The sequence below is a fragment of the Pseudochaenichthys georgianus genome, unplaced genomic scaffold, assembly GCF_902827115.2.
Source record: "Pseudochaenichthys georgianus unplaced genomic scaffold, fPseGeo1.2 scaffold_532_arrow_ctg1, whole genome shotgun sequence".
Classification (NCBI taxonomy): domain Eukaryota; kingdom Metazoa; phylum Chordata; class Actinopteri; order Perciformes; family Channichthyidae; genus Pseudochaenichthys; species Pseudochaenichthys georgianus.
Window position 1 is genome coordinate 4,363 of NW_027263093.1, and position 144,179 is coordinate 148,541.

Here is a 144,179-nt window from a genome sequence, read left to right on the forward strand (position 1 = left end):
CCTGGGAACCCGGTCATACGCCTTCTCCAAGTCTACAAATCACATGTAGACCGGATAAGCGTACTCCCCGCAGCCGAAGTAAAAACAATAAGTGTGGCTTGATATTGAGAAAGAAAAGGGTTTATAACGCTGTGAGAACGGGTCTGCGGAGAGCATTTCTCCACCATCCCAACTCGTCTATTACCAACCAGGGAGCTCTATGCAAGTCAATGGGACTCCCTGCTAGTTGAACATGTACGCTCAAGGTCTCCCCACTGCATGACGTCACTTGGTTCCCGGAAGAAACAAATGGAGAAAGAGAAATGTGCAACGAGGCGTTCTGGGGCAGCAGACAGGTCTTCTCTGAGTTAGAGCTTTACTCGCTACAGAGTGCACTTTGAGGGTTTGTGACTCTGCAGACCGTCTACATGCAGAACAACCTTCAGAACACACAAGGGGACGGGTGATAACCGGAAACGCATGACATGGGACCTTTAAATTATAATATTATTACAATATTGATTAGATTAGCCTAAAGCCTAGCAATTGGATGTTACTTACCAAAATCCGTCCTGAGAATTAGGGATGTAAGTCACTAGATTCATAATTATATAATAATGTATTGATTATTTGGACAATGATTAGTTATTTGCTGATATCACAAACCCTGCCACCATTTCTTTACTTTAAAGGGGACCTATCAATGCAAAATGCACTTTTGATGTCTTTTATTCAATCACATGTTCCCCGCGTGTGGTCGGGGAACTCACGTCCGTGCAGAAAATAAAACCCTCTATCTCTTTCCTCCGTACCCAAATCTCTAAAAAACGGGGAACAACGGAGCTGAGCCAGATTTGCGTCCAGATATGACGTCATATCTGAAATGGTGGACCCACGGCCCAATCAGAAATGTGCTATCAGAAACAATGCCCGACTGGTTTTGGACGTAATACGGTCGGTGTTTACATTAGCATCGCTAACACTCAGAGCTAACCTGTGCTGGAGAGCATGTGTGTGAAGAAGCAGGAAGTAGAAAGGAACTCACCTTGTTGGTATAACCGGCAAGAGAGAAAGCCTTTGAGCTCCAGACTGTTTATCAGATCCTGATAATCCATGAATATGGCGTTCATCACGGCAGCATTTAGTTTAGACAGTAGCTGCCGGGATCCCGCATGAGCTCAGACCCCTCCTTTTTTATATCAATTCTTATTATTTTTTAAAGCTTTATCCCCAAATCAGCACTTTTGAAACAGGAAGTGAAATAGAGGGATGTGAGGCATGGCTAGAACGGGTGATCTGTTTGGTATTTTGCGCAAAACACTTCATAGACATGTTTTATATATATTTGTATATATCTGAGACCTACGCTATTGCCTGAAAATAACATGATAGGTGAGCTTTAAATCAGGGGCCTGTGCCAGTTCACTTAACTTAAGTATGATTAAACTATTTAAACTCATCTTATATTGCCTGTATATAAGTATGAATGGGATGCCCTTGTGTCTTGAAGCATGCAGGCTAGCGTTACTTATCACCACCGTCACTTCTTCCCCTTGCATTAACAAGCGTCTCTCAGTTGCTCAGCTCGGGGAGGGAGTTGGCAGCGGCTCCGTTCTGTTTCCTGGCAGATCCTTTGAGCTCAGCGTATTCCTCCAGAGATGGACAGGAATATCAATTGTCATCTATTGGTTTATTCCCGGCCGTAGGAAGGACACTCGATGCAGGGTGTCAGAGGTCGTGTAAACACTTTAACCCCGTGGAAGAAATTCATTCGAGTGTGGCAGACAGCTTTTTCTTGTGAATGCTAACTATGAATGTCTGATTGCTGTCAATGTCAATTTTGTCGGGAACTTTTTCCTAATTTATTTCTGGGGTTTCTTTCTTTCTTTCTTCCTTCTTTTCAAGGTCTAAGGACAGAGAGCGTTCTTATGTTGTACACACTCAGGGGGTTTTAATAAAGTATTAAAAGTTGATAATTAAATTTAGCGAAAAGTATTAAACTGGCCTCTTTTTCCAAGGTATTACATTTTGTAGCTTGTTTTTTCAATAAGTGTTATAAATGGTCCAGAGAGGTTGTGTTCCACAGTCTGCCTGAATGTAGTCATGGCGTAGGTGTGTGTGTGTGATTCTGTAGTTTATTGATGGCATCCCGTTGGGTGTGAGGTCATCTGAGCAGGACATCGCACGCTCACTGCTTGATAGCGCGCGAAGCTCCGTTTACGCCGGTTGCAAGCAACATCGTTAGGGGAAATGCAAAGTCTGCGTCCAAATGGTTGGAAGAGAAGAGAGTAGGGACAATCAATACTGTATATAGTCAATGTGAGGGATAAAGGTGTCGCCAAGGTAACTGGTTAACATCTCCAAGTGGCGATGAGGGTCTAAAAATGTATGGAAAGGGTCTTAAAGAGGTCTGGCATGTGACTTCAGGATTCCTGCATACACCCTGATAATAGATTTTGTGAACATTAACACAATGATGCCTTCTCCCCTACCAATTCCCTACTGCACATGCTTGGATGGGCTCCAAGCTCAACACTTAAAAAGGAAATAAATAAATCAAGACCAAGTCGTTTATATCCTCCCTCCTCTTCCACAGATACGTACCCCGTATGTGTCGTCGCTGGTCTGCGCCTTCTTCATGTGCCTGACTCCTCTGTGGATGGGTCCATCTCCTCCAAACACCGGCCAGCCGCACCCTGCTGTACTCCGGATGGGAGCCAGTCATCACTGCCATGGTCATTAGCAGGTGTGTGTGTGTGTGTGTCAGGGTTTCCGTTAGCCGGTAATAACCGGTTTTTAGCTGGTAAAATTTATTAAAAACCGGTAAATTCAAAACCTGACGGTCAAAATGTCTGGTAATAATTAGGGAGGCTCCGATCGATCGGCCGCCGGTCATTATCGGCCGATATTCACTCTTAATAGTTTGATCGGTGCTCTCTATAAAGGCCGATCAGGAGAGCTGGGTCTGAGCGATATGGACATAAACGCGAGTGAAGTGTAACCGGAGCGAGAGAGAGATCAGATCAGCTGCTGAGTCTGACCGAGACAAGCAGCTCTGCAGGATCACCTGAAGCCCCGCCCTCTGTTTAGCGAGCTGCATGAGAAACTGACGGGCTGTCAGGAGAGAGAGAGGGAGGGAGAGAGGATCCGTTTCTCCCGTGTTATTATTCAAAGTTGATGTAAACTTCTGAATAATGTACGTTATCTACTGCAAGTAGTTTGTTTGAATGTAATAATTATGATGTTTGTTGTTTGTGGAATCATTTATTGAAAAATGAATCTGAATTTTTTCGATCTGTTACGATTATAAACTGAAGCAATATAAAAATGAGCCCGTGAACTGAGTTTAAAATGAAGCATATCTGCTCAGAGGTCCGTACATTACATGCTACCGGAAACTCTGCTACACAACTCTTATTATTATTGAAATATGACCGGTAAGTTTCAAATTAGTCCGGTATAAATAAATTACTGCCCGGACATTTGACCGCGAGAAAAAATCCTAGCAGGAAAACGCGTGTGTGTGTGTGTGTGATGTGTGTGTGTTGTGTGTGTGTGTGTGTGTTGTGTTGTGTGTGTGTGTGTGTGTGTGTGTGTCGTGTGTGTGTGTGTGTGTGTGGTGTGTGTGTGTGTGTGTGTTGTGTGTGTGTGTGTGTGTGCTGTGTGGTGTGTGGTGTGTGTGTGTGTGTGTGTGTGTGTGTGTGTGGTGTGTGTTGTGCTGTGTGTGTGTGTGTGTGTGTGTGCTGTGTGCTGTGTGTGTGTGGTGCGTGCGTGCGTGCGTGCGTGCTGTCTCTCAAGGGGAAAGACAGCTATTCTGCAAGCTCCAAGTGTCTGGTTTGCTTGATGACTCATCCCCAAAACAGAATTTTGCCAGCAATCCCTGGGAAAGCTTCAGCCTGCCAGCAGTGCGAAGGAATTGTTTGCCTCTGAACACTCAAGTGTGGATGATGCCCACCTTTCTCCATCTTTTATATCGAAAGTGACCATTAGAACCTCTCTGAAGTGTGTGCATAGCTTACAAGAGGCAACCGTTGTGTTATTCTCTGTCAGAGCGTCCTGAGTTTTTTGGTTATAACTGTCATTATTATTATTATTAAAGGTGGGGTAGGTAAGTTTGAGGAAAGCAGCTGGAGATCGCAGGGAATTTGAAAATACACGGCCGGGAGAAAATCTGCCACTTCCTCACAGAGCCCGCCTCCAACACACAGCGAACGCGCACATGACCAATGAGGGCCACGAGAAAGTTTGTGCCCCAGGATGGAAGGCTGACAGGCTGACAGGCCATCCAGTTACTTTAGCCGGGCCGGCTCAGATGATTGGTCGAGCTTTTTACAGCGACACGGCTTCCACAGATGACACTTCAGATATTCATTGCTATCGGGATGTTAAGAGCATTCCATGGAATATAACAACAAGTGTATCTCGAGCCGGTTTCTCAAACTTACCTACCCCACCTTTAAGTACAACAATAGAGATATATTTGTAGACGACATAAGCTTACATCAAGTGAAACTCAAGAGCTTCAGCTTAATTATTTGTAGATTTGGTTTTGACCAGGAATCCATTGTGACAAACGTTTTCAACACACGAATCTTTAATAAAGAAAAAGTCCCCCATGCTCCATCACGTAAAAAAAAAGTAGATTAATAAATAAATAATACTTGATATTTATACATTTACTGTTTATCTTAAGGTGGGGGGGTAGGTAATTCACTTCAGAAACACTTGTTATATTCCATGGAATGCTTAACATCGCGATAGCAATAAATATATTAAATGCTTTGACAATAAATACATTAAAAAATATCTTCTGTGGAAGCCGTGGCACTTTAAAAAGCACGACCAATCATCTGAGCCGGCCCGGCTAAAATAAACTGGATGGCCTACCTGCCTGTCGGCCTTCCATCTGGGCACAGACTTATCTCGTGCCCTCATTGGTCATGTGCGCGTTCGTGTGTTGGAGGCGGGGCTCTGTGAGGAAGGGGCAGATTTTTTCCGGCTGCGTACTTTCAAATTCTAGCGCACTCGAGCTGGTTTCTCCATCCTTACCTACCCACCTTTAATTTTATGATATTTGTAATTCATGTGTGTTCACTTTTGCTGCTGTGACGAAGCAATTTTCCAATTTGGGATGAATAAAGCAAATAATCTTATGTATTCTAAAAACATTGTAAATAATTGAAAATTAACCAATAGACACATTGCAGTTCTTCCCTCAGCATCTATGCCACACTGCTGCAGCTTGTACGTCTGAGCAATGGCTGTTGTTTTCAAACCGCTTTAATGATTGTCACCAGCTAATGATTTAACTCTGTTGTGTTCTGCAGCATCGGAGGGCTGATCCTGGACACAAAACGGTGTCCGACCCAAATCTGGCTGGCATCGTGGTTTACACCCCGGTTATCAACGGTGAGTCTCAAAACCGTTGTGCTTTTCCTCTGCTGTGATTGGCTTAAAGGTCCCCTATTATGCAAAATCCACATCGTCATGTCTCTTCTACATCAACATGTGTCCCCTTCTTCATGTCTCTCCTACATCAACATGTGTCCCCTCTTCATGTCTCTTCTACATCAACACGTGTCCCCTCTTCTTCATGTCTCCTACATCAACACGTGTCCCCTCTTCTTCATGTCTCTTCTACATCAACATGTGTCCCCTCTTCTTCATGTCTCTTCTACATCAACATGTGTCCCCTCTTCTTCATGTCTCTTCTACATCAACATGTGTCCCCTCTTCTTCATGTCTCTTCTACATCAACATGTGTCCCCTCTTCTTCATGTCTCTCTACATCAACATGTGTCCCCTCTTCTTCATGTCTCTTCTACATCAACATGTGTCCCCTCTTCTCCATGTCTCTTCTACATCAACATGTGTCCCCTTTTTCATGTCTCTTCTACATCAACATGTGTCCCTCTTCCATGTCTCTTCTACATCAACATGTGTCCCCTCTTCTTCATGTCTCTTCTACATCAACATGTGTCCCCTCTTCTCCATGTCTCTTCTACATCAACATGTGTCCCCTCTTCTTCATGTCTCTTCTACATCAACATGTGTCCCCTCTTCTTCATGTCTCTTCTACATCAACATGTGTCCCCTCTTCTCCATGTCTCTTCTACATCAACATGTGTCCCCTCTTCTTCATGTCTCTTCTACATCAACATGTGTCCCCTCTTCTCCATGTCTCTTCTACATCAACATGTGTCCCCTCTTCTTCATGTCTCTTCTACATCAACATGTGTCCCCTCTTCTTCATGTCTCTTCTACATCAACATGTGTCCCCTCTTCTTCATGTCTCTTCTACATCAACATGTGTCCCCTCTTCTTCATGTCTCATGTCTCTTCTACATCAACATGTGTCCCCTCTTCTTCATGTCTCTTCTGCATCAACATGTGTCCCCTTCTTCATGTCTCTTCTACATCAACAATGTGTCCCCTCTTCTTCATGTCTCTTCTACATCAACATGTGTCCCCTCTTCTTCATGTCTCTTCTACATCAACATGTGTCCCCTCTTCTTCATGTCTTCTACATCAACATGTGTCCCCTCTTCTTCATGTCTCTTCTACATCAACATGTGTCCCCTCTTCTTCATGTCTCTTCTACATCAACATGTGTCCCCTCTGTGGAAAGAGACTCTGAAAGTTTCAGGAACAAAGATTCTCTCTCTTTTTGATCCATTTCTATAAAAACCTGAAAATGAGCTGATCAGATTTTGCCCACTTTATGATGTCATAACGATGTGTTGTCTTGTGTAGCCATTAGCCAATCAGCAACCAAGGTAACCCCCCCCCCCCCCCCTTATCACCTGAATCTCCTCTAGAGCTCCATTGAGTTCTTTCTAACCAAATGTCTCTCAGAGGGGCGTGGGGAGGGGCTCCTTACCTTCATCTAAAGTAACAGACAGAGAATCAGCACTTTGGAAACAGGGCAGAAACAGAGGGGATTATGGGTAATGCTGCAATGATTTGTTTGGTGTTTCAGCCAATCAGAGACAGGCTCTGTATATATCTGAGACCTGATGAAAAACAGTATAAATAGGGGACTTTTTAAGGTGTCTCTTGCTCACCCCCGGGGCGCCAACAGACAAAGAGAATCCGGACCATAGGGTTGATTTAAAATGGCTTCCTAAATCCACGGGGGAAGTGGAATAAGAGATATACATATGTAATGAAACCTCTAAGCTTATGTGGCTCTAATCCAACACCCTGTACTTCCCCTCTGTGTGAGAGCAGGACACAGATTGTGTTCAGTGATCCACGCACCCACCATTTACCCTTCAGGATTGGGGTTGAAGTGTGTGTGGTGTGTGTGTGTGTGTTGTGTGTGTGGGTGTGTGTGTGTGTGTTGTGTGTGTGTGGGTGTGTGTGTGTGTGTGTGTGTGTGTGTGTGTGTTGTGTGTGTGTGTGTGTGTGTGTGTGTTGTGTGTGTGTGTGTGTGTGTGTGTGTGTGTGTGTGGTGTGTGTGTGTGTGTGTGTGTGTTGTGTGTGTGTGTGTGTGTGTGTGTGTGTGTGTGTTGTGTGTGTGTGTGTGTGTGTGTGTGTGTGTGTGTGTGTGTGTGTGTAACTTAAGTTGTCCTTGCCCTCCATACCATACCGGAGTACATGCATGTTCCACGACCCAAAGCAACTTGCTCTCACAATGACGGATTACAACAAAGCGTCAGAACAGGGTACAAAACACCTGGAATTACCCTGGTTGATTTTCTTTGAGAATTTCAACTTTGTTTTAAATGATTTGGACATTTTTTATCATTGAAAGTCAATCTTGTTGCCATGATGGCGACACTAAGGGTTTATCCAGTGGTGGAAAGTTCATTTATTCAAGTACAATGTTGTGGTTTGTGTATTTTACATTTCATGCTACATTAACCGCTACATTTTGGAGGCTAATATTGTACTTTGTACTCGACTACATTTATTTGTGTAGCTTTAGTTAGTAGTTACTTTGCAGGTTCATATAATGTGTATCTATATATCAATAGATACCTGGCAGTGTAAACTCATGAAGGTGAGTTCCATCTTTACTAGCTGCAAAATTAAAATGATTTAAATTAATATATCACAATTATAATCCCGTGGTATCACATATTTTTCAGAAAGGAGTCATTTCAGTGTTGGTAATTGAAGTATATTTGGGTGCTAACACGTTCTTACTTTTGGTTAAGTAGGACCTGAGTACTTCTTCCACCTCTGGGTGTGGCTGGAGGGATGGGGATTGTTCTCTTGGTCCAACACTGTCAATTCAATCAGATTATTTTTCTAGCCAATTATTGGAAAGATTGCCATGACTTTACTTACAGACGTCCATGATTGCTAGTCCTAAAGATTTAAATAGTTTCTTGACCATAAATGGACTTAATCAATTATTGGATGTATTACCATGCCATAGGTCAGACATCCATAACATGGACTTAACAGACAATTGTAAAAACTCTGATCCCCTGACCTTTCCTTGAGCACCATCCTCATGTCTGAGTTTTAAATTGTCCATACTTGTTTATGTCTACATACAGTACCTTATACACGTGAACATGTTTACCACAAGCAGCCACAAGGGGGCGTAGTGCAACCTGAGTAAACCCTCACATGTCTGCAGACTCTGAACGTGGTTAAATGAAGGGTTTAGGAATGTGTCTGGAATGAGCTCCACCGGTTTAGAATAATTTGAGCGAAGCTATTTGCAATTCTATTTCTTGCCTTCTTCCACCCCGAGTAAACCTCCAGACCATCTGTCGAAGTGTGTGAGGAGGGAAATGAGCGGCACTGAATAGTAGCACTCTCTCCTCCCTCAGCCTGAACACTGTGGATGCACATAAGACAAAATGCCTGACACGTGTCTACAGATGCTCGATTAAAGCAGGTGGTGACATCCTGCATGATCCAAAATAACTTAAAACTAGGGATGTAACGATACCAAAAACTCACGGTACGTTTAAAAAATAAAAATAAATCTGATTTGTACAGCCTTTTAGTCGGATAGTAGTATTTTAAAGTGTCAACAATATAATAATCAGACCCTGCAATAGAATAAATCAAGTTTCACTTTAGTTTTTCAAGTAACTCAACTCTATCTCTCTCACTCGCGTCATCAAGGTTATCTTTTAGGAATACGAGCATGTCCACATGTCCAGGTAGAAGCTGGGATGTTTGGGTGTTTGCAAAATCCCCTGCTGTGGAAAGAACTCTCTTGCTTGGTACTGATGTTGCTGGGACAGAGATATGCTTTGGCCATGAGTGACAGCAGTGGGTCAAACTGTGCATTGTCTCTCCACCACTTCAAAAACAATACAGTTGTTGCCAAGAAGGTGAGGCTTATTGACAGAGATATAAATATACTGTTGGTACTTGTCCATGTCTCTAGGTACATGTAGCCCTGTAAATACGAGGTCCTTTTGTGTTATCTGTTGTTTTATGTTCATGTTGTAACCTACTTGCTGCCATGTTGGACAGGTCTCCATTGAAAAAGAGATTGATGATCTCAATGGGACCATCTGGTTGAATAAAGGTTTTAAAATATATATATATAAATAAAATAAATACCGTACTTTTCGGACTATAAAGCGCACCTGCATATAAGCCGCAGCAGCTAAATTGTCCGTCTGTCTTGCTCTCGTTCTGTCTCTCGGTTCCACTTTTACTTTGGCGCGCTACCTGTCTCGCTCTTTTCCGGCCTCCAGCTTTTCCTGCTGGAGCCCGCCGCTTAAAGGTGGCGGGCGCGGACCGGTCCTAGAGCCCATAGAGTTAAAGGTGGTTAATTTTACCTGTAAAATCCATAGATTTAGGAGGTTCCCTAGTGGCCGTTAGCGGTACAAAAAAAATGGGGAAAAAAGTCCCGGCTTATAGTCCGAAAAGTACGGTAAATAAAACATTATTTTTTGAAATCGCGGTAAATTTTGTCAGTCTAACGACGGTATTGAGACATCTATTTACCGCGATATTCGATATATCGTTACATCCCTACTTAAAACACATCATTATGAACACCAGTGGTTCGTGTCTGCTCTGAAAAAGCAGTTTTTTCCAGCATTTCCATGGCTGCTGGGACTCACGGGAAGTTACGATTTAATTTCCCAGGAAGAGATATAGAACTTTAAGCTGTGTTGTTAAATAAGAGACTCATTCATTAAAGTTAACATTCAACGCAAACTTAGATCAGAAATGTTATTCAATCTGTTTCTAGAAGTGGAAATATATAGAACGGTTGACTATCAAAACCATTAGGTGGTATTATGTTATAGTAATCATTCAGCTGTGGTTTTAGCGCAGTGCTGTAATGAATCCTTTGCGATGCCTCCCACAAACCCCCCGGCTAAAAGCACCCTCGTTGTTCCTGCAGTCAAACAGTGTCTCAATCTCAGATGTATGGAGGGAAGTGAATTCAGAATTGGAGACAGAGCCCCCATTCATTCATTTTGAAGTCGCTCACTGGCCATGAAGCCAAAATGACTCGACTTACCATGATCATCGGGTTATCTTCACGTCTATGGCGCCCCAGAATACGTCTACAGAAACATCGTTTTGGCGGACCCAGAAGTTCTGGTTACATTGTTGGCTATTATGGAAATAAAGGATTTGAATTGAAGAAGACAAGAAATGAAGGGTTTAGTGTCTCTCTACTTTAAAGAGTCCTCTCCTGCTGATGTTCAGGTGTATATCAGTATGTAGTGTCTCTACTTTAAAGAGTCCTCTCCTGCTGATGTTCAGGTGTATATCAGTATGTAGTGTCTCTACTTTTAAAGAGTCCTCTCCTGTTGATGTTCAGGTGTATATCAGTATGTAGTGTCTGTACTTTAAAGAGTCCTCTCCTGCTGATGCTCAGGTGTATATCAGTATGTAGTGTCTCTACTTTAAAGAGTCCTCTCCTGCTGATGTTCAGGTGTATATCAGTATGTAGTGTCTCTACTTTAAAGAGTCCTCTCCTGCTGATGTTCAGGTGTGTGTCAGTATGTAGTGTCTCTACTTTAAAGAGTCCTCTCCTGCTGATGTCCAGGTGTATATCAGTGTGTAGTGTCTCTACTTTAAAGAGTCCTCTCCTGCTGATGTTCAGGTGTATATCAGTATGTAGTGTCTCTACTTTAAAGAGTCCTCTCCTGCTGATGTTCAGGTGTATATCAGTATGTAGTGTCTCTACTTTAAAGAGTCCTCTCCTCCTGATGTTCAGGTGTATATCAGTATGTAGTGTCTCTACTTTAAAGAGTCCTCTCCAGCTGATGTTCAGGTGTATATCAGTATGTAGTGTCTCTACTTTAAAGAGTCCTCTCCTGCTGATGTTCAGGTGTATATCAGTATGTAGTGTCTCTACTTTAAAGAGTCCTCTCCTGCTGATGTTCAGGTGTATATCAGTATGTAGCGTCTCTACTTTAAAGAGTCCTCTCCTGCTGATGTTCAGGTGTATATCAGTATGTAGTGTCTCTACTTTAAAGAGTCCTCTCCTGCTGATGTTCAGGTGTATATCAGTATGTAGTGTCTCGACTTTAAAGAGTCCTCTCCTGCTGATGTTCAGGTGTATATCAGTATGTAGTGTCTGTACTTTAAAGAGTCCTCTCCTGCTGATGCTCAGGTGTATATCAGTATGTAGTGTCTCTACTTTAAAGAGTCATCTCCTGCTGATGTTCAGGTGTATATCAGTATGTAGTGTCTCTACTTTAAAGAGTCCTCTCCTGCTGATGTTCAGGTGTGTGTCAGTATGTAGTGTCTCTACTTTAAAGAGTCCTCTCCTGCTGATGTCCAGGTGTATATCAGTGTGTAGTGTCTCTACTTTAAAGAGTCCTCTCCTGCTGATGTTCAGGTGTATATCAGTATGTAGTGTCTCTACTTTAAAGAGTCCTCTCCAGCTGATGTTCAGGTGTATATCAGTATGTAGTGTCTCTACTTTAAAGAGTCCTCTCCTGCTGATGTTCAGGTGTATATCAGTATGTAGTGTCTCTACTTTAAAGAGTCCTCTCCTGCTGATGTTCAGCTGTATATCAGTATGTAGTGTCTCTACTTTAAAGAGTCCTCTCCTGCTGATGTTCAGGTGTATATCAGTATGTAGTGTCTCTACTTTAAAGAGTCCTCTCCTGCTGATGTTCAGGTGTATATCAGTATGTAGTGTCTCTACTTTAAAGAGTCCTCTCCTGCTGATGTTCAGGTGTATATCAGTATGTAGTGTCTCTACTTTAAAGAGTTCTCTCCTGCTGATGTTCAGGTGTATATCAGTATGTAGTGTCTCTCCTTTAAAGAGTCCTCTCCTGCTGATGTTCAGGTGTATATCAGTATGTAGTGTCTCTACTTTAAAGATTCCTCTCCTGCTGATGTTCAGGTGTATATCAGCATGTAGTGTCTCTACTTTAAAGAGTCCTCTCCTGCTGATGTTCAGGTGTATATCAGTATGTAGTGTCTCTACTTTAAAGAGTTCTCTCCTGCTGATGTTCAGGTGTATATCAGTATGTAGTGTCTCTCGTTTAAAGAGTCCTCTCCTGCTGATGTTCAGGTGTATATCAGTATGTAGTGTCTCTACTTTAAAGATTCCTCTCCTGCTGATGTTCAGGTGTATATCAGTATGTAGTGTCTCTACTTTAAAGAGTCCTCTCCTGCTGATGTTCAGGTGTATATCAGTATGTAGTGTCTCCATGCTTTAATGTTCAAAAAGCTCTTTATTTTTCTCATACTGCCTGTTCTGCAGCACCTCTTTTCACCCTCTGTCTGAAATCAGAGCCCAGTCTGCTCTGATTGGTTAGCTGGCCGGCTTTGTTAAGATTGGTCAACTGCTTAGAGATGTCCCGCCCCTTAGCCTAACACTTACATTGTGTTGGAGCGCTAGCCAATAGAATGTTACATAGAGATGTCACGATGGTCAGGAAGTGACAAAGGAGTCCAACTTTCTTTCTGGAATGTTCCAAAGACTACTGAAATGCAATCTTGGTGAATGCCTTAGTGTAAAATACCTAAAAGCTTTCTTAATGACAATCCGTCTTAGCGATAGTTTTATTTGGACGCACAAACTGTTAAACTGTGAAGATACAGATAACTCTGCCTGTTGTTCATCTTGTTTATCCCTCTCAGTTTTGCAATTAATGCAGTCTCGGAGTCTTCCCGCTGAGCTCTAAGTGTGTATACACAAGATGGATGGCATGCCATAGAGCTTATTAGTGTTGTGCCGTGCAGCTCCCAGGTGTGACTGAGCAGACGCTTCTTTCTCCTCTCGCAGTCAACAGTCCCTCGATAACTGAAGCTCACTAAGTAGCGGCTCCAAAGCTCATTAGCATAAATACGTTACTTAATGAGACTGATTTAGGCAGTCAGCCACAGTCCGTCTGTTCCTACTTCATAAAACTGGTCCTCTTCCATTTCCCTTTATTTCTTCCGCTTCTATCGTACGCCGCTAACTGGCTCAGACACGGTTGCCAAGGCGCTGGCACCGACACGACAAGAGATAAGCTTTCAATTAAAAGGCATTAATGAGAGACACTTAACGAGATGCAGGACGATTCTCGAATTGTTTTTTCCGCGGAGAGAAAAACGGAGAACCTGTGTCGGGGTGAGGGTGTTCTATTTTATGTGTCAAAGAAACCCCAGGTCTGAGCAAACTGTCCCCGATTGATATCTTACATTGAAACCGAGAGGAGGTCTGCTTGTGACATTTAGCTGATTAAAATGCACTGTTGTAATATAATACAGATGAATGAAAGAAAAGGCAGATGGAACAGAAAGTGTGAAGGCCTGGTGTGAGCATGTTTGATGATATATATATATATATATATATATATATATAACACGTGAAATGGGGCAGCTGTTCTCCGTATTTCCTACTTTGATCTGACTTCCTGTACCTGCATTTATGATAATATGTTATGCATCTTGTTCTGCAGTTTTCTCCCCGGCAGCATGACTGAGTCTTTAATCTCTGCTTGTCTTCTCGCCATATGTTCCTCTCCTTCTGTTGTGTGTTAGCGATAAGGTGTCTGGCTGCTTTACATGTCGCTCCCTCCAGTATCAGTCTGTCTTTTCCACCTCTGTCCTTGTGTCTCCCTTTATTGTGTTTTCACATCACATCCTGGTGTTGGAGCGGTTTAAAGGTCCCCTATCATACTGTTTTTCTCTCAGATATATACAGAGCCTGTCTCTGATTGGCTGAAACACCAAACAGATCATTGCAGCATTACCCAGAATCCCCTCTGTTTCAGCCCTGTCTCCAAAGTGCTGATTCTCTGTCTGTTACTTTACATGAAAAGAAGGAGCCCCTCTGTTGCCCCTTTCACACCAACGCGGTTCCCGTTCTAGCTCCGTGCTAGAGCTTTTCTGGTTCGGAACCGGTTCTTCATTTCAGCCCCCGTTTTGTTCACACCGCCCAGAGCCCGACTGGTGCTGCCGCTGCTGCGTCATGACCTCACCGCTCACTGATTTTCTCCCCAACAACGTTGCTACAACAATGGGGGACTGCGTCGGGTCGATGATCGTGTTGCTTTTAATCACACGAAGCCAGATTAAATTGAATAACGACTTCTCCAACCTTATACTTTGCTCCAGAGTGCCGTGGTTCATTGTTTATTAATGTGTTTCAGCAGCATTTACCGACCGCTGCAGTGCTGCTCTTCCACAGAGTTTATTCTCCCGTTAGCTCCCGGTTAGCTCACACTGCAGCGGCCGCTCTAAAGTATTCACTGTCCGACTCACACAAGCAGCTGATGCATATCCCCAGTTCCCCTTAGCCTAAGTGAATGTGTGTCAGTCTGAATTGACGCTGTCTGGCATCACAACGCTGTTATGAAAGTTTCTCTGGTATAAAATGGGGGATGTTAGCATAGCAACCGAAGCTAATCTGACTATAACTTGACTACTTGTTGCTATCCTATTGTGGCATAAACCGTTTTCTACAGGCACATTTTACCGGTGTATTTTTCATTATGATTCTACTTGTGATAGTCGGACATGGCAACCTGTGCAGCCCATCCGATAGCTGCTATAATACAAAACAAAACGTCTGCCTGCTCTCCACAAAGATCAATGACAGTGAACGGATGGTCAAAGTAAGGTACAAATAAACAGATTCGCACTAAGCCTGGTTAGTGTTGCCCGACTTTATAAAGTGTGTGGTTGCGTTCTAGTCACTTTGCTCAGCGCTACTGCTTGTTACAACTTGTATTTGCCATACTCGCCTCTAACTGTTAGCTTAATCTCGCCCCCCTCCGACGTAAGCGTGACGTATGCGGTTCTTGCTTCTAGACCTACCATTTTTTGGTGCTTGAAAGAGGCGGCTCCGCTGCGGTGTGAACAGGAAAAACTGGTGCTTTTCAGGCTCTAGCTCCGAACCGGACGTGGAACCGCGTTGGTGTGAAAGCCCCATGAGAGATATTTGGTTAGAAAGAACTCAATGGTGCTCTAGGAGGAGATTCAGGTGATAAGGTGGGGGGGGGGGGTTACCTTGTTACTGATTGGCTAATGGTTACACAAGACAATCGTTATGACATCATAAAGTAGCCAAAATCTGATCAGCTCATTTTCAGACAGGTTTTTATAGAAATGGATCAAAAAGAGAGAGAATCTTTGTTCCTGAGACTTTCAGAGTCTCTTTCCACAGAGGGGACACATGTTGATGTAGAAGAGACATGGAGAAGAGGGGACACATGTTGATGTAGAAGAGACATGGAGAAGAGGGGACACATGTTGATGTAGAAGAGACATGAAGAAGAGGGGACACATGTTGATGTAGAAGAGACATGAAGAAGAGGGGACACATGTTGATGTAGAAGAGACATGAAGAAGAGGGGACACATGTTGATGTAGAAGAGACATGAAGAAGAGGGGACACATGTTGATGTAGAAGAGACATGTAGAAGAGGGGACACATGTTGATGTAGAAGAGACATGAAGAAGAGGGGACACATGTTGATGTAGAAGAGACATGAAGAAGAGGGGGCACATGTTGATGTAGAAGAGACATGAAGAAGAGGGGACACATGTTGATGTAGAAGAGACATGAAGAAGAGGGGACACATGTTGATGTAGAAGAGACATGAAGAAGAGGGGACACGTGTTGATGTAGAAGAGACATGAAGAAGAGGGGACACATGTTGATGTCGAAGAGACATGAAGAAGAGGGGACACGTGTTGATGTAGAAGAGACATGAAGAAGTGTATATTGCATTATAGGTGACCTTTAAATGAACTAAATGAAATTAAACGTGGCGACAGGAGACGAGTTGTGATAAGAAAGCAGACAGTTCCAGTGTCTCCCCCCTCGAGGCATAGCGCCCCCCCCCCCCCCCCCCCCCCCAGAGAAGCACCACTGACCCCCCCTGCACTCCAGACCTCCTCATCCTCATTCCTCTTGTCAGATCCAGTGACCTGAATAATCCAGATTGCTCCCAGACATCCTCCGGTTTACCTCGGCCCCCTGCTGAGGATGTAACAACACCCTCCACCCCTTTACACCCCCAAACCTCCCACAAGCCATCAAGGACAAATAGCCAGACAAGTCAAAATAACCAAGTACCAAATAATTCTAATTAAAGCCATGTTAATGAAACTATACGTCACATTCAAACCCCAGATTTCCAATGTGTTGGGTCTGGATTTTCTTTAGCCTTGCATTGAAAGGTGTTGTGTGTATATATATATATATAAAGTACCTTGCCTTTCATGCAATAAAGAGATTTCAGACAGCTGAGCTAAAGCTAACTGCTAGTTCCTAACTAAAGCATTGCCGTGTTTCGGATAAACAGCCTCCACTGTGAGGACGTGATGAGGCTGCTTTTTAATTACTCGTTGATGCCACTTTGAATTGAGTTCAATTAAGAAACTATTAAACAGATAACTAGAAGTGCTATTACAAGAACAGCTAGTCCGTTAGCATGCTAATTCCTTATCTCTGTTGCATAAGACATCTTCAACACAGCATCGTCTTCAGGTTGTGTTTATGATGTTATCTCCTTTTTTAATTTTAATACATTTGAGCAAATATTACACATTGGGCCTTGAAAGAATGTTAATTTAATTCTACAAAAATACTAATCTCCCAGATGAATCACTTAAAACTCTAGACTTCTAGACTTTTTTTAGGGTGACAGAAATTCAAAACTTCATTAATACACTCTAAAGGGTCTCTAAAATAATAGCATGACACACGTTATAGCCCACAAATAAGTACAAATAAAGATATTGGATATAGAGAGATATGTAAAAAACCTTTTGGATCTATTTCTTGTGTTTTTTCACCATAAACGGAGCACGGCTAGTTGTTTCCCAGTGCCTTTAACTTCCTTAATCCGTATTTAACTCAGACATCTCAATCTGTGTTGAACTTTCCCTTTTTAAAGAGCCACATTGGATCAGTGGCATATTCAGATTCAGGAGTGTGAAGCAGGCGGACAGACGGGGCGCAGTGAGCGTCAATTTAATGTGAAGTTAAATCTGTTTGCAGGCCCTGTGGCAGTGCTGGTTACGCACCAATAAAATGTCACCAGGCGGACAGAGAGCCACAATGGATTGAAATAAGTGGCCGTCACCCTGAGGTGGTGGCTGAGTCTAATTTAATATACTCGCACTACAGCAGCCGGCCTGGTTTAGGGGGACAAAGTCTGTGTGGTTTATAATGCACGGCCACTTCAGTGACTGGAAGAAACCGTGAACACAAGATCTGTTTCTAGGGGTGGGGGAAATAATCGATACAGCATAGTATCGCGACTTTGCGTGGCGATATTGTATCGATACACGGACGCCAAGTATTGATATTTTATTATATAAACTATTCATATTGAAAATTAGCTTATTGGCAAAGATACCATCAAATTCATCAAAGTCAAAGTCAACTTTATTGTCGATCTCAAAATATGTTTGTCCACACAGAAAGACCGAAATACTGTTTCCCACAGTCCGGAGGTATACAAAAAAAAACACACATTAAAATACAAGAACACTCAATAATTACAAAAACACCCTCAAAATAACCGTTTCCTTCAAGTAAGCAGGATATATATAAAAATGTTTCGGTTCAAGTCTAGTTAAAACCGGAACCGGTACTTGGACTCGCAAAAAAACTAGCACTTATGTATATTCTCCTTTTTGTTCTAAACCATCTAAAACCTTGCATAGATCGAGAAATGTGCGCTGAGAGAAGACGAAAAACATCGTGTCGGCTTCTGATATGGCGGCCAATACTGAACTCACAAAGTCTCGCAAAATATCGCAACTGCTCGCGAGATCTGTGTGACGTCAAGGGAAGCTAGCGATGTGATTGGCTTAGACATAGTGGACTGCGTGGGCTGCTGGTCGCCATATTGGATATTAGGTAGTGTAGCTAACTCCTTTGTTTGGTCTTCGGCGTCACGGCCCGGGTCGTGTGAACACAATGCCGCGGGGCTAGGATTTAGGCTCAGTCAGCTCAGGGACTGTTTGGTTACTTCAGTTTGGTAAATGAAATAAACGTTTGAACTTTGTCGTAGTTCACTGGAGTTGCTGTCATAAGTCATTTGTAGACTAAGTGGCAAAACGTTTTTTTTTTTACATTTGTACGTTGTAGAGAAATGTAGACACAAGTTGGAAGGGAGCACAATAAACCTGACGAGTTTGAATTTGAGTTGATTATAAGTTGATAATTAGCTCACAATAAGTTCACTTTAGTTACTCACACAGCTTGACACAAGACTTATAAGTCCGGACCTGAACCTGAACCTCTGGACTTGAGTCCGGACCTGAACCTGAACGTGAGTCCAGGTACGCAGCACTATGTGCATATGAGAGTGCAAAAATGTCCATAGCAGCGTAAAAGTGACTGGTGCTGGATGTTGTCACATGTTAAAGACACTGGAACCCAATATATCATGCAATCATATATATCAATATATATGTGCAATATATCGCAATGCTATCGTATCGTGGCTTAAGTATCGCGATAGTATCGTATCGTGGGGAGCCTGGTGATTCCCACCCTTTACCCACTACACGGGAACCATTTGTATTATACATTATTTGTGTGGTTTTTGAATGAAAGAAACGTCTCTTTATCACAAGACATTCTCTGCTTTCTTCCGCTCCGCTGTGTGGCCGCCTGTCAGAGCGTTTGTAGTTGATATGTGTCCTTCCTGCCGTGCTCACACTGTGGCTCACGGGATGAAACACACAGGCGGAAGTCATTCGATGTGTTGCTTGTTAAAGTGAAGGTGTGATAGCCGCTGGATGTGAATATAAAACGGCCCCATTTTCTTCTTTCTTGTCACCACAGATGGCTTACCACGTTTTTATGATTATGTATATGCTTGACCAGGAGAATACATGTGATCCATTTCACTTTAAGAAAAAACTTCAGCACAGCAATGGTTCCTATAGGTTCTGACTGGTTGAAGCCAGTTTTTAAAACAATTTGAGAGGTCAAGATTCATCGATGATAGGAAGGTGTTGCATTTTTCAAGTCATCTAACATGGTATTCATTATTCAAACCCTTAAAGGTGGGGTAGGTAAGTTTCAGAAACCGGCTCGAGATACACTTTTTGTTATATTCCATGGAATGCTCTTAACATCCCGATAGCAATGAATATCTGAAGTGCTTTGACAAAAAATCCATAAAAAAATGTCATCTGTGGAAGCCGTGATACTGTAAAAAGTACAACCAATCGGATGGCCTACCTGCCTGTCAGCCTTCCATCGGGGCACAAACTTATCTCGTGCCCTCATTGGTCATGTGCGCGTTCGTGTGTGTTGGAGGAGGGGCTCTGTAAGGAAGTGGCAGATTTTCTCCGGTTGTGTATTTTCAAATTCTAGCGATCTCGAGCCGGTTTCTCAAACTTACCTACCCCACCTTTAAACTAAATTATTGGTTGCATTTCAGAGCCCACGCACAGAGTTGTCGTAGTTCTGTTATAGCTGGTGCAAAACCTCTTGGGTTTCTTGCATTTTCTTCGATTTATCGATAACATTAAGCAAGTTGAAAAACCGTTTGAACATCTTCATCAAACTGACACTTTTAGCCAGGTTTCAACCCAAATATCACGAAATTGTTCATCAAGTCTTCAAAGAAAAAGCAAGTAAATGTGTGCTACCATTCCCTTCCGTCGCCTAATGTTATGTGAATACTGGGAATGTGTTAAACTTCTGCATTTTTGTTCGTGTCTAAATGGTTTCTCTCAACTGTCAAAACTCTTGCAAGTCCTCGGGGAGCCAATTTTGCAAGAGTTTCCCTCAAAGAGTTTTCAAACACAGAGTTAAAATCGAGACACGATCCTGCTTCTACATCTCAAAATGTCCACTGTGAAAAGACCCAATTAAAATGTGCATACTCAATTTCATGCAGTGTCCTCAATGGAATATTAATGTGTGACTAAAGCAACACACCGACATCCTCTGTGTGTGTGTGTGTGTTACGGAGAGAAAATGACAGATATAATCAGCCTCAGAGGGTTGGTTGTCGGCCTTTCTCTATCCCCCCTGGAGAAGGGGTACTAACCACCGTAACTCACCTCTCTCCTCATTGACTTCACATTAAACGCTCTGCTGCGCTCTCACCCTGACATCTCATCGCCTCTCCTCTCCTGCAGGAATCGGGGGGAACCTGGTAGCGATCCAGGCCAGCAGGTTCTCCACTCACCTGCACTTCCACTGTGCTCCGGGAGAGGTTCCTGAAGAGGCCAAGGGCTGCTACTACCCCTGCCGCACCTTCTGGGGAAAAGGTCAGTACCGTGCACACCATATACTGAGCTTTCATTAAAGCACACGTTGGTTAGGCGTAACAGTATACCTCCACTATGATAGATGTGAGGTCTTTACAGTACCGTACTTTTCGGACTATAAAGCGCACCTGCATATGAGCCGCAGCAGCTAAATTGTCCGTCTGTCTTGCTCTCGTTCTGTCTCTCGGTTCCACTTTTACTTTGGCGCGCTACCTGTCTCACTCTTTTCCGGCCTCCAGCTTTTCCTGCTGGAGCCCGCCGCTTAAAGGTGGCGGGCGCGGACCGGTCATAGAGCCCGTAGAGTTAAAGGTGGTTAATTTTACCTGTAAAATCCATAGATTTAGGAGGTTCCCTAGTGGCCGTTAGCTGTACAAAAAAAAATGGGGGAAAAAGTCGCGGCTTATAGTCCGAAAAGTACGGTATATACATTTGTAATACTGATCGCTAATGATTAACCTTCACACATAGGGTCATAAGTGCATTCGAATTCTGTAAGTGTTACAAGAACATTTTGGAAACCTCTCCATAACTCTAGTGCTGTTTCTGCCATCATGTTTGCTTCCTGGATGGTTACCTGATAGTTACCCACATTTATTTAATATTTATTTATCACATGTTTTCCCATTCATCGTCCTTATTCTTTTACAGATGTATTTTTTTTTTTTATGGCACTCCTATGAGGTCTGGATTTCAATTTCTGAATTGAAAACGCCGTCAGGAATTTAATAAGTCTTTACATTTTTAAAGAATTAAGATCTTGAAATCTTAAATTGTGAAGTCAGTTCACAGTCTGAAAGATCCTTCTTCTTACTTTCTGTTATTTTCATACTTGAAAACAAACAGAAACGAGTCCGACTATAATAAATTGAATGCAGTAATCAGTAAAGAACGTTGTTAAAAACGAGTGTTGTAATTGAGGTAAAACGATAATTATGAGGTAATTGATTAACCTTTTTATTTTCCCAGGAGCCAATCACCGCTCTGCTCAGGTGCTGCTCCTATTGGTGGTCCCGGGTCACCTGATCTTCCTCTACACCATCCACCTGATGAAGAGCGGACACACCACGCTGACGCCCATCTTCATGTCCGTCTACCTGGCTGCTGCTCTGCTGCAGGTGAGCACGTCACCAGTATACCTGAGCTTTAGTATGTGAGCGGCAGCTGGTTAGATATTCTAAAATAGTCTGCTTTACATTTCCTGGTCATTATTCCACATTGAAGTATTGAGGCTCTCTGTCACAGTCTATCTTCTGTCCATGTAACATTGTTGGTATTTGACATTTATGCTGCTTTTAAAGAGGGTTTTCAACTTCATGATGATTGTCACTCCAAAGAAAAATACAAAAAAGCAGACCCCTCCACTTTTGTTAAAGCTGCACACATCAATATTTTAATGTAGTAAGTCAGTGATTCTCAAACTTTGATCAATAATGTTCCCCCTTTGAAAAAAATATTCAGCCAAGTACCCCCTGATCAGCGCAAAAACAATTCGTTAGGGACAACAAGCCTATATAAAGAGGTTCTGCACAGTGCTGCACCATCGGTGTCTGATTTTATTAAAACAACAACAGTAACTGAGAAACACTTAAATGCTACATTTCAAATGTTTACAATCCATCACTAAATTCATGGCAAACCAATTTTAACATCATGCAATAACACTAAGACGACATTAGTTGTATTGAACTGATCTTTTTAATAAGTTGTACAATGTAGTGAAACATGGGCTCGTGCTTCACTGAGGGTCTTTGTTATTCTGACAGGAAGGCCACTGCAGTTATTTCACTTTGAAATATGTGTAACTCTGTTCATATAAAACCCACATTGCTCAAACTTCCTTACTTTTTTTTCCCATTAACATAAAATAAATCTCACGTACCCCCTGCAGTACTCCAACGTACCCCTAGGGGTCCGCGTACCCCCATTTGAGAACCACTGTAATAATGAACCCACAGAGAATTATTCCACGACTCAACAAGAGATATTTGAGTGTATTTTAACTTATTGTTTTATTTTTCTGGTTTTCAAACGTTGTGTTATTCCAGTATTATTATTATTTTGTTTCAGTTGCTTGTAAGCGCTTTGAGCACCAGGAAAAGCGCTTTATAAATGTAATGTATTATTACGGCTCTCGTGATGGAGGGGCAACAAAAACATTTCAAATGATCGTCGTTCTGAAATGTTGTGATTTCCGCTCTGTTGAACCCAAATGGCCAAAAACATGTGAATGCCGCTTTAAGTAGTTCATGTCTTAATTATTGTCAGTAGATATCCACGTTATTTGAGTTACTGTCTGAAGACTTTCAGCTAGTACATCTTTTGAATGTTTGTTATTATGTGTACTAGACTTTCCTCATCAACTCATATATCTAATATTAATAATGCTGCTTTTTCAGCCAAGACACACACATCAGGATTTCCTGCATTTATTATTACATGTTACATTTTAATTGGCTGGTGAGGCTATGCTCATGAGTTGTTTCTGAATAAATCGGAGCTAGTGTGACACAGACTGTCCCTGATATCACAGCAGAGGGGGATAAGATGTGACGAAAGTGTTTGGAATATATTACTTACAATGACTTCCAAGTCAGTCTGAGCATAGTCCAGGTCTGTCAGGACTACTGCGGAGATCCTGCTCTCGTCCACTGATGGCCTTCCTGAGCGCGTAATCCAGGACCGTGATGAAGAGGAAGGGGGCCAGGGTGTCCCCTTGCATAACCCCAGCCAGGATGTCAAACTCCTCGCTGTTGCCATCTGGGGTCTCCACCCTGGCCCTTGTTCCTGCGTACATGGTCTCTATTGCCCTTTAATATTATAATGAAGAAACAACATGCGGATAATGAATGACTCTGATCTGTGATGGATTCCAAGAATGTAGTACTTTTGTGTGAATATATTGGATGCACGCTTTGCTCGAAAGCTTTTTAAGGCTCCTCTAAATCCTAAATGCAGACGGGGAACATCAGGCTGTAATCCCGGCCACGAAGGCGTTTGGAAACTCTCCAGATCAATTAACTCCATCGACAGTGGAGCTGCTTTCAAGGCTGATCGAGTGCCAGATAGCACATCACATGGCGGAGACTGGCACCTGGAGAAGCGAGGGTGAAAAGTGTTTTAACATCTTCATACTCACCAGCTGAAGAGAGGAAACGGATCTCATTATCGATCGGATTCTAGAACCTCAAACATCCCTTTGCTTTTTAAATACTCCACTAGCTTCACGAGCTGCGTGTCGGAATAATTCATGAACTGCTCTGTCGACCTGTCTGTGGGGGATTGTGTGAATATGAATGATGGTTTCTGCACGGAGCAGCAAGGTTATTATTGGAAGGATTATTTACTGAAAATATGTTTTAGTGCTGTTCCTGTCCACAGCGGTACACACTCCGAGCCATAACTCCTCCGAACTGGGGGAGGGTCATCTCCTCTCGGTTTCTCTTTTGTTATCCTGCTTGAAAAGTGTTTTTAAGCACCAGGAAAAGCCACACTACAGACACGTATCTAGTTATCTCGGTTTATGTATACAAATGAAGTTAGCCCGAGTGAGTAAATCACCTTTCCACTCACTTTCGTACACTACCTATTAGGGGTGGGGGGAATAATCGATACAGCGTAGTATCGCGATAAGTTAAGACGTGTATACAGTTGCAATGAAAGTGACTAAAACAATGCCATCTCCATTTCAGGTTCAAAGAACACAAATTGGGTTATTTACATAATCTATTCATATTGCAAATACATTTTGTTAACCAGGAAGGGAAGACGGACATGTGATTTGCAATATATCGTATCGCAATACTTAGCATGTCGTAGAATCGCAATACTATCGTATCGTGGCTTAAGTGTCGTGATAGTATCGTATCGTGGGGAGCCTGGTGATTCCCACCCCTGCTATCTATTGATCAGATGCTTGCCCTTTTCAGGAGAAATGGTAGCAATTCTGACCTTTTACTACTTTCACTGCATTACCTTTTTCAACACAGAACTGGAGCCATATATTTCCTTTTATTGTCTCGCAAAAGCTAAGTGTGTGTGTGTGTGTGTGTGTGTGTGTGTGTGTGTGTGTGTGTGTGTGTGTGTGTGTGTGTGTGTGTGTGTGTGTGTGTGTGTGTGTGTGTGTGTGTGTGTGTGTGTGTGTGTGTGTGTGTGTGTGTGTGTGTGTGTGTGTGTGTGTGTGTGTGTGTGTGTGTGTGTGAAAATAAACAAACATTGTGCCGCTCTCATCTTCTCTCGAATGAACACACAAGCTCGACATTTTGAAGTGTGAAAAACGACGGGACGGTCTGCTTCAAATAGTGATTTATAATCTCTGACCTCACGGAGAAGATTTGTTTTTAATGATTTTCCATTTCTGGGATAGATTGTTTGCCGTAAGAGAGAAACCAAAGATGCTCGGATGAATGAAGAAGACGGCACTAGTACTTATGGCTGTCAAAAACCTCCGTCAGCGCCCTCCAAAGACCTCGACGTGGTGTATTACTGCATGGAAAACTGAAAGGCAGATGTTTGCCTGTGGGTCAAAGCATGGACCCTCATTGAGATCCACTATAAACCTTTTAATATAGTTCTATATCTTATCTATGTGCCCAACATGGGGTCAGAAACTATTTGGTGAATATGTCGGTATGGAATTAGATAAAGCCACACTACGTTAACCGTCTGTTTCTTTAATATCAGCGATAAGCGGAGATTGCACACGCTGCGGTTTAATAATACTCCATTTAAAGTAAAAGCCGAGGAGAATTAGGGGAGACATTTAAACACTTGCTCGACTCATTGTCATATCTCCGCGAGCCTCGGTACAGTCGGAGAGGGAAGGAGGAGAAAAGCAGTTCAATTGACCCGAGTTCTGCATATGTTGGCACACGTTGGGTGATGGTTTGGCAGAGGACAAACCAGAGGGAAAACGTGAGTGAAAGAAATGCACAAGGAATCTTGGTTTTACAATGTTTTGTTTGCAGACAGTGTATCCAGACAAAGAGGGAGGCAATGCCAAATGTAGAAAATTAAAAACCAGGAAGAGAGGAGAGGAGTTTTACAGAAACTTTACAAAGGTCATGCTAAGTTCACCACTGATGAATATGCTTTATGGTGATTAACATTTGATAGTACTAAGGCATGAGTTCAGTAGAGGGTGAAATACAAACCATTCATAGCTGCACTCTTTAAAGGGGACCTATCATGCAAAATGCACTTTTTGACGTCTTTTATACATGTGTCCCCGGTGCGTCGGGGAACTCACAAAGCGTCAGAAAATAACCCTCTCTCTTTTCCTCCGTACCCAAATCTCTAAAAACGGGGGAACAACGGAGCTGATCCAGATGTGCGTCCGATATGACGTCATTTTTTTTTTTTTTTACTGTACTTATATAGCGCTTTATCCAGTCTTTTTAAGACCCCTCAAAGCGCTTTACAGACTATGTCATTCACCCATTCATACAGAGCAGTGTATCTTACTTGCTCTAGGACCTAACATTTACACACCGTTGGCCATGCCATCGGGAGCAACTCAGGGTTAAGTATCTTGCCCAAGGACACATCAACATGTTGACTGCATGGGCTGGGATCAAACCCACAATCTTCTGCTTGAAAGACGACCACACTCCCTCGCAGCCACAGTTGCCCTCATATCTGAAATGTGGACCCACGGCCCAATCAGAAACGTCGCTATCAGAAACAATGCCCGACTGTTTTGGACGTAATATGGTCGGTGTTTACATTAGCATCGCTAACACTCAGAGCTAACCTGTACTGGAGAGCATGTGTGTGAAGAAGCAGGAAGTAGAAAGGAACTCACCTTGTGGTTTAACCGGCGAGAGAGAAAGCCTTTGAGCTCCAGACTGTTTCAGAGAGAATCCTTGATGTGGTTTGGAACATGATAAGGCATTTAATCACATTTAGCTGGGTGTCTCGTAGAATTCTGAGCAGGCATTAGCTCCCCCTCCTCTTTTATTTTGTTTACAAGCTGAAACAGAGGGATGTCTAAAATATATATTTTTATAATCTGAGACCCAATATATGCCTAAACATAACATGATGGGAGACTTTTAACAAAACCATCTCTTCCTCTGAAAGCCAACGCTGGTATTCCAGTGAAGGATGGGTGCTGTCAGGTGCCGTCAGCGTTATCTCGACACATCAGGAAACATCTAAGCTGTGAGAAAGCTCTCGTCTGAAATCTAACATCTTACCGCTCTGGGAGTAACGCACAATATAACACGCCTCTCTGAGATTAGACACTTACAGTATCCATTATAAACATCTGAACGTGTGATGTGACAGGACTCCACTAGCAGCAGTGAAACTAGAGCAGGATCCTGATCAAATAAGCCTTCGAAGGATATTCATCCAGATTTTAATGTTAATCTCTAAAGACTTGGATAGGAATATGTTGATAGGAAAGACCATAGAGCTGTACTAATAGCCGATCATTCATAAAAGTGATATTTACATTTTAAAGCCACGTTGCTTTTTTACAATATTATATGATATGTAGATTTAGAACAACTTTTATTAAAAAAAAAGATAGGTTTAATCTCTTTTTAAAATGAGCACAAATGTTTTAATGTAAGGTAAGGCAAGTTCATTTATATAGCACCTTTCAACACAAGGTAATTCAAAGTGTTTTTCCAAATCAAAGACATCAAGAAAATGGCATTTCAAAACAGTCGTTAAAAGCAAAGATAATTACTGAATAAAAGTTACAGTGCAGTTTAAGATATGAATAGTTCAATTAAAAGCAGCGACAAGAAATGTAACCAATATTCTAGTCTTGAAAAATGGTCATGCAGAAGCAGGCTTTAATAAGTGCTGTGTGTGTGTGTGTGTGTGTGTGTGTGTGTGTGTGTGTGTGTGTGTGTGTGTGTGTGTGTGTGTGTGTGTGTGTGTGTGTGTGTGTGTGTGTGTGTGTGTGTGTGTGTGTGTGTGTGTGGTGTGTGTGTGTGTGTGTGTGTGTGTGTGTGTGTGTGTGTGTGTGTGTGTGTGTGTGTGTGTGTGTGTGTGTGTGTGTGTGTGTGTGTGTGTGTGTGTGTGTGTGTGTGTGTGTGTGTGTGTGTGTGTGTGTGTGTGTGTGTGTGTGTGTGTGTGTGTGTGTCCTTCCTGAGCATCATTGCATTCAAGTCACGCATTAGATTAGGTTTTTAACAATATTTGATCAACAATATGAACCGGTCTGCAAAACAAGCATTTCTTTTTTAAGACTGCACAGAAATCCAATTATATTTCCCCGGATGAAAAGTACCGGCAGTGTTCTGAAGTATCCAACAGAGTGACATTATGTGAGTGTGTAGTTTCAGGCAGGATTTACAGCTTTCTTTAAGCTCATGGCTGAAGGTTGTGTATAAGTGCATCCACAGAGAGAGCTGCTTGACATGGGGATTACATTTGAGTCAATGTATCATTTTAACAGCACTTAAAGGGGCCCTATAGAGAGCCGCAGTGACGCGTCCTAAAACCCGGGAGTAAACTCCTTCCGGTTCCTTCGTCTCCATAGGGTTTAGGAAACTAGCTGGAAATCAGGTCTGTGGTTCAGACACATTGAAGAGACGGATCACGTTTTGTTCAGCCGGATAGTCTCCACATGTCTATCCGACTTTTATAATTTTATAATCATAAATCTAGTCGCCAGAAGCAAAATGCTAACGTTATGCTATAATAAATAATAATAATAATTCATTTATTTTATATAGGCGCCTTTCAAGGCTCTCAAGGTCGCCGTACAAACACATAAAAACAAGATACACAATACCTAACACCAGCATAAGAAACATAAACAAGACAATGCAGTATATAACAAACCAGGGGTTCTCAAAGTGCGGCCCGCGGGCCAATGGCGGCCCTCGGAAATGTTTCTGGCGGCCCGCGATAGTTAATGCGACACGCTGAAATGCATGCGTTATATTTTAATCCTCCATGGTTGTGTCTAGTAAGAATTAGAATGGAATTTAAGAATGGTAAAACTGCGCCCCCTGGGTTCCATCCATCCATCCATCTTCTCCCGCTTATCCGTGGTCGGGTCGCGGGGGTAGCAGTTCCAGCAGAGAGCCCCAAACTTTCTTTTCCCTGGCGACATCAACCAGCTCTGACTGGGGGATCCCAAGGCGCTCCCAGGCCAGCGAAGAGATATAATCCCTCCACCTGGTCCTAGGTCTACCCCTTGGTCTCTTCCCAGCTGGACGTGCCTGGAACACCTCCCTAGGGAGGCGCCCAGGTGGCATCCTAACTAGGTGCCCGAACCACCTCAACTGGCTTCTTTCGACGCGAAGGAGGAGCGGCTCAACTCCGAGTCCCTCCCTGATGACCGAACTTCTCACCTTATCTCTAAGGGAGACACCAGCCACCCGGCGGAGGAAACCCATCTCGGCCGCTTGTATCCGCGATCTCGTTCTTTCGGTCATGACCCATCCTTCATGACCATAGGTGAGGGTAGGAACGAAAATGGCCCGGTAGACAGAGAGCTTTGCCTTCCGGCTCAGCTCCCTTTTCGTCACAACGGTGCGGTAAAGCGACTGCAATACCGCTCCCGCTGCTCCGATTCTCCGGCCCATCTCACGCTCCATTGATCCCTCACTCGAGAACAAGACCCCGAGATACTTGAACTCCTTCACTTGGGGTAAGGACTCATTCCCTACTTGGAGTGGACAGTCCATCGGTTTCCTGCTGAGAACCATGGCCTCAGATTTGGAGGTGCTGATCCTCATCCCAGCCGCTTCACACTCGGTTGCGAACCGATCCAGTGAGTGCTGAAGGTCGCAGACCGATGAAGCCATCAGAACCACATCATCTGCAAAAAGCAGTGGTGCAATCCTTAGTCCACCGAACTGCAGACCCCCCCCCCCCACGACTACCCCTCGAAATCCGATCCATGTATATTACAAACAGGATTGGTGACAAAGCGCAGCCCTGGCGGAGGCCAACCCTCACCGGAAATGGGTCCGACTTACTGCCGAGGACCCGGACACAGCTCTCGCTTTGGGAGTACAGAGATTGGATGGCCCTGAGTAGAGACCCCCTCACCCCATACTCCCGCAGCACCTCCCACAGTAACTCCCTGGGAACCCGGTCATACGCCTTCTCCAAGTCTACAAAACACATGTAGACCGGATAAGCGTACTCCCAGGCCCCCTCCAGGATCCTTGCGAGAGTAAAAAGCTGATCCGTCGTTCCACGACCAGGACGGAATCCGCATTGTTCCTCCTCAATCTGAGGTTCGACAATCGGCCTGACCCTCCTTTCGAGTACCTTGGAGTAAACTTTCCCGGGGAGGCTGAGTAGTGTGATGCCTCTGTAATTGGCACACACCCTCTGATCCCCCTTTTTGAAAAGGGGGACCACCACCCCGGTCTGCCACTCCTTCGGTACCGTTTCCGACTTCCACGCAACGTTGATGAGACGTGTCAACCATGACAGTCCCTCAACACCCAGAGCCTTCAGCATTTCCGGGCGGATCTCATCCACCCCCGGGGCTTTGCCACTGTGGAGTTGTTTGACGACCTCAGTGACCTCCCCCCGGGAGATTGGCGTTGATCCCCCGTCATACTCCAGCTCTGCCTCTAACATAGAGGGCGGAGTTGTCGGGTTCAGGAGTTCCTCAAAGTGTTCCTTCCAACGTCCCAACACTCCATCAGTTGAGGTCAACAACGTCCCATCCTTACTGTACACAGCTTGGATGGTTCCCTGCTTCCCCCTCCTGAGGTGTCGGACAGTTTTCCAGAACAACTTTGGTGCCGCCCGAAAGTCCTTCTCCATGTCTTCTCCGAACTTCTCCCACACCCGCTGCTTTGCCTCGGCCACGGATGAGGCTGCTGCCCTTCGGGCCTGTCGGTACCTTGCAACTGCTTCGGGAGTCCCCCGGGATAACAAATCCCTGAAGGCCTCCTTCTTCAGTCGGACGGCTTCCCTGATCACCGGTGTCCACCAGGAGGTTCGAGGGTTACCGCCCCTTGAGGCACCTAAGACCTTGAGACCACAGCTCCCCACCGCGGCTTCGGCAATAGAGGCTTTGAACACCGACCACTCTGGTTCAATGTCCCCAACCTCCACAGGAATGCCCGAAAAGCTCCGCCGGAGGTGTGAGTTGAAGGCCTCCTGAACTTGGGCCTCCTCCAGACGTTCCCAGTTCACCCGAACTACACGTTTGGGCTTACCAGGTCTATCCAGAGGCTTCCCCCGCCACTCGACCCAACTCACCACCAGATGGTGATCAGTTGACAACTCCGCCCCTCTCTTTACCCGAGTGTCCAAAACATACGGCCTCAGGTCCGATGATACGATAACGAAATCGATCATGGACCTTCTGCCTAGGGTGCTCTGGTACCACGTACACTTATGAGCATCCTTATGTTCGAACATGGTGTTTGTTATGGCCAATCCATGACTAGCACAGAAGTCCAGTAACAAACCACCACTCCGGTTCAGATCAGGGGGGCCGTTCCTCCCAATCACGCCCCTCCAAGTGTCTCCATCATTGCCCACATGTGCGTTGAAGTCTCCCAGCAAGACTAAGGAGTCCCCTTCAGGAGCCCCATACAGGACTCTTTCCAGGGTCTCCAAGAAGGCCGAATACTCTGAACTGCTGTTGGGTGCATAAGCACACACAACAGTCAGAGTTTTCCCCCCCATAACCCGCAGGCGTAGGGAGGCGACCCTCTCGTCCACTGGGGTAAACTCCAACAACGAAGCACCTAACCGGGGACTTGTGAGTATCCCCACACCCGCCCGGCGCCTCACACCTTGAGCAACTCCGGAGAAGAATAGAGTCCAACCCCTATCCAGAAGTAAGATTCCAGAGCCGACGCTGTGCGTAGAGGTGAGCCCAACCAGATCCAACTGGTACCGCTCCACCTCCCGCACAAGCTCCGGCTCCTTCCCCCCCAGAGAGGTGACGTTCCACGTCCCCAAAGCCAGCTTCTGTCGCCTGGGTCTGGTCCGTCGAGACCCTCCGCTTTCACTGCCACCCGTCTGGCAGCGCACCCGACCCCATCGATGTTTCCCGTAGGTGGTGGGCCCGCGGGACAGAGAAGCGGAGGTGTTGCCCACGTTGCCTTTTCGGGCTGGGCCCGGCCGGGCTCCGTGGCAAGCCCGGCCACCAGACGCTCGCCGACGAGTCCTCCTTCTGGGCCTGGCTCCAGAAGGGGACCCCGGGCTTCCTCCGGGCCGGGTATCCTCACTTCTTGTTTTTCCTTTCATGAGGTCTTTTGAACCAATCTTAGTCTGGCCCCTTGCCTGAGACCAATTTGCCATGGGAGACCCTACCAGGAACACAAGGTTCCAGACAACACAGCCCCCAGGTTCATCAGGGCACACAAACCTCTCTACCACGGTAAGGTGCTGGTTCTTCAGAGAGGCGCCCCCTGGGTTGTCATTCCTAAATTATGAATGACAGCTTGTGGAAAGTTTGCTAGACTACTGGTTGCATGGCAACTAGGCATCTCGCGAGTTGCGGTAATTGGTTACACTAGTACAATAAAGAAAGGATTTGTTTTGGAATTATTTTGTGTTCCGTTTTTTCTTGGGCGGCTCTCAATCCATTATTGGGTACCTACATTGGCCCTCACTCATCAAAACTTTGAGAACCCCTGCTATAAAGGAACTACAGCAGGGTCGCTGCTTCAACGTCACGGCAACTTAAGATCCATATTCAAACACACAGATTCAAAATGGAACAAGTTGAAGCGTTTGTTTGAACAGTCTGCAGGAGGCAGGGACTTGCTTTCAAGCAGAACAGGGCAAACTAACTTAGCGGGAGTGTTTACGTGTTCGGCGTAATGACGTAAAACGGCCTGGACAACTTCTATAGTCCTATTCAGCCACTCGGTAACAACCATCAACTCTTCAGAAATCACCAGCGTCACTGCTGATGGATTTAATGTCGTAAAACAAAACGTGATCTGTCTCTTCAATGCGTCTCACACACAGACCTTATTTGGAGATATTTTCCTACGGAGAGATTGCTTTTTGTCGAAGGAACCGGACGTGGTAAAAATGCCAACTTACGTCCGGGTTTTAGGACGCGTCACTGCGGTTCTCTATTGTGCTCATTTTCAGGTGTCGGCACTTTTGTTCACCCTCTGATTGTAGTTCTGCACATTTAAGCCATTGCAGACCATTTACATGCACACAACTTTTCACAGTGAGCTGCATATTCTGCCGTTTACGAGTCGTTGAGACAGAAATGAATAAATAGTCGAGATAACTTTGAAGAGTTTGCGAAGTCCTGTCTCGTGGTGTTATTACCCGTTGAGTAGGGATGGGTATCGTTAAGGCTTTAACGGTACTACTACTTTTATCGACCCGGTCTTTTAACGGTACTCTTATCGGTTCTTTTGGAGAGAAAAAAAAGGTAAACTAACTAAACAAATTGTGAACAAAACTAACATTGCTTTTTATTTAAATTAAATACATAATATTTCACTTCAAAAGAAACAACAATGTTTTAACAAATGGTATTAAATAATGTGATGACAGAACTGGAAACAGAATAGCTGAAACTTTAACAAACTAAATAACTCGGTTTCCTCTAATCATAACCCATGTTTCTATCATTGATTTAACTCCGTGTGTTGCTGCTAGCACACAGAACACCTGACGTGGAAACGTTACTCGTGGACGGGGCTACAGAGCTGCTAGAAAGACAGTGGAACCCGGTGCATTCCTCCGTCTGGATGTGGAGCACTTTTGCTAAATGTTTAGACACATTGCTCGTGTTACCGCCCTGACATGTTGAACACTTATTGCACTTTAGGCAACGAGCATCGAGACGGGTAAAGTTTAACCACCTCGGAGCGAGTTCTCTCCGCCATCTCCTCCGTGTGTGTGTGTTTCTGCATGTAGCAGCTGCGTGTGTGTAAACTGCCCCGCCCCCTCGCACACAGACGGGATTGGAAAAGATCGAAAATACTAAAAATAATCATAGACGCATGTTGCAGTTTTTTTGCGTATTAGAAACGGAGTTGGCGACACTAAAACATAAAATATAATGTTTGTGTAGCAATAATACATACGACATATATTTTAGATGTCTCCAGTACCGATAAAAAGACTGATAACGTCGGAGCTTAACGGTACCACTGTCTTTAATAATTCAGCCCCGGGGCCCGTTTAATACCGGGGCTCGGTACCCCTCCCTACCGTTGAAGTAACTTCACAGGGAAACAAAAGCAAGTTTTAGGATAAGGTTAAGACGTGTTTTTGCACAGATACATAAATGATTCTAGCTCTTATATTAGAGATACAGATGGATTGCTTTAAACCCGTTGTTCCCACAGAATCAACAACAACTCCAGTCAGAAAGTGATTTTCAGCGGCACATGTCTGCCGCCTCCGAGCTTTGTAATTTCATAAATTGACACAAAGGCAATGCGAGCAAACACGGCCACCTTTAGAGATCAAGCAGCTTTATCTTGTAGACGCGCCGTCTCCTCTCCACTCAGATGTGATTAGGAAACCAAACACAGAGACGGAGAACAACACCGCCTGATAAATCGTCTTTCTGTTTTCATTTGTCGTGCCGAAAGGTGGAAATTGAGAAACTTTGCACACAAGTTTTTGCTCGATTTCCTCTCGTCTTTCTTTGTTTTCCTGAGGAGAAACTAGACCCTCCTGAGTGGCAGCTGTGTTCTGTCGATGAGGGATTGTTGTTGACAGTTTGAGGCAAGTGATGGAGGTAGTGATGCTACAAAAGCAACTTCGAGGATGTCCGCCCTGTCATCATGAATAAAAGACAAAGCGCTATAGCTGGTGGAAAGTCAGGTTTGCGAGGGTGTTCTGACACCTTTCATCGGGTCATGACTGAACATCATTGGAAAGGAAAACTAGAAGACATGTTTTTTGTAAGGAATTGCATCACAAGCTCCTCAGAGTCCAGGAAATGTTGAAGACCCCAAAGATGAATGATATAAATGTACAGTACGGGTCCAAAGCACATGGAAGCTACCAGATGCTAACTTGCATATGTTGGGCAATTTGCACAATCTGCTCAAATTGTATTAACTTGTGGTTTTGGCGGTTATTGAGGATGTTGAATCCATTTCTGACATTTTCACGATCAAATAATTGCAGTTGTAACCAGGAAGTGGCCATATTTGCACTCTGTGGGCTGATTTTGATATATTTTGGGTCCATTTTAAAGTTTTTGGGGACTCAAACTGCCATTTTGTATCCTTAAAATGGCAGAAATGCATCCAACATCCTCAATAACCTCAAAAACCACTGTGAAATTGTCCAAATCAGCCAAGCCATATTGGAAATATTGTCTGCATATGCTAATTAATGCAACTTCTAAAATGTTCAGGCTAAAAGATTGCAGTTTTAAGCAGAAAGTGGCCATATGTGTACCCCTGGTGGACTGATGTTGATACGTTTTGGGTCAAGGGACTCAAAACTGCCATTGTGGTATGTGAAGCTGACAATGGAGCGGCCCAGACCAAGCAAGGAGGCAGAGGCAGCACGTCCCAAATATAACCCGGTGTGGGCATTTATTACAGCATGAACACAATACACACAGCCTCGATCCTGCTGCTGCTGCTCACGTGGGCACAGCCTGCAGCCACCGGGATCTCACACACACTACCAGCCTCCAAACAGACAGGGCAACAGGCCCTAAATACACACACTAATCAGCAATTCGACACAGGTGGGGGGGAGGAGACAACACAGGGCACCAGGTGCACACAATCAACAGCCACAGACATGGGGGAAGGGGAACACTTTTAACATGAAACCAGGAAACAGAGACAGACAAACTTACATAAATTACATATATTCCCATGCAATGTTTTTAGTGCTATATAACCCGTAACGGAGGCCGAGATCTATGGGCCCAGAGATCACCTCCGTTACATGGTACAATAAGTGTCGTTTGACTCAACATCCTCAACGACCCACAAAACCACTTCCAAAATTGTCCAACTCGGCCAAGACCTTTTTTAACTATTTTCTGTAGGGATGCTCCGATCGGCAATTTTGGGGCCGATCACCGGAATCAGTATCGGCCGATACCGATCAAGTGGGCGGGGCCTATGGGGATCTTCCATCTTACCATGAGCATCCCTAATTGTCTGCATATGCTAATTAACACAACTTATGCAAATTGCATAAGTTGTGTTAATTAGCATATGCAGGCAATAGTTAAAAAGTTAGCATCCGGCAGTTTCTATGTGCTGGGGACCCCTACTGTACATTTCTTACATAAAACTTCTGGGGTATTCAACATTTCAGGGTTCACACATCAGGTCGACTTGTCGTGTGTATTTCAACTATCCCTGTTTCCCTTTGACACCATCAGCGCTGCTTGAATTCTTAACATGTCAATATCTCCCAATGACTGCCATGCTTTATTGTTTCTAAAATGTTTGCAGTGCCAACTCGAGACAGCTCATTTCCCTGTAAATTATAGAGCCGTTCTTATCTTTTAATAGACTTCTCTTTTACTCAGCACCGTCGCCTCCTTGTGTGGAAACTTGAATTATGAATAACTCTCTCAACTTGTCTCTCGGTTTCCTGCGCCTTCCATTACTCTTCCTCCTCTCCGTTCCAACTACAGTTTAAGTGTTTCTGCTTTTCTGCTCAGCATTTTGAAGCATTCGTTCCTCCAAGCTTAGCTCACAAGAGATTGTCTCCATCGTTCTTTGTCAAGGATTACGCTCAGACTGCATCTTCTTATCTTTTTGCTTTTTGGTAATGCAATGAAAAGACACAACTAAGCAAGTCAGGGAAATAGTGAAAGAATCAATAAGAAATAAGAATTCAAATAACATTCCTGATTTGCCATCTCTACAACTAAATTGTTATTAAGAATGTAAACCTTCGAACTCGCCGTACCGCAGGTTAGTTAATACAATTCATCTAAAGAAAAGTTGCATTTCTATGTATTGATAATGTGTCCTGCAGTTTTCTTTGTGCAATATTTAATTGGATTTCTAAAGGAATAGTTTTGGGAAATACTCGAATGTTCCACTATGCGACAAGCACATCTGAAGCTCCCTAGATACATTATTGAAAATATGTTGAATTTCTTTGTAAGTTAGTACTAAACTATACCTTTAAACATTAACATTTTCCATACTAGGGTTAATTTGGCCGACTATTTCTAGTTTGGGACCAATTGCCAGTGGAAACTAAGCTAAGCTAACATGCTACATACTTACTGTGCAGCCAATCAGAGTGGTGCCAGTTTTCTCATCAAACTAGGCAAGAAAGCGATTGAACGAATCCTTTTGATTTATTTTGATGTTAGTTAAATAATCAATAGTCTTTCATTTGTAAATCCTTTACGCTCTAATGTCATTCCGTGTTGTCTTCATTTTCAAGTCACCTGTACAGTGGCCGACACACGTGTTACAACCGCCCAAAACATGACTATTAGGACAGTGTTTCTCAAACTTTTTCATTCCAAGCACCACTCAACCAATAAAAAAACACTCGCGGACCACCTACCTCCACAAATATCTAAAAATCGCCTGAAAATGATACAAACGAGTGGCCACTTGTGTGATGAAGGTGTTTATCTGGGCTATATCATGCACTCGAAAGTGAAACTTGAGCTTGCTCCATTGCGGAGATATTCCCGCGAGAGTGCGGAAAACTTAAATGTATTTATTTATTTAAAATGTGACATTTTACCAATATACTCATGGACCACTAGGGGGCGCCTGAATTGCCTGAAAATGTGCTTTATAAATAACCGTCCCTCGCCTCTCTCTCCCAGGTGTTGCTGTTGCTGTGCATCGCGGACTGGATGGTGCACTCCATGTGGCGCAGCGGCAAAGACCCCGACAGCTTCTCCATCCCCTACCTGACGGCTCTGGGGGACTTGCTGGGCACCGCGCTGCTGGCCCTCAGCTTCCACTTCCTGTGGGTCATAGGAGACCAGGACAGCGACGTGGGCGACTGAGGAGACGACAAGGCATCGGAGGTGACGGGAAGACACTAACGGCCATTCCTGACGCCTCTCTTCATGAGTAAGGGGGCGCTCTCTGCTCCCCTTCAACCACATGCTGGTTTTAAAACTTTTGTTTGTTTTTTGTATTCCCTTAAATTTAGACTGCTCTCAGTACGGATTTCGATCTGCATAGTTTGCACAAAAGCACTTGCATATTATAATGCTGTGTTAAGAGGAGCAGGAAGCCACAGCGGGGAGGACACCTGGCTGTGCTTTACTCAGTTGGAGGTCTTCTACTTTAAAAAAACTTTTGTTGGTGATTATTTTGGGAATAAACCTCCCGCCGTGTCACAGACTTTGTTACCTGCTTTGTGTTTTACCGCTTAGCTGCGTCGAGTCAGCGGAGCGACACGGAGAGGCAAGAGAAGATTGTCAATACGCTTTGAACCGCCGTGTCAGCAGGTCCGCAGGCGGTTAGAAAAAAAGATTAATTTGTAATGATGGTCGGAGAATTCAACGTTTATTCCAGTGTACATGTTTGTTTTCTCTGCATGTTCTCTTTCCATACACGAACATGCTTTCTACCACGCTGCTTCCACGGACAGGAGGTAACGTTCTGTTCACGTCAAGCACTTCAATTCTAGAAGCTATCAGAGTTTATCATTAGCTCATTAAACTGGATTAGATGACCCTCCACACACACCTTCTCTCACGACAACACACCGTTTAGAGGTACGACAAAGTAAAGCAGACAAACAGGGATATTACATAACTCTCCGTTACCATACGAACAAGATATCTCTTCTCTGCAATACAGGAATAATGCTGTTTTTCTTTATTTATCACAGTTTTGGTGATCATTACTCGGCCTTACTTATTGGCAGGGACTTGATTACCTGCCTAAGAAGAAAAGCCAGCGACAAAAAAATCCGCTTGAGACGACGTTTCGTCACCAAATTGTGAATTAAACCCGAAGTAAATTAGCTTGCATTGTTTTCAAATACAATGCGAGATGGGTCTTAGTACAGAATGCGAAAAGGGGAGCAATCGACCGTATATTTTCACCCCCGGCCTTTTGATATTATGTTAACGTCCCTTCTCACGTAGAAAACCATGAAATTATCGATATAATGAACCTCCTCATTCATGCTCTCTGTCTGTCGTCCTCCGCAGCGGGGGTCCGGCTCCACAAACCGATCGAGAACACTGTGCCAGTCCAGCAGGAAAGAAATGTGACAGTTTCACGCTGGACGTTTGTTTGCCAATCACATCATGTTGACATGCGTGTAGACGATTATCGGCTGTTTTCATGATGGCATCGTCTTAATTTCTACTCTTTCCGACAGAATCATAATCATCGTAAACAAATGTATTCGCATATTCACGACATAAATTGATAATATTGATCTGGGTTCAGTTCTCTCAGAATCCGTTTTTTTGGCTTTAGGTGAGACGACATGCGGGAAACCTTAAACGAACTCCTTAATCAAGACTTTCAATGCTTTAATTGATCATTTAAAGTCGATTTTTATTTCACAACAGATAGCATAACATGTTAAATTGGTTCCTCGCTCTCACTTCGCAACTCCTTCTGCCACACTTTACAAACCAGTGAATGTGTTTTATCAATTTCCGCGTCCATGCGAGAACTCTTTTCCAATGAACTCCAAATGTTGCTTAAAATTAATAAAATGGGATTTAATTTGCCGAAAGCTCAGTGGTTGTGTCGTCGGCGGCAACAACAGAGAGACTCGGTTGAATACATCTGAGTAAATCACTAATTTTTGTCGCGAGTAGAGCGCGTTCTAACCAGTTTTCTTTACTAATTTGAAGAGATAGTGGGAGGGTTTGACACTTCAAATTGACCTCCGCAGCATAGTTTGTGTCCATGTGAACGTAGAGGCAGCAGCCCGTGTTGAAGTGCCAAAAACTGCAGTTATTAGAACGTCCATCGGTTAAAACGCCCAATTTTACAGCAAAAATAAACATATTTACAACGTGGTACAACATCTGTATTGATCTCTATAGCTAATGTCCCCGTGTCATGACTGTATGGGTGCACATCTTTGCATAACTCATCCGCTTTTAAAGATGATTTGATTGTTTTAAAGCTTACATTGAGGCGTTCTAAGGGTTTCAGTGGCAGGTTGGATTAGCAGGTCTCTTCAGAAACCTGAGGGGGAATTCACGGAGACGACGTCCATGTTTTCTACTGTCTATGATGTGATGGTGGCGGTGGCTCGTATCATCTCCAATATGTGCCTCTTTAAATGCGCTGGTTAACAAGGTATCTCTCTGTCGTGCCATCATCATCGTCGTAATACTGTGCAATTATTTTCCTTTTTGTACCTAATTTCAGAGTTTCATCCCAAAGTGATGTTTTAATCCCTGAAGCCAGAAGGGGTTTAACGTGGATATATCATTTTGGTGTGAAACATAACGTTGCTTTTGTGGCTCGAACGGGCCGAAAATGTCTAAATAAATGTCTTTCAATTAAAGAAATCATCTTATGTTTTGGTATTTTTTGTTTGAGGGTTTTAGCCGACCGTTTTTCCATAGCACCTTCACCTTCACATGAGCTCTGAAAGGCTTTGCAGATGAAAGCAGAAATATTGAGCCATGGATGAAAAGCAGGAGTAATGATTGATAAAAAAAAATCCCCCTCGTTTTGCCCGACGCCTGCTTTGATAATATCTACCATCGTATCCATGACAACACAACAGGCAATCGTCTTCTCTCCATGTTGGGAAAACATGCTTTTCTGTGCAGATGGCACACATTCGCCCACCTCCAACACATGTTAGCTCAGTTTAACATGAAGAGGCTGGTGTCCGATCGGAGGGAAGAACATATCTAGTCTGCGACTTGTCAGGACTTCAAAGGCTCTCTAAGGTTCAATATGTGTTTCCCTGGCGTTGTTGACATTTATTTTAAAGAGGACATATTATATACTTCTCAGGTTCATATCAGTATGTAATCCAATCCACTTTATTTCTATAGCACATTTAAAAACAACAGAGTTGAACAAAGTGCTGTACATCAACAACTGTATGAAAACATAGCATAAATACATAAAACACAGACAGGACATGAAACAAATGTAAAACACGAGACAATGAAACCATGGAAGCCACAGACTGAAACCAGCGCTGACTGAAACGCTCTCCGGCATGACGTAAAAACAAAAAACACGAGTAAAATAAAAACCCTGTAAATTCCACGGAAAATAAGTGGGTTTTTAAACAAGATTTAAAAACAGTCAGAGTTGGAGCAAGTCTAACCTGGAGGGGCAATTCGTTCATGCTTTTGGAGCTGCAACAGCAAAGGCTCCGTCTCCTCGCTGCTTTAACCTCGATAGGGACGAGCAGAAGAAGTCTGTCAGCAGACCTCAGTGACCGTGTGGGTGCATGGTTTTAAAAGATCTGCCAGGTACGGTGGGGCTAAACCGTTTAGGGCTTTGTATGCAAACAATAACATTTTAAATAGTATTCTAAAATGGACTGATAGCCAGTGTAACGAGGCGAGTACAGGCGTAATATGTTCACGCCTGCCTGTCCTTGTAAGGAGGCGTGCAGCAGCATTCTGGACCAGCGGTAGGCGAGACAGGGAAGCCTTGACAGTAGTGTCTCTACTGTGACATGTCTCCATGCTTTAATGTTCAAAAAGCACTTTATTTTTCTATATAACACCACATGAAAGGGAACAAAAAAAATGTAGTTTTTGTTAATGATATCATATATTAGACATAATACATAAGGTTCTTTTTCAACTACAAACAAAGTGACAATTTCTCCTTTTTTATTACTTGAAAGTAGGTGAGAAAGACTACAATTCAAATGTGGTAAATTAACTACATCACACTGCCTGTCTCCTACAACAACTCGAAATCTTGCCAATGTGTCTTCTATCTAGTCTGACTATGTCTCTACTCCTGATATAAGAAATAATAACTTCATAATAAGTAACACTGCAGTGAGATATCGGCTCTTGTTTTAGACAATGCATCATCCTGTTAAGTCAAAACATCTTACTTTGAGTTGTATCTCAGATGAAACACATATTTCTTTGCATATTTATTAGAAAATCACCAACTAACGTCAGAAAACTGAACACTTTTGAGCATCTGGGCTTATATTGTACCAAGATGTCCTGATTCTGGTCAGATATAGCTATTAAAATATCTGATTTATCTAAATATCCCTTCTTATTTCAAGAAATCTAACCAAGCTAATGTCCACTTGTCTATTGGCAGATTGTTGAACCTATTTCAAGTGAAAACGACTTGTTTTTGGAGCTGCATTTTTTCCAGTGTAGAACTCTATCGCGTGTCTTGTTCCAAATATGTTTTGTATAAAAGTACAAGACCTGAGCTGATTGCCCGCTGCTATGGCTGTTCAGGTCGGAAGGTGATTATGCCATTTGGAATCCCACAGGCATTGGTAACGAGTTAAATGTTCTGAATGTCCCAATCGTTTTCCTCTCGTACTCTCCGGTGCAGTTTCGGGCCCCTGGTCTCGCACTGAAAGACGTCTGAGGCCCTCGGTTTGACTGGCAGGCCTCCGGAGGAAATCTGTTTCCAGTTACGCCGTGTATGAAACCTCAATTGTTCTCCTTAACGCTCAGCGAGCTGCTGGGAGATTCACAGGCTGCGAGCTTCACTGCCAGACCCCCGTTCAGTCTGGAGGTGCCATATTAAGATCCCGCTAATAGCCCCTAGGGGTCTGGATGAGTGACGGGGGGGATTTGGGTTCACGGGCCCTCAGGTCTCGGCTGGGTCACGGCTGCAGAGCCCCGACACTTCACAGCTGGGATTATCTCGCTCTGCGTCCGGTGTTAAAACCGTCTGGACGCCAACAGAGGAGCGTTGTTCCACACGGCACCTCCTGACATGTATGAATCAGAGCTGGCCTCTTTAATAAGATCAGGAGAGGTGAGAGAAGCACTCAGATGTTGTACTCGAGTACAAGTAGAAGCACTCAGATGTTGTACTAGAGGAAAAGTACTCAGATGTTGTACTAGAGGAAAAGTACTCAGATGTTGTACTAGAGTAAAAGTAGAAGTACTCAGATGTTGTACTTGAGTAAAAGTAGAAGCACTCAGATGTTGTACTTGAGTAAAAGTAGAAGTACTCAGATGTTGTACTTCAGTCAAGTAGAAGTACTCCGATCTTGTACATGAGTAAAAGTAGAAGTACTCAGATGTTGTACTTGAGTAAAAGTAGAAGTACTCAGATGTTGTACTTCAGTAAAGTAGAAGTACTCAGATCTTGTACTTGAGTAAAAGTAGAAGTACTCAGATCTTGTACTTGAGTAAAAGTACTCGGATGTTATACTTGAGTAAAGTAGAAGTACTCAGATCTTGTACTTGAGTAAAAGTAGAAGTACTCAGATCTTGTACTTGAGTAAAAGTAGAAGTACTCAGATCTTGTACTTGAGTAAAAGTAGAAGTACCAGAGTGTAGGAATACTCTGTTACAGTAAAAGTCCTGCATTCAAAATGTTCCTCAAGTGAAAGTAGAAAAGTATTCTCATCTAAATATAGTGAAAGTATCGACAGTGAAAGTAGTCGTTGTTTGATTGGTCCATTTCAGAATAATATATATGATATGTTTTATAATGATTGATCATGAAAGTGTTCTCAAAGCTGGTGAAGGTGCAGCTAGTCTGAATGGCTTTGTAGACTGCAGGGTAGCTGGTGGATTTACTCCAGGTGGAACTAAAGTCTTGATTATATTTCACATCATTCATCCACATCTGCGAAGTAACTAAAGGTATTAAATACATGTAGTGGGGTAAAAAGACACTATTTACCTCTGAGAGTGGAGTAGAAGTATACAGTAGCAACAAATTGACCTCAAGTACCTCTAAATTGTACTTCACTCCAGTACTTGAGTCAATCTACTCAAGAGTTACTTTACACCACTGAGAACCTGATGCACGTGTCGTTAAATGCTCCAATAATACTTAGTTTTTCTCCATGTCTTGCTGTTGTTATCTGGCACGAAGCTCCTGATCCTTAAAGCCCTTCATCTGCAGCCCTGATTCTCCCAGACGATCCATAACCATAAATAATCTATATCTGCCTTTGACTTTGATCACATGAGAGGTAAGAACATCCATTTGACGAAGTTGAAAGGTTGTCCTGAGCACGAGGGATGAGACATCCAGTGGTTACACAGACCAGGGCTCTGAAGTCAGAGCACACACACGCCTTTATTTGTATCTTGTTTTCCCAATTTAGTTTCTTATTACTCCGCTGGCATGCTATAGCGCTGGGCTGATTCTTTACGAGAAGCAACACAATCGCACACATCAGTCTTTTTGATCAGCTTGGTCATGTTTCCTTATCTGAAATGAGAGGAACTGAAGCTGCAGCCAATCGATTCTGAGGACACTTCTGAGGAAAACCAAAAAAAACAACTTCTGAGGAAACAGAGGCCTTTTGACAGGATGCGAGGTAAAGCTACTCTGATGCACCCCCCATGTCCTTATTTTCAAATGTATTCTTTATATCGTACATACAGTATTTATTACAGAGGCCCTTTCATGTTTTTTGGGGGGGGGGGGGGTTTCCCTTTCCTGCTGATATACACCTGCACATCAGCAGGAGAGGACTCTTTAAAGTAGAGACACTACATACTGATATACACCTGAACATCAGCAGGAGAGGACTCTTTAAAGTAGAGACACTACATACTGATATACACCTGAACATCAGCAGGAGAGGACTCTTTAAAGTAGAGACACTACATACTGATATACACCTGAACATCAGCAGGAGAGTACTCTTTAAAGTAGAGACACTACATACTGATATACACCTGAACATCAGCAGGAGAGGACTCTTTAAAGTAGAGACACTACATACTGATATACACCTGAACATCAGCAGGAGAGGACTCTTTAAAGTAGAGACACTACATACTGATATACACCTGAACATCAGCAGGAGAGTACTCTTTAAAGTAGAGACACTACATACTGATATACACCTGAACATCAGCAGGAGAGGACTCTTTAAAGTAGAGACACTACATACTGATATACACCTGAACATCAGCAGGAGAGGACTCTTTAAAGTAGAGACACTACATACTGATATACACCTGAACATCAGCAGGAGAGGACTCTTTAAAGTAGAGACAATACATACTGATATACACCTGAACATCATCAGGAGAGGACTCTTTAAAATAGAGACACTACTGTACATACTGATATACACCTGAACATCAGCAGGAGAGGACTCTTTAAAGTAGAGAAACTACATACTGATATACACCTGAACATCAGCAGGAGAGGACTCTTTAAGTAGAGACACTACATACTGATATACACCTGAACATCAGCAGGAGAGGACTCTTTAAAGTAGAGACACTACATACTGATATACACCTGAACATCAGCAGGAGAGGACTCTTTAAAGTAGAGACACTACATACTGATATACACCTGAACATCAGCAGGAGAGGACTCTTTAAAGTAGAGACACTACATACTGATATACACCTGAACATCAGCAGGAGAGGACTCTTTAAAGTAGAGACACTACATACTGATATACACCTGAACGTCAGCAGGAGAGGACTCTTTAAAGTAGAGACACTACATACTGATATACACCTGAACGTCAGCAGGAGAGGACTCTTTAAAGTAGAGACACTACATACTGATATACACCTGAACATCAGCAGGAGAGTACTCTTTAAAGTAGAGACACTACATACTGATATACACCTGAACATCAGCAGGAGAGTACTCTTTAAAGTAGAGACACTACATACTGATATACACCTGAACATCAGCAGGAGAGGACTCTTTAAAGTAGAGACACTACATACTGATATACACCTGAACATCAGCAGGAGAGGACTCTTTAAAGTAGAGACACTACATACTGATATACACCTGAACATCAGCAGGAGAGGACTCTTTAAAGTAGAGACAATACATACTGATATACACCTGAACATCATCAGGAGAGGACTCTTTAAAGTAGAGACACTACTGTACATACTGATATACACCTGAACATCAGCAGGAGAGGACTCTTTAAAGTAGAGAAACTACATACTGATATACACCTGAACATCAGCAGGAGAGGACTCTTTAAAGTAGAGACACTACATACTGATATACACCTGAACATCAGCAGGAGAGGACTCTTTAAAGTAGAGACACTACATACTGATATACACCTGAACATCAGCAGGAGAGGACTCTTTAAAGTAGAGACACTACATACTGATATACACCTGAACATCAGCAGGAGAGGACTCTTTAAAGTAGAGACACTACATACTGATATATACCTGACATCAGCAGGAGAGGACTCTTTAAAGTAGAGACACTACATACTGATATACACCTGAACATCAGCAGGAGAGGACTCTTTAAAGTAGAGACACTACATACTGATATACACCTGAACATCAGCAGGAGAGGACTCTTTAAAGTAGAGACAATACATACTGATATACACCTGAACATCAGCAGGAGAGGACTCTTTAAAGTAGAGAACTTACATACTGATATACACCTGAACATCAGCAGGAGAGGACTCTTTAAAGTAGAGACACTACATACTGATATACACCTGAACATCAGCAGGAGAGGACTCTTTAAAGTAGAGACACTACATACTGATATACACCTGAACATCAGCAGGAGAGGACTCTTTAAAGTAGAGACACACTACATACTGATATACACCTGAACATCAGCAGGAGAGGACTCTTTAAAGTAGAGACACTACATACTGATATACACCTGAACATCAGCAGGAGAGGACTCTTTAAAGTAGGAGACCCTACATACTGATATACACCTGAACATCAGCAGGAGAGGACTCTTTAAAGTAGAGACCACTACATACTGATATACACCTGAACATCAGAATGGAGAGGACTCTTTAAAGTAGAGACACTACATACTGATATACACCTGAACATCAGCAGGAGAGGACTCTTTAAAGTAGAGACACTACATACTGATATACACCTGAACATCAGCATGGAGAGGACTCTTTAAAGTAGAGACCCTACATACTGATATACACCTGAACATCAGCTGGAGAGGACTCTTTAAAGTAGAGACACTACATACTGATATACACCTGAACATCAGCAGGAGAGGACTCTTTAAAGTAGAGACACTACATACTGATATACACCTGAACATCAGCTGGAGAGGACTCTTTAAAGTAGAGACCCTACATACTGATATACACCTGAACATCAGCAGGAGAGGACTCTTTAAAGTAGAGACACTACATACTGATATACACCTGAACATCAGCAGGAGAGGACTCTTTAAAGTAGAGACACTACATACTGATATACACCTGGAACATAAGCAATATGGCCCCTTTAAAGTTCCTCCTGCCTTGTAAATTGTGTACTGCAGCTCTGACGATGCCAGAGATACTCTTTTTTGTATACTGTATGCACCCCACTTCATAAAGGAGGATAAAGAATAAGAGGTGTGACAGCGTGCATATGTAACGATCCCTCAGTATTGATGTGTTTCACTCTGAGACCCAAACAAGGCTGGGTGGGTTGTGAAGGTCACCTTTCCTCTGGAGTCGAGGGATGACATGAGGAAACTGTCTGAAATGTGTCCTCACTTGTTGAAGGGCAATTAGCAGAGATGGCAAAAGTACACACAGTCTTAACTCAAGTAGAAGTACAGATACTCGTGTTTAAAAATACTCTGGTGAAAGTAGAAGTACTGACTGAACTTCTTTACTCAAGTGAAAGTAAAGAGGCTTTGAAATGTACTTCAGTAAAAAGTACCCATAACTAGCAGCTGTTTTAAAGAGTACCTGACCTCCCTTTATATTAATAGAACAACAATGTCATTGTTAGCTAATGAATGTTTCCATGCTGAACAACGGCAACATGACAACGTTTCCATTGGTCCCTCTTCTTTAGAGAAGACCAGGAAGTGATGGATACACGGATCGTGTATCAACCAATAGGCACGCACTGACTCTAAAGAATAATGACCACGCACCAAACACACATTCAGACTAAAGGAACCAGCTGTTTGGAAAATGAGAGAAGTAGAAAGTACAGGTATTTGAGTTCAACATGTAAGAAGTAGAAAGTACAGGTATTTGAGTTCAACATGAGAGAAGTAGAAAGTACACGTATTTGAGTTCAACATGTAAGAAGTAGAAAGTACAGGTATTTGGGTTCAACATGTAAGAAGTAGAAAGTACAGGTATTTGGGTTCAACATGTAAGAAGTAGAAAGTACAGGTATTTGAGTTCAACATGAGAGAAGTAGAAAGTACAGGTATTTGAGTTCAACATGTAAGAAGTAGAAAGTACAAGTATTTGGGTTCAACATGTAAGAAGTAGAAAGTACAGGTATTTGAGTTCAACATGTAAGAAGTAGAAAGTTCAGGTATTTGGGTTCAACATGTAAGAAGTAGAAAGTACAGGTATTTGTGTTCAACATGTAAGAAGTAGAAAGTAAAGGTATTTGGGTTCAACATGTAAGAAGTAGAAAGTACAGGTATTTGTGTTCAACATGTAAGAAGTAGAAAGTACAGGTATTTGTGTTCAACATGTGAGAAGTAGAAAGTACAGGTATTTGAGTTCAACATGTAAGAAGTAGAAAGTACAGGTATTTGTGTTCAACATGTGAGAAGTAGAAAGTACAGGTATTTGTGTTCAACATGTGAGAAGTACAAAGTACAGGTATTTGAGTTCAACATGTAAGAAGTAGAAAGTACAGGTATTTGAGTTCAACATGTAAGAAGTAGAAAGTACAGGTATTTGAGTTCAACATGAGAGAAGTAGAAAGTATAGGTATTTGAGTTCAACATGTAAGAAGTAGAAAGTACAGGTATTTGGGTTCAACATGTAAGAAGTAGAAAGTACCGGTATTTGAGTTCAACATGAGAGAAGTAGAAAGTACAGGTATTTGAGTTCAACATGTAAGAAGTAGAAAGTACAAGTATTTGGGTTCAACATGTAAGAAGTAGAAAGTACAGGTATTTGTGTTCAACATGTAAGAAGTAGAAAGTACAGGTATTTGAGTTCAACATGTAAGAAGTAGAAAGTACAGGTATTTGGGTTCAACATGTAAGAAGTAGAAAGTACAGGTATTTGAGTTCAACATGAGAGAAGTAGAAAGTACAGGTATTTGAGTTCAACATGAGAGAAGTAGAAAGTACAGGTATTTGAGTTCAACATGTAAGAAGTAGAAAGTACAAGTATTTGAGTTCAACATGTAAGAAGTAGAAAGTACAGGTATTTGTGTTCAACATGTAGAAGTAGAAAGTACAGGTATTTGTGTTCAACATGTGAGAAGTAGAAAGTACAGGTATTTGAGTTCAACATGTAAGAAGTAGAAAGTACAGGTATTTGTGTTCAACATGTGAGAAGTAGAAAGTACAGGTATTTGTGTTCAACATGTGAGAAGTAGAAAGTTCAGGTATTTGAGTTCAACATGTAAGAAGTAGAAAGTACAGGTATTTGAGTTCAACATGTAAGAAGTAGAAAGTACAGGTATTTGGGTTCAACATGTGAGAAGTAGAAAGTACAGGTATTTGGGTTCAACATGTAAGAAGTAGAAAGTACAGGTATTTGTGTTCAACATGTAAGAAGTAGAAAGTACAGGTATTTGGGTTCAACATGTAAGAAGTAGAAAGTACAGGTATTTGAGTTCAACATGTAAGAAGTAGAAAGTACAGGTATTTGAGTTCAACATGTAAGAAGTAGAAAGTACAGGTATTTGAGTTCAACATGTAAGAAGTAGAAAGTACAGGTATTTGAGTTCAACATGTAAGAAGTAGAAAGTACAGGTATTTGGGTTCAACATGTAAGAAGTAGAAAGTACAGGTATTTGAGTTCAACATGTGAGAAGTAGAAAGTACAGGTATTTGAGTTCAACATGTGAGAAGTAGAAAGTACAGGTATTTGAGTTCAACATGTGAGAGGTAGAAAGTACAGGTATTTGTGTTCAACATGTGAGAAGTAGAAAGTACAGGTATTTGTGTTCAACATGTGAGAAGTAGAAAGTACAGGTATTTGAGTTCAACATGTAAGAAGTAGAAAGTACAGGTATTTGAGTTCAACATGTGAGAAGTAGAAAGTACAGGTATTTGGGTTCAACATGTGAGAAGTAGAAAGTACAGGTATTTGGGTTCAACATGTGAGAAGTAGAAAGTACAGGTATTTGAGTTCAACATGTAAGAAGTAGAAAGTACAGGTATTTGTGTTCAACATGTAAGAAGTAGAAAAGTACAGGTATTTGAGTTCAACATGAAGAGAAGTAGAAAGTACAGGTATTTGGAGTTCAACATGTAAGAAGTAGAAAGTACAAGGTATTTGGGTTCAACATGTAAGAAGTAGAAAGTACAGGTATTTGGTTCAACATGTAAGAAGTAGAAAAGTACAGGTATTTGTGTTCAACATGTAAGAAGTAGAAAGTACAGGTATTTGAGTTCAACATGTAAAACAATGTAAGAAGTAGAAAGTTCCAGGTATTTGAGTTCAACATGTAAGAAGTAGAAAGTACAGGTATTTGAGTTCAACATGTAGAAGTTAGAAAGTACAGGTATTTGAGTTCAACATGTAAGAAGTAGAAAGTACAGGTATTTGTGTTCAACATGTAAGAAGTAGAAAGTACAGGTATTTGATGTTCAAATGTAAGAAGTAGAAAGTACAGGTACTTTGGTTCAACATGTAAGAAGTAGAAAGTACAGGTATTTGAGTTCAACATGTAAGGAAGTAGAAAGTACAGGTATTTGAGTTCAACATGTAAGAAGTAGAAAGTACAGGTATTTGAGTTCAACATGTAAGAAGTAGAAAGTACAGGTATTTGAGTTCAACATGTAAGAAGTAGAAAGTACAGGTATTTGTGTTCAACATGTAAGAAGTAGAAAGTACAGGTATTTGAGTTCAACATGTAGAAGTAGAAAGTACAGGTATTTGTGTTCAACATGTAAGAAGTAGAAAGTACAGGTATTTGAGTTCAACATGTAAGAAGTAGAAAGTACAGGTATTTGAGTTCAACATGTAAGAAGTAGAAAGTACAGGTATTTGAGTTCAACATGTAAGAAGTAGAAAGTACAGGTATTTGAGTTCAACATGTAGAGAAGTAGAAAGTACAGGTATTTGAGTTCAACATGTAAGAAGTAGAAAGTACAGGTATTTGGGTTCAACATGTAGAGAAGTAGAAAGTACAGGTATTTGAGTTCAACATGTAAGAAGTAGAAAGTACAGGTATTTGAGTTCAACATGTGAAGAAGTAGAAAGTACAGGTATTTGGGTTCAACATGTAAGAAGTAGAAAGTACAGGTATTTGAGTTCAACATGTAGAGAAGTAGAAAGTACAGGTATTTGGGTTCAACATGTAAGAAGTAGAAAGTACAGGTATTTGAGTTCAACATGTAGAGAAGTAGAAAGTACAGGTATTTGAGTTCAACATGTAGAGAAGTAGAAAGTACAGGTATTTGAGTTCAACATGTAAGAAGTAGAAAGTACAAGGTATTTGAGTTCAACATGTAAGAAGTAGAAAGTACAGGTATTTGAGTTCAACATGTAAGAAGTAGAAAGTACAGGTATTTGTGTTCAACATGTGAGAAGTAGAAAGTACAGGTATTTGAGTTCAACATGTAAGAAGTAGAAAGTACAGGTATTTGTGTTCAACATGTAAGAAGTAGAAAGTACAGGTATTTGTGTTCAACATGTGAGAAGTAGAAAGTACAGGTATTTGAGTTCAACATGTAAGAAGTAGAAAGTACAGGTATTTGAGTTCAACATGTAAGAAGTAGAAAGTACAGGTATTTGAGTTCAACATGTAAGAAGTAGAAAGTACAGGTATTTGGGTTCAACATGTAAGAAGTAGAAAGTACAGGTATTTGTGTTCAACATGTAAGAAGTAGAAAGTACAGGTATTTGGGTTCAACATGTAAGAAGTAGAAAGTACAGGTATTTGAGTTCAACATGTAAGAAGTAGAAAGTACAGGTATTTGAGTTCAACATGTAAGAAGTAGAAAGTACAGGTATTTGAGTTCAACATGTAAGAAGTAGAAAGTACAGGTATTTGAGTTCAACATGTAAGAAGTAGAAAGTACAGGTATTTGAGTTCAACATGTAAGAAGTAGAAAGTACAGGTATTTGAGTTCAACATGTAAGAAGTAGAAAGTACAGGTATTTGAGTTCAACATGTGAGAAGTAGAAAGTACAGGTATTTGAGTTCAACATGTGAGAAGTAGAAAGTACAGGTATTTGAGTTCAACATGTGAGAAGTAGAAAGTACAGGTATTTGTGTTCAACATGTGAGAAGTAGAAAGTACAGGTATTTGTGTTCAACATGTAAGAAGTAGAAAGTACAGGTATTTGAGTTCAACATGTAAGAAGTAGAAAGTACAGGTATTTGAGTTCAACATGTGAGAAGTAGAAAGTACAGGTATTTGGGTTCAACATGTGAGAAGTAGAAAGTACAGGTATTTGAGTTCAACATGTAGAGAAGTAGAAAGTACAGGTATTTGAGTTCAACATGTAAGAAGTAGAAAGTACAGGTATTTGTGTTCAACATGTAAGAAGTAGAAAGTACAGGTATTTGAGTTCAACATGTAGAGAAGTAGAAAGTACAGGTATTTGAGTTCAACATGTAAGAAGTAGAAAGTACAGGTATTTGTGTTCAACATGTAAGAAGTAGAAAGTACAGGTATTTGTGTTCAACATGTAAGAAGTAGAAAGTACAGGTATTTGTGTTCAACATGTAAGAAGTAGAAAGTACAGGTATTTGAGTTCAACATGTAAGAAGTAGAAAGTACAGGTATTTGAGTTCAACATGTAGAGAAGTAGAAAGTACAGGTATTTGAGTTCAACATGTAAGAAGTAGAAAGTACAGGTATTTGGGTTCAACATGTAAGAAGTAGAAAGTACAGGTATTTGTGTTCAACATGTAAGAAGTAGAAAGTTCAGGTATTTGTGTTCAACATGTAAGAAGTAGAAAGTACAGGTATTTGAGTTCAACATGTAAGAAGTAGAAAGTACAGGTATTTGAGTTCAACATGTGAGAAGTAGAAAGTACAGGTATTTGAGTTCAACATGTAAGAAGTAGAAAGTACAGGTATTTGTGTTCAACATGTAAGAAGTAGAAAGTTCAGGTATTTGTGTTCAACATGTAAGAAGTAGAAAGTACAGGTATTTGAGTTCAACATGTAAGAAGTAGAAAGTACAGGTATTTGTGTTCAACATGTAAGAAGTAGAAAGTTACAGGTATTTGATGTTCAACATGTAAGAAGTAGAAAGTACAGGTATTTGAGTTCAACATGTAAGAAGTAGAAAGTACAGGTATTTGTGTTCAACATGTAAGAAGTAGAAAGTACAAGGTATTTGAGTTCAACATGTGAGAAGTAGAAAGTACAGGTATTTGAGTTCAACATGTAAGAAGTAGAAAGTACAGTATTTGAGTTCAACATGTAAGAAGTAGAAAGTACAGGTATTTGAGTTCAACATGTAAGAAGTAGAAAGTACAGGTATTTGTGTTCAACATGTAGAGAAGTAGAAAGTACAGGTATTTGAGTTCAACATGTAAGAAGTAGAAAGTACAGGTATTTGTGTTCAACATGTGAGAAGTAGAAAGTACAGGTATTTGTGTTCAACATGTGAGAAGTAGAAAGTACAGGTATTTGAGTTCAACATGTAAGAAGTAGAAAGTACAGGTATTTGAGTTCAACATGTGAGAAGTAGAAAGTACAGGTATTTGAGTTCAACATGTAAGAAGTAGAAAGTACAGGTATTTGAGTTCAACATGTAAGAAGTAGAAAGTACAGGTATTTGTGTTCAACATGTGAGAAGTAGAAAGTACAGGTATTTGAGTTCAACATGTAAGAAGTAGAAAGTACAGGTATTTGTGTTCAACATGTAAGAAGTAGAAAGTACAGGTATTTGAGTTCAACATGTGAGAAGTAGAAAGTACAGGTATTTGTGTTCAACATGTAAGAAGTAGAAAGTACAGGTATTTGTGTTCAACATGTAAGAAGTAGAAAGTACAGGTATTTGTGTTCAACATGTAAGAAGTAGAAAGTACAGGTATTTGAGTTCAACATGTGAGAAGTAGAAAGTACAGGTATTTGTGTTCAACATGTAAGAAGTAGAAAGTACAGGTATTTGAGTTCAACATGTAAGAAGTAGAAAGTACAGGTATTTGAGTTCAACATGTAAGAAGTAGAAAGTACAGGTATTTGAGTTCTAACATGTAAGAAGTAGAAAGTACAGGTATTTGAGTTCAACATGTAAGAAGTAGAAAGTACAGGTATTTGAGTTCAACATGTAAGAAGTAGAAAGTACAGGTATTTGTGTTCAACATGTAAGAAGTAGAAAGTACAGGTATTTGAGTTCAACATGTAAGAAGTAGAAAGTACAGGTATTTGTGTTCAACATGTAAGAAGTAGAAAGTACAGGTATTTGAGTTCAACATGTAAGAAGTAGAAAGTACAGGTATTTGAGTTCTAACATGTAAGAAGTAGAAAGTACAGGTATTTGAGTTCAACATGTAAGAAGTAGAAAGTACAGGTATTTGAGTTCAACATGTGAGAAGTAGAAAGTACAGGTATTTGGTTCAACATGTGAGAAGTAGAAAGTACAGGTATTTGGTTCAACATGTGAGAAGTAGAAAGTACAGGTATTTGAGTTCAACATGTAAGAAGTAGAAAGTACAGGTATTTGAGTTCAACATGTGAGAAGTAGAAAGTACAGGTATTTGAGTTCAACATGTAAGAAGTAGAAAGTACAGGTATTTGAGTTCAACATGTAAGAAGTAGAAAGTACAGGTATTTGTGTTCAACATGTGAGAAGTACAAAGTACAGGTATTTGAGTTCAACATGTAAGAAGTAGAAAGTACAGGTATTTGTGTTCAACATGTAAGAAGTAGAAAGTACAGGTATTTGAGTTCAACATGTGAGAAGTAGAAAGTACAGGTATTTGTGTTCAACATGTAAGAAGTAGAAAGTACAGGTATTTGTGTTCAACATGTAAGAAGTAGAAAGTACAGGTATTTGTGTTCAACATGTAAGAAGTAGAAAGTACAGGTATTTGAGTTCAACATGTGAGAAGTAGAAAGTACAGGTATTTGTGTTCAACATGTAAGAAGTAGAAAGTACAGGTATTTGAGTTCAACATGTAAGAAGTAGAAAGTACAGGTATTTGAGTTCAACATTTAAGAAGTAGAAAGTACAGGTATTTGATTTCTACATGTAAGAAGTAGAAAGTACAGGTATTTGAGTTCAACATGTAAGAAGTAGAAAGTACAGGTATTTGAGTTCAACATGTAAGAAGTAGAAAGTACAGGTATTTGTGTTCAACATGTAAGAAGTAGAAAGTACAGGTATTTGAGTTCAACATGTAAGAAGTAGAAAGTACAGGTATTTGAGTTCTACATGTAAGAAGTAGAAAGTACAGGTATTTGAGTTCAACATGTAAGAAGTAGAAAGTACAGGTATTTGAGTTCAACATGTGAGAAGTAGAAAGTACAGGTATTTGGGTTCAACATGTGAGAAGTAGAAAGTACAGGTATTTGGGTTCAACATGTGAGAAGTAGAAAGTACAGGTATTTGAGTTCAACATGTAAGAAGTAGAAAGTACAGGTATTTGTGTTCAACATGTAAGAAGTAGAAAGTACAGGTATTTGAGTTCAACATGAGAGAAGTAGAAAGTACAGGTATTTGAGTTCAACATGTAAGAAGTAGAAAGTACAAGTATTTGGGTTCAACATGTAAGAAGTAGAAAGTACAGGTATTTGTGTTCAACATGTAAGAAGTAGAAAGTTCAGTTATTTGTGTTCAACATGTAAGAAGTAGAAAGTACAGGTATTTGAGTTCAACATGTAAGAAGTAGAAAGTACAGGTATTTGTGTTCAACATGTACTGTAAGAAGTAGAAAGTACAGGTATTTGAGTTCAACATGTAAGAAGTAGAAAGTACAGGTATTTGAGTTCAACATGAGAGAAGTAGAAAGTACAGGTATTTGAGTTCAACATGAGAGAAGTAGAAAGTACAGGTATTTGAGTTCAACATGTAAGAAGTAGAAAGTACAGGTATTTGAGTTCAACATGTGAGAAGTAGAAAGTACAGGTATTTGAGTTCAACATGTAAGAAGTAGAAAGTACAGGTATTTGAGTTCAACATGTAAGAAGTAGAAAGTACAGGTATTTGTGTTCAACATGTGAGAAGTACAAAGTACAGGTATTTGAGTTCAACATGTAAGAAGTAGAAAGTACAGGTATTTGTGTTCAACATGTAAGAAGTAGAAAGTACAGGTATTTGAGTTCAACATGTGAGAAGTAGAAAGTACAGGTATTTGAGTTCAACATGTAAGAAGTAGAAAGTACAGGTATTTGTGTTCAACATGTAAGAAGTAGAAAGTACAGGTATTTGAGTTCAACATGTGAGAAGTAGAAAGTACAGGTATTTGTGTTCAACATGTAAGAAGTAGAAAGTACAGGTATTTGTGTTCAACATGTAAGAAGTAGAAAGTACAGGTATTTGTGTTCAACATGTAAGAAGTAGAAAGTACAGGTATTTGAGTTCAACATGTGAGAAGTAGAAAGTACAGGTATTTGTGTTCAACATGTAAGAAGTAGAAAGTACAGGTATTTGAGTTCAACATGTAAGAAGTAGAAAGTTCAGTTATTTGTGTTCAACATGTAAGAAGTAGAAAGTACAGGTATTTGAGTTCAACATGTGAGAAGTAGAAAGTACAGGTATTTGGGTTCAAAATGAGAGAAGTAGAAAGTACAGGTATTTGAGTTCAACATGTAAGAAGTAGAAAGTACAGGTATTTGAGTTCAACATGTAAGAAGTAGAAAGTACAGGTATTTGTGTTCAACATGTAAGAAGTAGAAAGTACAGGTATTTGAGTTCAACATGTGAGAAGTAGAAAGTACAGGTATTTGGGTTCAAAATGAGAGAAGTAGAAAGTACAGGTATTTGAGTTCAACATGTAAGAAGTAGAAAGTACAGGTATTTGGGTTCAACATGTAAGAAGTATAAAGTACAGGTATTTGAGTTCAACATGTGAGAAGTAGAAAGTACAGGTATTTGTGTTCAACATGTAAGAAGTATAAAGTACAGGTATTTGGGTTCAACATGTAAGAAGTATAAAGTACAGGTATTTGGGTTCAACATGTAAGAAGTAGAAAGTACAGGTATTTGGGTTCAACATGTAAGAAGTAGAAAGTACAGGTATTTGGGTTCAACATGTAAGAAGTAGAAAGTACAGGTATTTGAGTTCAAAATATAAGAAGTAGAAAGTACAGGTATTTGAGTTCAACATATAAGAAGTAGAAAGTACAGGTATTTGAGTTCAACATATAAGAAGTAGAAAGTACAGGTATTTGAGTTCAACATATAAGAAGTAGAAAGTACAGGTATTTGAGTTCAAAATATAAGAAGTAGAAAGTACAGGTATTTGAGTTCAACATATAAGAAGTAGAAAGTACAGGTATTTGAGTTCAACATATAAGAAGTAGAAAGTACAGGTATTTGAGTTCAACATATAAGAAGTAGAAAGTACAGGTATTTGAGTTCAACATGAGAGAAGTAGAAAATACAGGTATTTGTGTTCAAAAGGTAAGAAGTAAAAAGTAGTGGAGTAAAGTACTGATAAAATGTATTTTAGTACTGTAACGAAGTGTTGTACTGCACTACTTCCCTCCTCTGTTAAAAGGATATTGCGATGGTCTAACCTCCATTAAAAGTGGAGGCAATATCTTGACAGCATTAAACAAATCAATGTAATTTCCAGTGGTGAAAGTCTCATCCTAGGTTCATGATGGTTGTATGTAATGGTTGTGTTGAGCTATACCTGCCTTTTATGGCTGCTTGCTGCCCATGAATTAAGTTTCTGTCCGTTCCCCCGAGCAGCAGATCTGAACGCCGGTTGCCGGCCTGGATACGAGGGAGGACAGCTACACTTTCAGCATGAATAATTACTCCAGAAGCTATACTGTGCCACTCTTCACCTTCAGGCTGCACTTTATGTGTCACTCATCGTGGTGAGCGGAGACAGGTTTCTGCTTCAGGCTGAGGCGAGGACACACAGACTGACTTCACTTGAAATGGATGAATGGACGGAGGCAGAAGACGCGTCCGATCAAAGTCTGGCTTCACCTTTCTTCTGTGAAGTTGATGCATGAGGTTGCTACGAAAGAAACACAGTATTATTTATACTGTTACATAAATCTGTTTACTCGTGATCGTAAAGGTCACCTATTACGCAAATCCTCTTCTTCATGTCTCCTCTACATCAACATGTGTCCTCTCTTCTTCACGTCTCTTCTACATCAACATGTGTCCTCTCTTCTTCATGTCTCTTCTACATCAACATGTGTCCCCTCTTCTTCATGTCTCTTCTACATCAACATGTGTCCCCTCTTCTTCATGTCTCTTCTACATCAACATGTATCCCCTCTTCTTCATGTCTCTTCTACATCAACATGTGTCCCCTCTTCTCCGTGTCTCTTCTACATCAACATGTGTCCCCCTCTTCTCCGTGTCTCTTCTACATCAACATGTGTCCCCTCTTCTCCGTGTCTCTTCTACATCAACATGTGTCCCCTCTTCTCCATGTCTCTTCTACATCAACATGTGTCCCCTCTTCTCCATGTCTCTTCTACATCAACATGTGTCCCCTCTTCTCCATGTCTCTTCTACATCAACATGTGTCCCCTCTTCTCCATGTCTCTTCTACATCAACATGTGTCCCCTCTGTGGAAAGAGACTCTGAAAGTTTCAGGAACAAAGATTCTCTCTCTTTTTGATCCATTTCTATAAAAACCTGTCTGAAAATGAGCTGATCAGATTTTGGCCACTTTGTGATGTCATGACGATGTGTTGTCTTGTGTAACCATTAGCCAATCAGCAACAAGGTAGGTCCAGTAGGTCTAATCGGATACTAGGGCCAAATGCAAAGGGTTTATAACGGGAAGGGATGCCAGCAGCATTGTTATAGGGTTTCTAGTTTGACTTCCCCCCAATGTTACTCTTGATGGAGGATAAGAGTGAATCTGACTTCGCTGTAAATCCGATTCTCGACTTCTCTACTCGTCTTAGTCGCAGCAGAAGCATGTCTTTGTTCTTATTGGGTAAACAGAGAGGTTCCTGACACCTTGAAGTGACATTCCTCCGCAGACAGACGGGACACACGGATGTTTCCAGCTCCGTGTTGTTACTCACCGAGGCAACACGCCAATGTCTTATTAAAGTTATTTCCCAGAAGACCCCAGGGACAGCTGGACGTGACTCCGTGACCTCTGTGTCCTTTATCGTTCACCCTGACAGTAACCGTACTTTTGGACAGGGGAAGATCGATCGTGCTCTTTGTCGAGGCGATGACTTAGCCTGCAGAGCTCAGAGAGTGAGACGCCGCTCGATCCGTCTTTATTTAGCCGGTTATCAATCTCGTTTGGCAACAAAACCCAATCGTTGGCTGCAGCAGGAGGAGGAGGAAGGCTGGCAGCCATTACTCTGCGGGGGGGGGGGTTCACAACTGTATGTGAAAACCGTAGACACACTAATTATCAGAGGGGGGAAGTAGTGAAGTACAAATACTTCGTTACAGTACTTATGTACATGTTTCTGGTTTCAGTACTTTACTCCACAACTTATTTTCTACTTCTCACATGTTGAACTCAAATACCTGTACTTTCTACTTCTTACATGTTGAACTCAAATACCTGTACTTTCTACTTCTTACATGTTGAACTCAAATACCTGTACTTTCTACTTCTTACATGTTGAACTCAAATACCTGTACTTTCTACTTCTCACATGTTGAACTCAAATACCTGTACTTTCTACTTCTTACATGTTGAACTCAAATACCTGTACTTTCTACTTCTTACATGTTGAACTCAAATACCTGTACTTTCTACTTCTTACATGTTGAAAACAAATACCTGTACTTTCTACTTCTCACATGTTGAACACAAATACCTGTACTTTCTACTTCTTACATGTTGAAAACAAATACCTGTACTTTCTACTTCTTACATGTTGAACTCAAATACCTGTACTTTCTACTTCTTACATGTTGAACTCAAATACCTGTACTTTCTACTTCTTACATGTTGAACTCAAATACCTGTACTTCCTACTTCTCTCATTTCCCAAACAGCTGCTTCCTTTAGTCTGAATGTGTGTTGGTGCGTGATCATTATTCTTTAGAGTCACTGCGTGCCTATTGGTTGGAACACGATCCGTGTATCCATCACTTCCTGGTCTTCTCTAAAGAAGAGGGACCAATGGAAACGTTGTCATGTTGCCGTTGTTCAGCATGGAAACATTCATTAGCTAACAATGACATTATTGTTCTATTGATATAAAGAGAGGTCAGGTACTCTTTAAAACAGCTGCTAGTTATGGGTACTTTTCACTGAAGTACAGTATTTTTAAACATGAATATCTGTACTTCTACTTGAGTAAAGGATGTGTGTACTTTTGCCACCTCTGCCTTTTACATATAGTTCGCTGTAAAAGATCCGCACAAAAACATTCCCGTCCCTGTTGTCACGGTCCTTTGGATTAATGTTGGATAAACCCTGATGCTTGTTCCGCCTCCAAAAGACAGAACAATATGTTTGTAATTCATGGAAACAGTGGTGCGTTGAACGTCCTGATGTTGTATGCGAGCGCTCTGCCTTTTTAATCACTGTTCTCGGTGTAAACGTGCCTCTGGAGTTTGATTGTACCGCACGCTGTCATGTTTGCACGTTACTGAAGCGTGTCCATGCAAGGTGTTTGAAATAAAGACCTCAGAGGATAGAACGCTTAACCATTGTTACTTCAGAAGTATCACTTTGCTCCTAAAAGCCCCCTGACATTTGGACCTCACATTGTTCTCTGCCAGAGAAGGTTTCTTATTGTGTACAACTTAAGAAACCTTTTTTTCATCATTACCTTGTTTCTTGTAATGCTTTGTTTTCTTCCTGTAGTTATCCAACAGAGTTTAAATGTTGAGCTGGACAATCTCAATCTGACGTTAAAAAAATGAAATATAAGAAAAGATACGGACACTTGCCTTTCTTTGCCGCCTTTTCCTCAATAGACTTCTGTGATGTCACATGGACTGATCCATTATTTGAATAGGGGGGTCAAATGTATGGCGTTTTAATTTTATCTTTAAAATATTACTTTTCCCTTTCAAAGCCCTCAACAACCTTGCCCCCCCCCTACCTCTGTGACCTCATCCAACGACACACCCCCACCCGTCGCCTCAGGTCTGCTGACGCTAACCTACTGCAGCCCGTCAGGACCGGTCAGGACAAAGCTCCGGACCTGGGGTGACAGGGCCTTCGCAGCAGCCCCTCCCCCACACTCTGGAACTCCCTCCCCAGCCACGTCAGATCCGCCAACACTCTCACATCATTCAAACAATCCCTCAAAACTCACCTTTTCACTCTTGCCTTCGACTCCTCATCCACTAACCCCTCACCCTTATTCCTCCTAGCTTAGCACTTTCTACTTTTGTTGTTATGTTGTTTTACTTGCTTGTAAGCGCTTTGAGCACCAGGAAAAGCGCTTTATAAATGTATTATTATTATTATAGATAATTCATGTATTTTTTCAGATTTTTTTTCCTCAGTTAAAGTACACACGCATTATGATTACATTAGCATCAAAATGTTGGTATAATTGGCAATTTGTATTTGTTTAATATTCAATGAATATGTGATGATGCTCAGTGAGGACATGCACAAATGAACCAGAGGGCTGAATTGCTTTGCGTCGAAAGGTGCTATATAAATAAACTTGCCCTGCGCTGCCTTACAGTTCAGACAAACCTTTTTTTAAACACTAATCTGATAAAATATTTGTTGCAGAATACAAAAAATTGTGAATCTCTAGTAGGTCGTAAAGTTCTGTTTTGATGCGTGACTTCTCCTTGCCGTTAGTTGTGCATAATAGGAAATGAAAATACATTTTTGTAAGTTGTCTACTACAAAGACAACTAATTATTATAAAACAAAAACAAAGTATATATATTTATTTTACATTGTAATGCAAAACACCCTTTAATTCAGTGCTTTAAAATATATGTTGTAGTTTCCTTTAATTTAAAATCTTTGAAGTAAGCACCCGATTCAGAGCATCACCCCTCCACGTTGTCCCGCCTGATGACAGATGGCGAACTTCCTGAAATATTGGCACAGATATTACTTAAATGACATTCTGTTCATTCAGCCTCAACTCTAAATGTCATCATTTGCATAAATCAGCAGCCGATGTGTCCCAGGACATTAGATAATCCGTCCAGTCGGATCCCCTGCCAACACTTTTCATCTTAATGGATGACGAATTGACTAACCACACGATGAAAGAGAGATTTATTTTAAAAACCCGCCTTAAAAATTGTGCATTGACAGTTTTCATATCGCTGACCAGTGGGCCGAGGAGAGGGCTTCTTACCGAAAGCATCCCTTTTCTGAGATGAAAGAAGTTGAAGCGTATCTGGATCTTTAATTGCAGTCACAAGCCATCTGAGACCTGTCATGGGAAACAGAAATCTCAGGAAATCTGATGTTATCTGTGTGATAACGAGGCGTAGAGATTCCCATCACGTTCACTGACTGCAAAGTGTCCGATCGGTTTCACGCTGATGTTAAAATTCCTCTGCACGCTCCAAATGAATTACTCTCATCCCTGCATCGTGTTAGACTTTGAAGACACATGGTAACTTTTGTCTAATCCTTATAGTTAGACCTCGTGTGAACTCTAACGTTTACCTTATAGTCGCCGGATGTTTAGCATGTGACTCCATAGCCAAGAGAGGAGAGAAAACACCTTCAAAGACTCTTAAGTATACACTAATGGGAATCTGATAAAAATATTTTTTGCAGAATACAAAAAATGGTGAATCTCTAGTAGGTCGTAAAGTTCTGTTTTGATGCATGATGTGACTTCTCCTTGCCGTTAGTTGTGCATAATAGGAAATGAAAATACATTTTTGTAAGAGCTTCTTATTACATATTTCCAACAAGATGCTTTAATAACAAAACAAGCCTTCAACGGACATGATTGTGATGACTGTCAATCTGGGGAAATGCCATTGTCCTCACAAGATGTTCGACGTAATATACGATTTTAAAATATATTTTCCACATATTATACAATGCTGTCGAAAAATATGAGAAAAAATATGTCTTGAAACGCACAGTTAACACAAAACACCATTAAAACACGCACAAGCTATGTGAATAAGCCTTTATCAGTTATTGTAAAGCAGATCGTGCTGCATAGTTACGTTACGCTGCTGGCTCTCCTCTCCCATACTCTGTGACTCGAAAGAAGGTCAGTGAGTGGATTGTATATTTGACTAACAACGCTCCAATCTGCGGTGTTCACAGATGAGAGCAAGCTGACTCTGCCTTTCTGTTATTTGGGGTATTTTTAATGTGATCTTTTCTGGATCCGTGGCCTTTTTACTTTAAAGGAAGGCAGCAGAACACATTTTGTCATAATGAGAGGGTTTATGCAGGAAGGCTTAGAGACGGTCAGCGATGGAAGATGAGACACAAACAGCTGCTGAAGCTTTAATTAGACTGTGGTTTAGAAATAGCAGGTGCATAATGGACTACTGGAAGACACAACTCAAACCAAAATATATCTAAATAACCCAAGATATCTATATGATCTGATCGAGCAACAACATCTGCGTCTCAGGGTTGAAGCTGCACTTTTTGTAATGACCAGCAGGGGGCTATCCTTTGGTGTCTGATTGTATAGAAGTCGATGAGAAAATGACCCTACTTCTTAATGGATTTATAGCCTTATTAAACATTTTTTGACAAGTTTAAGGTGCAAATGGCGAGATTTAAGTCTTGTTCAGCACTTTGAGTTTTGTTTACGCAAATGAAAAGTGCGCTTATAAATAAAATATATTATTATTATTATTATTATTATTATGTTCAATACAGAATGATGTTCATTTTGATAATTATGGTTAAAGTGGACCTATCATGCTATGTTTGAAACATATATCTATATAAAACATGATCATGCATTTTAGCCATGCCTCATTTCGCTCTATTTGCTCTTTTCCAGCCCTGTTTTTGCAAGGGCTGATTCTGCTTTTGCGGAAGACTACAGCGCCACCTACAGGCCTGGCATATGTACTACAGCGTCTCCAGCGCTTTCGAGCGGTCTCTCATTCCTCTGATAGCTGTAGAGTTGCCCATACAGGCGGAGCACCCCTTTTCTGACGTCAGAAAAATTCAAATAATAATCAGATCCGTCGCAGCCCCGTTTCTAGAGATTTGGGTACGGAGGAAAAGAGAGAGGGTTGTGTTTTCTGACACTCCGGGGACACATATCCATGTATACAAGACGTACAAAAGTGCATTTTGCATGATAGGTCCCCTTTAAGTAAATAGTAAGTGTACTTATGACAGTATGTACACTTTCTACTGTGCAGGGAACAAAGATTATACGAGAGTTGATGGTCAGGTAGGTGGTGGATGTGTGTGTGTTTTTACCTGAGGAGTGACTGGCCTTGCTGCGTTTCTGCATCACCTCCATCAGGGCCCCCCCGATGCCTGCCGACAGGGCGGGGGTGGAAGGAGCCGAATCGCTTAAGGGTTAAATAGGTGATAAACGACCCACATAGTATGTCAAAAACATCAGAACAAAACAGAATAGTATAGTATGACAAAATGTCTGAGAAAAAAATACATAGTTATAGTAAGTCCGAAATATTTATGTCGTATGTCGAAATTGTAGTTAATTGACTTGTTTAGTTTTCGGTTGTATACTTAATAACCCTTTAGTAACTTTTTTCGGCTTTATGGTGAAGACATCAATGATGACAAAAAATTAATAAAATGCTTATGTATACAAAGGGGGCTCAGTACCATGATACAATGTGTTAAACCTCTTGATCACCATTATCTTCAATAAGATATGGATGCATGGAAAGTGAGATGAATTCATTATGTGCTTAAGTGCTCCGGGCCCGAGGTATATTCCTTCACACATTTTAAATTTCACAAATGAAATAAACACCAGGAGTCTCTGGGAGTTTCAGTGTCATTTTATTGTGAAAACATCGGACAAGATGAACCACTCTCCCACACTCGGTGTACAGTCAATTATTCATGATTTCGTTTTGAGTGCGCCTGAAAATAAACGGAGTAAAAACAGTGAGAAGCCGTCGAGGACAAAAAGAGGAGATTCTTTAGGTGTGTTGCCATGGTTATCAGAAGAAAGAAATATGGGTAGTCTGAGAATAAATAAATAAATAAGTGGCGTCCGTTTGAATTAGAGTCTTGCCTACTTCAGAGAGACGATCACTCTAAAGGCAGAGTGGGTACAGCACACACACACACACACACACACACACACACACACACACACACACACACACACACACACACACACACACACACACACACACACACACACACACACACACACACACACACACACACACACACACACACACACACACACACACACACACACACACACACACACACACACACACACACACACACACACACACACACACACACACACACACACACACACACAACCCTTACCCTAAACCTAACCAAGTCTTCACCCTAAAATTAATGATCCCCCTTATGGGGACCTCCAATTTGTCCCCATAAGGGAAGCCAGTCCCCACACGTGACTATGTAAACAGATGTAGGTCCCCACAAGTATAGTAATGCTAGACCACACACAGTGTGATCGGTCACTGAAGGAGGACGTAGACACATGAAACATGGATAGATTGTACAAATGTGTGATAAAGCCTTCCTCCCACAGTAATTAAAGAAGATTATTTAAATGTATTCCACTAGGTACGCTCTTCACACTTTCCCTGCACACAGCGGAGACAATAATGACAGAACGCCTCTTCAGTAACGCTGATAGCTCACTTTGTGGCGAGATGACGCCCCCATTCATCATCCTGTTTATCCAACATGGCAAAAATAGCCGTCAATGGGAACAACATGGAATTAAAATGTTGAGTATATCACAGAGAAGAGGGGTAATTCTAAGTTTTGGAAACATCTTGTTGCGCACCCTCCAGACATGGGACGATCAAAAATATGCTTTAAAATATTTAAATAGAACTTACAAATTTGGAAATGTCTTAACTTGTGTTCAGGTACAAAGTTTTAAAAGGCATCACATAGGACATATTTAATGTATCTGCATTTTAACACTTTGTGGTGAAAAACAAACAAATCAAAACTCTTAAGTTAAACATAAATCATTAGAATTTTTCTGCATGAACAAAGAAAACATTAATACCTATATGTTGGAAGTCACTTAAGTAAGGCTATTATCACCATTTATAATCACCATTACTTTATGGTAAGGGTATTTTCTCGGGATTCGTCCCATGTCTGGCACACACAGTTTTATTTTTCTGTTCAACTTGGGATTATTAGTTTAAAAGTAAGAGGAGGGTTGATTGATACCTTCTGACATTTGAAACCCCAAATCTTAAATAAACGTTATAATGCAGTGTAAATAAATGCTTGTATATGGAGGTCATGTGTTCACCCATTCATCCCCTCTTTTTCTCCTTATTATATTATTCTATATTACAGCAGAGTGTGTAAAACAGCATAGCGATAGGCAGGACATTGAGCGTTTAAAATGAACATAAAGGAATGAATAGTGTGTGTGTGTAGACTGGTATTACTATCCTTGTGGGGACCTACATCTGTTTACACAGTCACGTGTGGGGACTCGCCTCCCTTATGGGGACATAATAATAATTTTAGGGTGAAGACTTGGTTAGGGTAAGGGTAAGGGTAAGGGTAAGGGTTAGGCATGTGTTGGTTATGGTTAAGGTTAGGATAAGTCTCTAGGAAATGCATGTAAGTCAATGTAATGTCCCCTGAAGTGATGTATACATGGTATGTGTGTGTGTGTGTGTGTGTGTGTGTGTGTGTGTGTGTGTGTGTGTGTGTGTGTAAAGAGGTGAACATGACAGCTTAAAAACAACAGCAGAATGATTTACATGTTTACACTCTACACAAAAATGCATTTGAGCTGTAAATAAATAAATGAAACAGGAAGAGAAGGAGAGACAAAAAAAACCCGGCTTCGTCCCTCTATGCTGATGAACGGTTATATTCGTTAAATAGATGCTGAAATATTTGTTGGTGCCAAAATAAAAACCTTTACAAACCTTTAGTTTTTACTCCAATGCCTCTTCGGCCTTTTAAGGGAGAGGGTGGGAAATATACTTATTTGAATACCACACAGCTAGAAACCACGTAGCTTAGCTTAAAAACAGAAGAAAAAGGCGGCAAAATTCAATCTGCTCAACTCTTTTTTTCCCATGAGCCTCTGCTGCACTTTGTGTTTAGTGCTAAGCAACACCTGTTAGCATGCTTACACCCTATGATGGTGACTACTCTTAGCATGTTAGCTGCTACACATCAGTATTTTTAACATGCTGCTAGCGCATAGCAAATTAGCATATTTCCCATGTTGTCAACCCACCCCTTGATTTGGTATTGATATTAACCGTTCATGACACTATTCTTTGTTGTATATCAAATGTTTTTGTCTGTATAAATAATAAATAAAAGTACACATCACATCCTTGAATAACCTCCCTCGGATATGTTAAGAAGCTTTAGTATTCCTGCAATTCAGTCCAACAATAGACATCGTCGGAAAACAACATAATTATACCCGTTGTATACACAGCTGGGCAGCGAGTTAAGAATAGTCACAAAACAAATGTGGCAGTTTATTTTTGTCCACCACTGACTTTTATATGCAGTAGGCAATTTCTTGGATTGGGGTGTGAGAGGAGAAAATAGCGAGGCCTAAGAGGGCCTTTGTGTATCGTTTGTCTTCTTTTCTCGGGGCTAAATGAGCAGTTTAGGCTGAGGCTCAGTCAGTGTGTTAAAGTGCAGAGGTGTAACTGCTGAGTAAGATACTGCGTGGCATCAACATCAGCAGGAGCGCTAATGTGAAAGCTGAGTGCGTGTGTTTTTGTGGAGGCCGTGCTGAGAATACAGCCATTGTTTGTGCACGGCTACCGGTAGCTTGTCTCCTTTATTAGAGCCAGATGTCTGTGTGTGTGTGTGGGGGTAAAAAAAACAAAGAAATAAGGTCTGTTCTCTCATTACACCCCCCTTACACTGGCACATATCCACACTACGGCAATAATACAGTTACAAGGAAGGGTTTACAGCTAAAATGTGAAGAATAAAGTGTCATGTACATTTTACCAGCTTCATTTTAAAGACAAGAAAATGAAGAAGTTGACCCAGAATTGCAAAACTCAAGATAAACTGTCCATTATTTTTACGTACTATAGACAGTAAGACCCCTTTAATGATTGCTGAACAATTTAAACTAAATGTTGATAACAGGATTCAAGGCTCTTTATTTAACCATTACACCTTTAAATGTTAATACTGATGAAGAGTATGTACTTAATATACATAAAATCATAATTCTGGCTATTTACATTGTTTTTCTACTGCTTTTCCTGCCTTTTGTGTACACTCAAAACTGAATATCTAAATTGATGTTATGCAGATGTAGGGACCTCTGATACAAATGTGTGATATTGTGCGGTGTAATCGATGGTGTCTAGACTTCACTGGGCTTTAAAATAAGTAAAAATAACTCATGTTCCTTGATCCATTAGTCATACCTGCCGTCTTGTAATCCAGACATATGCAGTATAACAGCATCAGCGACATCTCTACACAGCATCTGGTGAATGAATTAAATACCAGCAGGAATGATGGACAACACTATGAATAAAACTCAAGGAATTTGTCTTATAAATAATCAGATTAACAGACTGCATGAGAAAATGATATTTATTGTTTTTATTTTACCTTGAAGCTGGAGTGGTTTATAATTCACAACGAGGTATGAATAAAATACTGTCTCTCTTCCCCTCTCTCTATCTCTCTGCTGTATAATACACAACGGCCTTTAATCCATTTCAGCGCGGGATAGAGAGTGCAGTTATTGACCTTGACAAGGCTTAGCATCGCTATCATTAATCACATTACACCATGAGATACAGTCTCTGATTCTGAGATGGGGGCATTAGATTCTGGATATGTTTACAAAGTACAGCAACGAGTCTCATGGTGTGGTCAAGGAGGATACACTTACGCATTTGCTCAACTTCAAAGATGTGTCCTGAACACTGAGTGTGGATCTCTGAGGCTCTGGCAGGCTTTTTGGCACCAAATGTTTGACAAGAGGAAATGGGACAGAAGTCATACATCTGATGAGTTCAGACACAGAAGGACAAAGCCATGAAATGTACCGTATACACCCTTCGAAAAATGGAAATGCTGCAATGTACCGAAGAAGAAGAAGAAGAAGAAGACATTTTAAGACCTAACATTTTCATCAGTCCAGGAAAAAAAAGCAATACAATCTTTCTCTCTTTAAGCGAATTAAATAATATATTGTTATTGCTGCTCGCAGCAATGCTTCATAATACAATAAAATAGCAATAAGCAAGAAGACAACAAGATATTCTTAATTTACTAAAAGAAGTGTTTGCAGGGGCTTTGTGGGAGTGTCCGCTAATCAGGTGACGAGATGCCTTCTTTAACCCTTTAACTACCACACTCTTTTCAAGCTCTGCGCAGACTCAAAGTCACTCAAAGTCACTGCACCTTTTCTAAACATGTCCTGTAGCTCAGAGTGTTAAGGACATGCACTTCGAGATTTGTCTTGGCAGATGAGAAGCGCTATATAAATTAAATATATTAAGGATGTTTGGTGTTACAGGCAATGATTTATTAAGCACTTCCTCTCTGTACATTTCAGTTTGCTCGGGGTGGTGCTTCAACCGACTTCATAATGATACCGTGATGGTCCGCTTGTTGTCTGAAGGCCGTGATGCTCCAGCTGTAGAAGGTCTTGGACGTGGAGTCATATATTACAGGGCGTCCTCGAGCCGGTGTCCCGCTGAAGTGTTTGAATCTAATGAGGGCAGGAGCGACTGGCATTGGAGCGAAGGACATGAATTGTGTTTTACAATTTGACGGAGTTTCTATATTGATCGGGGGGGACAGAGGGGAGACAAGCTTGGCTCCCACGATGCATTGGGGTCAGGGCGCGTGCGAGGCCACTGTTTTGCCTTGTAGAATCTGAAGCAGCCTAATTAGTCAGCAGTTTGTTTAAACATGTATCACGAGGAGAGTGCCTCTTTAGGTCCGTCCTCTGAGAGTAAGAGTCCCCTTTTAAAAACACCTTGAAGACCTGCTTCACCCACACATTTAAAGTCTTTGCATGCATTTGTTCCATTTTGCCCACCCTCACATCGAATCAGTTGACTGGACAATCCTCAAAGTTATGCCCAGCCTAGCACACATTACCTTTCTTTCTTTCTTTCTTTCTTTCAACACCTGTATGTACGTCTATTTCAGACCCTGCAAGGTACGACAAGTTTTACAAAAAAATCAAGTTTGTCTCCACTCTTTTCGTTCGCCTCTCCTTAATCGAAGCATCAGTTCTCAGAGTCTCCGTCCTCCATTAGTCCATCCGCAGGTAGCTGGGTATGGTGTAGTTGTACATGAGGAAGTCCAGCTTGTAGAGCTGGTAGAGTTGGATCTGCCGCTGAATGCTGATATTGCTGAAGAACTGTGCCGTCATGGCGTCCGTGGTGCGAGTGGATTTGGCGTAACTCGGGAAACGCAAGGAATCGCCGACACCCACAAGCCTTAGCACGTAGTTAGCATCTTCCTCCAGGGTGTCGTACTTCCCCACCATGTCGTAGTGGATGTGGCACGGGTGGCACAGCTCGTAGATGGACTGCCAGTGCTCGTTCAGTTCGCCGTCGCGCTGAGTCGCCGGATCCACCAGGTACTCGGCAAACTCTTTGAACTTCACATCGGCACCGTTGACGAGGGCTTCCTGGGTCGCGTTCTTGCGGTAATGCCGGACGATACGGGTGCCGAAACGCTTGTGAAAGGACGAGTTGTACTTGAGGGTGAACTTGTTGCGGTAAGCGGAGACCAGCCTCTCGAAGGGCTCACGGACGAAGAGGAACTTGAGGTAGTTCTTGAGGCGGTGGTTAATCTCGGAGATACTGTACTGGTTCAGCGTCTTCAGGTTGGAAGCGATGTGGGCTATGTTGGACGGGATTTCCATCGGGTCGCTGTGGAAAAAGAGGAAAATGGACATTGACAATGTGCCACCACATCTACATCTAACACTGTTGGGAAAATAGTGAATGTACTCTTCCAATATCAGAGTACACATGATAACAGAGGTATCCCAACTGTAGCTGTGAGCATGACAGGATGTATGATGGCCTAGAAGAGCATCAGGACGGTTTCAGGCATATGATAGCTATGTGACTAACATGATGATTCAGCCTCTATGGAGATAGACATATGACAAGCATGCTCATTTCTGACGTGGAGCTAATCTGAAGTAAACATTGATACTGCTTTCTATTCCTCCATCTTGTGACTGTGTGACTCCCTCTCTTGGATATCAGCATGTGAAGGACACTGTTCAGGAACTAGTTGATGCTCTGTATGTGATGACTCCTTCCATTCTGGAGAGGATCACAGATACATGGATCCTGAGGTTGAAGCTCAAGCCGGGGACGAGGGATTATTAACATTTTTAAGTATTCAGAAAAAGTCAGGATTTTGAGAAAAAGTCAGAATTTTGAGATTTTGAAAAAAAGTCATGATTTTGAGAAAAAGTCCAAATTTTTTAGATTTTTAGAGAAAGTCATAATTTTTAGAGAAAAAGTCATAATTTTTACAGAAAGTCATAATTTTAAGAATTTTGAGAAAAAGTCAGAATTTTTTAGATTTTTAGAGAAAGTCATAATTTTTAGAGAAAAAGTCATAATTTTTTAGATTTTTAGAGAAAGTCATAATTTTAAGAATTTTGAGAAAAAGTCATAATTTTTTTAATTTTGAGAAAAAGTCATAATTTTTTAGATTTTTAGAGAAAGTCATAATTTTTAGAGAAAGTCATAATTCTAAGAATTTTGAGAAAAAGTCATAATTTTTTAGAGAAAGTCATAAATTTGAGAAAAAGTCATAATTTTAAGAATTTTGAGAAAAAGTAAATTTTTTGAATTATGAGAAAAAGACAGGATGTATGATGACCTAGAAGACCCGGTATTCCTCCATCTTGTGACTGTGTAACTCTCTCTTGTATATCAGCATGTCATGATGGATAAGGATAATAAATACATGGATCCTGAGATTGAAGCTCAAGCCGGTGACGAGTGATATTTTTCTAACAAACACAATATGTCCTTAGAGTGCAAAACAAAAGTGGTTCGTTCCACATTGCACAGTAGCTGGCTGAATATTTCGTCACGCTTCTGGGCAGAGAAACAGGTCCCTCATTGGAAAAAGCAATAGATTGTAAATGTCCTTTGCTAATTGGAACAGTGCAATTAATGCCCTTCATTTGCACAGAACTGCTTAGCTAATACTGATCGACCACAGTGGTTTGATACTTGTATCCGTGCTTCAGGAGTAATTGATTACATTAAACACGATTGCGTAATCAGGATAAAAAAACCCACCGGTAACTGTATTCCCTTAGAGCAGGGGTTTCAAACTCAAATACATAGTCTCTTCTCCTTTTCGGTCAATGGAATGTTTACAGAGACATGTTTTGTTCACGATTATTATAAATTAAGATTTGCATACCATGAACGGAACAAAGATGAACTAAATTGAACTGATATCGTGTGCATTTTGTCAATCACAAAAGCATTATATTTATTGACATTTAGAAGAGAATGAACTTTCCAAGACTTCCAGAAACTAGACCAGGGGGGTATACTGCGAAGCAGGATTTTCGCTTAGCCGGCTAAATTCAGGGAAAACTCCGGCTTTCCGGTCATCCGAAACTGGTTCTCTTTTTAGCAGGCTAGATCTCCATGGTAATATATGCTAAGCAGCTAACCTGGTCGGGACCAGGTTAGGTTGCAGGCTAAGAGCTCAACTCAGTGAAAGCACCGCCTGCTGACCAATCAGAGCACAGTGTGCGGAGTTTAAAGCGATCAAGTCATATTACAGGAGAAAGGAAATACAGAAAAACTGCCGTCGCAGGAAAGACGGCCGGCAAAAATCACCGACTGTGTGAACGTGAACATGAATAGAATATCACCTCCATCTTCAGAGCAATCTGACTATTATAACATTAGCGTTAAGAAAGCTAAATATCGGCCACAACATAAGTAACCGGATCAGAGTACATTAAGTACAGTCCGCGGCATATCACTTCATAATGTATCACATATCTCCTGATCTGAGTCAGCTGAGCCGTATCTGGCCGTGCAACACTCACAGTGTCACATACTGTATGCAGAAGTATTATTTTAAGCAACACATAAGTTGACGAAACACTCGAGACAAATGTAATTGAAGTCAGATCGTGTTTTAGACGGGGCAGTGATATCATAAACCTGTTAATGTACGCATTCAAACACGTGTTCTGTTCCCAGCTGTATTCACCTTGCAGGTGCAGCTCTGTGGCTTTGATCCTGGATCAAGTGTTTAAGTCATGGATGTTTAAAGTTTAACTTCTTCATTTTTGACTAGTATTAAAGTTCACTTTTCATTCAGGAAGTATGACGCTGCGCTGTCAGTACGCTTCTCCATGTTTGTGATTGGTCGAATGCTCCAAATACCACCCCTTTCATGTGAACGCGCACCTAACTAGATAGGACACGGCTGGCTTGAGCGATCCACTTGATAACCCGCGTCGTAGTACAGTTTAGCGAGAGCGCGTATGTTTTGGATTAGGCCAACCGGCTAACTCAAACATATCCAGGTTAGGTTGAACCAGCTTCGTAGCATAGGCCCCAGGTGTCTAAACTACGGCCCGGGGGCCAAATGTGGCCCGCGGGACATTTTGAATCGGCCCTCAGCAGATTCAAAAATGTATAATGACTGAAGTATAATACGCTTCCGCTTGTCTTATTGTAATTCTTAAATACATGTTCAAATATATCACACAGTATTCATGTGTTAATACGCACGAATAAATTCACTAAATTAAAGTTAAAAACATGTTAAAAACAAAATCTAAGTTGATAATAAAAGAGCGCAATAAGAAATTCACATAACAACCTTGAAGTAGACCGTTCATATTTCCTCTTATTATAATGAATCTGAAGCTTCTGTTTTAAGGAATGCTAACACGATAAAGTAAACCCTCTGGAGAGCTGGGAGCTGTTTTTTTTCTTACAGCATTTTTCAAGTATCGAGAATAATTCACCTATATTCGATTGATTTTTCCAACTTGTAACTGAACTTAAGAGGCAATATACCTCTAGTGAACGGCCCAGCCCTTCGTATATTTTTCTATATGTGGCCCTCGGAGAAAAAGGTTTGGACACCCCTGGTCTACACTGATGCCCCACCTGTATTTTCCTCGTCCTGTGAGCACCATCATGACGCGTTTCCAGTTGGTACAGGCAACCTTGGGGACGTAGCAGTAGATGAGCTCGTGGTCCTCGTCCACCACGAGGTGTTTGAGGTCTGCGGGAGTCAGGACTCTTCGCTTATGGCTGGACGCGCTGTAGGCTCGACAGGAATCAACGACCTGGTCCCTCCGAGTCTGGTGCAGGATGGCGGCTCCAGACAACTCCGGCTGTTTAGGGAGATAGAGGAGAAGAAAGCGGGAGAATGTCAACAAAATGCTTTCAGTAAGTGTCTAGATATTAGTTGTGGCCTTAAAGCTGGTTGCTACCAAACAAATCAGCTTGTTGGGCAGTTGACTAATAAATCGGAAACAGGGGATTTTGGTTGGTGTTGTCAAAGTTATCCAGGTTTGTTCAAAGGGCACTTTATTGTCATATGCACAGCTACAGTGGAGATGAAAAACCTAAGTCACAGGCTCCTCCAACAATGTCATATAAATATATAGTATATAAGACGTAAAACAATATAAAAAAACGTTCAACCAGGAAGACCTTCTCTCTTCATTCATTTACTATGCTATGACTACTCTCTCTCCTCTCAATAAGTGATCGGGGGCGTCACTCTCCAGCTTAACCAATCACTTCGCTCTATTATCACAAGCCTATCATAGCGCTCCGCTAACCCTTTTAAATTAGCTTTCCCCCCTCTGTCAGCTGTCATTTCAGGAGACTCGACGCAACCCTCCTCCAGCCCTTTTCACCGTCCTGTCCCTCCGGATCCAGGTCAAGCTAAGCCCCTCCCCTTCAGACCGAACCCAACTACCCATTCACCACCACCAGTGTCTAGATCCCGGGGGGTTTCATCAGATCGGTTGTCCCCTCCCGAATGATACTTCCTGCACAACGGGGCCTAATCGCCAAAACTCCATTACATTCATTCGTGTATTCCTGGCAATAAATCTGTATTCTTACATCAAAACCGTGTCTCCTGATTGAGATGCAGTAATGCAGGAGAAGTTATATGTGAAGTCAAAAAAAAAATCAAACAATCCATTATACATCTTCCAAATACATCCAAGAATATGTCTGTCTTTCTTTGAATGTATTTTTTTGGAAAAGTTAAGAAAAAACTATTTTACTAAGAAAATTGCTTTAAAGGTAAGTTTCAGAAACCGGCTCGAGATACACTTGTTGTTATATTCCATGGAATGCTCTTAACGTCCCGATAGCAATGAATATCTGAAGTGCTTTGACAAAGAATCCATAAACAAAAGTCATCTGTGGAAGCCGTGGCGCTGTAAAAAGTACAACCAATCATCTGAGCCGGCCCGGCTAAAGTAACTGGATGGCCTACCTGCCTGTCAGCCTTCCATCTGTGCACTAACTTATCTCGTGCCCTCATTGGTCAATTCGATTTTCAATTCAATCTTTATTTCAGACTCAAGGTCCATATCACATACAGAATGACAAGATACACATCAATAAGCTCTGTGAGGAAGTAGCAGATTCCTTCCGGCTGTGTATTTTCAAATTCTAGCGCACTCGAGCTGGTTTCTCCAAAATTACCTACCCCACCTTTAATGAACTGAAGAAATATATTTTAACATATATATATATATATATATTATATAAAAAGACAATGTTTTGCTTCCAAATACATCCAAGAATATAATTGTTTTATCTGTCTTTCTCGCAATGTTGTTTTCTTTTTGTTATGACACCTGTTGTTGTTGTCCTACAAGACATCTTCCTCATGTATTCCCTTTCTATGTAATTTATTATTTTCATTTGAACACAGCTTTGTGTAGATCTGCTGGACAATAAAGCACTTCTCCTCTTCACACCCTTTTCCACATGTTACCGTCATAACTTTTCTTTTATTCGTGAAGTGGACATCTCACTGTGCCAACAGAGCACTCTAAAACGAATGAAAGGGAACTAAAGCAGAGAGGGGTGATAAAGACAGTCATTAATCTCAGCATTCATTATCACACTCTTTCTGACTGTACCCGAGTCGCTCCGCAGACTGTGATGGAGGAAGATAACGGTACGTCCACACAGCAGCTTTCCAAAAATCTTGGAGCTGGGCGTGTCTGACAGATTGGGGATTTTTTGCGAGCAACTCGACCAACAACCAATCACATGAATCTCCCGCCCCCGACATACAAAGCAAAAAACTCCGGGGATTCTATGCGAGCAATATATATATACCGTACTTTTCGGACTATAAAGCGCACCTGCATGTAAGCCGCAGCAGCTAAATTGTCCGTCTGTCTTGCTCTCGTTCTGTCTCTCGGTTCCACTTTTACTTTGGCGCGCTACCTGTCTCACTCTTTTCCGGCCTCCAGCTTTTCCTGCTGGAGCCCGCCGCTTAAAGGTGGCGGGCGAGGACCGGTCCTAGAGCTCATAGTGTTAAAGGTGGTTAATTTTACCTGTAAAATCCATAGATTTAGGAGGTTCCCTCGTGGCCGTTAGCTGTACAAAAAAAAATGGGGAAAAATGTCGCGGCTTATAGTCCGAAAAGTACGGTATATATATAAACTCCCCAAACAGGCGAAACCCTACCAGTTTCACCCACTGTCTCTGCCACCTCCCTCCATGCTGGTTCCTCCGGTTTGTATCCCGGTAATAGTTCTGGTCGTAAAGAACCGGGTGATTTGCTACCGTAACTTCTCGTTTGGAATATGAGGAAATGAACTGCGGTCTGGTTCTCCCTGCTTACACGCGGTTTGATTGGCTAGCGCTTCTACTGTCAGATTTGCATACACGTGTTTGATTGGCTGACGCTTCCAGCTCAGCTTCAAAAGTTGAACATTGCTCAACTTTTGAATCCTGAAAATCCTGGAAATCTTCGCTTCGCTCCCCCACAATGCAGTTCGGCAACAAGCGAGGCAAAGTGACGTCATCCCCATTCAAAGTCAATGGGCAGAGAAGCGTTGGAAGATGTGTTTAAAGCTGCTGTGTGGACGTACCGTGGAGAACATTACAGATATTCAGTGCAAATCCAGTCAGTCATCATTCATCTGTGATGCTTGTGATGAAGAGGAGGAGGCTGGGGAGGAATTTAAAAGCGTCTGAGCGCAGGAATGTTTTCTTATCCCTCTTGATTATTATTCCTCTGGGTGTGAATCCCCCTTCAGGGCAGGTCCCCCCGGATTCCTCGCTAAATATAAATTGATGGTACTGTGATCTCCATCTACCGCGCTTTCCCAGTCACAACAAGTGTGGCCTTTCACTTCTCCAACCTGTCCTGAAATAACTCCAACCGAACGCTGGACACGAAGACAGCTTCACGTTTATGTGAACGTCTCTTTGAAGTCACTTTTTAAACAAAGTGGGCAATTCATCATCTGCACAGCCACGGCTTGTTGCAAGAACACGGGGGGAAATCAATCATCTGCACATTTTTCGTCTGACGGAAACAGACAAAAGCAGCCATTAAGAGGTGATGTAGGAAATGCATGTCTTGTTACTTCTAAATGGCCTCCTTGAGATGGTCATGTGGTGATGCTGGTCACAAGGCGGTGATGCCTGTCTTTACTTCGAGGACAAATCCATCGTGTGATTTTAGGAGGAGGAGTTTTCCCTCTGGGAATTCACATTTCAACAATATTCAACAAAGACTCGTGCCATCAGGGTTATGTCCTGAAACCTTTACTTATGATTAAAATAAATAAGAACATGCCCCAGAGTTTCATCTTCATCAACGTGACGCACCCAAAATAAGTTTTTTTTTTATTCCTGTGCAAAACGGGTAGCTTTTGTATGACCTGATCTATTACAGGGTCTACGCAGGAATCCTGAAGTCAGATGGAAGACCTTTTTTAAGACCCTTCCCATACATTTTAAGACCTCATCGCCACTTCGAGTTCTAACCGGTTACCTTGGCGACACACTTTACCTCCCACTATATACAGTATTGATTGTCCTTCCTCCTTATCTTCCAACCATTTGGACGCAGACTTGCATTTCACTATAACGATGTTGCTTAGCAACCGCCGTAAACGGAGCTTCGCGCGCTATCAAGAAGTGAGCGTGTGACGTCCTGTTCAGATGACGTCAAACCCAACGGGATGCCATCAATAAACTACAGAATCACACGACACACCTACGCCATGACTACATTCAGGCAGACTGCAGAACACAACCTCTCTGGACCATTTATATACTTATAAACAAGCTACACCATGTAACACCTTGGGAAATGCCGTTTAATACTTTTTAATAGCCTTCATTTTCGCTAAATTGATTGATCAACTTTTAATACTTTTTAAGACCCCGCGGACCCCCTGCATTACTAGATAATAACTTCCTGCATATGGATTTGGCTTCCATCAGAATACCCTGAGCACATTCAAATGTCAATCTTGTTCCCACAACATCAACCCGTTCCCTGAACACATGGATCTCCGATGAAAACAACATGTGTGCTTTTCCCACCAAAATGCAACTCGTGTGGATCTTGCCCTCAGCACAGGATGTTTTCTGCACGACATATCTTGCTCCAACAATTTATAATCTTGTCACAGCGGGATGTGAACTAGTGTGCACGCTATGTATGAATCTTGCACACAAAAAAAACTTGTTCGAACAACACTTGGATCTGGTTTGTTTCAGATTGTGCTCAAAATGTAATATCTTAATTCCTCATGATAGTAGGACACAGTTTAATGTCTTTTATCCAAAGCAGAGCAATTTGGGGTGACGTGTCTCAGGGACACAACGACATGCAGCGGGGTTTGAACCTCCGAACACCAACGCACTACTCCACACGCCTCCCTCGCAAATCAATACACTACCTCTTTTCCCCTCGTCTAGTTTTTCCGCCTTTCCCTGTCATGTGAATTCCCTGAAAGGAATTGCGAGGGAATTTTAAATCGACACGGCATGATGGGTTTTGAACATCTGTGCTCTCTTTGTGCGCCCTTCCTTTCTTCATTCTCACGCCAACACATCAAAACTCAACAAGGCGTTTCCGCGGAGAAGAGGAAGCGCTTTGTTGATGAGAATCTCTCTCTCCTTTATCCTCTCTGTGAGCGTCGCAGCCGTCCGTCCCAAAAGAGGACACACACTGTAATTAGCATGGGAGAAAGAGAAAGAAACAAGCGGGGGAATCTTGTCATCTCTTCCTCCGCCTCACTGTTCTTGCTCCTTATCTTTCACAGGATTACTTTCGGCTGTTTCATCTCCTATCCGAGCGTCTCGGTCAACTCTCTCGTCCATGAAAGGGTGAGGAGAAAGAGGAGGAGATGGAGGAGGAGAGGGATCACTGACCTCTGGCCATGTCAAGCCTTTCCCGTGGGAGAGCAGACACCATCACATGCACATTACTACGCCTTTAATCTATAAAAGCAGCTTCAAATAAAACAGTGCATGTTACATTTAGTTTGAACCCAGTTATTTAACTATTTAGCTGGATTATTGTGATATAATATAGTGTTACAAAAAGGGTCGATGAAAAAACTAGGAATTAAATAAGATGGCACAAAAAATGTGTTCTTAAAGGTGGGGTAGATAATTTTGGAGAAACCGGCTCGAGATCGCTAGAATTTGAAAATACACAACCGGAGAAAATCTGCCACTTCCTTCCAGAGCCCCTCCCCCAACACACACGAACGCGCACATGACCAATGAGGGCACGAGATACGTTTGTGCCCAGATGGAAGGCTGACAGGCAGGGAGGCCATCCAGTTACTTTAGCCGGCTCGGATGATTGGTCGTGAAATGTTCAAATTCGGCTGTGAACATCGGGCCATTCGTGAGGGCATCTTAAGCCATCGTATGACCGCCGGTGGAGTTTCTCAGGCTCCGGCAGCAACTTCGTGAGCGGTGGCAAAATCTTCGGCATGCCAAAAAAATAGCCGAAGGACCTTGAGAAGGTTCATTTTCGTGTTGAATTTGTGTGTCAATTTTGCCCTTCGTAAGGCCATCGTGAGGGCATCTTGTTATCATCGGTGCCATCGGGCATTCGCCCCGATCAGAGTGAGGGCGAATGCCCCGATGATAACACGAGGATGACACGACTTGACAAGATGCCCTCACGAGTGCCTTACGAAGTTGCTGCTCACGAAGTTGCCGCTCACGAAGTTGCCGCCGGAGTCTGAGAAACTCCACCGGCGGTCATACGATGGCTTAGATGCCCTCACGAACGGCCCGATGTTGCTACGATCACAGCCAAATTTGAACATTTCCTTTATCGTGTGTCCATCGGGTGTCCATTTCGGGACAGTGTGACAGGGGCTTTAGCAACTGCATGCATTGTCTCTTTTGCATCCTTGTCCATTAAAGGAACATGCATGCTTCTATCTCCCCATAGACATCATTATCAGTGTCGTATTATGCATAAAAGCGAAGCCTCGGCGTCCTTCTCTTCAGGAGGAGTTTGACAGAAGCCCGTCGTACATCCACCAGAGCGCCCTTTGCCTGTCGCTGCACATTTGTTGTTGAAAACGTGTGAGAAAGTGATGATGACAGGATGGTGTTTCCATATTTCAACTGTTCATTTCCTCGCCAAGGCTGCGAATAAGCCCCGACATGCAACAGCGCTAATGCTTTGTGAAGATATGCTGATGTCTGCACGGAAAGGAGATGGAAGAGGAAGGGAGCTGGGGGGGGGGGGGGGGGGTTACACAGACGAAGAGTAAGGAAATAAGGGACAGGTTATTAAGTAGGCTGGCGCTACACACAACCACGGGTCAAAATTCACTTTTTCACCGCATGTTAGGTCATCTGATGGTTGCAAATAAAGACAAACATGTCAACTCGAGTGGGGCCCGTATAACTACTGCAATGCTACTTCAAACGTGTATTATTTAAGATCATACATGATGCATATCCCGAAAGAAATTAGTGTTAAAACAAGCAATCGTATGAGTACTGTTAGTCTCTGTCTTGATAAATAATGACACTATTAAGCAGAGGTGTGAGAAGTAGAAGTACTCAGACCTTGTTCTTGAGTAAAAGTAGAAGTACTCAGATCTTGTTCTTGAGTAAAAGTAGAAGTACTCAGATCTTGTGCTTGAGTAAAAGTAGAAGTACTCAGATCTTGTGCTTGAGTAAAAGTAGAAGTACTCAGATCTTGTGCTTGAGTAAAAGTAGAAGTACTCAGATCTTGAGTAAAAGTAGAAGTACTCAGACCTTGTACTTGAATAAAAGTAGAAGTACTCAGATCTTGTACTTGAGTAAAAGTAGAAGTACTCAGATATTGTACTTGAGTAAAAGTAGAAGTACTCAGATCTTGAGTAAAAGTAGAAGTACTCAGACCTTGTACTTGAATAAAAGTAGAAGTACTCAGATCTTGTACTTGAGTAAAAGTAGAAGTTCGCAGACCTTGTACTTGAGTAAAAGTAGAAGTACTCAGATCTTGTACTTGAGTAAAAGTAGAAGTACCAGAGTGTAGGAATACTCTGTCACAGTAAAAGTCCTGCATTCAAAATGTTCCTCAAGTGAAAGTAGAAAAGTATTCTCATTAAAATATAGTGAAAGACAGTAAAAGTAGTCGTTGTGCAGATTGGTCCATTTCAGAATAATATATATGACGTGTTTTATAATGATTGATCATGAAAGTGTTCTCAAAGCTGGTGAAGGTGCAGCTAGTCTGAATGGCTTTGTAGACTGCAGGGTAGCTGGTGGATTTACTCCAGGTGGAACTAAAGATTTAACACTTGATTATATTTCACATCATTCATCCACATCTGTGAAGTAACTAGAGGTATTAAATACATGTAGTGGAGTAAAAGTACACCATGTACCTCTGAACTGTAGTGGGGTAGAAGTACAAAGTAGCATACCATAGAAATACTCAAGTAAAGTACCTCAAAATTGTCCTTAAGTACAGCAGTTGAGTAAATGTACTTAGTTACTTCCCACCTCTTGTATTAAGTATAGTCAGCCACTAATATTGCACTTGAAACATTTTTATCGGTCATTCTGTGTACTATAAAGAGTATTTCCCCCAGTAATTTACTTACTTGCAGATTAAGATTATCAATACAAGTAAAATCCATGAATATACCCGCATGGATTACTGTGAGATACATAGCAGGTATTATTACTTGTACTTCATTAAGTGTAATATCTCAGTACTCCTTTCACATGTGGCTATACTTAAGAGTATGAAGCTAAACCTGGATGTAAAGAAAACATTTCTCGTGTCCTTTACTCTTCCCCTCCTCCACCTCCACTGGCTTGAACCATTATTATTATAATGCATTCTGGGTACATAACAAACACAGGCTTTGTTCACACTGAGATGTAAGGGGGGGGGGGGTTCGGGGTCACTTGAGGTCAGCAGCAAATATTGACCCGCGCCCTTAATCTGACCGTGGCAAAACGACAAGAATTTGAGACTCTAGCCACACGGAGACGGTAACGAAAACTAACCGAATTTGATATAAAAAAAGTCTTCCGTCGTCACGCAATCGGCACCAGAAACGTGTCCGTCCGCACGAGACCGCTCGATCCGCTGGAGACGCTGTAGTACATATGCCGGGCCTGTAAGTGGCGCTGTACTTCCGCCACAAAATACACCAAAAGCAGCGAAGAAGACTTCACGAACATGCATGGTTGCCATGGTTGCCCTTCTGTTTATTCTCCGCTGTGGACGCTCTGGCTCTCTTTCTCCCTCCCCGAGGCAAGCGTTTGCTCCTGCTGTAAATCTCTCCGGTAGTCCACCAGCAGATGACAAACACCCACCTCTCCGCCTCTTCCAAGGGACGAGGGGACCGTGCGGCAGTATCCGTTTCCGTTTTTTCGCCGGTCAACATGTCCGTTAAAGTTTAAATCTTCTGGACAAAATTTGAAAAGTGCCGGTCAAAGTGAAGTCCTTACCCCAAGTGAAGGAGTTCAAGTATCTCGGGGTCTTGTTCTCGAGTGAGGGAACAATGGAGCGTGAGATGGGCCGGAGAGTCGGAGCAGCGGGAGCGGTACTGCAGTCGCTTTACCGCACCGTTGTGACGAAAAGGGAGCCGAGCCAGAAGGCAAAGCTCTCTGTCTACCGGGCCATGTTCCGTCCTACCCTCACCTATGGTCATGAAGGATGGGTCGTGACCCAAAGAACGAGATCGCGGATACAAGCGGCCGAGACGGGTTTTCTCCGCAGGGTGGCTGGCGTCTCCCTTAGAGATAAGGTGAGAAGTTCGGTCATCAGGGAGGGACTCGGAGTTGAGCCGCTCCTCCTTTGCGACGAAAGGAGCCAGTTGAGGTGGTTCGGGCACCTAGTTAGGATGCCACCTGGGCGCCTCCCTAGGGAGGTGTTCCAGGCACGTCCAGCTGGGAAGAGACCAAGGGGTAGACCTAGGACCAGGTGGAGGGATTATATCTCTTCGCTGGCCTGGGAGCGCCTTGGGACCCCCCAGTCAGAGCTGGTTGATGTCGCCAGGGAAAAGAAAGTTTGGGGCTCTCTGCTGGAACTGCTACCCCGCGACCCGACCACGGATAAGCGGGAGAAGATGGATGGATGGATGGATGATAACGACTCTATATAATAATATCAGAATAATAAACGGAGTCTCTCTTTTCCTCCCCCTCTGCTCTCATCAGTATTTTCGTTATCAGGTAATGATCGTATAGGGCGTAATCACGGAGCCGTTTGGCCCCCCAGAGCGTTGCGTCCGCAGATCGACCCACCTTGGGACCCATTATCGTTTCTGCGTCTCCCTGTCGGCCTCGTGTACAGATACTCGTGTTTAAAAATACTCAAGTAGAAAAGTACAGGTATTTGTGTTCAAAATGTAAGAAGATAAAGTAAAAAGTCGTACTGATACCAGAAACATGTACTTAAGTACAGTAACGAAGTATTTGTACTCCACTACTTCCCTCCTCCAAAACTCATACATATATCTTGAGGATGTTACTTTTGTTGAATTACCATACATATTTAAATGCAGCCACTCATTATTTATCCCTCAGAACTGCAGCAATATGTTATGAATACCGTCTCGGAGAAAATAAGATGCTAATGTTTCGGGATGTGGAGCCGAAGGGATTTTTCCGCACAACTTCAGAGCACTTTGTTTTGATACTTTCCTAAATAACTGCTTCCTATTGCAATTCAAACCCCGCAGCAGTGAATATTGCTATTTACATATTTAAGTAACTGTGTAGTCCTGTTTGTATTCTATAAGGCTATTCTGGTGCTTCGTAGCTGCAAACAGAGACGTAGTCAATTTAAACCCCTGAATTGAATCAGATTCTCCTCACTTTGGTTTGTAATGTTGCCGAAATGATTTTTCCCCTCTTATCTTTCTGTTTGTACTTCGGCTTATCTCTCATCTCTCGCTAGCTGTGAAGTCATCTAAACCAAAATCAATAGGTTTCATCAAAGCACCTCGATCGCCCTCTCTTTCACACACTCTGACATGCAGACACACACACACACACACACACACACACACACACACACACACACACACACACACACACACACACACACACACACACACACACACACACACACACACACACACACACACACACACACACACACACACACCATTATAGACAGCCTGTCTCACTAACACTCACTGCTTACAGACGGGCATTCATAGAGGCAGGAATAAAGCTGCCAGTCACACACACACACACACACACACACACACACACACACACACACACACACACACACACACACACACACACACACACACACACACACACACACACACACACACCACACACACACACACACACACACACACACACACACACACACACACACACACACACACACACACACACCACACACACCACACACACACACACACCACACACACACACACACACACACACACACACACACACACACACACACACACACACACACACACACACACACACACACACACACACACACACACACACACACACAATGCTTCACCTGGATCCCTGTAAAAGCCAACAAGGCAAACGGCCTCTATATATCTGTGACAATGCTGACAGTTTACGAGGAGAATCTATCCTTTCCACTGAGGCCTCGGCACATTAACTCTCCATAATATCATTTATTAGAAGTGGGACCAGCACAGGAAAGAAAAGGAAAGGGAGACCGCCCCCCCACCCCCCAAAAAAAACAACATATAGGGCCACTTTAAAGCCTCTTTTCCGGCCATATGAGGACACCAATCTGCAGATGCACGTCACGGGAGATCAGAGCGTCGCCGAGAGATAAGTGGAAACCTCATTTCACTTTTCTCTCTGCTGTGATCTCTGTGCCCTGGGGGGTAAAAGATGGGGGGGGGGGGGAAAGTGCTCACGAGAGGAAAGAGAAACTGTGTTGGCTCTAAGGGAAAGTCAGGCAGTTTGCCATTATCTTGTCTGTGGTGCTATACTATAATTACACCCCCCCCCCCCCCCCACACACACACGTTTCTCTTTGAGATACACTTAAGCACACACGTTCAGAGACACCCCACATGCATAGCTCTCTGGACGCACAGCAGCACAGGTGATGTGGAGACAGTGATATGTGCATCACAATGAGCGACAAAGCAGACTTAAGGTTGTCACAGGTGTGTTGCTGCGGTCACAGGCAGACGAACGTTTCCCATGATGCTTTGCTTTTGTGTCAGTTATCGTGCAGTTTGACGTGAAGTACGGTTGTTAATGCAGGATGGGTTTGTGCTTAGTCAGCTGGAGGGTGTGTTTAAAACCAGAGGAGGGAAGGAGTGGAGTACAAATACTTCGTTACTGTACTTTAGTACATGTTTCTGGTATCAGTACCTTACTCCACTACTTATTTTCCTGACGACTTTCTACTTCTTACATTTTGAACCCAAATACCTGTACTTTCTACTTCTCACATGTTGAACACAAATACCTGTACTTTCTACTTCTCACATGTTGAACACAAATACCTGTACTTTCTACTTCTTACATTTTGAACCCAAATACCTGTACTTTCTACTTCTCACATGTTGAACACAAATACCTGTACTTTCTACTTCTTACATGTTGAACTCAAATACCTGTACTTTCTACTTCTTACATGTTGAACTCAAATACCTGTACTTTCTACTTCTTACACGTTGAACTCAAATACCTGTACTTTCTACTTCTTACATGTTGAACCCAAATACCTGTACTTTCTACTTCTTACATGTTGAACACAAATACCTGTACTTTCTACTTCTTACATGTTGAACTCAAATACCTGTACTTTCTACTTCTTACACGTTGAACTCAAATACCTGTACTTTCTACTTCTTACATGTTGAACCCAAATACCTGTACTTTCTACTTCTTACATGTTGAACTCAAATACCTGTACTTTCTACTTCTTACATGTTGAACACAAATACCTGTACTTTCTACTTCTCACATGTTGAACTCAAATACCTGTACTTTCTACTTCTTACATGTTGAACTCAAATACCTGTACTTTCTACTTCTCACATGTTGAACACAAATACCTGTACTTTCTACTTCTTACATGTTGAACTCAAATACCTGTACTTTCTACTTCTTACATGTTGAACTCAAATACCTGTACTTTCTACTTCTCACATGTTGAACTCAAATACCTGTACTTTCTACTTCTTACATGTTGAACTCAAATACCTGTACTTTCTACTTCTTACACGTTGAACTCAAATACCTGTACTTTCTACTTCTTACATGTTGAACCCAAATACCTGTACTTTCTACTTCTTACACGTTGAACTCAAATACCTGTACTTTCTACTTCTTACATGTTGAACCCAAATACCTGTACTTTCTACTTCTTACATGTTGAACTCAAATACCTGTACTTTCTACTTCTTACATGTTGAACTCAAATACCTGTACTTTCTACTTCTTACATGTTGAACACAAATACCTGTACTTTCTACTTCTCACATGTTGAACACAAATACCTGTACTTTCTACTTCTTACATGTTGAACACAAATACCTGTACTTTCTACTTCTCACATGTTGAACACAAATACCTGTACTTTCTACTTCTCTCATGTTGAACACAAATACCTGTACTTTCTACTTCTCACATGTTGAACTCAAATACCTGTACTTTCTACTTCTTACATGTTGAACTCAAATACCTGTACTTTCTACTTCTTACATGTTGAACACAAATACCTGTACTTTCTACTTCTTACATTTTGAACACAAATACCTGTACTTTCTACTTCTTACATGTTGAACACAAATACCTGTACTTTCTACTTCTTACATTTTGAACACAAATACCTGTACTTTCTACTTCTTACATGTTGAACTCAAATACCTGTACTTTCTACTTCTTACATGTTGAACACAAATACCTGTACTTTCTACTTCTTACATTTTGAACACAAATACCTGTACTTTCTACTTCTTACATGTTGAACCCAAATACCTGTACTTTCTACTTCTTACATGTTGAACTCAAATACCTGTACTTTCTACTTCTTACATGTTGAACTCAAATACCTGTACTTTAGTAGTCAGTACTTCTACTTTCACCAGAGTATTTTTAAACACGAGTATCTGTACTTCTACTTGAGGAAAGGATGTGTGTACTTTTGCCATCTCTGTTTACACGTGTGGCATCCTGAGATTATGCAACTGTGAGGAGTTTTTAAACGTTCCTTCAGAGGCAGATGGTGCATTCAAGGACACACCAAAGTTGGCAATAAGGAATCCAATTCAGAAGCAACTTGGCCAGGTGGTAAAAAATAGATGTCAAAGGAGAGGATGATTTAAAGAGGCGTTTTTAAAACATGTCCTGCTCTCAGCTGCATCATCACACCAAGATAATGTAACATTAAAGTAATAACATTTCAGAGTCATCGGGATAAAGAGAAACCATTTGTTGTTAGCAGACTCAATTAGGCTTAATTTGTGTCGTTTAGTTTTAATAGGCTCGAACCAATCGCCAGAAGATATCTTTATTGAATAAATCAGCAAAACTGCACGTTATCTGCACCTCTCCGACCTCCTGCACATCAACACACCCATCCGCACTCTCAGGTCTTCTGCTTCCCTCCACCTCACTGCACCCACCATGGGGTCTGCACCCCACCTCTGGAACTCTCTCCCACCTGACATCCGCAACACTGACTCTCTCCCCATTTTCAAATCACGTCTCAAAACACGTCTCTTCACACTCGGATATCCAACCTGATCATTATCCATCACACATCCTCTGTATTTATTTATTTAATTAATTAATTAAATTTATTTTATTTTATTATTTTACTTATTTTTTTATTTATTTAATTACATTTATTTTATATATTTATTTAATTTATTTATTTTATTTATTTATTTATTGTAATTTATTTATTGTAATTTATTTAATTTATTGTATTTAATTTATTGTATTTATTTTATTGTATTTATTTTATTGTATTTATTTTATTGTATTTATTTTATTTATTTATTTTATTTATTTTATTTATTTTATTTATTTTATTTATTTTATTTATTTTATTTAATTTATTTTATTGTCTTGTTTATGTCTCTTATGCTGGTGTTATGTATTGTGTATCTTGTTTTTTTATGTGTTTGTACGGCGACCTTGAGAGCTTTGAAAGGCGCCTCTATAAAATAGATGCATTATTATTATTATGTTTCTACCATTTAAACTGAAATGTTGACTTCAAAGCCAATATTTTAATTGATTTTAGACATTTTCTTTCCAGCAAAAGCCCCAAAGATCCAGGGCTTCCTCTCAGAATGATATCCCGGCCGCAGACCATCATGCGGCACTAAAACCTTTCCATTAACACCTGCTCGTGAAATTCTTGTGAAACGGTGGGTTAACAGTTCCTTTCGGCCGCTTGGGCCTCAGGTATTCACTCAGCTTTACACTCTAAAGTCTCCGAAGTGCCCGAGGTAAAATAATGTTCACTGTCCCACCGTATTCCTTCCATGTGCCACACTGACTTTATCTGACTTTTACTGAAAGGGAAATATAGAGTGTATTAAATGATTACTTTGCCCGTTGTTGGGTTTTGAGAGAGTAAAAGAAAAGCAGCTTTTAAGAGAGGGAACAAACTAATTTTCTCCTGATCGATTAGTCTGAAAAATACTTTTTTTTGTGCAAGAATTTCAGTGTAAATCAGTCATTTATAGTCGTCTGCACTCAGGATTTATTAACTTTCGTCCAGTGTTATTGGAGGTCTTTTACCACGGTGATGCTGCCCGCACTATTTCCTACTGTTGACTTTATGTGCAATTGAGATGCCTTTAACGAACCCATTTACAGAGACCCCTCCTCAGAAGGTGTCTGTGGTCGAGCTTTTGCCAGGTATGAATTCGTGGAGCTGCATGAATATGAAGGAGAAACAGAGTGTGTGTTCTCAGTATTCCCCTGGATAAATATAGGTAAGGAAACATTTCCTCCGGCGTTTTCCGTGTCGCAGCGAGGGCCTGACACGTTCATCTCAGAGTATATTATCTTTGTAGGAGCTTTAGCTTAATACTAAAGCTACTAATAATAATAAATTATATTTCTATAGCGCTTTTCTCTAACTCAAAGGCGCTTTAAGGCCCGGACACACCAAGCTGACACCAAAGAACTGACACAGACGGACCCCGGCTGTTGTGTCGCCTCCATACTTGCCAACCCTCCCGATTTTCGCAGGAGACTCCCGATTTCACTGCCCTCTCCCGGGTTCATATTTCTCCCGCATTCCTCCCGATTTCTGACAAAATTGGATTTACTCATGACTGTTTCCACTCGGACTTTAATACAGCTACAACATTGTTTGGTTTCCATGGTAGCGCGTCTCTTTAGTAGAACGTGCAACCGAAAGTCTGAGAGGGTGAGGAAGATAAGTCATGGAACAAGAATCGACAAAACTCCCCCCTGCTCACTCCTTTCCTGTATAACACAGGAAAGCCCACACATATGCTCCATCAAGACAGTGCACTTACAACTACAATAAGCATGTTAAGCTAATACAGCTCCGGCGATCCATTAGCACCCCCCCCCCCCGCGGTGGTCTTGAAATGCTCCCGATTTCTGAGGTCTCAAGGTTGGCAAGTATGGTCGCCTCACGTCTCCTGCGTCTTAGCCATGTGTCGCACTGGAACCCACCGCAAAAACTTCAGCCGACGGCCAAGTAGCACGACGTACGAACTGCGCATGCGTGAGTGGCAATAACTCTCCTTACCAGCAGGCGGCGGTAGTGTGTATTCGTCATTTAAAAGAGGCAACAACCGGAAGACAGACTGCGTGATAACCGAGAGAAGAAGAACAGACTGCGTGATATAAACAAACAACAAATAGCGTGTGTGTTCCATTTTCACTCGACAGCGAGAAGCTCACGGGGCTTTCCCGAACCCGAGTCGAGAGCTGGAGTTCAATGAAATCTCAGATTTGCTTTCTTAATAGTTTGTTTGGGTCCCTCACTTCCGTTTCTCTTCTCATGCACTGATTCGCTAGCTGAACAGCCAATCAGAGTGATTTATTTTGCCGACAGTCTTTGGCCGACTTCAGTTTTTGGCCGAAAAGACACAACGGTGCGGGACACACCAATCTGAGTAGGGCGTGTCGACGTCAATGAATAAAACAAAACAAATAAAATAGGATAAACAGAAAGGGCAGTCCTGAGGAAGTTGATTGAGGGGGGGGGTTATGGATATACCGACTTGAAGAGATGAGTCTTGAGGCGGGACTGGAACAGAGTGAGGGACTCAGACTCACGGAGGTCTTGGGGGAGGGAGTTCCAGAGCCACAGAGAAGGCTCTGTCCCCGAAGCTCCGGAGTCTGGCCTTGGGGGTGGAAAGCAAACCGGTTGAGATGGATCTGAGAGACCGGGGGACTTGGTAGAGGATGAGGAGGTCAGTGAGGTAGGGGGGGCGGGGCCAGATGGTGGAGGGCTTTGTAAGTGAGGACCAGGAGTTTGTAGTGTGAGAGACGGGAAGCCAGTGGAGTTCTTTGAGGACCGGGGTGATGTGAAGCCATGATGTGGTGTGGGTGAGGAGTCTGGCGGTCCACTGAGGGAGGTGGAGCCGATGCCGTAGAGGAGTGAGTGGTTTTAACTCCCGGAATAACTTGTCTGACGCGCTTTGCTGTGTTCATAGATACCGATTGTGTTGTTGTTTTAATGACGTATTGGCAGTGTTTTATTCAGATGCGGAATAATACAAACCATTTATTGTATTGTTGTTGCAGAATAAAGTCAATTTCCATTCATTTCCTTTGCGGTATTCACACTCGAGGTTCTGCGGTCAAAAAACAATTGCCCAACAACACACACCTTACATACCTGTGTGATAGGGAATAGGACCCTCAACCCAAACATGACTTTCATTAAAATGGCTCTTATCTCATAAAAGAGTATTACCCGTGTCTCCCAGCTTATCAACCACGTTTCGTTTTACCTACAATAACAGCTCCTTTTGAAACTGAGAAATAAACATTTTTTGAAAAGTGTTGACTTGGAATCGATGTGGAAATCCATTCCAACAAGTCCTGATGTGAAATCTGGGGGTTTTGTTCTCTGATAAGGAATTAGGACGACGATGAGCTTCCTTGGGAACGAGGGCTGCATCCTCACAGGATGTCACCGTGTGTACGTTGTCTCGTGCCACACAAAGATGATAAAGCAAACAAGCTCGTTATGTCAAGATCATAAAACAATTTCCCCCGTTGATCTTCAGAAAATCTCTGAAATGCGGTCTCTCTTGTTTCTCGACGCAGATTATTTTCTCTCAGAACAAAACCTCTCCTCTAAATCCCTTTGTCTCTCCTCCGCTCCGCAGCGATGCTCACATGCAGCCTCCAGAGAAACACAGAGACACAAAGCCTCCGCCTCGAAATCCCTTTGTCTTTCAACCCAGAGTGACTTATCCAGACACACACACACACACACACACACACACACACACACACACACACACACACACACACACACACACACACACACACACACACACACACACACACACACACACACACACACACACACACACACACACACACACACACACACACACACACACACACACACACACACACACACACACACACACACACACACACACACACACACACACACACCATGTATACATCACTTCAGGGGACATTACATTGACTTACATGCATTTCCTCGAGACTTACCCTAAACCTTACCAAGTCTTCACCCTAAAATTAATGATCCCCCTCATGGGGACCTCCAATTTGTCCCCATAAGGGAGGCGAGTCCCCACACGTGACTATGTAAACAGATGTAGGTCCCCACAAGTATAGTAATACTAGTCCACACACACACACACTGTTCTGATGGTTTTACAGAGCTACACTCAGACGCTGAGGGTGAAAGGTGCCACGTTTCTTTCAAGTCGATGCCAGTGTTTGAAGCTGCTGTTCCTGCATAACACACACACACACACACACACACACACACACACACACACACACACACACACACACACACACACACACACACACACACACACACACACACACACACACACACACACACACACACACACACACACACACACACACACACACACACACACACACACACACACACACCGCAGCTGGTAAAACAATCCAGACAAGTAGTATCTTGTGGCACAGACACAGGCAGACACTTTCCACCCCTTGGCTGAATGCATCCATTTATGAAACAGTTAAATACTCACTCAGAAGTGTTGGTTGTGGATTGATTGCTTCTTTATCTCGCTCACATTTCCATCCAAGTTGCATCATTTGGACGGAGAGCAACAGCCAAAAAGTCTTTCAGTTTAATAATCAATGTAGGTTGTTGTCCAAATGATGATGCCACGGAAAGAAAGCAAGTGGCTAAAATGCGTTTTACTCATATAACAAGATGAACCGCCGCTTATTTTCCACTGAAACTATCTATCAATCAATCATCATCAAACTACCCTCATTGTTCATCGTGTTGTGGGTATGTGAGCGCGGGAGGAGGCCGCGGGACAAAAGCAGAGCATGTGGGAGTGGATCCACCTGCCTTAAAATCCCTCAAATCGAGTTGGAGGAGGCGTCTGTGTGGGCTATTTTGTTTAGCTCGCTGCTAATGCAACCCAAACGCAGAGAAGCAGTGGACGGAGGAGGACAGTGTAAAAGAGGATCTATCAATCACAAAACCCCCGTAAGAGTTTTCCGACCCGTTCAGCAACACACTGTTTATCATTGCTTGGAAGAAACTTAAAGAGGCCCTATTGTGCTTTCCTTCAGTGTGCTATGGTTTCTGTGCGTGTAAATTGTCTGTAAAGGCTAACAACCAAAAGTTAAGGAAGGAAAATATATCACTTTGTAACACTCTTCTATTGGCTAGCGCTCCAACACATTGTACGTGATAGGTTAAGGGGCGGGACATCTCTAAGCGGTTGACCAATCACAACAGAGCCGGTCAGCTAACCAATCAGAGCAGACTGGGCTCTGGTTTCAGACAGAGGGTGAAAATAGGTGCTGCAGCACAGGCAGGATGAGAAAAATAAAGAGCTTTTTGAACATTAAAGCATGGAGACATGTAGAGACACTACATACTGATATACACCTGAACATCAGCAGGAGAGGACTCTTTAAAGTAGAGACACTACATACTGATATACACCTGAACATCAGCAGGAGAGGACTCTTTAAAGTAGAGACACTACATACTGATATACACCTGAACATCAGCAGGAGAGGACTCTTTAAAGTAGAGACACTACATACTGATATACACCTGAACATCAGCAGGAGAGGACTCTTTAAAGTAGAGACACTACATACTGATATACACCTGGACATCAGCAGGAGAGGACTCTTTAAAGTAGAGACACTACATACTGATATACACCTGAACATCAGCAGGAGAGGACTCTTTAAAGTAGAGAAACTACATACTGATATACACCTGAACATCAGCAGGAGAGGACTCTTTAAAGTAGAGACACTACATACTTATATACACCTGAACATCAGCAGGAGAGGACTCTTTAAAGTAGAGACACTACATACTTATATACACCTGAACATCAGCAGGAGAGGACTCTTTAAAGTAGAGACACTACATACTTATATACACCTGAACATCAGCAGGAGAGGACTCTTTAAAGTAGAGACACTACATACTTATATACACCTGAACATCAGCAGGAGAGGACTCTTTAAAGTAGAGACTCTACATACTTATATACACCTGAACATCAGCAGGAGAGGACTCTTTAAAGTAGAGACAATACATACTGATATACACCTGAACATAAGCAGGAGAGGACTCTTTAAAGTAGAGACACTACATACTGATATGAACCTGAACATCAGCAGGAGAGGACTCTTTAAAGTAGAGACACTACATACTGACATACACCTGGACATCAGCAGGAGAGGACTCTTTAAAGTAGAGACACTACATACTGATATACACCTGAACATGAGCAGGAGAGGACTCTTTAAAGTAGAGACACTACATACTGATATACACCTGAACATCAGCAGGAGAGGACTCTTTAAAGTAGAGACTCTACATACTGATATAGACCTGAACATCAGCAGGAGAGGACTCTTTAAAGTAGAGACACTACATACTGATATACACCTGAACATCAGCAGGAGAGGACTCTTTAAAGTAGAGACACTACATACTGATATACACCTGAACATCAGCAGGAGAGGACTCTTTAAAGTAGAGAAACTACATACTGACATACACCTGAACATCAGCAGGAGAGGACTCTTTAAAGTAGAGACGCTACATACTGATATACACCTGGACATCAGCTGGAGAGGACTCTTTAAAGTAGAGACACTACATACTGATATACACCTGAACATGAGCAGGAGAGGACTCTTTAAAGTAGAGACGCTACATACTGATATATGAAATCTGGAAATGAGCAGAACATGTCCTCTTTAAATAACTTACAATTGAACAAGTGACTCAATGCAATCATCCTCATTAGATGAAAGGCCCTGTTGCCATGGTGCTGTGCGATCACTCTAAAGAGAAAGACCAAAATCTGCCAGGACTGATTTCCAACACACACAAAAAAAGGCAGCCGAGGAGCGGGGGAAACAGCTCGAGGCTACACGAGTGTGATGATGAGTGTATAAATACTTAGTCTGCATACTTTTCATCTGATTGTGTTTTCGCCCGGCCGACTACACTGACACATCAAGAAAATAATCTTGTACAAATACTTGAATTTTCTCTTCCTCATTATTCACATTTTCAATTAGAAACCATGAAGCGATGGATGAATGTGAAAATGTACAGTAACGTGAGCAAAAAGAGAAAACATATACTCCTGATCTTATGTGATCACTCACTTTTAAAGTGTACTTATTTCTATATACTTAGTTTTGATCTGTTATCTACATGTGACTGCCTTTTTACTTAATATGTGTCTGTCAGTAGGATTACAGAAATACTACTTGCATGAAGTATGAGAAATATCAAGACAATTAGTTCCCGAGGATGCCCCTTCAAGTAGAGACAACAACATCTGGCACAGATATATACAAAGTGTTGTAAAATGGTCGAAGCAATCAAATACAACGCATTTGCTTTGTAGCAGTCGGCTGTTTCCACATGAAGACTTAAAGCCTCAAGACTTGGCGAAGAAGAAGAAGAAGAAACTCAACCCCCATGCTTAAACCGACAAAAATATGTCAAAATATGTCCCAAGGGTCTACACTTTAAATTCCCTCTCACAAAGACAGAGCTACACACACACACACACACACACACACACACACACACACACACACACACACACACACACACACACACACACACACACACACACACACACACACACACACACACACACACACACCACACACACACACACACACACACACACACACACACACACACACACACACATACACACACCACACACACACACACACACACACACACACACACACACACACACACACACACACACACACACCACACACACACACACACACCACACACACACACACACACACACACACACACACACACACACACACACACACACCTCTCTCTCTCTCCACCACTGACCCTACACACCCCCCTGCAGTTGACTCTAGCAGCAGTAACACCCCCTTGAGTACACAGAAATATATCAATGGGACTTCACATGAGAGTCCATGTGCGCCAAGTTTAATCTTAAAGCCGTCCAGAAAACCACTTAAAGCCTCCCTGTGTGTATTTAAAAAGGTGCTCGGTGATGAATGTTCAACAGAACAAACTAGATGTGAGAAAGCTGGAGAGCAGAGGAGGAGAGGGGATGAAGGACAGATGGAGGTGTGAGGAGAGACGACAATATACTTACATAGTTATCACAGCAATAAACCGTATATCCTTTTGTCTTAATTTACATTATTTAATTTCATATTCTGTTCTTGCACACATCCCATATTCTATTGACATGTATACAGACTTTTTGCACTACTTTTAAATTTGTATTTTATTATATATGTTGCATTGTTGGAGGAGCTCAGGTCAGAAGAAGCCATTTCTACACTGTGGCTTTGTGCATACATTAAGACGATAAAGCCTTAGACAGTGGGAGATAAATAGTGAGCGAGATGTTGATGGCCGAAGAGAGGAAGAGCAGAAAGTATCCCATCCATTCCTGATAGCATCACCTCCTGCTTCCTCCTCTCTCCTCTCTAGAAAGAAGCAAGCATTGTTCTCCAGCTTCCCTCCCATGTTTCAAATCTCCATTTTGATTGGTTCTGCATGATGAAGCACACAGGCTTCGGGGGCAAGGTAGCAGAATCAGGATTTGATTACAATTAAAATAAATGACAGTGTTACAATACATTTTGAAATAAAGACTGATGTTTTAAAGGTGGACGTACTGAATGAATTCTCTTTATGGTTTATATTTAGGCTACTTTCCTTCTTCCTTATTTAAAATACATCTTTTTAATATAGTAGACACCTAATTCATCAACGTATCAAGCTTAAACTTACTAATGACATATTGGTTTCTTCCACATGTGGAAAACTTTTCTTAAAGGTCCCATGTCATGGCCATTTCTACTGATCATCATTCCATTGCTGAGGTCGACTAGAATAGATTTATATTGTGCAATTCTCATCCAGCATCTCTGTATAGTCTGTGTATTCACTCTCTGTCCTAAACGGCTTGTTGGAGCTCCTACCCCCCCCCCCCCCCTCCCTATGTGCCCAGTGGCAGTTTCATGTGACTATCTGCCTCACCCTCTCAGACTTTCAGTTGTGCACGCTACTAAAGAGACGCGCTACCATGGAAACCAAACAATGGTGTAGCTGTATTAAAGTCAGAGTGGAAACAGTCGTGAGTAAATCTGAGTTTGTCAGAAATATGACCCCGGGAGGAAACCGGGAGAGGGCAGTGAAATCGGGAGGGTTGGCAAGTATGGCTCACACACCGACTCACAGCCTCGCCGCGTCCCGCCGTCTCAGGGAGGAGAAATCGGCGGAGCTGCAGCTGCAAAAAGATTGAGTGTGTGTGTGTGTGTGTGTGTGTGTGTGTGTGTGTGTGTGTGTGTGTGTGTGTGTGTGTGTGTGTGTGTGTGTGTGTGTGTGTGTGTGTGTGTGTGTGTGTGTGTGTGTGTGTGAGGAAGTCCGTGGATTGGTCAATTTGGATCAATCCCGGGTCTTAACGTAACGGCTCCGCGGATTGGTCCATTTTGACCAATTGGTCCATTGGGTCGTCGTTACCTCACTTGGTTCCCGGAAGAAAAAAATTGAAAAAGAAAATCTCTAACGAGGCGTTCTGGGGCAGCATAGACGGTCTTTTCTGAGTTGTACTCGCTACAGGGTGTACTTTGAGGGTTTGTGACTCTGCACACCGTTTACATGCAGAAAAACCTTCAGAACACAAGGGGACGGGTAATAACCGGAAAAGCATGACATGGGACCGTTAAGTAACCCTCCCCACCCGCGTAGCCTATACACTCCATATTGTGTTGCTCCTCATCCTTTGTTGAATTCCTCTCCTATCGTCCGGTGGTTTCCGTCCACTTGTGGAGATTGGTAATCCATCACCGCCAACATTATAGGACCTTTTGTCAGAATTACATTACCACAGGAGGCAGGGCCTGCTTTGAATACTCATGCTGCATGCAAGGACACTCAGAGGTCTAAGGCAAACAGAACAACACTTTATTTTTGTATCTTGAAACCTGCTAGTTTGAGTTCTTTGTAGCTTTGTTGATTGTAATAGCAATGTACTCCCCAAAGTATGTGTTGAGTGTTGCTAAAATTAGAGCCTAAGATAACAAGCAAAGCTGTCGGATGTGAGAAAAACATACATCTAAGCTGTCCATGAAAACATCTCTGAACGTGTTTCTTGTCGAATGAGCCATTATTACAGACATTACAGGTGTCCTTTCTGTTAAGATAAGATAAAGCTTTATTGTCTCCCTTAGGAGAAATTTGTCTTGGGCATCGAGATAATACACATAAAACATTCAGGTCAATCAGTCATAGATACAGAACAGAGATCACATATCACATGGCAAAGAAACAAACAAGAAACATACAGGTACAGCACATATCCCTATTGCACATATCCATATTGCACATATCCCTATTGCACCTATCCCTATTGCACATATCCCTATTGCACATATCCATATTGTGTCCATACCTATTTACACATAATGCACTTCCGCTATTTAACCTTCTCGATTGCACACTGTAAACATTGCACCTCCCAACAACTCCTAACACAGCGTAACTGTTCAGCAGCTTGATTGACAGCGGAACAAAGGAAAACGTATAACTGTTCAATCTATAGTTTGGTAATCTATACCTTCAGCAACTCAAACTCTCTACACAGGATGTGTTTGGGGTCGCATGTGATTTTACGGCCTTGCTTTCTCACCATCTCCTCAAATATCTCCTGCAGAGAGGATGGTGGAAGCACGCCAATTATTTATCCAGTTGGTTTTACCTTCAAATAAAAGCTGCATGAGCTCCATACGTAATCTGCAAAAACTGCTTACAACCTGTCAGATAATCCTGCCACTAAAGGCCCGGACGCACCAAGCTGACACCAAAGAACTGACACCAAAGAACTGACGGACCCGACTGTTGTGTCGCCTCGCGTCTCTGCGTCTTGGCCATGTGTCGCACTGGAACACACCGCAAAGACTTCAGCCGACGGCCAAGAAGCACGTACGCACTGCGCATGCGTGAGTGGCAATAACTCTCCTTACCAGCAGGCGGCGGTAGTGTGTATTCGTCATTCAAAAGAGGCAACAACCGGAAGACAGACTGCGTGATACACCGAGAGAAGAAGAACAGACTGCGTGATATAAACAAACAGCAAAAAGCGCGTGCGTTCCATTTTCACTCGACAGCGAGAAGCTCACGGGGCTTTCCCGAACCTGAGTCGAGAGCTGGAGGTAAAGGAAATCTCAGATTTGCTTTCTTAATAGTTTTTTTGGGTCCCTCACTTCCGTTTCGCTTCTCATGCACTGATTCTCTAAGCTGAACAGCCAATCAGAGTGATTTATTTAGCCGACAGCCTTTGGCCGACTGCCTACCGATTCAACATGTGGAATCGGTGGGTTTTCGGCCGAAAAGGTGTCGGACACAACGGTGCGGGACACACCAATCTGAGTAGGGCGTGTCGACGCCCATCAACGGCCAAAATCGGCTTGGTGTGTCCGGGCCTTAATGCTTGACTGGGACTACTTAAAAATCAGAATAACATATTACTGAACTCCAAGATATTAGCTTCAATACAAAATCCCTTCAATTCGAGAAAATCCAATAAATAAAGAGCTTTTTGAACATTTTGTTCAGCGTATGTCTTCGCACAGACATGCTACATAAAGGAGCATAAAGGTTATCAATTACTTGGTCAGCATGTTTCCTTATTACACAATGTGACTTTGGCCTTGCAAATGTAATTTCCTCACAATACAGCTTGTGAATGCAATCCTTTTTGGCAGCGTCCTGTAAGGTGAGTTGGCCGCCAACAAAGCTCTTTTTACCCTTAAAATTATTGGCTGCCCGGAAGGCGGGAAATCATCCTAAAATCTACCTCATGCTTCGGAAAGTAGTCGGCAGTAATTAACGAAGAATAGACAAGATTTGTAGTTAATGGGATAAATTATGTGAAACCACAAATTCAGATTTTAATTGTTTTACAGAATTCTGATCAATTATAATGAATCTGCTTATTCCTACCAACATTTTGGATTTGTTTGTCGTGAATATGGGTGTTGTTACTTTCACTCTTTCTTGTGTGGGTTAAAGGAGGACATATTATTCAAATGTTCAGGTGTGTATCAGTATGTAGTGTCTCTACTTTAAAGAGTCCTCTCCTGCTAAGGTTCAGGTGTATCAGTATGTAGTGTCTCTACTTTAAAGAGTCCTCTCCTGCTGATGTTCAGGTGCATATCAGAATGTAGTGTCTCTACTTTAAAGAGTCCTCTCCTGCTGATGTTCAGGTGTATATCAGTATGTAGTGTCTCTACTTTAAAGAGTCCTCTCCTGCTGATGTTCAGGTGTATATCAGTATGTAGTGTCTCTACTTTAAAGAGTCCTCTCCTGCTGATGTTCAGGTGTATATCAGTATGTAGTGTCTCTACTTTAAAGAGTCCTCTCCTGCTGATGTTCAGGTGTATATCAGTATGTAGTGTCTCTACTTTAAAGAGTCCTCTCCTGCTGATGTTCAGGTGTATATCAGTATGTAGTGTCTCTACTTTAAAGAGTCCTCTCCTGCTGATGTTCAGGTGTATATCAGTATGTAGTGTCTCTACTTTAAAGAGTCCTCTCCTGCTGATGTTCAGGTTCATATCAGTATGTAGTGTCTCTACTTTAAAGAGTCCTCTCCTGCTGATGTTCAGGTGTATATCAGTATGTAGTGTCTCTACATGTCTCCATGCTTTAATGTTCAAGAAGCTCTTTATTTTTCTCATACTGCCTGTGCTGCAGCACCTCTTTTCACCCTCTGTCTGAAACCAGAGCTCAGTCTGCTCTGATTGGTTAGCTAGCCGGCTCTGTTGTGATTGGTCAACCTGCTTAGAGATGTCCTGCCCCTTAGCCTATCACATACAACGTGTTGGAGCGCTAGCCAATAGAATCGCAAGTATCATTTAGTGATATCACATGTTCAAGAAGTAAACAAGTAAGGGATAATGTGCTGCGACGCGGTCATTATGGGGAAAAGAACAACGACAGGCTGATCAGGAGCCCGACGCGAAGCGGAGGGATCTAGATCGGCATGAAGGTGTTCTTTTCCCCATAATGACCAAGTCGCTGCACATTATCCCGCTTATTACATGGCCACATTCTCAACAAAGTAACGTTATGACTCCCAATATTAATTGAAATGCTTTTATGGATTTAGAAAATGATTTTATTGATTTAAAAAATAGTTGTATTGATTTAAATTGACATGCATCCGCGAAGAAAAATAGTCCGTTGTTACGGTTTGAACTAACGTAGCAACGGCAGGAACTGCTTCGATAGCGTTTTTGAGGAGCTTTCTGATTACAGATTTGAAAACATCGCTGCTTGCTTTAAAAGTAGCACAATTCATGATGTCAAACCTTGGAAAGTATCTCGATATCCCTGCCCTGATGCCAAAGTAACTGCACACTGTATGTTTTGCTGTTTGATGTATATGTCTGGACCGCTGCATAAAAAGGAGGGTTTCTGCCCGTTACTTCTCCGCTGTTTTCTTGTCCCTCTTGTCTTTTTCAGCCACTAACCATTACTCCAAATTACTGGGCTCTCCAAATATATTAAAATGAATGTTAAAATCCTCCATGTTGCTATCACACGACAGCGGAAAACTAAAGACAATCAGACAGTTTGCTTGCTTTTCAAACTGTTACATTTGAAAAACAGTGAGAGCGTCTCTTGTCAGTTTGAAAAGCCAACGGTAGGACCTGCTTGCGTTTTTGAGGAGCTTTTTGATTACAGATTTGAAAACATCGCTCCTTGCTTTAAAAGTAGCACAATTCATGATGTCAAACCTTGGAAAGTATCTAGATATCCCTGCCCTAATGACAAAGTAACTGGCAAGTGAATATGTGTCGCCGTTTGATGTCTATGTCTGGACCGCTGCGTAAAAAGGAGGGTTTCTGCCCCGTTACTTCTCCGCAGTTTTTCATGTCCCAGTTCGAAAAGCAAACTGCATGCAGTTTGCTTTTCGGCCCAACTGTATACAGTTCAATCGACCGGACTTCTTTCTGAAGATGTGAGCGTCCTTAACAACGGTCAATAAGTCCTTGACAGCGGTCTGTCTGTTCGGTATTAACAACGTGTCACGTGTTCTGAATTGACCAATCAGAATCGAGTATTCAACTAAGCCATGTAATAAAGGAGTCCAATGGAGGCGTTTGGAGACCATTTGGAGACCACAAAAACGTATATAACACATAACAGGCAAGGAACCCCCCCCCCCCAAAAAAAACTGAATAGGGCCTCTTTAATAGTAACAACTAACAGCAGGATAAGACCTTTGTCAGCTCCTTCCTCTCAGTCTGTCATCCTCCCTCCTCATTGTAAACTGCCAAATAAAAGGTGAGAAGCCATTAAGAAAGCAGCCCGTTATACGCCTGAATTTCATGACGGCAATCATGTAGCAGCGGGTGTCATGCTCTCAGATGGCTCATGAATCTAGATGGTGCAGAGCTAAATGATGTGAGGCTTCGCTGTGTTGGAGCAGACAATGACGGTGCAATAATAGTCCTGATTCTCTCAGACGCAGAGAGGATTACCGGCTGCTGACGACGAACACTTTGTTTAAGTAGCTTTGTCTTTCTCCTGCTCTGTTCTTGCAGAGTGTATTTAATTAAAATTGGTAAAAAAAACCTGTCTTGTTGTGACCGTTTTGATTTCTGGAAGACAGCTTTATCGCCTCAAGCCTGCGACATTTCCCGACTTACTGTTGGACGATAGCAACTATTAATGCCAGTGGCGAACCGTGTCTAACACAACTGGACCTTCTGTAGACATTCAGATCCTCGGTCTCTCTCCAGTGAACTAGCGGGCCTTCTAGAACACCCTGGAACCGAGGGGAACTCTGAAAGAACACGCCCATTGGCCTCAAATCAATATATGATTGGTTGATCAAACTGTCAGTCCAAACGTACGTTCTCATTCAGTGCAACGGCCAGGGCATTCGATCAAGGATGTCGAATACCTTGTTGAAGGAGATTCTACCCAGAGACCCAGAACGAGATCTGATTGGTTGCTTTCTTTTCTAACACAAAACCACTGACATGCGAAGTGCATGGACCGAGAAGGACAAACAAATCAACGTAACACTGTGATATTACAGATCAACAACACAGATACCATTCTCATTTATTCATTTTATATATATAATTAAATCGATTTTTTTTGTGTTCCATTCTCTGAATACCTTGAAGGCCCTGACGGTTCGCCACTGATTAATGCTAATGCTATTTTCTGGAGTTTTCACAGGGTGTCAAGAGGACATCAGGGCACAACAAGGAACAACCCTTTGTTATTAAAAGGAAAGAAAAACGATGGAAGTGTTCACAGGACGTGACACATGCCAGCTGGGGTCAGAGCCTCAGCGTCTGACAGCTGGAGAGGAGCAGAGTGCAAACAGGAAGAGATGAAGGTCAGGACAGTTAGATGCAAACCTCCTACCTGTGTGGGGTTGTAGAGTTCCTGCAGGGCGTTGCGGGATCCTTTCCCACAGCAGCCCTCCACCATGAAGGGGTCCCTCCGCATGACTGCGAAACACAGAGGAAAAACACCACTGAGAACATTCAAAAATAACCGGTGCAATCGAGTGAGTAACAAAGAAGTCTTGCACTAGGTCTTCTTCAATTGGATATATATATAATCACCACATTATAAACACAAGGGAAGAAGGGATGATAACAGGATGATAGTACATTGAATTTTCCTTGATTCTCTTGTACCGCTTGCTTTAAAAACTAATGTTTTGTTACCAATTTATCCCATTGGCTAACTGCAATGCCATGCAACACTTAAAAAAAATGCTTTTCCCTATAGACTGAACATTAGGCCTCTCTAAAACTTGAATTTGAAATCTTAAACTGAGGGTAAAAGTCATAATTTCTCTTGGTAGTAGGGCTGCTCGATTATGGCAAAAATCATAATCTCGATTATTTGGGTCAATAATTGATACCACGATTATTAAAAAACGATTATCCATTGACTTTGAAAACATCGATTTATTGAAACAAAAATGTGAACAGTATGTTTTTAACAGTTGAGTACCGTGAACTTTAAGTATAATTCAACTGAAAAACCAATAAAAAAATTATTTAGAAAAAAAAGAAGGAAAAAAAAGAAAAGAAAAAAAATCGTTTTATTTCGATTATGTTGTTTTCATAATTGTTGCAAGCCAAAACCGTAATTGCGATTAAAAAACGATGAATTGAGCAGCCCTACTTTGTATGATTCGTTTTCAAACCATGAAAGCTCAATATTTGCATTTGCCATTACAGTCTAACTTCAAAAAAGCAACATGGGTGAAGAGTTGTGATTTTCAGACGTGGCGTTGAAGATGGCTGTCACTTGACTTTCCTCTCAATACATTTCAGTATCTTTAACTCCCGGATGAACTCTCATTCAGCGTCACATCAATATTTAATAAAGGTCAGATGCCAACTTGTTTTTGTTTAGCTGTGGACCCCCTGCTCCCACCCTCAAGGGCATCACTTTGGAAGCCGTCTCTTTAAAGGACCGACTGCTGGGAGAAGGAAAGGCGGAAAGCTACAGGGAGAAATAATGAGAGCGCTGACTATATGCCAAGAACAGAGTCACAGTTCAACGTTTGTTTGGCTGAGTCTCAGCTCTCTCCACAACCGGATTCACTCTCTCCAATTACTCAGGATGGAGAAGCGCTGAAGGACGGCGCGCAACGACAGGGAACCAAATTAACCGCTATAACTCGAAAGCCGAGGGATTTAATGGCAGTTTACTCCACACGTCATCGGCCTCGTGTTCACGGATGTGTTACTGCCATCAGGAGAAGAATGGAGATGATCCATAATACAGAGCACCGTCTCCATTAGGGCTGAAAAACATACGTGGTTTGATTAATGACTGATATCGCAACGTGATTTAAGATATTGGAGGGAATTGTTGTTTTTCCAACATTAATTTATTTTGAAAAAATATTTAAAAAATCATGGTTCAGTTTTTGATTTATTTCCTTAAATCGATACAATAACATTTCTCATCTCCGTGGCAACAAAATACCTCATTCAGATAATTATATGTTGCCTAAAAACGTATTGCATCTCCTGCAATTTAGTTTCCTCCCAACCCTTTTTGAGAGGTTTAAAGCTGATCGATTCCCTCTCACAAAGACAGCAATTTATTTTTATAAAATCAATAAATCGATAAATAAAGGTTCCAGCTTTTGTGTTGGGATGTACCATTTCTCAGTTTTAATAGTAACAGGTTGACTATGTTTGAGTTCTGGGCTGTTATTGTGTTAATTTTCACTATTTTCTGACAATAATCCTTAGAAATATGTCCTATTTCAATATGTCTTGTGCCATATGTAATCTTTAAACAAAGCTCAGTTGAGTGGCAGTATTAAACTAAGTCACTTCAGTAAACCAATCTACATTTCTCCCTAAGCTTTGCTGTGGTTCATCTTCATCCTACTGTGAGGTCAACTTATGTTAATATTTTCCAAATGAATGAGCAACGAACAGCTTATGTGTGTTACTGCCAACAGAAGTCATCGCAAATCAAATCATGTAATGGGTAAGCGTGCATACACGGGACGCTCGTTGCATGTCTGTGCCCAGGGGCTCGTTGCCTCATATGCACTTTCACACACAGTGACATCACGAGCTACCCACAATGCAACACGCGCCATATATATATATATATATAAATACGCCATTTTCCTGGAGGTGCAAATATCCTGGAGGTGCAAATATAAACAGCTAGCTAACGTAGCCAGGCAAAGCGCACTCGGTTTTTTTTCTGAATTAACGACCGAAGAAATCGCTGCATGTCTTCGGATTACATCTCTGGACGAAAGTGGCCTTCGTCGATTTTGGCTGCATCTACGTCTAATTTCTGGAAGCACCAGGTGAACACCCCACTTGTCACAATAATATTATCATGCCATTGCATATATGTGGTATTTTAGAGTTGACTAGATATTGATTAAGGCAATAGACTATGATATTCAGTACAGGAAGCTTAGCAACACCTAGACGGTGTACGGCTGCTTGCACCTCGCGTAAAACGGCAGATACCGGAAGTACGGTGTCGCGCTCGGCCCAATACCCGTATGTGTGTGAAAGAATATTTCCCAAAATGAAAACTATTACTTCAAGCGATAAACGTTAGAATTTGAAAATACACAGTACAGGAAGCTTAGCAACACCTAGACGGTATACGGCTGCTTGCACCTCGCGTAAAACGGCGGATACCGGAAGTACGGTGTCGCGCTCGGCCCAATACCAGTATGTGTGAAAGAATGCACTTTCAGTCTAATGCACACGATTGTCTCTATTTACAATGTGCAGTAGAGAAAAGACACATCTGCCGTTTGAAGCCGATAATGCACCGCTTTTCATTCTCTAATCGGCACACCTGCTTGTGCGCTGAACTGCAAATAAACAGATCGGTTTACGACAAACATGTACATTTGTCTCTGCCCAGTAAACACTTCGTTTCTGCATAATGTCAGTATTTCAATTTGTATCGACTCAGTTAGCGGCAGCAGCGATCACATGTCCTTTAGCAAATCAATGAGAGGTCTGACTGCTCTCATCAGAGGAACCCACATCTCAGCAGGCTGTTTTTTTTTTTTTAAACCCCGCCGTGTGCTGACCACTGATATTCCCGCTGTGCGACCTGTAATCCTGTCTAACCACGTCCATTGACGGCCCCCCGAGCGAGCCGAGAGCTTGTTAGAGTAACGAGCCCCAACAGACAAGTATGACCTTCAATCGCTCCGGGAAGAATAGAGGAAAGGATGTTTTTACACTCTCACCGCACACACACACACACACACACACACACACACACATTCCTGTACAAGCACAATCCATCATACATACATCAATAAAGAATTATTGATAACCTTGTTTTCAAAGCTGGTATTAATAACACTCTGTCCTACACTGAAACAACTGTAACTTTGACTTTAATTAAATGTATTTTAAGTAATCCTTTCAGTTTCTTCGGTGGACTGTGGTCAATGTAAAGGTCGTTATTTATTTCCCTGACGACAGGAGCAATAATACAATCATGGAATATCTGTTTTTCAGTCTCGTTCACACTGAGAAAGCACAAAATGACCCGACACTTCCACCCCAGCAGGCTGAATCAGCAGAGCAGGCTGATCACTGATTGCTGTGGACCCAGACTGGAGATGGAGCTCCCAGTAATGAGGCTTCAGTGTGTGTGTGTGTGTGTGTGTGTGTGTGTGTGTGTGTGTGTGTGTGTGTGTGTGTGTGTGTGTGTGTGTGTGTGTGTATGCGCGTGTGTGTGCGTGGGCGCCACCGATGGGTCCCAGAGCAGTGGTGATATTTATCTGCTAGCACCAGTGAGTCCGCTGCTAATGACGACGGATGACAAAATAAATCAGGTTGAGAGCCGGTCTGTGAACAGCGACACATTCGATACTTCCCGTCGTCCGTCCTCCACAGAAGGGAGATGGAAAAAAGATGCTTTTCCCCTGCAATCAACACTTCTTGTTGATGCCTCGTTCCTTCAGCAATCACACAGCGGTAACGAGGGGGCTGAAACTTGAGCTGTGGGAATGTGTGTCATTTATTAAAATATCTAAGTTGTTTACACACATTCTGTAACTGAAACCAATCATGTGGTTTTTTGTGCAATTTAAGAAAAGAAAAGAAAAGATGGACCGTGCGGGAACATTCAGGAATGTACTGTATGCAGCAACAGTGAGAGCGAAAATCAGGACTGTACAGATACAATTACAAATTAGATAGGTATAGATATTAGTAATAGAAGTATAGATATAGGTAATTTGACTTTATACTGAACCAAAAATGTCCCTTTTGTCCCGCCTTCAATATGGCTCTGTCATAAAATAACTGGCCTAGAACCACTTCTGTAAGTAAATACAATACAAAAGTAAAAGATGAATTGGACTGACGAAGATGTAAAATCTCGTAGGACATTTTTTATTTACTTGAAAGGGTTCTATCATTATTCTGAATTCCTTTTGGCCACTTGTATTATGTAGTGAACAGCTGATAATACTCTGACAGCCCTAATCACACACACACACACACACACACACACACACACACACACACACACACACACACACACACACACACACACACACACACACACACACACCACACACACACACACACACCACACACACACACACACACACACACACACACACACACACACACACACACACACACACACACACACACACACACACACACACACACACACACCACACACACACACACACACACACACATCACTTCAGGGGACATTACATTGACTTACATGCATTTCCTGGAGACTTATCCTAACCCTAACCAAGTCTTCACCCTAAAATTAATGACCTCCATTTTGTCCCCATAAGGGGGGCGGGTCCCCACACGTGACTGTGTAGACAGATGTAGGTCCCCACAAGTATAGTAATGCTAGGACACACACACACACACTTCCTCAAAATGTAAAAGGATCAGATTTCATTTCTGCTTTTTTTAAACTGTAGTATGAGCGCATGTGCTTCATGAAAGGCAGGTTTTCCTATCAGTAAAATCATTTGTGATCCTAAATATCTTTTTGCGTCACATTGTTCTGCCGTCTTACAGAATGCACTCGCGGACCTCGCTGTGTCACCGGTGTACGTGTGGCCTGTTAATGGGAACACGGGGTCACTCGTAGTTCCCCCCCGACAGCACCTGGGCTCTTATTGGTTGGTGGGAGCTGATCCGTAACCATGGAAACCACCATCCTCTCACCTGCACCTGCTGCTGGCCTGATTCCAGATCAGGTCATGGGAAAGCAGAAAACGTCTCATTCCCTCAGCGTTGACAGCACGGTGACTGAGTTCAAACACACTGATGATAAGGTGCTAATGGGCAGGAGTTTAAATAAGTTTAAGAGCAGCGATGAACGCAGTGGGGTTAGAAGTAGTCAGACTTTCTACTTGAGGTAGCAATACTAACACTTTAAAGTATTCGCCCACAAGTCAAATCTTACTGAAGTGAAAGTACAAAAGCATCAACAACTTACCAAAAGTAAAAGTACTAGTTTTCATAATAGGAGTCAATTTAGAGATGTCCCCGCAGCAGGGCTCCGGTGTTCTGCCCTTATGGCGTTTCCAGACCTAACTATGCCGTACACATCATTGAAATGTCTGGGAGTCTATGCTTTACGCTGTGGCGCGCTCCCGCGAGGTGGGCATGCACAACACGGCATAACACCGGCGCTAATCCCCCCCCCCCCCCCCCCGTTGACAGTTCACAAGCGTGCTCTCCCCCCTCAAATTATGTTTGAGATGAGCCAACATTAAATCATTCTAAAGTGTAAAAGGAGTTCTTAAAAGGTCAATAATAACCTTGAAACGAAAATTGGCTGAATTTCAACAATTATAGAAAATGAAAAGTGGAGCAAAAACCGTATACAAATGTTACTCTGTTGGAAGGTTAGTGCGTCTCAATCATGTGTTTACAGACAGTTTGTCTACATGCTGGCGGCCAAAACAATCCTTTAAAAGCCAGATTAAATATGACTAAGAGTAAAGGGTCCGAAATGACACTTTTGTGAGGTTGATAGATGAAGTGAGACAAGCTGAATAAAACCTATTTGGTAACTCTCATAACGACAATTGTCGATTTAACTCAAGCCTTACAGTCAGTAAATATTGCTCTGCATGATAAATCCCACCAGTTGATTGCACACAAGTCGCCAATAATCAGCAGGAAGCATCCCGCACATGCTCAGTTCACACCGGCAGTCACGCTCAACATCTGCGGCCATCTATCAAAGATTACGAGCCGCTGGAGGGGGATTAATTTGTCGCTAATCTTACTTTCACAGTAGGAGGGGACCAAATCCACTTCACACGGGGCTTGATTGGGTCCAAACACACGACTTTATGGCTGTGTGTGTGTGTGTGTGTGTGTGTGTGTGTGTGTGTGTGTGTTAAACTGAAATCCATGCAGTCTAATTGGGATTTAACTGAACAATGCAGAGAAGCAGAGATTCAGGTGATTAGCAATGTTGGCACAACTTCATTAAACAAAGCTAAATAAGAACTTCAGGGAGAGATTGTGTGTGTGTGTGTGTGTGTGTGTGTGTGTGTGTGTGTGTGTGTGTGTGTGTGTGTGTGTGTGTGTGTGTGTGTGTGTGTGTGTGTGTCTGTGTGTGTCCTCCTGGTTAGAGTGCTCTGTGTAATCCCTTAATGGTGATTGGCGACGTGACGATAATACAGAACCAATTACGGTCCGACGGTCCTCACCTCGGGCTCGCAGCCGACTCAGGAGGGGAGACAAAAGATCAGAAATGACTTTTAACTTCATCTCTTCTTTCCTGAGCTTTATCACAAATATCGTTCTTATCCGACAGCTTCTGACTCGGAGCGTTGTGCAGCGGGAGGCACAAAGTGTCCATCACTGTGCCACCATTTGAAAAGAGGATAAAAGGAGCTTTGAAAAAGTTTCGGTGAAGTTATGAAAGGATTTTTTTGTCAGAAGAAAGATGGAATAACTGAAAAAAGGGGTCATAAATGTGCGGGAAACTTTATTTTATTAGATGAAACAGATTCTGCATCATTTGAAGCTGAACAAAGTAAATAAATCACAACCCAAGTTATCTCAATGCTCAGGACTTCGAAACATATCTTAATCAGAATCGTGACATACCGTACTTCTCGGACTATAAAGCGCACCTGCATATGAGCCGCAGCAGCTAAATTGTCCGTCTGTCTTGCTCTCGTTCTGTCTCTCGGTTCCACTTTTACTTTGGCGCGCTACCTGTCTCACTCTTTTCCGGCCTCCAGCTTTTCCTGCTGGAGCCCGCCGCTTAGAGGTGGCGGGCGCGGACCGGTCATAGAGCCCGTAGAGTTAAAGGTGGTTAATGTTACCTGTAAAATCCATAGATTTAGGAGGTCCCCTAGTGGCCGTTAGCTGTACAACAAAATGGGGAAAAAAGTCGCGGCTTATAGTCCGAAAAGTACGGTAATCATAATTTCGTTGCGTTGGTGACTTCCACCTCGACGTCCTCAAAACTAATATTAAAAGAATATATTAGAAAATCATGAACAGTAACCCTGAAACAGCTTCGATATTCTTACGGGAATGAAGTCGGACTTCTTTAATCTTTTCTGTATTCTTTGTGACACCATCCTGAGCTCCTGTAGTCCCGCACCTCGTGAGCCAGCATGCTTTATTTTTAAATATTGCATCACGATAGCTATCACTATGTCACTGCACCAAGAACAACAGCCACCATGTTCTAGCTGGCGACTGAAGTGACTGTAACTCGGAGCGAGTGCGTGGGATAACAGGAGAGGAGACGCATTGAGGGAATGAGGAAGAGGAAGAAGAGGAAGAAGATGGCTCTTGAGCAGCCATTGGGCTTTCATCCATTTAACATGAGGATGAATGTGAAGTATGTTGTTAAAGGAGGACGAAAGCGTAATTCAGGAACACTATTGGAGTGACTTTGATGGTTATTGCCACCACTACCACACTCCATCCCGGAAGCTAAGATCATCTGGACAGGATCTCCTCTCCACCCCCCGCACCAGGTTGCGGACTTTTGGTGACAGAGCCTTCAGTGTGGCATCCCCCACCCTCTGGAACTCTCTCCCCCCCGAAATCCGCAGCGCCCCAACCCTGGACATTTTCAAAAAAGCCCTCAAAACGCACCTTTTTACCAAGGCTTTCCCCACTGTATAGTTAGTTTAATAGGTTTATTTTTCCGCTACTCACTACTTTACGGGCAGAAGAAACATTTCTGCAAACTAAATACTACAAATAAATAACGTGAACCTGTATAACAAATCTTAATTGAATATAGGATTACAGTATTGGCATCATGTACTTAAAGAAACAAAAGTAAAAGGATTTATTGTGCTTAGCTACTTAAATTACTTTATGTACTACTACAGGATATATGTTATTATTTGTGTATTTATATCTTGCATTAGGTAATAATCCTTATCTGTAAAGTAACTAGTAACTCATATTGTCAAGAACATGTTGTGGAGTAGAAGTACTGTATACTTAAGTCTAGTACAAGCACCCCAAAATCCTACTTAAGAACAATACCGGAGTAAATGTACTGGTGTTGGATAACAAGTAATACTTCCTTTTACTTTTGAAAGAATCACAGCTTTGAAGGAAGCGACCAGAGAGATGAGTTCGCACAGGATATAATATAATTTATGCATTATGAAAAACATGTTTAATGAAACACATTGTGTTGGGTATAAAACTCTGAGAGGTCATAAATAATGCATTTTTGCAGATTTTTGCAAGGCGTCTTCCAATAATTAGCTCGATAATTAATGCCTGACGAGGGGAATAAACTCGTTTTATTAATATAGTTATGCTTACAGATTACCGATCCCAAACATGCATGGCAGCAGTTTTGGGGAATATTTGTGAGCCAAGGAGTGGTGGAGAATTTCCAAAGTGGAAGACAAGAAGCACTCTTTTTCTGACTGTCGCCATTTTCCTTTCTGACCCTTGACCTCTCTCTTCCGGCCCGTCCACACAGCGGCGTCTGCCCATTCACTTTGAATGGGTTGACGTCACTTTTCGCCGAACTGCATTGTGGGAAGCAGAGCGGAGCTTTCCTGGCGTTTCAGGCTGCAAAAGTTGAGCAATGTTCAACTTTTGAAGCTTCTGAAGCTTTCGGTGGAAGCGTCAGCCAATCAAATCATATGCCAGTACAAGCTGTAGCCAATCAAACCGCTGCTTGTGTGTCAGGGGCGGGAGATTCATGCGATTGGTTGTTGGTCGAGCTTCAGACACGCCCAGCTCCAAGCTTTTTTTGAAGCTGTAGTGTGGACGGGCCGTTAAGGTGCGTCTCACTTCGGTTAAATTAATTCCTTGCATCCTTCACTTGCGTCGTTTCCCTGTGACTAGTCCCTCCCACCAGGGAAGCGGAGAGACGCAAGGAAACCACGAGAAGCAGGGAAATGAGTTTTAAGAGCAATGGGACGTCCTTTCCTCCGGAGCGCCACGTGGAGCGACGTCCATTTGTGATGACGCCGCACAGCTGATCGTCTGACAGCAGCCAGATCAGTGCATGCGCTGCATCGTCCAATCAGTGAGCGATACACAGTAAGGGGGCGGGGCGAGCGTCTGAGGATTTCACCGGAGGATGGTCTGGTAGTTCCTCGATTATCGCTCCTCGATCCTCCCGCACAAATAAGGCCACTGGGACGCGACTCAAGATGGCGCAGACAAATCGACTTCCGGTGAGACCGAGACCGAGGAGCGAGGAAATGAGAAATAACCAAAGTGAGACGAACAACATAATCAGTGTAGACATATCCAAACTTTGGCAGTTAACTGCATCACAGGGGTGTGTTCACATAGTGAATGAAATAAATAAGTGCAAAGTATTTAAATCAGTATAGCCAACACCACATTAAAATAGAAATTCAGTCATTTTGGTTTCCTAACAAAGGTTGAGTAACAAAAAGGTAGGCAACGTAAGTAAAAACATCGTAAAAGGAGTCCAAACTGGATTGGGTTTTAGCCTTTGCCGACCATTGACATGCACTAAAACCCATATAACAGGAAAGGGAACACCCCAAAAAAGCATATTGGGGCCTCTTTAATTCCAGTCACTTTGTCGTATAAGGACAAATATAGAAACGTGGACGAAAGGCAACTGCGTGGCGAGACACTTCCTGAGTCACGTCACTATACTGTAATGTTTATTTTTGGGTGAGCTTCTGTCCATGCCATCATCCCTCTCCACTTCCACATGTGGGACCCTTGAGTCAGAGCTGCCCTCTCACTGCCTGACTCAACACCACTAAAAAGGAAAGGAATTTGTACCCGAAGCATTTACAGATGGCAAGCGAGACCACAGACGTCCATTTATCCGTCTGTGGCTCAATGACACACTGCATGGAAACTGTGAGGGAAGCCTGAGTCAGAGAGATAGTGGAAACGTGTTCGAACCGCAGGTCGACTTTTAGATTTGATGCCAGACATTTAAAGGCAGTTTTCAGACACTCAAAGTCTCCCTTTAAATCTCCAAATAAGATAGGAAAGCTCCATAAGTCTTCACTGCCCATAAAGAAGGAGTGTTTCTCTTATCAACTATTAAATAAACTAATTAAAAAAAAGTTACTATGTAGGGGGATTAGTTTAGTCGTTGTAATTGCTTTCTTTTTTGTGTGTTTTTTTCGTTGTTTCTCTTCATACATAGAATCAGTGCCAACTTTTTTGATATTTGTATGTGCTTATACTTTGCTTTTCATAGCTAAATGATAGCATATCGTCATCGTGTATCCACTTCCGTACGATGTATAGCGTAAAACCTTGGTTATGCATTGTGGAAACGTCATGAAAAATATATTAAAGGCTTTTTGCGTTGTTGAAATTGTACAAGTTTAATAAAAGTCCTCAAAGGTTTGCAGCACAATTATTGTTTTCAGTAAGGAGACAGGGGACTACATGGAGCTCAAGGCTCTGACGGATGGCAGGAAGTCAACAAGTGATGACTTTTTATCGCACGCACGCACGAGCACCACACACACACACACACACACACACACACACACACACACACACACACACACACACACACACACACACACACACACACACACACACACACACACACACACACACACACACACACACACACACACACACACACACACACACACACACACACACACACACCACACACACACACACACACACACACACACACAATATGACAGAGTAAACATGGACCAGAGGGGAAACGCGGTCAACCGTGGGTCGAATCAGTCTGGACGTGGCCAAGCGTGGAAGAGACTCAGAGTCACATGATAAGAGCTGGGAGAGTGGGGAAGCGGAGCAGACGATACAACAAAAAATACAAGATCACGGGATGAACACACAGCGGGGGGGGGGGAGTCAGGAGGACGGAGGGATGAGATACCTCTGCCTGGATACAGATGGGCAGAGCAGGGAGATCAGGATGAACTCAGTGAACCTCTCACACACACATGGAGGGGGGGGAGGTGTTTAAAGAATATGCTTGAGCTGAAAGTGAGACGTAATTGGATATTTCTGCATTTTTAATCCGTAGTATGACCTGATTAGTTTCATTGTCCGTGTGTAGGCTGCTATGCTTCATGAAAGGCAGGTTTTCCTATCAATTAAATCATTTCTGATCCTAAATATCTTGGTTTCTTCTTCTCTAAGGTCACATCTTACACTTCGGTAAAAACCAGGATTAAGAGTGGACTTTCTTTTTGCCGCTGCTTTTAATTGAACTATTCATATCTCACACTGCATTGTGACTTTTATTCATGTGTTTGATACCTGTGTCATTCTATAATGTCTTTCGTTTTTTGTAAAGCACTTTGAATTGCCTTGTGTTGAAAAGTGCTATATAAATAAACTTGCCTTGCCTTGCCTTGCCTTGCCTTGCCTTGCCTTGCCTTGCCTTGCCTTGCCTTGCCTTGCCTTGCCTTGCCTTGCCTTGCCTTGCCTTGCCTTGCCTATATTAGCTTGTTTTCTTGTCTTTGGTTACTTAATGACTGTAAATGCCATTTTATTATGTGTTTATGCTGTACTATAGCTAAATGGTCTTAATGTTTTTCATTTTTGTAAAGCACTTTGAATTGCCTTGAAAGATACTGTATAGATAAACTTGCCTTGCCTAAGGAAACCTGGAGCGGACCTTTGGGGATTATAGTCTTATTTTAGACTATTTTTTAAGGAACTACAGCATATTGCATACACACCTTCAGACACACACACACACACACACACACACACACACACACACACACACACACACACACACACACACACACACACACACACACACACACACACACACACACACACACACACACACACACACACACACACACACACACACACACACACACACACACACACACACACACACACACACACACACACACACACACACACACACACACACACACACACACACACATCTTCACCCTCAGCCTCCCGTCACTCCACAGTGCAATATAAAGTGTGAATGGAAGTCAACATGAGCTAAGTGAAAAAGACAAAATGCTTTCTGATCCCTGAGGCTCGAAGGCATGCTGACAAGTCGGGCTTTCATCCAACAATCATCACAGAGGCATGCTGGGAGATAAATATATAGAAATCGGACCATGCAATACAACAACAAAGCCACTTTATTCTCCCACGATAAACACAGAGCATAATTATCTTCAGAGATGGCAAAAGTACACAGATCCTTTAGTCAAGTAGAAGTACAGATACTTGTGTTTAAAAATACTCTGGTGAAAGTAGAAGTACTGACTAAACTTCTTTACTCAAGTAAAAGTAAAGAGGCTTTGAAGTGTACTTCAGTAAAAAGTACCCATAGCTAGCAGCTGCTTTAAAGAGTACCTGACCTCCCTTTATATCAATAGAACAACAATGTCATTGTTAGCTAATGAATGTTTCCATGCTGAACAACGGCAACAAGACAACGTTTCCATTGGTCCCTCTTCTTTAGAGAAGACCAGGAAGTGATGGATACACGGATCGTGTTCCAACCAATAGGCACGCAGTGACTCTAAAGAATAATGATCACGCACCAACACACATTCAGACTAAAGGAACCAGCTGTTTGGGAAATGAGAGAAGTAGAAAGTACAGGTATTTGAGTTCAACATGTAAGAAGTAGAAAGTACAGGTATTTGTGTTCAACATGTAAGAAGTAGAAAGTACAGGTATTTGAGTTCAACATGTAAGAAGTAGAAAGTACAGGTATTTGAGTTCAACATGAGAGAAGTAGAAAGTATAGGTATTTGAGTTCAACATGTAAGAAGTAGAAAGTACAGGTATTTGAGTTCAACATGTAAGAAGTAGAAAGTACAGGTATTTGAGTTCAACATGTAAGAAGTAGAAAGTACAGGTATTTGAGTTCAACATGTAAGAAGTAGAAAGTACAGGTATTTGTGTTCAACATGTAAGAAGTAGAAAGTACAGGTATTTGAGTTCAACATGTAAGAAGTAGAAAGTACAGGTATTTGAGTTCAATATGAGAGAAGTAGAAAGTACAGGTATTTGAGTTCAACATGTAAGAAGTAGAAAGTACAGGTATTTGAGTTCAACATGAGAGAAGTAGAAAGTATAGGTATTTGAGTTCAACATGTAAGAAGTAGAAAGTACAGGTATTTGAGTTCAACATGTAAGAAGTAGAAAGTACAGGTATTTGAGTTCAACATGTAAGAAGTAGAAAGTACAGGTATTTGAGTTCAACATGAGAGAAGTAGAAAGTATAGGTATTTGAGTTCAACATGTAAGAAGTAGAAAGTACAGGTATTTGAGTTCAACATGAGAGAAGTAGAAAGTATAGGTATTTGAGTTCAACATGTAAGAAGTAGAAAGTACAGGTATTTGTGTTCAACATGTAAGAAGTAGAAAGTACAGGTATTTGAGTTCAACATGAGAGAAGTAGAAAGTATAGGTATTTGAGTTCAACATGTAAGAAGTAGAAAGTACAGGTATTTGAGTTCAACATGTAAGAAGTAGAAAGTACAGGTATTTGAGTTCAACATGTAAGAAGTAGAAAGTACAGGTATTTGAGTTCAACATGTAAGAAGTAGAAAGTACAGGTATTTGTGTTCAACATGTAAGAAGTAGAAAGTACAGGTATTTGAGTTCAACATGTAAGAAGTAGAAAGTACAGGTATTTGAGTTCAATATGAGAGAAGTAGAAAGTACAGGTATTTGAGTTCAACATGTAAGAAGTAGAAAGTACAGGTATTTGAGTTCAACATGAGAGAAGTAGAAAGTATAGGTATTTGAGTTCAACATGTAAGAAGTAGAAAGTACAGGTATTTGAGTTCAACATGTAAGAAGTAGAAAGTACAGGTATTTGAGTTCAACATGTAAGAAGTAGAAAGTACAGGTATTTGAGTTCAACATGAGAGAAGTAGAAAGTATAGGTATTTGAGTTCAACATGTAAGAAGTAGAAAGTACAGGTATTTGAGTTCAACATGAGAGAAGTAGAAAGTATATTTATTTGAGTTCAACATGTAAGAAGTAGAAAGTACAGGTATTTGTGTTCAACATGTAAGAAGTAGAAAGTACAGGTATTTGAGTTCAAAGTGTAAGAAGTAGAAAGTACAGGTATTTGTGTTCAACATGTAAGAAGTAGAAAGTACAGGTATTTGAGTTCAACATGTGAGAAGTAGAAAGTACAGGTATTTGAGTTCAACATGTAAGAAGTAGAAAGTACAGGTATTTGAGTTCAAAGTGTAAGAAGTAGAAAGTACAGGTATTTGTGTTCAACATGTAAGAAGTAGAAAGTTTAAGGTATTTGTGTTCAACATGTAAGAAGTAGAAAGTACAGGTATTTGTGTTCAACATGTAAGAAGTAGAAAGTACAGGTATTTGAGTTCAACATGTTAGAAGTAGAAAGTACAGGTATTTGTGTTCAACATGTAAGAAGTAGAAAGTTCAGGTATTTGTGTTCAACATGTAAGAAGTAGAAAGTACAGGTATTTGGGTTCAACATGTGAGAAGTAAAAAGTACAGGTATTTGAGTTCAAAGTGTAAGAAGTAAAAGTAAAAAGTCGTCAGAAAGTGGAGGAAAGTACTGAAACATGTTGTGTAACGAAGTATTTGTACTCCACTACTTCCCACCTCTGATTATGTTCCCTGGCCCTCTCCGCCTGCTCACCAGGGTCTGATGCATAAAACATCTGAAGAGGGAGAAACGCTCTGAGCTGATGAGAGGTTGTGAGTAATTCATGGGGTTTTTCAGCCGTGAGAATCCTTCAAGGAGGGGGGATACTGAGCGGTAATGAAGACGACACGTGGGGGCGTTCACATGTTTGGAGATGTGTTTCAAATCTGTTAGCGGGTGATTAACCATAACCCTTAATGAATAAACACTACATATTAATTGTAGTGTCGCTTTGTTATTGGATAAGCTCCTTAATTCTAAAGGGGAATGACTTTATTTAGGGTTGAGGAAACTAGGACGCAAGGTTGAAATTATTGAAAAGGAAAAATACTGTAATTTGTTATGTCTTCCACTTCTTGAGGACGCTATTCAACATTAATGAGGCTATTAGTACAATTACAGTATTAGAAAGCTTTTATATACGCAGTAAGTGGTTTATGTAAAGTGGCATAACACACGATTTAACAAGAAAGAGTCTAAAGCAAAGTTAAAATGGTGATTCTTATTATTATCATACTCAGTTAGTATTGCCAACATGTGAATAAACTCTACATATTGAATGTAGTGCCGCTTTGTTATTGGATAAACACCTTAATCCTTGAGGGAAATTACTTCATTTAGGACAAAGAAAACATTTATTAAAGCTATTAAACTGCCAGGTTTAACTTCATTAAAGAAAAAATACTTTAATTTGTTCGATGTCTTCCACTAGTTAAGGATATTAGGCAGCTATTTAACATAAATTAGGTAATTAGTACGACTTGGAACGCACTCAGGAATCCAGTAAGTGATGAAACATGCTTTTTAGGAGGCACACTATTCATCATCTTAGTATTAGCATGCAAACAGTTTCTTAGTAGCATCAAATACAAAGCATAGCTGTGTTTAGGGGGAAGAGTCTTGCAGGTAGTTGTCATAAATCAAATTGTGAGTATGACCATGGCGCTTAGTTTTAAATAAATAAAGGACGACCGCTCTGAAATGTCCCTATCTTTGAATTAGAGGGTCAGTGCCTGGCATCCTTATTATTTGTATTCAATCCTTTTTACCAAGTGCATGCAATCATTTCCTCAAAGTCAAGGCCTACTAGATTCTTCATGGAAGGGGTGGGACTGTAGATATGAACATTGTTATATATTCAACAGCAGGTCGTCTTCAGTCTTGAGCTGTTCTACACACACTGCATATTAATGTTTAACCCTCCTATTGTCTTCGTGTTCCCCCCCCTTACTTTGGTGTACGCAAATGTGACCGGTCCTGTTTTGACTGCTATTACATTAACACAAAAACCATTAATCATCACCAAATTTCATTTAACACCCTTTCAAACTGTACATATTGTATCAGACTACTGGTATACATGAAGAACTGCAGTAAATATACAAAGAACAGACACTGAACATGTATTGCGTGTGCCAGGTGTGATCCATGTGGGGGGAGGGGCACATAAGAGCGGGAAATGTATCAAATTGTTCTGTGTGTGCGTGTGTGTGTTTGTGTGTGTCAGGTGTGATTCACATGGGGGGATGGGCACATAAGGGTGTTACAAAGTTGACTAAATCATCCAAAATCCAATGAAAGTGGTGATCAGCCATTTTATATATTCAAAATGTCTCCTGTGAAGGATACCATGAAGCCTTCATGCAATCGAATGTAAAACAAAAAAGTTCTGATTGATGAAAGTAGTAAATCGGTCAGATTTGACCCGAAGACAACAGGAGGGTTAAACTCGGTACTATAAAACTCCTGGGTGTGATTTATTTGCCCATTTATAAAAACCATATTTCTTAAAGTGTGCTGTAAAGCTGGAGGCAAAGAGCCGGAGGGAATCCTAGAAAGACAGCTGCTAATGCGTTTACATTTCATTCAGCTTCTCAACGATGCTGTCTGGAGAGTTCAACAGTAACTTAAATGTTGGAGAAGCCTCCCAAAATCAAAGGCGTCTGATAAAAGTGAGAATAGGAGTGTGTCTCTGTTTATATTTCCAGCGCCACATGGAAACAGATGAGTCACACGCAGCTGCTCCATCACAGGACGAAGGGAGGATGGAGGATGGAGGCTGAAGTGGACGTGGAGCGATTCTTAAAGAGATGAGTTATCAACTGGAGCTGAACATAAGGAGCGACTGCCCGCGGCAAAAAGCTCAGAAGAAGAATGAATCCCGGGTGGTGCGATGCTCCAGCTGCTGCCGGCGAGGAAAGACAGTGTTTACGCTAACGGTTGGTTTAAAAAAAAAAAAAAAGGCCAACAATGAACCTAAATGTGAGGATGAAGGTCCCTCAGAGGCCGTACACAAAGAAGAGCCCACACCCGGTTATACTGTACTGATAGATATCTATGAGAAAAGTGTTTTTATTTACCCCCCAAAAACCCACTTTCTCTCAACCTGCCTTTCTTTTTCAGTTAGTGGTGTTCTGCTTCTCTGAAAATGACGTCCGAGAAATCGTGCAAAACCAGAGACTGAATGAAGGAAGTGAGCGAAGTCACCTTGATTTATGGCCCACACCATCTGGTTTTTTGGCCCACACCATCTTATTTGTGACATGAGAATAAACAACTTAAATACAATTAAATGAAGTCAAAATAAACTAAATACAGCCTTTTTAAGTGACAATTCAACTTGACTTTTATAACCTGAAAACTATTTGTAAAATAATTTGATTTATTAGACAATAAAAGCGGCGTACACCGTGATAGCGACCAGTCGATCCCTAAAACATACCATTATTTATCGTACATTTCTACCTAAATGACATCATAATTAACTAAATAAACAATATGGGGCATTGAACAATAATGGGAACTAGAGATTGACACCATAAAGTCATTGGGAAAATATATACTGAGGTTATATATCAAAGGAGACTTCTATACAATCAGACTTCCTTCAACAAACCAGTGGATTCATCCCCCTGCTGGCCATATGAGAGAATGCACGTTGAAGACATTACAGCGGCAAAGATACAGTGCAGATAGAAAGGTAAATTCTATACAGGTCTAGACTTATATATGAGATAACAGGAAAGCACACAGCTTTCAGACCCAGAGGTTAGTATGGTGCAACGTTTGGATAAAAACATCAGCACCATTGTGTTTGTATGTTAAATATGAAGTAAGAGCAGTGAGAAATTAGCATTAAAACAGGAAGTAGAGGGATACAATCTGCACATCCTACAGCCTGACTTTGTCTAAGGGAAATTCAACTGGCTAAAACTTGTTCATAAACCTGTATTACATGTTTGTTTATCAATACATAAACAGAAATGTAAAAATAAGTAGTGTTGTACAGGCTAGCTGTTTCCTGCCGTTGTGCTAAGCTAATCCTCCTCTGGCTCTTGTTTACAGCACATATGTCAAGCATGCTTTTATGTCCAGTGTTGAGCTGTGTTTAAATTATTACATGCTTCTTTACAAGGCAGATTTGTATCGAGAAATCAATGAGGTCCCTCTCAAACAAGACGGCAACATGTAAAACTGATCGAGCGTTTGCCGATTAGAGTGCATGCTGGGAAAGGGTTTATGCCTTCATCCATGATTTCTCTGCTTTCATGTGCAAATTACATGTTTTGCTGTGAAAATATTTGCTTTTTTATAGCTCAATTGGTTAGATCCATAACTCTTGATGTCAGCTTCATGTATTTTATGGTTTTTATGTGTGGGTTTGTCTCTTTTTTAGTTTGTCAGAATCCAAAGTGGCTGGATTTCATTTGTGCATTTTCAGCACTGCTCTTAAAAGGCTGTTGCGATAACTGGACTAAATACTAAATAAATACGACTTTACTCTTGTGTTACATGTACAGCTGGAGCCTCTAATCACACCCTGACAACATGTGTGGACATTAATTGCATGCTAAGAACATAGGCAGAGAATCGCCGCTTTTAGTGTGGGAGTGTGAAGGGGGGGTTTTCTCACCAGAGTGCCGGCATGAACAGAATAAAAAATGACAACTAACATCTCGGCTTCTATAAATCACAACAATTAGACTGGATAATTGAAGGGAACACATTATTACTGCTCTGCTTGTAACACCATAATTATATTTACTGCTGCAGTGGGAGCCAAGCAGGACACAATCACAGGCAGATGGATAGAGAGTTGTATTTAGACGGACAACAAAACATCTAGCATATCCATATTTAACTGATTTGATCCAGGTGCTGCGAGTATGAAAGGATGATAAATGGATTAAGATGGCTGATCCCAGTACGGTTAGAAAATAGACATTTTATGCATAATTGCAATCAATTTAAACCATTTGTTTAGGACCCACAGTTTCTCAATGTCCTACGCAGCTGCTGTACTGGCTCCTTCTCTCCGAGGATAATTAAAGGACATTAATCAACATGTGTGATGTTCAAAGCACACCTTTCTTCATCATTTTGAAGCCCCTTATGCAATTCCCCCTTGGATTGCCAGCAAATGCAGCTCCTGTTTTCAAGGGTTCAAATGTACACGTTTGTAAGTTGCTAAAATAACCTTGTTTCATGCCGCTGTGACAACAAAATCATACTTCCCTCGATCTAATAGCGAAGACACGAGACCTAAGCTGCCGTATTTGACAAGTTGAGAAGTGAGAATTGGCTTTTTTATATCTATCCAGCTCTTAAACTTCCCTCATATAATATTTAACAGCACTAGAATTCGGTCCAGATCTAAACACACTTCCCTGCAGCAATAAACACACACACACACACACGCACGCACACGCATGGTTTCTCTTGCACTAAATGTGGTACATCTGTGTGTCTCCTGATGTAAGACGCTGCTAGATGTCCTGGAGAGAAAAAGCCTGGAGTAAGTATTGTGTGTGTGTGTGTGTGTGTGTGTGTGTGTGTGTGTGTGTGTGTGTGTGTGAACGTGCACAGCTGGAAACACACAACACACAACTGTCTACTTTGTTCGGTTTGGCTTTTTGAATCATATTTCGTTCCAATATTCCATATCTTTAACTGGTCTTGGCTACGCTTTAATCAGAAACAGGCTTGAGAGTTTCCCCATGAATTTCCTCTGGTGGAAAAAGCTCCTGAAATAGCATTTAAACGATTTCGGGGATACTCAAACCTCAAACTGAAATCCGTCACGTTACCAACAAAACCATCCTCTGCAGTAATTGAAGTGATGCTGGAACTGAAGCAGAGATGTTGGTGTGTGGAAAGCCTGCTGTTTGAATCAGCCTCTGCAACGCTGGTTAAACTGCACCTTGCAGGCGTGTGAAGTGCGAGAGAGAGGCTGTTGATTTAGAGGCCTGACAATAATAAAACATGGAGCGCCACGCCATGTCTGTGTGTCCAAAACTGCATGTGTTGTCACTGCCCGCCAGAAAATATGTGCTCTGAGGATGTCAGACAGTGTAATGAAGATGTTTTATAACACACCTCCGCCCCTCAAACACTGCAACCACTACTACCGTACTTTCCGGACTATAAAGCGCACCTGCATATGAGCCGCAGCAGCTAAATTGTCCGTCTGTCTTGCTCTCGTTCTGTCTCTCGGTTCCACTTTCACTTTGGCGCGCTACCTGTCTCACTCTTTTCCGGCCTCCAGCTTTTCCTGCTGGAGCCCGCCCCTTAGAGGTGGCGGGCGCGAACCGGTCCTAGAGCCCATAGAGTTAAAGGTGGTTAATTTTACCTGTAAAATCCATAGATTTAAGAGGTTCCCTAGTGGCCGTTAGCTGTACAAAAAAAATGGGGAAAAAAGTCGCGGCTTATAGTCCGAAAAGTACGGTATTTAGAAATATGTATGGCTATTTTACTTGCATCCTTTAGAATAGATAGAATTGGGAGGGATGAAACCCTCTTTAATGGCCACACATGCAGAGCACACGGCACACACAGGGTGCATCTCACTTCGGTTGAATGGATTCCTTGCGTCCCTCACTTGCGTCGTTTCCCTGCGACTAGTCCCTCCCACCAGGGAAGCATGGAGGGACGCAAGGAAACCACGAGGGAAATCAGTGAGCGATACACAGTGAGGGGGCGGGGCGAGTGTCTGAGGATTTCACAAATAAGGCCACTGGGACGCTGCTAGAAAAATAACCGAAGTGAGACGCACCCACAGTGAAATGTGTCCTCTGCTTTTAACCCATCCTAGTACCAGGAGTAGTACTAGGAGCAGGAGAGCAATGGGAGTGGGGGGGAAGGGGGATGTCCGGTGCCTTACTCAGGGGCACCATGGCAGGGCAGGAGGTGAACTGGGACCTCTCCAAGTAGAAGTTCTAATATTACAATTTGAGAGCATACACCGATAGCAGCGTCCCTAGCAACCACCTTGGTAACAATGCAAACGTTGTATGGACACAATTTCCTGAAGTACTCTTCGTAATAACTAGCAAACTAAAGATCATGTACATCCACTGCACACATAATCTGAAATAACAACTCATATTTCTCGCATCAAATGACATCAAAACGCATTTTAATGGCCAAACTAACTTTAAAATAGGCATTTTCCACCCAGAATAAAACGAAGGTCGGCCATGTTTTTTTTCTCTGCAGGGAGACATTTGAAGATCACGTGACAAAAACGCCAGCCATTGGAAATGAATGGTGAAAAAAGGGATCTTACAATTTCAGAGGCGTTTTTGTAGAAATACTACGTCCCAAGTTGTGGACCAACGTAGTTAGTACACGTTTTTTTGTGAGACTGGGTTGGGTTATGCTACAGCTAAGATACATATTGGGCGTCTGTGGCTGCGAGGGAGTGCGGTTGTCTTTCAACCAGAAGGTCGTGGGTTCGATCCCAGCCCATGCAGCCAACATGTCGATATATCCTTGGGCAAGATACTTAACCCCGAGTTGCTCAGGGTTTATTATTAAATAAAGTTCAGCAATATTATCTAAATAACACTTGTCCAGTAATTGAGCACAACTTCCTGTGTGTGCTAAGGGAAGATCTGTGCGGACCCGATTGTCCAAAAACAGCTCGGAGTTCAAATGAGGCTGCAGACCCTTTTTAATTATGCTGTCAGTTTGGTTTTTTTATGAGAGATTGGCAATGAGAGAAACACTACATCTGGATCCCCACCAGCATTAAATCTATTGTTCTTTGGCAAACAGCTGCACTGTTCCCCGGTATGCATTTCATCGGTTTTGCAAATATCCTGCTGACAGACAAAGGAATATTGAGTGATGAAAATGTGCCAGATTCTGATGCTGATAACAGAGGCTACAGCACTAGAGAGATTGAAGAACAGGAGTATTTACCCTCTGTTCTTAAGTAGAGCTGAGCTGTAACCCTTGATCCTCCATTATGTCTAGATGAGGCTCATTAAATATATTAATTACAGGATGATTAAATAAATCTTTCTGGTTTAAACCCGGATCGACAAACACTATGTATAATGTATGCTTTTTGGCCATTTGGGGACAGTAGAACAAGCTGGATATACATCGGAGGGACCTATAAGTTGCTAAATACTCTATACTTTATTCTAAGCTAGATGCTAATGTGTCGTCCTTAAAGGGAAATGGAAACACTTTTCAAACTGCTTTCCATGCGACAATATTACCATTAGGAAATGTATTTATCTAGTCTATTTCCAATGTAAACGATCGAGATACGCGAATTTACTTTTTGAAATACGTGCCTAATGACCATGGGCGCTTCCATTGCTCCGGGACTTTTCCAGTGACGTCACTGATTGGGTGCGGCTTCCTGGGCCAAAGCTCAATAACAAACAACATGGCGTGCAATGCACCAGTAGTTTACATTACAAGAAAACGGTCATCGTCAGGAGTTTATTGTATTGCCCCAGGCTGCACAAATGGATTTTATACAAAGAAGGAAGAAGTACATTTCCATAGGCTGCCACTAAAGGATGAGAAGCTGCTCAAAGTCCAGTCTGGCTGCCTGGTTCAATACAAAACATTGGATTTGAAGCCAGGATCTGTTCCCACAATATTCGATTTCTCAACGTATGCAGTCGGGAACACCGACCGTCCCAGCACGTCGGCCGCGCAAGACAATGACAGTGTCAACAAACGTGAAGTTCGAGCCACCAAACGAGTTGCTTCAGCTGCCGAGAGAGAGGTAAATATTGCAGCACTACCAGATTACTAGCTCACACATGTATTTACTGACACAGTGTGACCTTATTAATTAACGCAATCGCGTCCAAACTAAATGGTAGCTATTATTATGACGCACAATAGAGAATTGGGGGTGTTCTATAGCTCAACTAATTAAACTGGCATACACACGCTCATCTGTCGAAAACAGCCCTAAAAAGGCTAGTATTGCTATTGATGGATGGTATTGCAGGACCCAGAGCGCACGGAGCACAGAGCGGACAGCAGATAACGGAATTGCAGTTGTATTGCTTATAGATTATCAGAACATTTCAAAGGGGACACAGCCCCATTGGATATTAACCTATGGATTAACTACATCATCGTTTTTATCGTTGTAATGCCATTGAAGACCAGTTTAGACCAGACAATGAGGAAGGTAAGCCGTTAGCCTGGCGTATGTTAGTACCTAGCGCCACTTGTTTTGATGTACGTTTTTGTGGATAACCTCGCGAGTTTGTATCTGTCAGTGTTGAGGTGGGCACCGTTAGATTCTGTGTCTCCTTGCGATCATAAATGATGTGTTGGATGTGCGGCTAGGATAAGTAATAAGGGAGCTATCGGTGCAGTAATAGGTTAGCATTTTCGCTCGGGGCTAATTCAGAGGCTCACTGTTAGCATTGTGTTTTTTAATTTTTTTTATTCCGGATCGTATGCCACTCTATTCGACCGAATCGGTTCATAAGCATAGGCCATGGGATGCCTGGTAACTGTAGATGCTTCCACATCAATGTCATCTCCCGACGAATAGTCAAATTCATCGTTCAAAACGTCGATCTCATTGCAAAATTCCTCCATCGCTGCCATATCTGCTACGTTGTGTTGACTTTTGGTGGAGCGAAAACACAGCCAGTGACGTCACCATTTGGGACTCTCCTAATGGCGGAGGCCTGGTCCCGGAATTCCCCACCCGGCCGGCGGATAATTAATTTTCTTTTGGCGAGTAATATCATATACAATAAATATTACGATCAATATCCATTGTAAAATGAATAAACTACCGGAATATTATAACTGTAATTGGTGTTTCCTTTCCCCTTTAACGGGTAGCATACAATGACTTTATCAGAGCACTTCTGCTGAGAATAGATATCTGTGGGAAGAGGCAATTGTTAATGTTGTTGTATTTTTAGCTTAACACTTTAACAGTTCAGGCTAAACACAGAAATAGACTCACATGGAGCACACGCAGAAGGAGATGATGGCTCAAAGGGCTGCTCAATTAATCGTATTTTAATCGCGATTACGATGATGGCTTGCAACGATTACGAAAACAACGTAATCGAAATAAAACGATTATTTTTTTATTATTTGTATTACTTTTTTTTTTTTTCATTATTTTTTTTTTTTCAGTTGAATTATTCTTAAGGTTCAGGGTAATCAACTGTTAAAAACATACTGTTACATTTTTTTTCCTCCAATAAATGGATGTTTTCAAAGTCAATGAATAATCACATTTAAAGGTGGGGTAGGTAGGTTTCAGAAACCGGCTCGAGTGCACTACAATTTGAAAGTACGCAGCCGAAGACTTCCTTACAGAGCACCTCCTCCAACACACATGAACGCGCACATGACGTCAGCAGACTGGTGAAAGTGGCCGCCTGTTGCTGGCGAGTCATTGAAGTACTACTGCAATGCACGCCCAATGAGGGCACGAGATACATTTCTGCGTGCACGAGATGGAAGGCTGACAGACAGCGCGGCAATCCAACCCGTTTAGCCGGGTTGTACTTTTTACAGTATTACGGCTTCCAGAGATGACATTTTTGTATGGATTTATTGTCAAAGCACTTCAGATATTCATTGCTATCGGGAGATTAAGAGCATTCCATGGCATATAACAAAAAGTGTATCTCGAGCCGGTTTCTCAAACGTACCTACCCCACCTTTAATAATAGCAATTACAATTATTGACCCAAATAATCGAGATTATGATTTTTGCCATAATCGAGCAGCCCTATCTCAAAGCAAATGAAATAAAGCCTATTCACAATATCTGTACTGTCTTCAACGGCGATTAAATCAATTGAAGCATTCCTATCTTGATCAATCAGCTACATCTTTTCTTTGAGAGCAATTCAAGCAACTAAGTCATAAAGCTAATTAATCGTGCATAATGCGAGTTAGCATCATCTTGTTCTTGGCGAAGCTCCCCCAGCGCCACAGAAACACCGTGCAGCTGTTTCCACACACTGAGTGGGACTCTCCCTGACTATAACACTGAATTCAACAGAAGTAAAATAGAAGAAAATCTGAATGTTCCTTTGAGGTTTAAGGAATAATAGGTAGGATTACGTTACACTGACTATAGTAAGCCTTTAACTGTAATGAAAGGGCTTGGATTTGTGTTGCTTCAGGTGCACCGAGCAGCTGTGTTGTATTTTATGAGCTCATATTTTGCCTCATTTTGATCTGAAGGAACACACGCCACTCCGATGCTTTCGACCCTGATCCCTGAGGAGAGGAGCTTTGTTTTTTCAGACCTCCCACGGAGATTTAGAGCCTCGAAAAGTCAAAGCAATCTGCAACGCGGGATGTCTTTGACAAAATCCCTACAGCAGCATATTAGACATCATTGATTTGTAGCAGCGTAGCGGTGAGAAAGGTGGTTGTATTCAAATCCCAAGCATCTGAAACGTCTAAAAGCTGCTGTAATGGTGACTTTTTAATATGTTGGTTTGGTGTGATCAGAGGTGGGAAGTAGTGCAGTACAAATACTTTATTACTGTACTTAAGTACATACGTTTCTGGTATCAGTACTTTACTCCAGTACTTTTTTTATGACACTTTCACTTTTCTTCTTACATGTTGAACTCAAATACCTGTACTTTCTACTTCTCACATGTTGAACTCAAATACCTGTACTTTCTACTTCTTACATGTTGAACCAAATACCTGTACTTTCTACTTCTCACATGTTGAACCAAATACCTGTACTTTCTACTTCTTACATGTTGAACTCAAATACCTGTACTTTCTACTTCTTACATGTTGAACTCAAATACCTGTACTTTCTACTTCTTACATGTTGAACTCAAATACCTGTACTTTCTACTTCTTACATGTTGAACTCAAATACCTGTACTTTCTACTTCTCACATGTTGAACCCAAATACCTGTACTTTCTACTTCTTACATGTTGAACACAAATACCTGTACTTTCTACTTCTTACATGTTGAACTCAAATACCTGTACTTTCTACTTCTTACATGTTGAACTCAAATACCTGTACTTTCTACTTCTTACATGTTGAACCAAATACCTGTACTTTCTACTTCTTACATGTTGAACCAAATACCTGTACTTTCTACTTCTTACATGTTGAACTCAAATACCTGTACTTTCTACTTCTTACATGTTGAACTCAAATACCTGTACTTTCTACTTCTCACATGTTGAACTCAAATACCTGTACTTTCTACTTCTTACATGTTGAACTCAAATACCTGTACTTTCTACTTCTTACATGTTGAACCAAATACCTGTACTTTCTACTTCTTACATGTTGAACACAAAATGGAAACATTTTAAACATTCATTAGCTAACAATGACATTATTGTTCTATTGATATAAAGGGAGGTCAGGTACTCTTTAAAGCAGCTGCTAGTTATGGGTACTTTTTACTGAAGTACACTTCAAAGCCTCTTTACTTTGACTTGAGTAAAGAAGTTCTTTCACCAGAGTATTTTTAAACACGAGTATCTGTACTTCTACTTGAGTAAAGGATGTGTGTACTTTTGCCATCTCTGGGTGTGATCCATCAACGCCCAGCATGATAAGAGGCTCGTCTGGGACCATCTAATTCCCCGTGGTAGTGTATTGTGAGTAATAGCTTGAGAACGTCATTAGCTTCATTCATACTTAACGCTGAGTCTTATATTCGCGGCAGACGTCATTTTTTGGATTCCTCCGTGTCGCGTAAACGGTGCGATTAGTTCAGGATCAGGCTGAGTGAGTCTGCCCTTCAAGCATTGTGTCAGAAATTAAGTACTTGACTGATCTTGGCAGTGCCAGGCTTTAAAAGTCCATATGTGCCACCCCACTGGTTTAACCTTGGTGAAACTTGGAATAAAGCCACAACTCAAAATGTCTCCTGCACTCAAAGTAGGAATTCGATAATTGCATTTTTCATCGTTTTAGACATATACAGTAATAACACCACTTTGCCTCACATTTTGCAAACTAAGAGGTTAAGGGGCGGGACATCTCTAAGCGGTTGACCAATCACAACAGAGCCGGCCAGCTAACCAATCAGAACAGACTGGGCTCTGGATTCAGACAGAGGGTGAAAAGAGGTGCTGCAGCACAGGCAGTATGAGAACAATAAAGAGCTTTTTGAACATTGAAGCACGGAGACACTACATACTGATATACACCTGAACATCAGCAGGAGATGACTCTTTAAAGTAGAGACACTACATACTGATATACACCTGAACATCAGCAGGAAGGACTCTTTAAAGTAGAGACACTACATACTGATATACACCTGAACATCAGCAGGAGAGGACTCTTTAAAGTAGAGACACTACATACTGATATACACCTGAACATCAGCAGGAGAGGACTCTTTAAAGTAGAGACACTACATACTGATATACACCTGAACATCAGCAGGAGAGGACTCTTTAAAGTAGAGGCACTACACACTGATATACACCTGAACATCAGCAGGACAGGACTCTTTAACGTAGAGACACTACATACTGATATACACCTGAACATCAGCAGGAGAGGACTCTTTAAAGTAGAGACATCACATACTGATATACACCTGAACATCAGCAGGAGAGGACTCTTTAAAGTAGAGACACTACATACTGATATACACCTGAACATCAGCAGGAGAGGACTCTTTAAAGTAGAGACAACATACTGATATACACCTGAACATCAGCAGGAGAGGACTCTTTAAAGTAGAGACACTACATACTGATACACCTGAACATCAGCAGGAGAGGACTCTTTAAAGTAGAGACACTACATACTGATATACACCTGAACATCAGCAGGAGAGGACTCTTTAAAGTAGAGACACTACATACTGATATACACCTGAACATCAGCAGGAGAGGACTCTTTAAAGTAGAGACACTACATACTGATATACACCTGAACATCAGCAGGAGAGGACTCTTTAAAGTAGAGACACTACATACTGATATACACCTGAACATCAGCAGGAGAGGACTCTTTAAAGTAGAGACACTACATACTGATATACACCTGAACATCAGCAGGAGAGGACTCTTTAAAGTAGAGACACTACATACTGATATACACCTGAACATCAGCAGGAGAGGACTCTTTAAAGTAGAGACACTACATACTGATATACACCTGAACATCAGCAGGAGAGGACTCTTTAAAGTAGAGACACTACATACTGATATACACCTGAACATCAGCAGGAGAGGACTCTTTAAAGTAGAGACACTACATACTGATATACACCTGAACATCAGCAGGAGAGGACTCTTTAAAGTAGAGACACTACATACTGATATACACCTGAACATCAGCAGGAGAGGACTCTTTAAAGTAGAGACACTACATACTGATATACACCTGAACATCAGCAGGAGAGGACTCTTTAAAGTAGAGACACTACATACTGATATACACCTGAACATCAGCAGGAGAGGACTCTTTAAAGTAGAAACTACATACTGATATACACACGAACATCAGCAGGAGAGGACTCTTTAAAGTAGAGACACTACATACTGATATACACCTGAACATCAGCAGGAGAGACTCTTTAAAGTAGAGACACTACATACTGATATGGAAAAAAGCAGAATATGTCTTCTGTAGCAGCAAAAAGCTTGTTCTTCTTAATCGGGTTAATGCCTGGACGCCAAAGCTGGGGCAAACACACATTTAATGCAGCTTTCACTTTATTGACATTTTCATGGGAGCTCTGGCGCTCCTGAATGCATTCACTGTGGCGTGAATACACACATTGGCAACCCAAAAGCAGCACTATGAGCACTAGTCTTTCTCCATGCGTTCCCCAAATCTAAGTAATACGTGTTGAAATAACAACGTATTACTTGTTTTGCATGACATGTTCAGTTTGAGGTATAATTGAGCTGACAGATTGTGTCAAATTTGGGTGACAATATTAGTTTTAGCCTTGTGTCCAAAAGAAGGCTTAAACATGACAATAACTGTATTAATTAAATGCAGTACACGCATGCGAAGCGTAAACAAACACGACGCGTGGTACGAGCTCCGTGTTTTCAGAGCTTTAAGCTCACCAAGCTCTCTTGTGGAAGGCCTCTTCGGCTAACGTCACCCCGGCGTTAGCGTGCTGTGGACACAACACCCTCGATATACTGTACGTCACTGAGTTACACTGAGCCTTTCAAAGGAGAGGGTAGGTGTGTGTGTGTGTGTGTGTGAGAGAGAGAGAGAGAGAAAAGCAAGAGTCAGCAGAAAAGATAGGTGTAAAGAAACTGATGATATTCTGACAAAGCACAACCGTGTGTGTGTGTGTGTGTGTGTGTGTGTGTGTGTGTGTGTGTGTGTGTTGTGTGTGTGTGTGTGTGTGTGTGTGTGTGTGTGTGTGCAAAGTGTTGTTATATGTGTAATGTATATGTGTGTAAAGATTTGAAATGAGTGTGTGTGTCTTTGTTCAGGGGGAATCTATGAAGAAATTACAAGGGGTAGTGTGTGTGTGTGTGCGTGTGCGTGTGTGTGTGTGTGTGTGTGTGTGTGTGTGTGTGTGTGTGTGTGTGTGGGCTGTATTTCTCCTTGTCAGAAGCCAATGCCAGCCGTTCAGGCGACGTATTGTCGTTCTCTCACGCTGCAGTGCTCCTTTCTCCATGTCTATCAAACAGTCCCTCACCGTCAGGCCTCTTTTATTGATTCCTTTATGTTGTCCTTCCTGTGTTGCTGTAGAAATCTCTCCGATGTGCTCCTGGGAGAGTTTAACACAGTAGGGTAAACATAGTCCCTGTGTGTCTGTGTACATCACTGCTGTTCTTACTATGCTTATCCCGTATCTAGACTTTGAAGACCCTGAAACTCTTAGTCAAGTGTGGATGGGTGAGGATTCCACAGTGAAGCCCAGTGTTGAGATAAAGCACTCTCATTGGCTGATGGCATTAAGAAAATCAGATTAAAGCAAACAAGCGACTTAAAGAGGCCCTATTTTGCGTTTTTAATTGTTTTATTTTACTTCCCACCTCCCTTAGACTCCTCCATTGGACTCCTTTGTTTACTTTAGGGAAATAATGACTTCACTACGTAACATTCGTGCTTCTGTTGGCTCGCGCTCCAACACATTGTACGTGATAGGTTAAGGGGCGGGACATCTTAAAGCAGGTTGACCAATCACAACAGAGCCGACCAGCTAACTAATCAGAGCAGACTGGCCTCTGGTTTCCAGAGGGTGAAAAGACAGGCCTGAAATCACATGTTTTCAATCTGCTGTTGTTCATCAGATGGAGTAGAAAACATGATTTGCAGGTTAGAATTAAGTAAACTGAGACTAATAGTTCTGCCAGTTGCTTTACACACATCACAGTAATGGCGCGTTTCCACGGCAGCGGGTAGCTCGCTTTAAGCGTGCCGAGCCGTGCGGGCAGGGCTGGACTGGGACAGCCAATCGGCCCTGGCATTTAGACCCAGACCGGCCCAAATCCATAAAAAAAGCACTAATAGGAGGGTCTGATGGTGGTGGAGGCGGGGAGGGAGCGGATCGACAGCTGTCAACTCAACATTGTAAATAACCAACCAAAGACGATCACCGGTTCATCTTGTTTTTGGCGGGAGAATAGTTTGGGGAGCGTGAGAGCGTGAGAGTGAAAGGGTGTGTCACACGCCAGATGTGTGAGAGTTGGCAAACCTGCTTTACCTGCTGCAGGTGGGCCGACCAGTTCTACAAGAGGGAGACAATAGCTGTACTTAAATGAGCCACATGCCATGATGCACCAACTTCAGACTTCCTCACAGAGCCCCTCCCCCAACACACACGAACGCGCACATGACCAATGAGGGCACGAGGTAAGTTTGTGCCCCGATGGAAGGCTGACAGGCAGGTAGGCCGTCCCAAGTTCCCATCAGCAGAAACACGTGGGTTTGCTATCCTGGCTCCAAGATGGTGGAATGAGCTCCCATTGACATCAGGACGGCAGAAAGCTCACACACCTTCCAGACTGAAGCTCATCTCTTTCGACTCCACTTCGAGCGATAGAATTATTAACAAAGCACTTATCTAATAAAGGACTGGCTTATCTAAAGCCAGTTGAGTAGCACTTGAAATGTTTGGCTCTATGAAGCCTGATGTAGTCGCTTTGGATAAAAGCCTCAGCTAAATGTAATGTAAGAAGAAGAAAAGTTTTAAAAATAACCCCTTAAAAATGATGACTTCTAGTTAATTTAGGGGGGGGACCCTATAGTGCCCTGCCTCCCCTTTATATGACAACACAATATAGATAGGACCAGATGAGTCCACAGGATGAGTCGACGGCATCTTTTCTTGGGCTCGTTTCTCCCCACAGATTGACGCTCTGATATGACTCCCTGATAACACTGCTATGTCATTTTGGTTTCAGCCAGGACAAGATTAAGAACATGAGCATAGCACCACACATGGACATGAGTGGGTGACTGGGAGGCCATCAGTGCAGAAAATCCTTTGTACCGGCCTTGCCTTGCATATTGGATCTGTTGCATTCCCTATACACATGCCCTTGTCCAGTTTCAGATGCTCTAAGACCTCTGAGAGCAAGTTCACAAAGTATTGTCCGGTGGAGGCGTGGCACTTCACTAAAGCCACACGCCTCTCTTGCACAGTCTCATTGACATATTTCAAGATTACTGAACACTGATCCTGAGAAGTTATGTCTTGTGTGTGTCCAGCTGAACAGAAGACATTCCGGCCTTCTGGACATCACTGGAGATACTTTCTTGATTAGACTACCAACAGTTTTCTATGATGGAGTTAACAGTAGTGTTGGAGAGTAGGGGGATGAGAGACCCTCTACCTTTTGTTCCACTGGATTGGTGCAATGTCTTGCTCTTCTCTACGCAATCATCCAGATGCTCTTTTAAGCAGACATCATACTTTCCTAATCGCTTACCGCGAGTTCTCCTCCTCTCCCCTCACTCGCGCTGATCTCTCTCCCTCTCATCATCTTCCTCACCACCAATATCGGCCACAGGTTAGAAGAAGATGGACCGCGCCTGTACTAAACATGTCGGTTATTTTGACACAAGCGGCAGCATCAGCACGAAGGGCCTGCTTTTTTCTTTCCCGCAATTTTTCTGCTCCCCCTTTTCGCTTCGCCTTCGCCATTTGTAACTCAAACTTTTTTTTTTCTCGAAAAAAGGCAGTTTGGCTTCAACGGCCGGCTCACCTCAGTTTTTTTACTTCACCTCCCTTAGGTGATTAAAGATTTGATTGGGCCCAGTGTCAATTACTAAAAACATTTAAACAGAGGGACAATCTACCCGTCTTATGGGCCGGGACTTCAGAAAAAAAAAAAATGACGTGTCGGCCCAAAAGGCACGTCGGCCCACCGGGAAAATGCCCGGTATGCCAGATGGCCAGTCCAGTCCATTCCGTTTTTGGTTGCGTTTCCACTTGGCCTGGTTTTGGCCCGGGCTACTTTTTCACCTTTTCTCTGGCCCGACTAAATCGTGGTTCGGGCCAGGAACAACCGGGCTGAGTCGGGCTGAGTATGCTAAACTAGAGAGAGAATCGCTGGCAAGGGGCTAAAACTACAACAAGATGAACATATTTGACCGTGATTTAATTGTAATACACGTTTCAAAATGATGCCGAAGTAACAACACACTGATACCGGTTAGTAAAGCATGAATTAATGCTTTGACCAGTCTGCAGACAGACGGCAGAGAAACACCTTTTAAAATGCGTGTTTTCTGAATGGAGCTTGCTAAGCTAACGTTATATATGCTCCGCCGTCCACACTCACAGCAACGGCCTACAGACATAAATAAGCAGCGACTGTATCTCCATGACACAGGCAGTCTGTGGTTTGTACTTGTTTAACTTCTGTCTAGTTTCTGAACAGATATGAGGAGCTGTGAGCTCTGAGGGCTAACGGCTAACAGCTGTGTTGCTTTCTGGGGCTCTCATTGAAGATGACGTCACGGCTCCGCCTACACTGCGTTACTATAGTAACTGCACCAGTTCCTAAGCTGTAATGGAAGCGCAGCATTAAAGTGAGCCAGGCCTAACAAGGCCTAACCAAGCCGAGCGAGGCCTGCAGTGGAAACGCGCCATTGTAAGCTGGATAAAGACAAGAGCACACACTTCATGCTATTCTTAGAGCTTTACCCTTGAAGTGGCGAAGAGGTATAGATTTAGCTGAGGGTGCTACTTGAGGAAAAGCCACAAGGCCTGAGTTTCTCTATAGCTTTCAAATGTATCTTCCAACGTAACTACGACAGTGATTGTGTGTGTGGCAGCTGAGGTCTGAAGCCAGTGGTTAGTGGTGTGACCTTTGAGCCGTCACCTCAAAGGTCACCGAATGAAAGGCCTAATGTGAAATCGATCGGACATAGAAAGGCATGACAAGCAAGGTCCGTGGTTACAAGGGTAAACTTTTTCTACTTTTTTAATTTAAAGTCGCTGGAACACGGTGTGGTGGAAAAAACTCGTCTGAATCACCTCCAACTAAGACACAGTGTTAGATTCTTGCTTGATAAAATTAGGCCAATCATAACGGAAGATAAAGAAAGTACACGTGTGTTTGAGATGAAACACATACAGCTCTTCCATGTCTGATTAGAAATGTGCACTGAATACGAGGAGTGAACGTAACCACTGTAATGTCACCCAAGGTTTTATAGCCTACAGAGAGGCGAAGTCCCGCCCATCTACTGCCCCCCTGCCTCACAGACCTGCCTCCGCTCATCAGAAGCCAACCTCCTATCCATCCCCCCGCACCAATCCCCGGACCTGGGGGGACAGAGCCTTCTCCGTCGCTGCCCCCTCCCTCTGGAACTCACTCCCCCAACCAATCAGAGACTGCACTAACCTCACCACCTTCAAAGCACTCACCTCTTCAATCAGGCTTTAATGTGTGATTGTTTTTGTATTATTTGACTTTAACTATATATTTATTTGTTGTTCCTTTCTTTTCTTTTCTTCACTATATCTGTAAAGCGTCTTTAAGCACCTGTAAAAGCGCTAACAAATTAAATCTATTATTATTATTATTATTATTATTATTACTTCCGACCCATGGGACCTTATTTTGGAAAACTTATGTATTGAAGTCAATGGAGAGAGAAAGATTATCTTTCGATCCCGTTTGAATTGTGCCACGAATTACACACATGATGTTTGTCAATCTTAAAAAATAATTTCCATGTCAAAAAGTTTGTCGTAAAACTGTTGAAATATAAGACGATGAAAAATACGCAACTAGAAAGACTACAAATCCCAGAGTCCTGGTCCCGCATGCTGGCTCTTAGGAACCGACTAACTCCCCTTGTGTGTGTCACAGCTCTCAACGTGCCCAGACTTGGAGTGATTTTCACCTCGTTTAATACTTTCCGCCTCGTTCTGAAAGAAGAAGTGAAATGTTTCAACGTGACGGCCATCTTGGTGTGTGGTGCGAGATGGGAGATGTAGTTCATTGAGTGGTTTCACAAAAAAAAGTGTTACTTCACAGTTTTACGACACTTTTTTATTTTTTTGACTTGCAAAATTATCTTTTAAATTGACAAACATCATACTGTATGTGTAATTCGTGGCACAATTCAAACGGGATCGAAAGATAATATTTCTCTCCATTGACTTCAATACATGATTTTTCCGAAATAAGGTCCCATGGAGCTCCCCCGGAGGAAAGGGAGGGACTTCGCCTCTCTTATGGATCTGGCAATCTCCATCTTGGTTTTCGGCCGATGTTATCTCGTTTATTTGGACCCAGAAGTGACACGAAAGCGTGGAGAAGTACAACTGAATCTGTAATTTGTTATGTCTTCCACTTCTTGAGGACGCTATTCACATTAATGAGGCTATTAGTACAATTACAGTATTAGAAAGCTTTTTATACGCAGTAAGTGGTTATGTAAGTGGCATAACACACGATTTAACAAGAAAGAGTCTAAAGCAAAGTTAAAATGGTGATTCTTATTATTATCATACTCAGTTAGTATTGCCAACATGTGAATAAACTCTACATATTGAATGTAGTGCCGCTTTGTTATTGGATAAACACCTTAATCCTTGAGGGAAATTACTTCATTTAGGACAAAGAAAACATTTATTAAAGCTATTAAACTGCCAGGTTTAACTTCATTAAAGAAAAAATACTTTAATTTTTCGATGTCTTCCACTAGTTAAGGATATTAGGCAGCTATTTAACATAAATTAGGTAATTAGTACGACTTGGAACGCACTCAGGAATCCAGTAAGTGATGAAACATGCTTTTTAGGAGGCACACTATTCATCATCTTAGTATTAGCATGCAAACAGTTTCTTAGTAGCATCAAATACAAAGCATAGCTGTGTTTAGGGGGAAGAGTCTTGCAGGTAGTTGTCATAAATCAAATTGTGAGTATGACCATGGCGCTTAGTTTTAAATAAATAAAGGACGACCGCTCTGAAATGTCCCTATCTTTGAATTAGAGGGTCAGTGCCTGGCATCCTTATTATTTGTATTCAATCCTTTTTACCAAGTGCATGCAATCATTTCCTCAAAGTCAAGGCCTACTAGATTCTTCATGGAAGGGGTGGGACTGTAGATATGAACATTGTTATATATTCAACAGCAGGTCGTCTTCAGTCTTGAGCTGTTCTACACACACTGCATATTAATGTTTAACCCTCCTATTGTCTTCGTGTTCCCCCCCCTTACTTTGGTGTACGCAAATGTGACCGGTCCTGTTTTGACTGCTATTACATTAACACAAAAACCATTAATCATCACCAAATTTCATTTAACACCCTTTCAAACTGTACATATTGTATCAGACTACTGGTATACATGAAGAACTGCAGTAAATATACAAAGAACAGACACTGAACATGTATTGCGTGAGCCAGGTGTGATCCATGTGGGGGGGGGCACATAAGAGCGGGAAATGTATCAAATTGTTCTGTGTGTGCGTGTGTGTGTTTGTGTGTGTCAGGTGTGATTCACATGGGGGGATGGGCACATAAGGGTGTTACAAAGTTGACTAAATCATCCAAAATCCAATGAAAGTGGTGATCAGCCATTTTATATATTCAAAATGTCTCCTGTGAAGGATACCATGAAGCCTTCATGCAATCGAATGTAAAACAAAAAAGTTCTGATTGATGAAAGTAGTAAATCGGTCAGATTTGACCCGAAGACAACAGGAGGGTTAAACTCGGTACTATAAAACTCCTGGGTGTGATTTATTTGCCCATTTATAAAAACCATATTTCTTAAAGTGTGCTGTAAAGCTGGAGGCAAAGAGCCGGAGGGAATCCTAGAAAGACAGCTGCTAATGCGTTTACATTTCATTCAGCTTCTCAACGATGCTGTCTGGAGAGTTCAACAGTAACTTAAATGTTGGAGAAGCCTCCCAAAATCAAAGGCGTCTGATAAAAGTGAGAATAGGAGTGTGTCTCTGTTTATATTTCCAGCGCCACATGGAAACAGATGAGTCACACGCAGCTGCTCCATCACAGGACGAAGGGAGGATGGAGGATGGAGGCTGAAGTGGACGTGGAGCGATTCTTAAAGAGATGAGTTATCAACTGGAGCTGAACATAAGGAGCGACTGCCCGCGGCAAAAAGCTCAGAAGAAGAATGAATCCCGGGTGGTGCGATGCTCCAGCTGCTGCCGGCGAGGAAAGACAGTGTTTACGCTAACGGTTGGTTTAAAAAAAAAAAAAAGGCCAACAATGAACCTAAATGTGAGATGAAGGTCCCTCAGAGGCCGTACACAAAGAAGAGCCCACACCCGGTTATACTGTACTGATAGATATCTATGAGAAAAGTGTTTTTATTTACCCCCCAAAAACCCACTTTCTCTCAACCTGCCTTTCTTTTTCAGTTAGTGGTGTTCTGCTTCTCTGAAAATGACGTCCGAGAAATCGTGCAAAACCAGAGACTGAATGAAGGAAGTGAGCGAAGTCACCTTGATTTATGGCCCACACCATCTGGTTTTTTGGCCCACACCATCTTATTTGTGACATGAGAATAAACAACTTAAATACAATTAAATGAAGTCAAAATAAACTAAATACAGCCTTTTTAAGTGACAATTCAACTTGACTTTTATAACCTGAAAACTATTTGTAAAATAATTTGATTTATTAGACAATAAAAGCGGCGTACACCGTGATAGCGACCAGTCGATCCCTAAAACATACCATTATTTATCGTACATTTCTACCTAAATGACATCATAATTAACTAAATAAACAATATGGGGCATTGAACAATAATGGGAACTAGAGATTGACACCATAAAGTCATTGGGAAAATATATACTGAGGTTATATATCAAAGGAGACTTCTATACAATCAGACTTCCTTCAACAAACCAGTGGATTCATCCCCTGCTGGCCATATGAGAGAATGCACGTTGAAGACATTACAGCGGCAAAGATACAGTGCAGATAGAAAGGTAAATTCTATACAGGTCTAGACTTATATATGAGATAACAGGAAAGCACACAGCTTTCAGACCCAGAGGTTAGTATGGTGCAACGTTTGGATAAAAACATCAGCACCATTGTGTTTGTATGTTAAATATGAAGTAAGAGCAGTGAGAAATTAGCATTAAAACAGGAAGTAGAGGGATACAATCTGCACATCCTACAGCCTGACTTTGTCTAAGGGAAATTCAACTGGCTAAAACTTGTTCATAAACCTGTATTACATGTTTGTTTATCAATACATAAACAGAAATGTAAAAATAAGTAGTGTTGTACAGGCTAGCTGTTTCCTGCCGTTGTGCTAAGCTAATCCTCCTCTGGCTCTTGTTTACAGCACATATGTCAAGCATGCTTTTATGTCCAGTGTTGAGCTGTGTTTAAATTATTACATGCTTCTTTACAAGGCAGATTTGTATCGAGAAATCAATGAGGTCCCTCTCAAACAAGACGGCAACATGTAAAACTGATCGAGCGTTTGCCGATTAGAGTGCATGCTGGGAAAGGGTTTATGCCTTCATCCATGATTTCTCTGCTTTCATGTGCAAATTACATGTTTTGCTGTGAAAATATTTGCTTTTTTATAGCTCAATTGGTTAGATCCATAACTCTTGATGTCAGCTTCATGTATTTTATGGTTTTTATGTGTGGGTTTGTCTCTTTTTTAGTTTGTCAGAATCCAAAGTGGCTGGATTTCATTTGTGCATTTTCAGCACTGCTCTTAAAAGGCTGTTGCGATAACTGGACTAAATACTAAATAAATACGACTTTACTCTTGTGTTACATGTACAGCTGGAGCCTCTAATCACACCCTGACAACATGTGTGGACATTAATTGCATGCTAAGAACATAGGCAGAGAATCGCCGCTTTTAGTGTGGGAGTGTGAAGGGGGGGTTTTCTCACCAGAGTGCCGGCATGAACAGAATAAAAAATGACAACTAACATCTCGGCTTCTATAAATCACAACAATTAGACTGGATAATTGAAGGGAACACATTATTACTGCTGCTGCTTGTAACACCATAATTATATTTACTGCTGCAGTGGGAGCCAAGCAGGACACAATCACAGGCAGATGGATAGAGAGTTGTATTTAGACGGACAACAAAACATCTAGCATATCCATATTTAACTGATTTGATCCAGGTGCTGCGAGTATGAAAGGATGATAAATGGATTAAGATGGCTGATCCCAGTACGGTTAGAAAATAGACATTTTATGCATAATTGCAATCAATTTAAACCATTTGTTTAGGACCCACAGTTTCTCAATGTCCTACGCAGCTGCTGTACTGGCTCCTTCTCTCCGAGGATAATTAAAGGACATTAATCAACATGTGTGATGTTCAAAGCACACCTTTCTTCATCATTTTGAAGCCCCTTATGCAATTCCCCCTTGGATTGCCAGCAAATGCAGCTCCTGTTTTCAAGGGTTCAAATGTACACGTTTGTAAGTTGCTAAAATAACCTTGTTTCATGCCGCTGTGACAACAAAATCATACTTCCCTCGATCTAATAGCGAAGACACGAGACCTAAGCTGCCGTATTTGACAAGTTGAGAAGTGAGAATTGGCTTTTTTATATCTATCCAGCTCTTAAACTTCCCTCATATAATATTTAACAGCACTAGAATTCGGTCCAGATCTAAACACACTTCCCTGCAGCAATAAACACACACACACACACACGCACGCACACGCATGGTTTCTCTTGCACTAAATGTGGTACATCTGTGTGTCTCCTGATGTAAGACGCTGCTAGATGTCCTGGAGAGAAAAAGCCTGGAGTAAGTATTGTGTGTGTGTGTGTGTGTGTGTGTGTGTGTGTGTGTGTGTGTGTGTGTGTGTGAACGTGCACAGCTGGAAACACACAACACACAACTGTCTACTTTGTTCGGTTTGGCTTTTTGAATCATATTTCGTTCCAATATTCCATATCTTTAACTGGTCTTGGCTACGCTTTAATCAGAAACAGGCTTGAGAGTTTCCCCATGAATTTCCTCTGGTGGAAAAAGCTCCTGAAATAGCATTTAAACGATTTCGGGGATACTCAAACCTCAAACTGAAATCCGTCACGTTACCAACAAAACCATCCTCTGCAGTAATTGAAGTGATGCTGGAACTGAAGCAGAGATGTTGGTGTGTGGAAAGCCTGCTGTTTGAATCAGCCTCTGCAACGCTGGTTAAACTGCACCTTGCAGGCGTGTGAAGTGCGAGAGAGAGGCTGTTGATTTAGAGGCCTGACAATAATAAAACATGGAGCGCCACGCCATGTCTGTGTGTCCAAAACTGCATGTGTTGTCACTGCCCGCCAGAAAATATGTGCTCTGAGGATGTCAGACAGTGTAATGAAGATGTTTTATAACACACCTCCGCCCCTCAAACACTGCAACCACTACTACCGTACTTTCCGGACTATAAAGCGCACCTGCATATGAGCCGCAGCAGCTAAATTGTCCGTCTGTCTTGCTCTCGTTCTGTCTCTCGGTTCCACTTTCACTTTGGCGCGCTACCTGTCTCACTCTTTTCCGGCCTCCAGCTTTTCCTGCTGGAGCCCGCCCCTTAGAGGTGGCGGGCGCGAACCGGTCCTAGAGCCCATAGAGTTAAAGGTGGTTAATTTTACCTGTAAAATCCATAGATTTAAGAGGTTCCCTAGTGGCCGTTAGCTGTACAAAAAAAATGGGGGAAAAAGTCGCGGCTTATAGTCCGAAAAGTACGGTATTTAGAAATATGTATGGCTATTTTACTTGCATCCTTTAGAATAGATAGAATTGGGAGGGATGAAACCCTCTTTAATGGCCACACATGCAGAGCACACGGCACACACAGGGTGCATCTCACTTCGGTTGAATGGAT

The 144,179-nt window shown here is 41.8% G+C and overlaps 2 protein-coding genes across 2 annotated transcripts; one reads left to right on the forward strand and one right to left on the reverse strand.

The window, feature by feature from the left end:
• Nucleotides 1–2,575: 2,575 nt before the first annotated feature.
• LOC117443079 (solute carrier family 41 member 2-like) lies at nucleotides 2,576–40,006 on the forward strand (the record flags this gene model as incomplete). The annotated part of the gene is given in 7 exon segments (XM_034079017.1): nucleotides 2,576–2,659; nucleotides 2,661–2,725; nucleotides 5,307–5,328; nucleotides 5,331–5,388; nucleotides 20,488–20,619; nucleotides 21,586–21,734; nucleotides 37,328–40,006. Coding segments are annotated over 7 exon segments (696 nt in total), but the record flags the coding sequence as incomplete, so codon positions are not given.
• Nucleotides 40,007–65,146: 25,140 nt separating this feature from the next.
• chst11 (carbohydrate (chondroitin 4) sulfotransferase 11) lies at nucleotides 65,147–103,490 on the reverse strand. Its single transcript, XM_034079016.2, has 3 exons — nucleotides 103,407–103,490; nucleotides 73,889–74,118; nucleotides 65,147–70,639 (listed from the first exon to the last, which is right to left on the reverse strand). Exons 1-3 carry the CDS (start codon nucleotides 103,488–103,490, stop codon nucleotides 70,015–70,017), a joined length of 939 nt encoding a protein of 312 aa, XP_033934907.1. The 3' UTR covers nucleotides 65,147–70,014.
• Between the last annotated feature and the right edge of the window lie 40,689 nt (nucleotides 103,491–144,179).

Bases quoted from the DNA above. Each gene is read 5' to 3' on its own strand.
- chst11 (XM_034079016.2), bottom strand. From the start codon at position 103,490: ATGCGGAGGGACCCCTTCATGGTGGAGGGCTGCTGTGGGAAAGGATCC. The intron at 74,119-103,406 runs GTAGGAGGTTTG...CTCCCTAAACAG, and splicing joins AACTCTACAACCCCACACAG to CCGGAGTTGTCTGGAGCCGC. The intron at 70,640-73,888 runs GTGGGGCATCAG...CTTTTTCCACAG, and splicing joins ACAGGACGAGGAAAATACAG to CGACCCGATGGAAATCCCGT.